The 136,518-nt window shown below is 45.5% G+C and overlaps 1 protein-coding gene across 2 annotated transcripts; it reads left to right on the forward strand.

The window, feature by feature from the left end:
* Positions 1 to 33,636: 33,636 nt before the first annotated feature.
* LOC134968598 (uncharacterized) lies at positions 33,637 to 120,963 on the forward strand. 2 transcript variants are annotated; one of them, XM_063944104.1, is made up of 5 exons: positions 33,637 to 33,727; positions 113,193 to 113,252; positions 113,893 to 113,980; positions 119,515 to 119,621; positions 120,334 to 120,963. In XM_063944104.1, exons 1-5 carry the CDS (start codon positions 33,694 to 33,696, stop codon positions 120,639 to 120,641), a joined length of 597 nt encoding a protein of 198 aa, XP_063800174.1. In that variant the 5' UTR covers positions 33,637 to 33,693; the 3' UTR covers positions 120,642 to 120,963. The 2 variants fall into 2 exon arrangements, with proteins under 2 accessions (XP_063800174.1, XP_063800173.1); XM_063944103.1 differs by lacking the exon at positions 33,637 to 33,727 and adding an exon at positions 112,025 to 112,166.
* The last annotated feature ends 15,555 nt before the right edge of the window (positions 120,964 to 136,518 follow it).

Here is a 136,518-nt window from a genome sequence, read left to right on the forward strand (position 1 = left end):
TGTTTCGTGAACATTGCGACACCCTGCACTTGTGATATGTATCTACAACATTTGGGTCTACTCTGTGTACATGTGATGCAGTGGTCCAAAATTGAAAAGACCAGTATAAAGTTATTTAACTGGGCCTGTATTTAGTTACTGCGGAATTGGGTCAACCAATGCCAGGCTTTGTGAAAGATGAATGTGGCTCCACCATTCACAAACAGCTTCTCCCCTGACAAATGGTCGATGTTGGAGGAAACCTGTCTCAGGCATCGTCTCAGGATCTCTCATGATTGCTCAGTTGGATTCAGATCTGGTCACTGAGGAGGCCATGATTTCTGGATAATGTCAGTGTCATGCTCATCAAACTCTTGTGTGACAACACGGGCTAAGTCAATGGGGCATTTCAATCTTGTAAGTCGCTGCTTCGGTCATGGAAGAAACGTTGCAACTTGCATTGAACCCTGATCTAGTAGCGACGAGCCCTGATCTAGGTCTCCTTAGGCAGACGTTCTCAACCTGGGGTGCACAAATATTATGGTGGGTGAGGGTGCAGGACAGGAAGTGGCAGCAATCAATGTCAGACTGGCACACAGTACCAGTCTAGATACTACAGTAATTAAGGCAGTTGCTCAGCCATCGGCCACCTCTTCTCTAAGACCAACAGCGCCCATTTACCTTCATATGCTGGTCAGGTGCCAACTGGCCACATAGGGAAAGCAGTGTCCTACCCCCATGCATTACAATACGACCATGACAGCTAGCAGGGAAATACAATGACCAGATCACTGGTGTTTTCTGCATAAAGGAGATCATCATGCAATCAATAAATTTAAAAAAATAAAACTATAGATTTGTTATCCCCGTAGTTGCCAGAACAGAGCATTGTTTAAAATGTATAGTTTTATTGGTAATTTTAATATGTGAGAAATATATATGTACAATGTAATCGTTATTCTTGCAGAATATTAAATATATATTACCTCATACTTCCCCACTTTTAAGGTCTCAGCTCCTGAAGAAGCCCAGACAGGGGACCTTGCTGGCCACTTAGGGAGGCAGGGCTGTCGTATCATTAGGCCCCACCCCTATCGCATAAAAAAATGCTGCTATTTGGGGGTCAGCAGGGAGTGGTGGAGTTAAATGGCATAATTTGGACCCCACCCCCTCCATTCTGCACCGTGAATTGCCCAGGATTACAATTATTATTTCCCCATTCTGCCCGCTTCACTAAAACTAGACTAGAAGACACATTCTTGTCAAAATGTGCAAAATTCCATGACCAAATGCAGAACAATACTGAAAATGTCTTTTATCTCTTTACCAATACTACTGCACATACAGGAGTCAGAGATGCAGGCTAATTCATACGGGAGTCAGAGATTAAGGGGCCTATTTATCACCATCCGTATCCAGGATGCAGATGACAGGTGATAAAATCGCCCAAACTCGCACTGCAATAATTGATTACATTGCAGGGATGTATCAATTATCGCGTGCAGGGACAGAGCTTGCAGTTAAGCTCTGTCCCTGCAATGATACTCCGCAGCATCATCGGGGTATTTTTCGGAAAAAATACCCCGATGTCCTGCTGAGCATGCGTCGCCCCCGCCGACATCGCTGCTACCGCCGCCGCCCCCCGGTCACCCCCCCCCCCCCCGTCGCGACTACCCCTGCGTGCCGCGGACCCCCTTCCAAGGAGATCAATATACTAACCAGTATAAGGAGCTGGCCCGCGCTGCTTCTGCTGGGCTGTCCGGCGCAGGATCCTGTGCCACATTGCAGCACATGGGGGACACCGGCTCCCTGGACAGGTGAGTATGGTTTTTGGGTTTTTTTACTTTTTTTTTTACTTTTTACACTGTGATCAGCTGGACAAGCATAGCTGATTACTCTGCCGGGTCAGGGGCAGAGAAAGCTGGGCAAATGCCACATTATCGCAGTGCTTACCTGTGAACTCGCCAGCCTGAGCTGGCGAGATTATCACAGGGCACACTGCGGTATTTTTTCACATTTTTTTTTTTTTAGTAAGTTTGGCGACATCACATTTCTTATTATAAGTATGGGGAATGCGATGTGGGTTACTAAAAAAAAAGTGAAGTAAAGGGTTTGGAGTTTGGAGCAGTTTTTCATGAAAACTGCTCCAAATGCCCTTTAATACATTCAGGTGATACTAAAATAATGTGAAAAGGGTGTGAAAACAGAAAATACCCTTTTCACATTATTTTAATAAAAATAATGTTAATAAATAGTAGTGATGAGAGGATTCGGTTTTACTCGGTTCTCAAAACCGAATCTTATTGGCTATCCAAAACACGTGACAGCCGTGAGCCAATAAGATTCGGTTTTGAGAACCGAGTAAAACCGAGTAAAACCGAATCCGCTCATCTCTAATAAATAGACTCCTAAGGCTGATGCATATGGGAGTCATAGACGCAGGCTGCTGCATACGGAAGTCAGGGATTAAGGCTGCTGCATACAGGAGTCAGAGATCAGGGGTGATGCATACGAGAGTCAGAGACGCAGGCTGCTGCATGCGAGAGTCAGAGACGCAGGTTGCTACATATGGGACTCAGATGCTGCTGCATACGGGAACCGGAGACGCAGGCTGCTACATACGGAAGTCAGAGATGCAGGCTGCTGCATGCAGGAGTCAGAGACGCAGGCTGCTGCATGCTGGAGTCAGAGACGCAGGCTGCTGCATACGGGAGTCAGAGACACAGGCTTCTACATACGGGAGTCAGAGACGCAGGCTTCTACATACAGGAGTCAGAGACGCAGGCTGCTGCATACGGGAGTCAGAGACGCAGGCTTCAACATACGGGAGTCAGAGATGCAGGCTGCTGCATACGGGAGTCAGAAACACACGCTGCTGTAACAGCTTTTGCATCTGTTGTCATAGCAACGTTAGGATAATAGTCCTTCCCTGGTGTACTTGCGTGCTTCTGAACAGCCATCACCCAGTCACTGCTTAGGAACGCCCAATACATTTCAGGGACAGTGCAACTAAGTCTCAGCTGTGGCTTGGTGCATACACACTGTGGAACACATGCGCACTTGGAAAACATTGACCAATTATGCAAATATCGGTACTTCGTCTTCCCACTAGCACAGTACTATTAATCCTAGTGCACAGACAGCATTTTCCCACTAATACATCAACAGTGCACCGGAAATTTTTCGGGTTTTGTGTTTTGGTTTTGGGTTCGGTTCCGCGGCCGTGTTTTGGGTTCGAGCGCGTTTTGGCAAAACCTCACCGAATTTTTTTTGTCGGATTCGGGTGTGTTTTGGATTCGGGTGTTTTTTTTCAAAAAACCCTAAAAAACAGCTTAAATCATAGAATTTGGGGGTCATTTTGATCCCATAGTATTATTAACCTCAATAACCATAATTTCCACTCATTTTCAGTCTATTCTGAACACCTCACACCTCACAATATTATTTTTAGTCCTAAAATTTGCACCGAGGTAGCTGTGTGACTAAGCTAAGCGACCCAAGTGGCCGACACAAATACCTGGCCCATCTAGGAGTGTCACTGCAGTGTCACGCAGGATGGCCCTTCAAAAAAATACTCCCCAAACAGCACATGACGCAAAGAAAAAAAGAGGCGCAATGAGGTAGCTGTGTGAGTAAGATAAGCGACCCAAGTGGCCGACACAAACACCTGGCCCATCTAGGAGTGGCACTGCAGTGTCACGCAGGATGTCCCTTCCAAAAAACCCTCCCCAAACAGCACATGACGCAAAGAAAAAAAGAGGCGCAATGAGGTAGCTGTGTGACTAAGATAAGCGACCCAAGTGGCCGACACAAACACCTGGCCCATCTAGGAGTGGCACTGCAGTGTCAGACAGGATGGCACTTGAAAAAAATACTCCCCAAACAGCACATGACGCAAAGAAAAAAAGAGGCGCAATGAGGTAGCTGACTGTGTGACTAAGATAAGCGACCCAAGTGGCCGACACAAACACCTGGCCCATCTAGGAGTGGCACTGCAGTGTCACGCAGGATGGTCCTTCAAAAAAATACTCCCCAAACAGCACATGACGCAAAGAAAAAAAGAGGCGCAATGAGGTAGCTGTGTGACTAAGATAAGCGACCCAAGTGGCCGACACAAACACCTGGCCCATCTAGGAGTGGCACTGCAGTGTCACGCAGGATGGCCCTTCAAAAAAATACTCCCCAAACAGCACATGACGCAAAGAAAAATGAAAGAAAAAAGAGGTGCAAGATGGAATTGTCCTTGGGCCCTCCCACCCACCCTTATGTTGTATAAACAGGACATGCACACTTTAACGAACCCATCATTTCAGCGACAGGGTCTGCCACACGACTGTGACTGAAATGACTGGTTGGTTTGGGCCCCCACCAAAAAAGAAGCAATCAATCTCTCCTTGCACAAACTGGCTCTACAGAGGCAAGATGTCCACCTCATCATCATCGTCCGATTCATCACCCCTTTCACTGTGTACATCCCCCTCCTCACAGATTATTAATTCGTCCCCACTGGAATCCACCATCTCAGGTCCCCGTGTACTTTCTGGAGGCAATTGCTGCTGGTGAATGTCTCCACGGAGGAATTGATTATAATTCATTTTAATGAACATCATCTTCTCCACATTTTCTGGAAGTAACCTCGTACGCCGATTGCTGACAAGGTGAGCGGCGGCACTAAACACTCTTTCGGAGTACACACTGGAGGGGGGGCGACTTAGGTAGAATAAAGCCAGTTTGTGCAAGGGCCTCCAAATTGCCTCTTTTTCCTGCCAGTATACGTACGGACTGTCTGACGTGCCTACTTGGTCACTCATATAATCCTCCACCATTCTTTCGGCTTGACACCTGTTGTCCGCATTTGTGTTGAAATAATTCCACACCGAAGAGCTGATTTTTTTTGTATTTTGACCAGGCATGTCAATGGCCATATTCGTCCCACGGACAACAGGTGTCTCCCCGGGTGCCTGACTTAAACAAACCACCTCACCATCAGAATCCTCCTTGTCAATTTCCTCCCCAGCGCCAGCAACACCCATATCCTCATCCTGGTGTACTTCAACAGTGACATCTTCAATTTGACTATCAGGAACTGGACTGCGGGTGCTCCTTCCAGCACTTGCAGGGGGCGTGCAAATGGTGGAAGGTGCAAGCTCTTCCCGTCCAGTGTTGGGAAGGTCAGGCATCGCAACCGACACAATTGGACTCTCCTTGGGGATTTGTGATTTCGAAGAACGCACAGTTCTTTGCTGTGCTTTTGCCAGCCTAAGTCTTTTCTTTTTTCTAGCGAGAGGATGAGTGCTTCCATCCTCATGTGAAGCTGAACCACTAGCCATGAACATAGGCCAGGGCCGCAGCCGTTACTTGCCACTCCGTGTCGTAAATGGCATATTGGCAAGTTTACGCTTCTCCTCAGACGCTTTTAATTTTGATTTTTGGGTCATTTTTTTACTGATCTTTTGTGTTTTGGATTTTACATGCTCTGTACTATGACATTGGGCATCGGCCTTGGCAGACGACGTTGATGGCATTTCATCGTCTCGGCCATGACTAGTGGCAGCAGCTTCAGCACGAGGTGGAAGTGGATCTTGATCTTTCCCTATTTTTTTTAACCTCCACATTTTTGTTCTCCATATTTTAATGCGCACAACTAAAAGGCACCACAGGTATACAATGTAGATGGATGGATAGTATACTTTATGTATGATGACGAGTGACTGAAGACACAGAGGTAGGTACAGCAGTGGCCTACCGTACTGCTATATACAGTATAATGGACCTGGTGGACACTGTCAGCAGACTGCTTTTATAGTATAAAGAAAAAAAGACACCACAGGTATACAATGTAGATGGATGGATAGTATACTTTATGTATGACGACGAGTGACTGAAGACACAGAGGTAGGTACAGCAGTGGCCTACCGTACTGCTATATACAGTATAATGGACCTGGTGGACACTGTCAGCAGACTGCGTTTATAGTATAAAGAAAAAAAGACACCACAGGTATACAATGTAGATGGATGGATAGTATACTTTATGTATGACGACGAGTGACTGAAGACACAGAGGTAGGTACAGCAGTGGCCTACCGTACTGCTATATACAGTATAATGGACCTGGTGGACACTGTCAGCAGACTGCGTTTATAGTATAAAGAAAAAAAGACACCACAGGTATACAATGTAGATGGATGGATAGTATACTTTATGTATGACGACGAGTAGCTGAAGACACAGAGGTAGGTACAGCAGTGGCCTACCGTACTGCTATATACAGTATAATGGACCTGGTGGACACTGTCAGCAGACTGCGTTTATAGTATAAAGAAAAAAAGACACAACAGGTATACAATGTAGATGGATGGATAGTATACTTTATGTATGACGACGAGTGACTGAAGACACAGAGGTAGGTACAGCAGTGGCCTACCGTACTGCTATATACAGTATAATGGACCTGGTGGACACTGTCAGCAGACTGCGTTTATAGTATAAAGAAAAAAAGACACCACAGGTATACAATGTAGATGGATGGATAGTATACTTTATGTATGACGACGAGTGACTGAAGACACAGAGGTAGGTACAGCAGTGGCCTACCGTACTACTATATACAGTATAATGGACCTGGTGGACACTGTCAGCAGACTGCGTTTATAGTATAAAGAAAAAAAGACACCACAGGTATACAATGTAGATGGATGGATAGTATACTTTATGTATGACAACAAGTGACTGAAGACACAGAGGTAGGTACAGCAGTGGCCTACCGTACTGCTATATACAGTATAATGGACCTGGTGGACACTGTCAGCAGACTGCGTTTATAGTATAAAGAAAAAAAGACACCACAGGTATACAATGTAGATGGATGGATAGTATACTTTATGTATGACGACGAGTGACTGAAGACACAGAGGTAGGTACAGCAGTGGCCTACCGTACTGCTATATACAGTATAATGGACCTGGTGGACACTGTCAGCAGACTGCTTTTATAGTATAAAGAAAAAAAGACACCACAGGTATACAATGTAGATGGATGGATAGTATACTTTATGTATGACGACGAGTGACTGAAGACACAGGTAGGTACAGCAGTGGCCTACCGTACTGCTATATACAGTATAATGGACCTGGTGGACACTGTCAGCAGACTGCGTTTATAGTATAAAGAAAAAAAGACACCACAGGTATACAATGTAGATGGATGGATAGTATACTTTATGTATGACGACGAGTGACTGAAGACACAGAGGTAGGTACAGCAGTGGCCTACCGTACTGCTATATACAGTATAATGGACCTGGTGGACACTGTCAGCAGACTGCGTTTATAGTATAAAGAAAAAAAGACACCACAGGTATACAATGTAGATGGATGGATAGTATACTTTATGTATGACGACGAGTGACTGAAGACACAGAGGTAGGTACAGCAGTGGCCTACCGTACTGCTATATACAGTATAATGGACCTGTGGACACTGTCAGCAGACTGCGTTTATAGTATAAAGAAAAAAAGACACCACAGGTATACAATGTAGATGGATGGATAGTATACTTTATGTATGACGACGAGTGACTGAAGACACAGAGGTAGGTACAGCAGTGGCCTACCGTACTGCTATATACAGTATAATGGACCTGGTGGACACTGTCAGCAGACTGCGTTTATACTTATAGTATAAAGAAAAAAAGACACCACAGGAGTGTTTTTCAGGCAGACAAACGTATACTGGTGGTCACTGTCAGCAAAACTGTGCACTGTACTCCTGCTATAGCTGCTCCCCAGTCTCCCCCACAATTAAGCAGTGTGAGCACTCAGCACAGTCAGATATATCATGCAGCACACTGAGGCTGAGCACAGATATGGTATGGAGCGTTTTTTTCAGGCAGAGAACGGATAAAAAAAAACTAGCAAAACTCTGCACTGTACTCCTCCTGAGTCCTAACAGCTGCTCCCCAATCCTCCCCACAATAAGCTAAGCAGTAGCAATCAGATCAACTAACTACTATAACTATATAAACGGAGAGGACGCCAGCCACGTCCTCTCCCTATCAATCTCAATGCACGTGTGAAAATGGCGGCGAGGCGCGGCTGCTTATATAGAATCCGAATCTCGCGAGAATCCGACAGCGGGATGATGACGTTCAGGCGCGCTCGGTTTACCCGAGCCACACGGGAGAATCCGAGTACGGCTCGGACCCGTGTAAAAAGGCTGAAGTTCGGGGGGGTTCGGTTTCCGAGAAACCGAACCCGCTCATCACTAATTAATACTACTGCACAGACAGCATTTTCCCACTAATACATCGCCATTAATACTACTGCACAGACAGCGTGTTCCTATTAATACATTGCCATTAATACTACTGCACAGACAGCGTGTTCCCATTAATACATTGTCATTAATACTACTGTACAGACAGCGTGTTCCCGCTAATACATCGTCATTAATACTACTGCACAGACAGCGTGTTCTCGCTAATACATCGCCATTAATACTACTGCACAGACATCGTGTTCATACTAATACATTACCATTGATACTACTGCACAGACAGCATGTTCCCGCTAATACATCACCATTAATACTACTGTACAGACAGCGTGTTCCCACTAATACATTACCATTAATACTACTGCACAGACATCGTGTTCCCATTAATACATTGCCATTAATAATACTGCACAGACAGCGTGTTCCCGCTAATACATCGCCATTAATACTAATGTACAGACACTTCCCTCTTCCCACTATTACTGCACAGACAGCGTGTTCCCATTAATACATCGCCAGGGCCGGTGCTAGGGTGTTCGGCGCCCTCCTGCAAACTATACATTTTGCGCCCTCCTATAAATACAGATGTGATCGCTCTCATCCTACCCGCAAGCGGCCACATTGCGCTTGTGACTAGCTGTGGCAAGCTGCATCTGGTTTTTGTCTCATCACTATTCCCCCATTCTTGCATACAACCATGCAATCGTATAGATCAAAGGTGCATGCACATTCTGTATGTCTTGAAATGACCCTTTACAATGTTTCATAGTTTAAATTTAAATATGAAAAGAGTGAGAGGATGACGGGGAGAGGGTGAGTCAGTGGGCAAGAGAGGATGACAAGAGAGAGAGGGTGACGGGGAGAGGGTGAGTCAGTGGGCAAGAGAGGATGACAGGAGAGAGAGGGTGACGGGGAGAGGGTGAGTCGGTGGTCAAGAGAGGATGACAGGAGAGAGAGGGTGACGGGGAGAGGGTGAGTCAGTGGGCAAGAGAGGATGACAGGAGAGAGAGGGTGACGGGGAGAGGGTGAGTCAGTGGGCAAGAGAGTATGACAGGAGAGAGAGGGTGACGGGGAGAGGGTGAGTCAGTGGGCAAGAGAGGATGACAGGAGAGAGAGGGTGACGGGGAGAGGGTGAGTCAGTGGTCAAGAGAGGATGACAGGAGAGAGAGGGTGACGGGGAGAGGATTAGAGTCAGTGGGTAACAGGAGAAGCAGATTTTAATGGGCGTGCTGCAGCCCCTAGGTAAAATCCGTCACTGCTAGTGACCTTTGCACAACATACAGTGCATCCCAATGACTGATACCAAGCTGTAACTAGAGTATTTTCTCTAACGTCCTAAGTGGATGCTGGGGACTCCGTAAGGACCATGGGGAATAGCGGCTCCGCAGGAGACTGGGCACATCTAAAAGAAAGCTTTAGGACTATCTGGTGTGCACTGGCTCCTCCCCCCATGACCCTCCTCCAAGCCTCAGTTAGATTTTTGTGCCCGAACGAGAAGGGTGCACACTTGGTGGCTCTCCTGAGCTTCTTAGTGAAAGTTTTAGTTTAGGTTTTTTATTTTCAGTGAGACCTGCTGGCAACAGGCTCACTGCATCGAGGGACTAAGGGGAGAAGAAGCGAACTCACCTGCGTGCAGAGTGGATTGGGCTTCTTAGGCTACTGGACATTAGCTCCAGAGGGACGATCACAGGCCCAGCTTGGATGGGTCCCAGAGCCGCGCCGCCGGCCCCCTTACAGAGCCAGAAGGCAGAAGAGGTCCGGAAAATCGGCGGCAGAAGACGTCCTGTCTTCAACAAGGTAGCGCACAGCACTGCAGCTGTGCGCCATTGCTCTCAGCACACTTCACACTCCGGTCACTGAGGGTGCAGGGCGCTGGGGGGGGGGGGGGGGGGGGGCGCCCTGAGACGCAATAATAAACACCTTGGATGGCAAAAAATGCATCACATATAGCTCCTGGGCTATATGGATGCATTTAACCCCTGCCAAAATACATTAAAAGATGGGAGATAAGGCCGCCGATAAGGGGGCGGAGCCTATCTCCTCAGCACACTGGCGCCATTTTCCCTCACAGCTCCGTTGGAGGGAAGCTCCCTGGCTCTCCCCTGCAGTCACTACACTACAGAAAGGGTTAAAAAAGAGAGGGGGGCACAAATTAGGCGCAGTATTAACTATACAGCAGCTATAAGGGGAAAAACACTTATATAAGGTTATCCCTCTATATATATAGCGCTCTGGTGTGTGCTGGCAAACTCTCCCTCTGTCTCCCCAAAGGGCTAGTGGGGTCCTGTCCTCTATCAGAGCATTCCCTGTGTGTGTGCTGTATGTCGGTACATTTGTGTCGACATGTATGAGGAGAAAAATGATGTGGAGACGGAGCAGATTGCCTGTAATAGTGATGTCACCCCCTAGGGGGTCGACACCTGAGTGGATGAACTGTTGGAAGAAATTACGTGACAGTGTCAGCTCTGTATAAAAGACAGTGGTTGACATGAGACAGCCGGCTACTCAGCTTGTGCCTGTCCAGACGTCTCATAGGCCGTCAGGGGCTCTAAAGCGCCCGTTACCTCAGATGGCAGATATAGACGCCGACACGGATACTGACTCCAGTGTCGACGGTGAAGAGACAAATGTGACTTCCAGTAGGGCCACACGTTACATGATTGAGGCAATGAAAAATGTTTTACACATTTCTGATAATACGAGTACCACCAAAAAGGGGTATTATGTAGAGATGAGCGCCTGAAATTTTTCGGGTTTTGTGTTTTGGTTTTGGGTTCGGTTCCGCGGCCGTGTTTTGGGTTCGACCGCGTTTTGGCAAAACCTCACCGAATTTTTTTTGTCGGATTCGGGTGTGTTTTGGATTCGGGTGTTTTTTTAAAAAAACACTAAAAAACAGCTTAAATCATAGAATTTGGGGGTCATTTTGATCCCATATTATTATTAACCTCAAAAACCATAATTTCCACTCATTTTCAGTCTATTCTGAATACCTCACACCTCACAATATTATTTTTAGTCCTAAAATTTGCACCAAGGTCGCTGGATGACTAAGCTAAGCGACACTAGTGGCCGACACAAACACCTGGCCCATCTAGGAGTGGCACTGCAGTGTCACGCAGGATGTCCCTTCCAAAAAACCCTCCCCAATCAGCACATGACGCAAAGAAAAAAAGAGGCGCAATGAGGTAGCTGACTGTGTGAGTAAGATTAGCGACCCTAGTGGCCGACACAAACACCGGGCCCATTTAGGAGTGGCACTGCAGTGTCACGCAGGATGTCCCTTCCAAAAAACCCTCCCCAATCAGCACATGACGCAAAGAAAAAAAGAGGCGCAATGAGGTAGCTGACTGTGTGAGTAAGATTAGCGACCCTAGTGGCCGACACAAACACCGGGCCCATTTAGGAGTGGCACTGCAGTGTCACGCAGGATGTCCCTTCCAAAAAACCCTCCCCAATCAGCACATGACGCAAAGAAAAAAAGAGGCGCAATGAGGTAGCTGACTGTGTGAGTAAGATTAGCGACCCTAGTGGCCGACACAAACACCGGGCCCATTTAGGAGTGGCACTGCAGTGTCACGCAGGATGTCCCTTCCAAAAAACCCTCCCCAATCAGCACATGACGCAAAGAAAAAAAGAGGCGCAATGAGGTAGCTGACTGTGTGAGTAAGATTAGCGACCCTAGTGGCCGACACAAACACCGGGCCCATTTAGGAGTGGCACTGCAGTGTCACGCAGGATGTCCCTTCCAAAAAACCCTCCCCAATCAGCACATGACGCAAAGAAAAAAAGAGGCGCAATGAGGTAGCTGACTGTGTGAGTAAGATTAGCGACCCTAGTGGCCGACACAAACACCGGGCCCATTTAGGAGTGGCACTGCAGTGTCACGCAGGATGTCCCTTCCAAAAAACCCTCCCCAATCAGCACATGACGCAAAGAAAAAAAGGCGCAATGAGGTAGCTGACTGTGTGAGTAAGATTAGCGACCCTAGTGGCCGACACAAACACCGGGCCCATTTAGGAGTGGCACTGCAGTGTCACGCAGGATGTCCCTTCCAAAAAACCCTCCCCAATCAGCACATGACGCAAAGAAAAAAAGAGGCGCAATGAGGTAGCTGACTGTGTGAGTAAGATTAGCGACCCTAGTGGCCGACACAAACACCGGGCCCATTTAGGAGTGGCACTGCAGTGTCACGCAGGATGTCCCTTCCAAAAAACCCTCCCCAATCAGCACATGACGCAAAGAAAAAAAGAGGCGCAATGAGGTAGCTGACTGTGTGAGTAAGATTAGCGACCCTAGTGGCCGACACAAACACCGGGCCCATTTAGGAGTGGCACTGCAGTGTCACGCAGGATGTCCCTTCCAAAAAACCCTCCCCAATCAGCACATGACGCAAAGAAAAAAAGAGGCGCAATGAGGTAGCTGACTGTGTGAGTAAGATTAGCGACCCTAGTGGCCGACACAAACACCGGGCCCATTTAGGAGTGGCACTGCAGTGTCACGCAGGATGTCCCTTCCAAAAAACCCTCCCCAATCAGCACATGACGCAAAGAAAAAAAGAGGCGCAATGAGGTAGCGGACTGTGTGAGTAAGATTAGCGACCCTAGTGGCCGACACAAACACCGGGCCCATTTAGGAGTGGCACTGCAGTGTCACGCAGGATGTCCCTTCCAAAAAACCCTCCCCAATCAGCACATGACGCAAAGAAAAAAAGAGGCGCAATGAGGTAGCTGACTGTGTGAGTAAGATTAGCGACCCTAGTGGCCGACACAAACACCGGGCCCATTTTGGAGTGGCACTGCAGTGTCACGCAGGATGTCCCTTCCAAAAAACCCTCCCCAAACAGCACATGACGCAAAGAAAAATAAAAGAAAAAAGAGGTGCAAGATGGAATTGTCCTTGGGCCCTCCCACCCACCCTTATGTTGTATAAACAAAACAGGACATGCACACTTTAACCAACCCATCATTTCAGTGACAGGGTCTGCCACACGACTGTGACTGATATGACGGGTTGGTTTGGACCCCCCCCCCCAAAAGAAGCAATTAATCTCTCCTTGCACAAACTGGCTCTACAGAGGCAAGATGTCCACCTCATCATCACCCTCCGATATATCACCGTGTACATCCCCCTCCTCACAGATTATCAATTCGTCCCCACTGGAATCCACCATCTCAGCTCCCTGTGTACTTTGTGGAGGCAATTGCTGCTGGTCAATGTCTCCGCGGAGGAATTGATTATAATTCATTTTAATGAACATCATCTTCTCCACATTTTCTGGATGTAACCTCGTACGCCGATTGCTGACAAGGTGAGCGGCGGCACTAAACACTCTTTCGGAGTACACACTTGTGGGAGGGCAACTTAGGTAGAATAAAGCCAGTTTGTGCAATGGCCTCCAAATTGCTTCTTTTTCCTGCCAGTATAAGTATGGACTGTGTGACGTGCCTACTTGGATGCGGTCACTCATATAATCCTCCACCATTCTTTCAATGGTGAGAGAATCATATGCAGTGACAGTAGACGACATGTCCGTAATCGTTGTCAGGTCCTTCAGTCCGGACCAGATGTCAGCATCAGCAGTCGCTCCAGACTGCCCTGCATCACCGCCAGCGGGTGGGCTCGGAATTCTGAGCCTTTTCCTCGCACCCCCAGTTGCGGGAGAATGTGAAGGAGGAGATGTTGACAGGTCGCGTTCCGCTTGACTTGACAATTTTCTCACCAGCAGGTCTTTCAACCCCAGCAGACTTGTGTCTGCCGGAAAGAGAGATCCAAGGTAGGCTTTAAATCTAGGATCGAGCACGGTGGCCAAAATGTAGTGCTCTGATTTCAACAGATTGACCACCCGTGAATCCTTGTTAAGCGAATTAAGGGCTCCATCCACAAGTCCCACATGCCTAGCGGAATCGCTCCGTGTTAGCTCCTCCTTCAATGTCTCCAGCTTCTTCTGCAAAAGCCTGATGAGGGGAATGACCTGACTCAGGCTGGCAGTGTCTGAACTGACTTCACGTGTGGCAAGTTCAAAGGGCATCAGAACCTTGCACAACGTTGAAATCATTCTCCACTGCGCTTGAGACAGGTGCATTCCACCTCCTATATCGTGCTCAATTGTATAGGCTTGAATGGCCTTTTACTGCTCCTCCAACCTCTGAAGCATATAGAGGGTTGAATTCCACCTCGTTACCACTTCTTGCTTCAGATGATGGCAGGGCAGGTTCAGTAGTTTTTGGTGGTGCTCCAGTCTTCTGTACGTGGTGCCTGTACGCCGAAAGTGTCCCGCAATTTTTCTGGCCACCGACAGCATCTCTTGCACGCCCCTGTCGTTTTTTAAATAATTCTGCACCACCAAATTCAAGGTATGTGCAAAACATGGGACGTGCTGGAATTTGCCCATATTTAATGCACACACAATATTGCTGGCGTTGTCCGATGCCACAAATCCACAGGAGAGTCCAATTGGGGTAAGCCATTCTGCGATGATCTTCCTCAGTTGCCTAAGAGGTTTTCAGCTGTGTGCGTATTCTGGAAAGCGGTGATACAAAGCGTAGCCTGCCTAGGAAAGAGTTGGCGTTTGCGAGATGCTGCTACTGGTGCCGCCGCTGCTGTTCTTGCGGCGGGAGTCCATACATCTACCCAGTGGGCTGTCACAGTCATATAGTCCTGACCCTGCCCTGCTCCACTTGTCCACATGTCCGTGGTTAAGTGGACATTGGGTACAACTGCATTTTTTAGGACACTGGTGAGTCTTTTTCTGACGTCCGTGTACATTCTCGGTATCGCCTGCCTACAGAAGTGGAACCTAGATGGTATTTGGTAACGGGGGCACACTGCCTCAATAAATTGTCTAGTTCCCTGTGAACTAACGGCGGATACCGGACGCACGTCTAACACCAACATAGTTGTCAAGGACTCAGTTATCCGCTTTGCAACAGGATGACTGCTGTGATATTTCATCTTCCTCGCAAAGGACTGTTGGACAGTCAATTGCTTACTGGAAGTAGTACAAGTGGGCTTACGACTTCCCCTCTGGGATGACCATCGACTCCCAGCAGCAACAACAGCAGCGCCAGCAGCAGTAGGCGTTACACGCAAGGATGCATCGGAGGAATCCCAGGCAGGAGAGGACTCGTCAGAATTGCCAGTGACATGGCCTGCAGGACTATTGGCATTCCTGGGGAAGGAGGAAATTGACACTGAGGGAGTTGGTGGGGTGGTTTGCGTGAGCTTGGTTACAAGAGGAAGGGATTTACTGGTCAGTGGACTGCTTCTGCTGTCGGCCCAAGTTTTTGAACTTGTCACTGACTTATTATGAATGCGCTGCAGGTGACGTATAAGGGAGGATGTTCCGAGGTGGTTAACGTCCTTACCCCTACTTATTACAGCTTGACAAAGGCAACACACGGCTTGACACCTGTTGTCCGCATTTCTGGTGAAATACTTCCACACCGAAGAGCTGATTTTTTTGGTATTTTCACCAGGCATGTCAACGGCCCTATTCCTCCCACGGACAACAGGTGTCTCCCCGGGTGCCTGACTTAAACAAACCACCTCACCATCAGAATCCTCCTGGTCAATTTCCTCCCCAGCGCCAGCAACACCCATATCCTCCTCATCCTGGTGTACTTCAACACTGACATCTTCAATCTGACTATCAGGAACTGGACTGCGGGTGCTCCTTCCAGCACTTGCAGGGGGCGTGCAAATGGTGGAAGGCGCATGCTCTTCACGTCCAGTGTTGGGAAGGTCAGGCATCGCAACCGACACAATTGGACTCTCCTTGTGGATTTGGGATTTCGAAGAACGCACAGTTCTTTGCGGTGCTACTGCTTTTGCCAGCTTGAGTCTTTTCATTTTTCTAGCGAGAGGCTGAGTGCCTCCATCCTCATGTGAAGCTGAACCACTAGCCATGAACATAGGCCAGGGCCTCAGCCGTTCCTTGCCACTCCGTGTGGTAAATGGCATATTGGCAAGTTTACGCTTCTCCTCCGACAATTTTATTTTAGGTTTTGGAGTCCTTTTTTTACTGATATTTGGTGTTTTGGATTTGACATGCTCTGTACTATGACATTGGGCATCGGCCTTGGCAGACGACGTTGCTGGCATTTCATCGTCTCGGCCATGACTAGTGGCAGCAGCTTCAGCACGAGGTGGAAGTGGATCTTGATCTTTCCCTAATTTTGGAACCTCAACATTTTTGTTCTCCATATTTTAATAGGCACAACTAAAAGGCACCTCAGGTAAACAATGGAGATGGATGGATACTAGTATACAATTATGGACGGGCTGCCGAGTGCCGACACAGAGGTAGCTACAGCCGTGAACTACCGTACTGTGTCTGCTGCTAATATAGACTGGTTGATAAAGAGATGTCGTAGTATGTATGTATGAAGAAGAAAGAAAAAAAAACCACGGTTAGGTGGTATACAATTATGGACGGACTGCCGAGTGCCGACACAGAGGTAGCCACAGCCGTGAACTACCGTACTGTACTGTGTCTGCTGCTAATATAGACTGGTTGATAAAGAGATGTCGTAGTATGTATGTATAAAGAAGAAAGAAAAAAAAACCACGGTTAGGTGGTATACAATTATGGACGGACTGCCGATTGCCGACACAGAGGTAGCCACAGCCGTGAACTACCGTACTGTACTGTGTCTGCTGCTAATATAGACTGGTTGATAAAGAGATGTAGTAGTATGTATGTATAAAGAAGAAAGAAAAAAAAACCACGGGTAGGTGGTATACAATTATGGATGGACTGCCGAGTGCCGACACAGAGGTAGCTACAGCCGTGAACTACCGTACTGTGTCTGCTGCGACTGGATGATAAATAATGATATAAAAAATATATATATATCACTACTGCAGCCGGACAGGTATATATATTATATAATGACGGACCTGCTGGACACTGTCTGTCAGCAGAATGAGTTTTTTATAGAATAAAAAAAAAAACACCACACAAGTGAAGTCACACGACGAGTGTTTAACTTTTTCAGGCAATCACAATATAGTATACTACTAACTATACTGGTGGTCAGTGTGGTCAGGTCACTGGTCAGTCACACTGGCAGTGGCACTCCTGCAGCAAAAGTGTGCACTGTTTAATTTTAATATAATATGTACTCCTGGCTCCTGCTATAACCTATAACTGGCACTGCAGTGCTCCCCAGTCTCCCCCACAATTATAAGCTGTGTGAGCTGAGCACAGTCAGATATATAATATATACATAGATGATGCAGCACACTGGGCTGAGCAGTGCACACAGATATGGTATGTGACTGTCTTGTACTCTTGGCTACTGCTATAACCTATAACTGGCACTGCAGTGCTCCCCAGTCTCCCCCACAATTATAAGCTGTGTGAGCTGAGCACAGTCAGATATATAATATATACATAGATGATGCAGGCATGCAGCACACTGGGCTGAGCAGTGCACACAGATATGGTATGTGACTGAGTCACTGTGTGACCGTTTTTTTCAGGCAGAGAACGGATATATTAAATAAAACAACTGCACTGCTGGTGGTCACTGTGGTCAGTCACTAAACTCTGCACTCTCTTCTACAGTATCAGCCTCAGGTCAATATCTCTCTCTCTCTCCTAATCTAAATGGAGAGGACGCCAGCCACGTCCTCTCCCTATCAATCTCAATGCACGTGTGAAAATGGCGGCGACGCGCGGCTCCTTATATAGAATCCGAGTCTCGCGAGAATCCGACAGCGTCATGATGACGTTCGGGCGCGCTCGGGTTAACCGAGCAAGGCGGGAAGATCCGAGTCGCTCGGACCCGTGAAAAAAAACATGAAGTTCGTGCGGGTTCGGATTCAGAGAAACCGAACCCGCTCATCTCTAGTATTATGTTCGGTGAGGAAAAACTACCTGTAGTTTTCCTGAATCTGAGAAATTAAATGAGGTGTGTGATGATGCGTGGGTTTCCCCCGATAACAACTGATAATTTCTAAAATGTTATTGGCATTATATCCTTTCCCGCCAGAGGTTAGGGTGCGTTGGGAAACACCCCCTAGGGGGGATAAAGCGCTCACACGCTTGTAAGGGCTCTACCCTCTCCTGAGATGGCCGCCCTTAAGGATCCTGCTGATAGAAAGCAGGAGGGTATCCTAAAATGTATTTACACACATACTGGTGTTATACTGCGACCAGCAATCGCCTCAGCCTGGATGTGCAGTGCTGGGTTGGCGTGGTCGGATTCCCTGACTGAAAATATTGATACCCTAGATAGGGACAGTATATTTTTGCCTATAGAGCATTTGAAAGATGCATTTCTATATATGCGTGATGCACAGCGGAATATTTGTCGACTGGCATCAAGTCTAAGTGCGTTGTCCATTTCTACCAGTAGAGGGTTATGGACACGTCAGTGGTCAGGTGATGCGTATTCCAAACGGCATTTGGAAGTATTGTCTTATTAAGGGGAGGAGTTATTTGGGGTCGGTCTTTCAGACCTGGTGGCCACGGCAACAGCTGGGAAATCCACGTTTGTACCCCAGGTCGCCTCTCAACATGAGAAGACGCCGTATTATCAGGCGCAGTCTTTTCGTGGATAAGCGGGCAAAAGGTTCCTCATTTCTGCCCCGTGACAGAGGGAGAGGAAAAAGGCTGCAGAAATCAGCCAGTTCCCAGGAACAGAAGCCCTCTCCCGCCTCTGCCAAGCCCTCAGTATACGCTGGGGCTTTACAAGCAGAATCAGGCACGGTGGGGGGCCCGTCTCAATGAATTTCAGCGCGCAGTGGGCTCACTCGCAAGTAGACCCCTGGATCCTTCCGTGATATCTCAGGGGTACAAATTAGAATTCGAGACGTCTCCCCCTCGCCGTTTCCTAAAGTCGGCTTTACCGATGACTCCTTCTGACAGGGAGACAGTTTTGGAAGCCATTCACAAGCTGTATTCCCAGCAGGTGATAACCAAGATACCCCTCCTGCAACAGGGAACGGGGTATTATTCCACACTGTTGTGGTACCGAAGCCGGACGGCTCGGTGAGACCGATTCTAAATCTAAAATCTTTGAACACTTACATACAGAGGTTCAAATTCAAGATTGAGTCACTCAGAGCAGTGATTGCGAACCTGGAAGAAGGACTACATGATGTCTCGGGACATCAAGGATGCTTACCTTCATGTCAAAATTTACCCTTCTCACCAAGGGTACTTCAGGTTTATGGTACAGAACTGTCACTATCAGTTCAGACGCTGCCGTATGGATGGTCCACGGCACCCCGGGTCTTTACCAAGGTAATGGCCGAAATGATGATATTCCTTCAAAGGAAGGGAATTTTAGTTATCCCTTACTTGGACGATTCCCTGATAAGGGTAAGATCCAGGGAACAGTTGGAGGTCGGTGTAGCACTATCTCATGTAGTGTTGCTGCAGCACGGTTGGATTCTCAATATTCCAAAATCGCAGCTGGTTCCGACGACTTGTCTTCTGTTCCTAGGGATGATCCTGGACACAGTCCAGAAAAAGGTGTTTCTCCCGGAGGAGAAAGCCAGGGAGTTATCCGAGCTAGTCAGGAACCTCCTAAAACCGAGCCAAGTCTCAGTGCATCAATGCACAAGGGTTCTGGGTAAAATGGTGGCTTCCTACGAAGCAATCCCATTCGGCAGATTCCACGCAAGAACTTTCCAGTGGGACCTGCTGGACAAATGGTCCGGGTCACATCTTCAGATGCATCAGCGGATAACCCTGTCACCAAGGACAAGGGTGTCCCTCCTGTGGTGGTTGCAGAGTGCTCATCTTCTAGAGGGCCGCAGATTCGGCATTCAGGACTGGGTCCTGGTAACCACGGATGCCAGCCTGCGAGGCTAGGGAGCAGTCACACAGGGAAGGAATATCCAGGACTTATGGTCAAGCCTGGAGACATCACTTCACATAAATATCCTGAAGCTAAGGGACATTTACAATGCTCTAAGCTTAGCAAGACCTCTGCTTCAAGGTCAGCCGGTATTGATCCAGTCGGACAACATCACGGCAGTCACCCACGTAAACAGACAGGGTGGCACAAGAAGCAGGAGGGCAATGGCAGAAGCTGCAAGGATTCTTCGCTGGGCGGAAAATCATGTGATAGCACTGTCAGCAGTATTCATTCCGGGAGTGGACAACTGGGAAGCAGACTTCCTCAGCACGACCTCCACCCGGGAGAGTGGGGACTTCACCCAGAAGTCTTCCACATGATTATAAACCGTTGGGAAAAACTCGACAGGTATTGCGCCAGGTCCAGGGACCCTCAGGCAATAGCTGTAGACGCTCTGGTAACACCGTGGGTGTACCAGTCAGGGTATGTGTTCCCTCCTCTGCCTCTCATACCCAAGGTACTGAGATTGATAAGATGGAGAGGAGTAAGCACTATATTCGTGGCTCCGGATTGGCCAAGAAGGATTTGGTAACCGGAACTTCAAGAGATGCTCACGGAGGATCCGTGGCCTCTACCTCTAAGAAGGGACCTGCTCCAGCAAGGACCCTGTCTGTTCCAAGACTTACCGCGGCTGCGTTTGACGGCATGGCGGTTGAACGCCGGATCCTGAAAGAAAAAAAAAGGCATTCCGGATGAAGTCATCCCTATCCTGATCAAAGCCAGGAAGGATGTAACCGCAAAAACATTATCACCGCAATTGGCGAAAATATGTTGCGTGGTGCGAGGCCAGTAAGGCCCGACGGTGGAAATTCAACGGGGTCGATTCCTACATTTCCTGCAAACAGGAGCGTCTATGGGCCTGAAATTGGGGTCCATTAAGGTTCAAATTTCGGCCCTGTCAATTTTCTTCCAAAAAGAACTAGCTTCAGTCCCTGAAGTTCAGACGTTTGTAAAAGGGGTACTGCATATACAGCCTCCTTTTGTGCCTCCAGTGGCACTTTGGGATCTCAATGTAGTTTTGGGTTCCAAAAGTCACATTGGTTTGAACCACTTAAATCTGTGGAGTTAAAATATCTCACATGGAAAGTGGTCATGCTGTTGGCCCTGGCCTGGGCCAGGCGCGTGTCAGAATTGGCGGCTTTATCCTGAAAAAAGCCCTTATCTGATGTTCCATTCGGACAGGGCGGAATTGAGGACTCGTCCTCAGTTTCTCCCTAAGGTGGTCTCAGCGTTTCACCTGAACCAACCTATTTGTGGTGCCTGCGGCTACTAGGGACTTGGAGGACTCCAAGTTGCTAGACGTTGTCAGGGCCCTGAAAATATATAAAGTCTCTACCAAAATGGCCGCGGTGGAACTTCCGTTATAATCACGTGATCGGGAGAATCCGCCGTAAGGATAATAAGTCTAATAATGGAATTGATATATATATATATATGGAGCCGTTTTTTACATATATGTGTACAGGAAACTTATATTTTATGCACTATCAGTTTTCAGACAAAGAGCAAAGCTGGTAGAATCGAAATCACTGTTTGGACTACAAAAATGGCCGCCGAGGAACATCCGGCCTGATCACGTGACCGGGAGTCTCAGTCATACAGCAGAGACAACCGGAAGTTGCACCAGAGGATCCGTTCCCCATTAGAATATGGAACCTTTTGAGAGGGGAAATGAGGGGAAGAAACGGAAGTGCACAGGGCACTTCCGGTCACGGCAATTTATAGTTTTTTATGTTTTTTAAATGAAATAAAGCACTTGCTAATGCGATTTTTATATGATAGATACATTGTACTGATCAGAATAGAATCTGACTGTTAGATTAGACAAAAGATTAATATAATGTATGTATATGGATTTAATTGTAAATGAGAGTGGCTCCTCCCAGTATTTAGGATCACAAACACACAGGGGTATAAATATCTGGGAAGAGGGACAGACAGCATATGCCTTGAAAAAGATCAACGGATTGATCGAAACGCGTTGGATGATTGTGACGACCGGTGGCTGATTGACCAGACGAGGAGAAGACGAGGTGCCCACGGCTTGGAGCTGTTTCGTCCCCGGGGACATTAAACATCTACACAGCACTTTTGCTTTGACGCACTTCTAAAAATCCAAGATCTGGTAGGAAGCCACCCTCATATGTCTTGGATGTGTAATGAATTTTACTGCTTCTTCATGTGATGAGGAACTTTTTTTTCGGCAATAAATAACATTATATTTTTATTATATACGTTTCTGGACTATATGATTCACATTGAAAGTTTTTTTTATCCTTGAAATTTATGAACATACTACACTAGATTGTATCTCTGATCTCTTTTTTTCATGTACCATCGCTAAAAAATTTGTACATATGAGTACGAGGAGCAGAGAAAATTAAAGGGAACCTCAAGTCTAAGATAAGTAGAGACTTCATTGCCTTTTTGCATTAAAGGGTTGAGCGCAGGAAAGAGGACTTTCGGGGAAAATCTTTCCTGTTTTACAATATCTTCTTTTTGGGTGTGGGTAACACCCTATCCTTGAAAGTCCATTGACCTGCAGCTGGTTAGCGCATTTTCTTGTGGGTGTAAATTTGTTTTCTTCCCTGAAAATATATGTTTCCAGGAGGGCTGGAGTCAGGAAATCTGACTCGCTGTTTATCCTGTATGCACCCAACAAGCTGGGTGCTCCTGCTTCTAAGCAGACTATTGCTCGTTGGATTTGTAGTACAATTCAGCTTGCACATTCTGTGGCAGGCCTGCCACAGCCAAAAATCTGTAAATGCCCACTCCACAAGGAAGGTGGGCTCATCTTGGGCGGCTGCCCGAGGGGTCTCGGCTTTACAACTTTGCCGAGCAGCTACTTGGTCAGGAGCAAATACGTTTGTAAAATTCTACAAAATTGATATCCTGGCTGAGGAGGACCTGGAGTTCTCTCATTCGGTGCTGCAGAGTCATCCGCACTCTCCCGCCCGTTTGGGAGCTTTGGTATAATCCCCATGGTCCTGACGGAGTCCCCAGCATCCACTTAGGACGTCAGAGAAAATAAGAATTTACTTACCGATAATTCTATTTCTCATAGTCCGTAGTGGATGCTGGGCGCCCATCCCAAGTGCGGATTGTCTGCATTACTTGTACATAGTTATTGTTACAAAAATCGGGTTATTGTTGTTGTGAGCCATCTTTTCAGAGGCTCCTTCTGTTATCATGCTGTTAACTGGGTTCAGATCACAAGTTGTACGGTGTGATTGGTGTGGCTGGTAAGAGTCTTACCCGGGATTCAAAATCCTTCCTTATTGTGTACGCTCGTCCGGGCACAGTATCCTAACTGAGGCTTGGAGGAAGGTCATAGGGGGAGGAGCCAGTGCACACCAGATAGTCCTAAAGCTTTCTTTAGATGTGCCCAGTCTCCTGTGGAGCCGCTATTCCCCATGGTCCTTACGGAGTCCCCAGCATCCACTACGGACTATGAGAAATAGAATTATCGGTAAGTAAATTCTTATTTTAATGCCCTCCATATCTACTGGCCTAGGACAAAACGTCAGAGCTTCTCATTAACCACCCACTGGAAACAGCCAGATTCGGAGCAGGAGGAGGGGAGCAGCAGATCCTACAAATCCCTCTCCTGGTAAATTGTGTGAAATGTAGCCCACAGGCTACAATAGTGCTATCTAAAGATGGCGTCAGCTACCAGGGCCATATAACTCCTGAAAACATTGGTCAATTGCTACAAATACTTCAGTATCCTTTATTATTATCATCAACAAGAGGCTCACACAAACTAACAAAGTTAATAAACAGGAATAGCATGAACAGAAAAAGAAAAAGTGACTTACATTACAAATCGTTGTAGGACATGGCAAGGTTTACAAACATTGCGGCATTACCAGTCACTGGCCCTCATTCCGAGATTTTTGCTATTCAGATGGGTGCAGAGTTTTTTCATTTTTGAGCAGCGGGAGTTTTTATTATCCTGCAATCCCAGAGCACTACCAGTTTTTCCTAAATTCCATATATCGTTAGGAAAAATGTTTGGAATTACTCTGAACTGATGCAGCACTCGCCCCTCCCCTTATGACTAATTAGCCAGTTGGAATTTTCCAATTAGTTTAATTAGTCTTAACTACTCACGTTCCACAGTGCTGCCTCTCCTCCCAGCGCCGGCCTTAGGCATAGGCAAACTAGGCAAATGCCTAGGGCATTTGGTATGCTTAGGGGCACCAGCAGCTTCTGCTGATTAAAATGATATGCGGCATGCCTATATTCTGTGTGTGACTGTGGCTGTATCTGCATACGAAATGCTACGTTGCGTGTATTCCTGGAAATCACTGTAATATAGCATTTCGTATGCAGATACAGCCGCAGTCACACACAGAATATAGGCATGCTGCATATAATTTTAATCAGCAGAAGCTGCTTCTGCATCTTAGCTACACAGTGATGCAAATACGATGCATTTTCATAAAGAAAAGGCGCCCAACGTTAGCAGAGCTGCCAGCTGACTCATGCCAGGCATCTCCTGCAGAACTAGCAGCGGTGCTAGGGGGCACCAGCTAAAATCTTGCCTAGGGCATCATATTGGTTAGGGCCGGCTCTGTGACTCCTCCAGTTCTCTTCTTCTGCAGCATAGCAGAGAGATCTTCCAAGTACAGGCCGGGCACAGGACGGGTACATACTACCCCTGTAACCTCTCCACGTACACTACATTGCAGAGGCTATCCTGAACCCCCCTCCCCACACACTACACTATCGCCGTAGCCCTGCATAAACCTTTATTATACTACCGCTGCTACCCTGCACCCCTCTCCCCACACATTACACTACAGCTGCCACCCTACACCCCCGTCCCTGCACAAACTACACTACCACTGCTACAGTGCACCCCATACACTACATTGCAGCTACCCTACACCTCTCTTCCTACACACACTACGCTTACCTTCTCTGGCCGGCTTCTTTCTTCATGCAGGAGCTGGTCCAGTGGTCAGGGGCAATGGCATCAGAGAGCTGGGGGTTCAGCCCACACCCTGGTGTCACTCTCTGATGGGGTGACACCATAATGCTAGTGACAGGAGCCAGGTGCTGCAGTGTGACATTCACTTGCAATCACCCGCCTCCTGTCATAGATGAGGATCCGGGTTTGGTCCGATTTTCCGGCAGTCAGAATACTGATTGCGGCATCCCGATGTTCAGAATCCTGATAGGAGAAGGTAGAATCCTGATAGAAGAAGGTAGGTATACTTACCACACCCAGTGACGACTCTGGTCAGAGGATGCAGCAGCTGGGAACAGATGACAGTGGAGCAGGTGAGTATTTCCCTGTTTCCCCCTCACACCACTGGGGTTTCAAAGCAGAAAACTGAGCATGCAGCACGTACTGTTAATATGCAACTCCCCAGCACACATTAATATGACACTACCCCCCCAAAACCAATATAATACAACCCCCCCCCCAAAAAAAAAACACATTTATATGACATTACCCCCCTTTCCAGCACACAATAACACAACACTACCCCCCAAAACACATTAATATGACATTACCTCCCAGCACATAATAATGTCACTCCTCCCCCCAAAAAACACGTGAATATGACACTTTATCCCCCCCCCCCCCCCTCTGTTAATATGCAACTCCCCAGCACACCTTTTTTTATGGTCTGTACCGATTTTTGGCTCTCCAAACTTTCATTGAAAGTATAGGAAAAGGGGCATTACCACGCCCCCTTTACCTGTGGCCACACCCCTTTTCTAATGTGTACCGATTTTTATGTGTAAAATGTTGGGGGGTATGTAATATGACACTACCCCCCAAAACAAATATAATACAACCTCCCCCTCCACTCATTAATATGACATTACCTCCAGCTTACAGTAATATGACACTACCCCCCTTTCCAGCACACAATAACATGACACTACCCCCCAAAACACATTAATATGACATTACCCCCCAGCATATATTAATATGTCACTCCTCCCATAAAAAATGTGTATGACGCTTTATCTCTCTCCTCTCATCCCCCCCCCCCCCCCTTTCCCCGGGTATCTGCAGCAGAATTTACCTGAGACTTAGCTGGGCCTCTGCTCCTATGTGTGCCTGTGGTGCTGCAGGCTGCTACACTACAACGCTGTCACAGCTCCTCTTCTGGCTGGCTCCTCCTGCATTGGTGCCCTGTGAATCAAGCACTGATGGGAAGGGTAGGCTGCTGAAAACTGCTGTGCCTCCGCAGTGACAGAGAGGAGAGGGGAGGGAAGGAGGGATGGGGGGGGGGGGGGGGGGGCGCGCACTGCGGCCTGTACATCGCCATTAATATTACTGCACAGACAGCGTGTTCCCGCTAATACATTGTCATTAATACTACTGCACAGACAGCGTGTTCCCACTAATACATCGTCATTAATACAACTGCACAGACAGCGTGTTCCCGCTAATACATCACCATTAATACTACTGCACAGACAGCGTGTTCCCATTAATACATCGTCATAAATACTACTGTACAGACAGCGTGTTCCCGCTAATACATCGTCATTAATACTACTGCACAGACAGCGTGTTCCTGCTAATACATCGTCATTAATACTACTGTACAGACAGCGTGTTCCGCAAATACATCGTCATTAATACTACTGCACAGACAGCGTGTTCCGCTAATACATCGTCATTAATACTTCTGCACAGACAACGTGTTCCCGCTAATACATAGGCATTAAATACTGCTGCACAGACAGTGTGTTTCTGCTAATACATCGTCATTAATACTGCTGCACAGACAACGTGTTCCCATTAATAGATCGTCATTAATACTACTGCACAGACAGCGTGTTCCCGCTAATACATCGTCATTAATACTACTGCACAGACAGCGTGTTCCCGCTAACACATCGTCATTAATACTACTGCACAGACAGCGTGTTCCCGCTAATACATCGTCATTAATACTACTGCACAGACAACGTGTTCCCGCTAATACATCGTCATTAATATTACTGCACAGACAGCGTGTTCCCATTAATACATCGTCATTAATACTACTGCACAGACAGCGTGTTCCCGCTAATACATCGTCATTAATACTACTGCACAGACAGCGTGTTCCCGCTAATACATCGTCATTAATTCTACTGCACAGACAGCGTGTTCCCGCTAATACATCGTCATTAATACTACTGCACAGACAGCGTGTTCCCATTAATACATTGTCATTAATACTACTGCACAGACAGCGTGTTCCTGCTAATACATTGTCATTAATACTACTGCCCAGACAGCGTGTTCCTGCTAATACATCGTCATTAATACTACTGCACAGACAGCGTGTTCCCGCTAATACATCGTCATTAATACTACTGCACAGACAGCGTGTTCCCGCTAATACATCGTCATTAATACTACTGCACAGACAGCGTGTTCCCATTAATACATCGTCATTAATACTACTGCACAGACAGCGTGTTCCCATTAACACAGAGTCATTAATACTACTGCACACATACAGCGGGTGTGGTATGCGTGACCGGCGGTCAGGAGATCCAGGGGTGCCCTGTCTGCTGTGTCTGAAAGGGGTGATCTGTCTGTCCATCCAGGGGCTCTGCCCCACTGTAAAATTAAAATAAAAAAGAAACTAAAAACAAAAAGCCTAAAAATATAATTATCAAAAAATATATATTTTTGTTTGTTTGTGCTGTACCCCAGTGTACTATACAATTTGTATTTTATTTTCAGAAGTACCGTGACACTGCCGGTCAGACCACAGTATATTATTATTTCATACTCATACATGTATTGTGTGACGCTATGGGTGAAGGTGGTACCACAGTAATATATTTTATTTCCTACTCATACACGTATTGTGCGACACTATAGGTGGTACATTTTTTATACAAATTGTGGTGTGTGCTGCTGTACCCCACTTGGTTCGTGTTTGTTGAAAGATATGGAGGACAAAAAATTGAGAGGAGAGGCATAGACGGCTTAATTCAGGGCATGTAAAATCAAAGAAAAAGTAAAAGTCGGATTAGTAAAAGTCAGATTAATGCAATAATATAACCAATAAAAATTGTTGTCTATGCATAAAGGCCGTCACCAATGCCCCCAATGATTACTTGAAATTTTTCAAATTAAAACAAATTAAATGAAATTACTAATCAATCCTTCCTTCTACTACATACATACTCTACCTCCCTTGGGCCCCATATCTCATTTTTTTTTATAAAGTTCTGTGTCAGACCATTTTTAAATAATATTTTACAAAAACAGCTAAAATCACGATGTGGTCTTTTTTTTTGTTCCTAGAGTATTATTAACCTCAATAACATTTCCAGGCAATTTTGACCACAGTACAAACAATGAAAAATATATATTATACAATATATATTTTTTAGATGCTGTATTCATCTGTACAGATTATTTTCAGCCTCAATGTAGGATCAGTTCCTGAAAGTCATGTTCGACCTGGAGAAGGTAACCGCTCCATCCAGCTTTACGCAAGCTATGTAGTACCATGTAAATGTTTCTGACCATAATACACAACAGATTTTTGTATTAATTCAACATATTTCCACTTTATTGCAGACATCGTGACAAAGGGAGTGCAATTGCGCCAAGTCCCGGATGCGGCTCCCCTATATAGAATTCAAACCCTGCAAGATCAGACGCTGGATGAAAACAATATTGTGATGTGGCCAAAATTGACTGGAAATGAGTGAAAATTAATGTTATTGAGGTTATTCATACTGTAGGAACAAAAACAGGCCCAAATTCGGTGATTTTAGCTGTTTTTATGATTTAAAAAAAAAAGATCCAAAACAAATACAGATCCAAAACTCGCAACCCCAAAACCCAGGATTTCCAACAGTGGGGACACAGCAACGACTGCGCTGTCTGTGAGAGCAGGCACCATACCCTGTACTCTCCTCAGTTCGACACTTGGTCAAGCCGCCTTTGGCAGCACCAATTACATTATTATGTGCTGCGATCATCATCACTGACAAGGCGCGCAAAAAATATATAGGGGCGTGGCTTCATGGAGAAGGGGCGTGGCCACAAAATAATAGCAATTCATACTACGGTGCACAGTAGTCTCCATTATTCAAATTACGCTGCACAGTAGCGCCACTACACCAGGTAGAGCCCCTTTTACACATTACGGCAGACAGCGTCCCCCTTTTTACACATTACAGCAGACAGTCCCCCTTTTTACACATTGTGGCAGCCAGTCCCCCTTTTTACACATTGCGGCAGACAGCGTCCCCTTTTTTACACATTACAGCAGACAGCGTCCCCTTTTTTAACATTACGGCAGACAGCGTCCCCTTTTTACACATTACAGCAGACAGCGTCCCCTTTTTTAACATTACGGCAGACAGCGTCCCCTTTTTTACACATTACAGCAGACAGCGTCCCCTTTTTTAACATTACGGCAGACAGCGTCCCCTTTTTACACATTACAGCAGACAGCATCCCCGTTTTTACACATTACGGCAGATGGTGTCCCCCTTTATACACATTGCGGCAGCCAGTCCCCCTTTTTACACATTACGGCAGCCAGTCCCCCTTTTTACACATTGCGGCAGCCAGTCCCCATTTTTACACATTGCGGCAGACAGTCCCCCTTTTTACACATTACGGCAGCCAGTCCCCATTTTTACACATTGCGGCAGGCAGATTCCCCCTTTTTACACATTACGGCAGCCAGTCCCCATTTTTACACATTGCGGCAGCCAGGCCCCCTTTTTACACATTACGTGGATGATAAAGTATGAAAAAGTAAAAAATCTAATATTTATCTAATATTTTTTTTTTTTGTAAAAAAAAAAGCCTTTTCATGTGTCGACCTGTCATGTGTCACCAATAGTGGTTGACCTAATGACTGTCGACCTTAACACTGTCGACCATCTGAACAGATACCGAGTTTTCCATATGAATTAATAAAATATATATATATATAATTTTTAGCATACTGTAACTCTTTTTGTGTATATAGGGCCTTATCAATAGCCACTGCACCTGAGATGCGATCGCATCTTCCTGGTTTCCATCGCAGGGCCCATTCTGCATGTGCGCAAGCAGGGAGATGCGATTGCTTCTCAGTAATGTGGACGCCTCAGCCTGATTGAGTGTAGTTGTGGGCGGCGAACTGGCATTGCGGGTGCTGGCATATATATTGGTAGATGCTCAATTAGCTTAGTGATATCATTCAGGTGCTCGAAAGGGAGGGGTATTTCTAAGCAAGAAAAAAAGGCATTTGTTTCCCCCAGCACCCTGAATGATAACCGTAACCAGATATAAATTCCACATAATAATAGAATTCAGAGATCTTCGTTACACATATTTGCGCAAATGTGTGAATAAGCCCCAAAGCCGCATCAAGGCGTCTTTGTATATTTGGGGTCCCTAGCGCTATATCTAGGTGCAGGGTGTGGCACCCCAAAACACCAGCATAAGCCAGAAAGCCCAGCGTAGCATACCAGTGTAAAAACTATAGTGTTATAAATTAGTATTTAGGAAGCCGAAGCTATAGAGAAAGTGATACAAAAATGAAATGCAATTACAATAGAGAAATAGTGTTAAAAAATTAATAAGTGAAAAGTGTTAGTAGAATGTAAAGGTATGCCACACTAAGGCCATCCAGCTCAGCCAGTCCAGAGGCACCAAACCTCACACCTCCATTACCCCAATCTGGGTCTAAGATTAACCAGCGGGTGCTGGGACAGGCCAGGGCTGTTTTAGGGGAGGCCGCGTGACATCATACGCTGCAACAAAGAAAATGGTGATGGGCCGACTAGCTGGCTGCCATTAGCATGCTCGGTGGCATTGCCCTGTGCTGCGCGGCCCCCAGCATGCGATTCTAGCCAGTTGCAGTGTTGCTAATTTAGCAAAACTGCAACTGAAGCTCTCACCGCCATATTGGAGCCAGGTCCCTGCAGCAGTGTCCGTCCAGCAGCCTGCCTCCCACTGTATCCCACAGCAGCCTCCATGTAAGCTGCGCCAGCCCATGAGCCAATCAGAGCTTGCGCACCGGCAGCTAAGGCTCCTGATTGGTTGCCGAACCGCGATCTTTGATTGGCTCACGGACCGGCACCTAATTAGAGTTAGACACCGCTGTCACCCGCCGGAGACTGAATGGCAGGAGAGACGCACGCTGCGCTCTCCTCCCTACCCTCAACAAAAACAGTTAGCAGCAGCATGGAGTGTGGTTACCGGTGAGCAGCACTTTGGGAGGTGAAGGGGCACAGTGGGGACATGTGTATCTGGCACTGTGGGGACATGTGTATCTGGCACTGGGGGCATATATTTATCTGGCACTGTGGGGCATATATGTATCTGGCACTGTGGGGACATGTGTATCTGGCATTGGGGGAATATCTGTCTCTGGGAACATGTGTATCTGGCACTGGGGGCATATATTTATCTGGCACTGTGGGGCAAATATGTATCTGGCACTGTGGGGCATATATGTATCTGGCACTGTGGGGACATGTGTATCTGGCACTGCTGGGGGCATTTCATGTGTATCTGGCACTGCTGGGGGGCACATCATGTGTATCTGGAACTGCTGGGGGCCTATCATGTGTATCTGGCACTGCTGGAGGACATATCATGTGTTTCTGGCACTGCTGGGGGGCACATCATGTGTATCTGGAACTGCTGGGGGACACATCATGTGTATTTGGCACTGCTGGGGGGCATATCATGTGTATCTGGCACAGCTGGGGGGTATATCATGTGTATCTGGCACTGCTGGGAGGCATGTCATGTCTATCTGGCACTGTACTGGAGACATTATGTGTAAGGGACACTACTGTTGCTGTTATGTGTAAGGCTGCTAATTGTGTGTGCAGAGGGGGTGTGAAAATATATTTATTTATTGGTTGATAATATGAAGTTGCGCGGACACGCCCCCTTTTCCAGGAGCAGGGGGGGGGTTCGAAATTTTTTCACTCAGGGTGCTAGTAGGCATGGAGCCGGCCCTGAAATATCACATGATACATGATTCCCATCTTCGACTGTACAACTTCTGGCAGTATGCTACACATACACATACCTGCTCTGATGGTATGTTGCTCTTCGTAATTTAGTTTTCACCTGCCACTGCAGGACACACCCCTGAGTGGAAATAGACACGCCCCTTGGGTGGAACATGACACGCCCAATCAGTGGCGTGCCACACATTGGAGGTCATTCCGAGTTGTTCGCTCGCAAGGCGATTTTAGCAGAGTTGCTCACGCTAAGCCGCCGCCTACTGGGAGTGAATCTTAGCATCTTAAAATTGCGAACGACGTATTCGCAATTTTGCGAATACACACTTCTTAGCAGTTTCAGAGTAGCTTCAGACTTACTCGGCATCTGCGATCAGTTCAGTGCTTGTCGTTCCTGGTTTGACGTCACAAACACACCCAGCGTTCGCCAAGACACTCCTCCGTTTCTCCAGCCACTCCCGCGTTTTTTCCGGAAACGGTAGCGTTTTTTCCCACACGCCCATAAAACGGCCTGTTTCCGCCCAGAAACACCCATTTCCTGTCAATCACACTACGAACGCCTGAGCGAAGAAAAAGCCGTGAGTAAAAATCCAAACTTCTTAGCAAATTTACTTGGCGCAGTCGCAGTGCGGACATTGCGCATGCGCACTAAGCGGAAAATCGCTGCGATGCGATGAAATTTACCGAGCGAACAACTCGGAATGAGGGCCATTCTGCTAACATCTACAATCTCCCTGAAACTACTTTTCAAAAGTAGGCAAGTATGAATTAAACATAGGCTTGATGGTTGCAAGCCAAAGCCAGTTTGCTGGGCTTTAATGTTATAGGTCTTAAATAGGACACATTGCATCAGCTGGGGGGATGTAGTCGTAATGTCTACAATCACAGTGTCAACGGTCAAAAGGTCGACCCCATAATGTGAAATGTTATAATGTTGACACCTGAGAAATGTCGACACAGTTAAAATGTCACATAACACGCTGAAAGTCAAAAATGTTGACAACAGAAATGTTAGGATTAAAGTTACAATTAGGTGTCGACACGGCTGTTTTAACATTGAAACTGTCAACATGTATGCGTCATCATAATCAATTAGTACAGCTGGCTAATCAACAGAGGGGATGGAGCCAGGGCCGGTGCAAGGTTTCTCGGCACCCTAGGCAAAATTTCTGCCTACTGCCCCTTCCCCCTACCCGCCCTTCAGGTGAAAGGCATGCAGCTGCTCTCCCCTACCCCCAGTCTGTTGCATGGCTGCTCTCTTCTCCCCATCTCCCCAGTCTGTATGGGTGCCTGCTACTCTCACCCCCCTACACTCTGTTAAATGTCTGCTGTTCTATCTCCCCCACCATCTGTGTGCATCCCCCCCCCCCCCCCCCCAGACTGCTGCTCTCCCCCTCTTTCCTTATCAAATGCAGAAAGTGCACTGTACAGCCACCTTACCTGCAAGCTGCGATGCAGAGTGGTCTGTGAAAGAGCCTGGAATGAAGAGCAGCACAACCCCAGCCAGGACATCAGGAGCTGTGAAAGTTACTGCCTGTGCCAGGTGAAGACAGAGCTGGAGGCTGCAATACGGGAGCTTGGCAGTTGCGGCTACTGTAAGATATGAGTGCCGGGGGGATTGCGGCGGCTGTGAGAGGTAGGACCACGCTACTTTTTCCAGGCAGCTTTAGCAGGCCGCCCCCTCAGGTTCCGGCGCCCCTAGGCAGCTGCCTAAAGCTGCCTAGTGGAAGCTCCGGCCCTGGATGGAGCAGGAAGATGAGGTCATTGTTCTACGGGTGTCAGTAGCGGTGCCGGGGAGATGGAACATCGTATAGTGCAATATTCTGTGCATTAAACAGCACACGTTGTGTCAGGCTTATAGGTGCACAACAGAAACACAAAGGGACAATCTGTACATGCTGCAGCAGCAATAAAATCCATGGCGGGGGTTCATGTCCAGGTTCAGTCTGTCCATCACTGGGACTGAACCATCTACCGCTCTAAGCAGCAGCATGTCACTCAGAGGGTATATTAACTGCTGAACGGTCGCTCTGAGGAGCTGCAGCTGGATGCTGACACTTCACATATACAACTAATGCCTTACACAGCTGCTGAGGCAGAGTAACCCTTTCCTTTCCTGTCTCCAGGCCAGCACCCACCGCAGACAGCTACACAGCTGCTGGGAGAGAGTAACCCTTTCCTTTCCCATCTCTAGGCCAGCACTCACAGCAGACAGCTACACAGCTGCTGGGGGAGAGTAACCCTTTCCTTTCCTGTCTACAGGCCAGCACCCACAGCATACAGCTACACAGCTGCTGGGAGAGAGTAACCCTTTCCTTTCCCATCTACAGGCCAGCACTCACAGCAGACAGCTACACAGCTGCTGGGAGAGAGTAACCCTTTCCTTTCCTGTCTCCAGGCCAGCACCCCCCGAATACAGCTACACAGCTGCTGGGAGAGAGTAACCCTTTCCTGTCTCCAGGCCAGCACCCACAGCAGACAGCTACACAGCTGCTGGGAGAGAGTAACCCTTTCCTTTCCCATCTCTAGGCCAGCACCCACAGCAGACAGCTACACAGCTGCTGGGAGAGAGTAACCCTTTCCTTTCCTGTCTCCAGGCCAGCACCCCCAGAATACAGCTACACAGCTGCTGGGAGAGAGTAACCCTTTCCTTTCCCATCTACAGGCCAGCACCCACCGCAGACAGGTACACAGCTGCTGGGAGAGAGTAACCCTTTCCCTTCCTGACTCCAGGCCAGCACCCACAGCAGACAGCTACACAGATGCTGATGGAGAGTAACCATTTCCTTTCCCATCTATAGGCCAGCACCCACAGCAGACAGCTACACAGCAGCTGGGAGAGAGTAACCCTTTCCTTTCCCATCTACAGGCCAGCACTCACAGCAGACAGCTACACAGCTGCTGGGGGAGAGTAACCCTTTCCTTTCACGTCTCCAGGCCAGCACCCACAGCAGACAGCTACACAGCTGCTGGGGGAGAGTAACCCTTTCCTTTCCCATCTCCAGGCCAGCACTCACAGCAGACAGCTACACAGCTGCTGGGAGAGAGTAACTCTTTCCTTTCCCATCTTCAGGCCAGCACCCACAGCAGACAGCTACACAGCTGCTGGTGGAGAGTAACCCCTTCCTTTCCCATCTACAGGCCAGCACTCACAGCAGACAGCTACACAGCTGCTGGGGGAGAGTAACCCCCTGTATCACTTTCCTTACTGCATCGGCGTCTGTGGATGGGATACATACAAAATCCTGGCAGACGGGTTGACGGCTGTCACTATACTGACAGCGGCATCCCGTCTGCTGGAATCCCAGCATCGAGTCCACTCGTGGGCTTGCTGCGCTTGCTACAGGCTCTATTCCAACTCAGTTGGTGGTATGGTTCCACCAACCGAGTGGTAATACCAGGCGCGTGTCAGGATGCCAGTTGTCGGTAAAATGGCGACTGTTGGGATTGTGGCGTCAGTCTCCTGAACGCCGGGATCCCGACAGCTGGTATATTGACCGCATCCCTTGTGGACTTACTGCACATTCTCAGTCATCGGCTGGTGCATGCATCAGTGAAGGGGCACACAGAGGGATCGGAGCATTCCTATCCAAAAAACATCCCAATACAGTAGCCTATAAGCTTCCCATTAGGAGCTTGGTGTTCCAACTGATATAGGAGCTGCATTTGCGGTGAGATTGGAGGAGCAAATATTAAATATATTTCTGATATCTGCTGCGATGTCTCCTTAATACATTTGGGGGATACTTAATATTTGCAGTCACCTCCAGAAAACGGGACAAATATTAATTTTTAAATAGGCACCTAACTATGGTAACAATATAGCAATGGTTTGTGTGTTTGTTTGTTTATTTGTTTGTTTAAAAAAAAGGTGGAAAAGTTGATTTTTGCACATTCTGCTATGACAAGTATGTACGTTATGTTAACATCCGCAGTTAATCATAATATTGCTGGCATCCTAGAACACAGTGTATAGAAACGTATTAAACTTCAAAATATATTGAGCTGCCCTTATCTATCTTTCTTTACTGATTCCAGTTTGATGGAGATCTATTCAGATCCCTTCAGCGGATCCGTCCTCTTCCCCTGCTCTCTCCAGCTATCTGCCAGATAGCAATCACTTGATTTTTAAGGGGGGAATTCAATTGCCAGTGAGTATCTCGCTGACCATTGTCCTGCGACACCTGCTTTAAAGTGCAGCGGTGGGATCTCGCACAAAAGTGCTCGCTACCCCATGAGGTGTGAGCACTTTTGGGCGAATAGGGGAGCAAATCGGCTGGGCGAATTGGGCGAGTCGGCCTGCCATTGGCAGCGTTTAAACGCCACAGAAACGGCAACTCATCCCCTTCATTGACAATTGAATTCCCTCCTTAAAATGATCTAATTGAAATGATTAAGTGTTTCTTTTTTGTTACTTACCTCTCCACCCGTTCCACTGCTGTCCACCGACTGATGTATCTTCTGGGACATACATTGTGAATGCCCGAATATTAATACATTAATATTTCCCCATCAGAGAATGATCAATGTTATCTGCATTCTTCTTATTCAGGGCCAGATGTACTAAGCTTGAAAAGTGATAAATATCACTGTGATAAAGCACCAGCCAATCGGCTCCTAACTGTCATTTTTCAAACACAGCCTGGGACATGGCTGTTAGGAGCCGATTGGCTGGTGCTTTATCACAGTGATATTTATCACTTTTCAGGCTTAGTACATCTCCCCCTCAATATGCACTGATAGCTCTCATTGGGGGTCATTCCAAGTTGTTCGCTCGTTGCCGATTTTCGCTATGCTGCGATTTGTTGCTAATTGCGCATGAGCAAGGCACGCAGTGCGCATGCGCTTAGTTATTTAACTAAAAACTTAGCAGATTTGCTGTGGATCCTGCGGCGCTTTTCAGTCGCTCTGCTGATCGGTGAATGATTGACAGGAAAGGGGCGTTTCTGGGTGGTAACTGAGCGTTTTCCGGGAGTGTGCTAAAAAACGCAGGCGTGTCAGGGAAAAACGCGGGAGTGGCTGGAGAAACGGGGGAGTGGCTGGCCGAACGCAGGGCGTTTGTGACGTCAAACCAGGAACTAAACGGACTGAGCTGATCGCAATCTAGGAGTAGGTCTGGAGCTACTCAGAAACTGCAAAGAATTATTTAGTAGCAATTCTGCTAATCTTTCGTTCGCACTTCTGCTAAGCTGAGATACACTCCCAGAGGGCGGCGGCCTAGCGTGTGCAATGCTGCTAAAAGCAGCTAGCGAGCGAACAACTCGGAATGAGGGCCATTGTACGTACTGTGATTCATCTACCTCTGACTGATCGGATAAACCGAGTTATCTCGTCTCTCACAACCACCTAATTGTTTGGGGCTGGTTTCACTGTGTGTTTTAATCGGTTTCTAAAACAGCCACTTAGTACATACAGGGTTTCTGTACTTGTAATGGTAAAAACATTGATAGTGCTCCAATGTCCTATTGTATTTTAAAGTCTGGGTTCGCTGCGGTTTAGGCTTTAGTAATTCAGCAGAACGCAATCCAGCCAATCAACAGAAACATGTCACAAATGCAAAACTGACACTCATAGTAATTATACCCTCATAAACTCCTAATGCCTCCCCTTACAGTCTCCTAATGCCCCCATACCGTCTACTAATGATATCATAATGAACCTCTGTATAGCCTCCTAATGTAGCCAATATAGCCTCCTTGTGTCTCCACATACTGTAGCTCTATAATGCCACCAGGGTCGGACTAGCCCACAGGGGTACCAGGGAAACCACCGGTAAGGCCCACTGCCTGAGTGCCTTACTCTAGGGATCAGGTACCAGACTGTGCACTTGTATTATACATGGTAGATATGTTGCATTACACTGCACTAGACTATTGCATACCTCCCAACTGTCCCGATTTTCGCGGGACAGTCCCGTTTTTTGGGGACTGTCCCGCTGTCCCACCCGCGGGCCGCAGTGTCCCGCGGTGGGGGCAGTTGGGAGTCTCTGTCTGTCGCTGCCCTGCTTAGCAGAGCAGCGGTGAATAGACGCTGTGCGCATGCGCACAGCGTCTATTCACTGGAGTCCGAGGAAGAGGGGGCATGCCAGCGGCTCACAGAGCGCTGGGCATGCCCCCTTAGTGACAAAAACTGGGGCGTGGCTCGCGATCACGGGTCTCCCCGTGAAGCCACGCCCCTTTTCCTAGGCCACACACCCTTTTCGGGAGCGCACGCGGCTTCGTCACGCGTGTGTCCCGCTTGGTCCAAGTTCAAAGTTGGGAGGTATGCTATTGTGTAATTCAAGCCTCTGCAGAGGCTGGCCACACCCCCTTTGTAGGCGGGCCACACCCTTAAGTAAGGGCCCCTATCACTGCATTCCCCTGGTGGGCCCTTCATGCCCCAGTCCGACACTGAATGCCACACACATAACACCTCATACCTTTCCAATGCCACTTATAGCTTTATAATGCCAGGCTGATAGCCCCCAATGCCCCTGTACCGTAAAGACAGCTCATGCATTCCACATAATTAGGATGCCTCACAGAGGCAGAGTTCATCTGGGAAAGTCCTGCTTTCCAGAAAAGGGAGATGGCTTCGCAGGACAGTGGGACGGCAGGGGCCTAAGAGTAACATACCAGGCTGATGAGGCCAGGTTATTTTTTATTTTTGTCATTCAGACTTTTTTTTTTTTTTAAAGATTTTATTTTGCAGCTGATGGGAGTGGGACAATGGGCAGCAAATTATGCTCTGGGAGGTGGTAGTGGGGTGAGGTTGGGGCTGTTTTGGCATCTTGAGGCCCCAAAATGAAGTGGGATGACACGATGCGGAGGATGGGGGGTAGTGGTAAATAATGTGCCTAGGGGCGGTATGACCCCTAAATCTGCCCCTGTCCAGTCACATACACCGAACTAAACTACGGGTTTATTCTGATACATGCTGTTAACATACCTCCCAACATATCTCCGGTGTTATTGTAAGACTCAAAGGGGGGACATTTACTAAGCAGTGATACAAGTGGAGGAGTGAGCCAGTGGAGAAGTTGCCCATGGCAACCAATCAGCATTGATGTAACATTTATAATTTGCATACTATAACAGTATACAGAGCAGCTGATTGGTTGTAAAGGGCAACTTCTCCACTTTTATCACTGCTTAATACATGTCCCCCAAAGACACCACAGTCCCCATATAATGAATGAGGACTTTGCAACTGTGCTATTTAGCAATCTCTATGGGGCCTATTTTATCATGCCATATGTGTGGACTATCCCATGATAAAAACAAACATTTTTGGAGAAGAATACCTGTAAAATGTTATGCATTGGCCCAATGTTCCATGGAGGGATCACAGTCGATATCTCCATGTGTCATGGTTCCCCCATTTCCTACAGGTTTCTATGGGAAGATGGGGGGCAGCAAAGCGTGGCCCTGGCAACTAACGCCATCTTCAGATGGCCCAGGCAGCTGCAGACCATGGGCTACATTTCTCAGACATTACCGGGAGAGTCTGCAGACCATGGGCTACATTTCTCAGACATTACCGGGAGAGGCTGCAGACCATGGGCTACATTTCTCAGACATTACCGGGAGATGTTGCAGACCATGGGCTACATGTCTCAGACATTACCGGGAGATGTTGCAGACCATGGGCTACATGTCTCAGACATTACCGGGAGATGTTGCAGACCATGGGCTACATGTCTCAGACATTACCGGGAGATGTTGCAGACCATGGGCTACATTTCTCAGACATTACCGGGAGAGGCTGCAGACCATTGGCTAGATTTCTCAGACATTACCGGGAGAGTCTGCAGACCATGGGCTACATTTCTCAGACATTACCGGGAGAGTCTGCAGACCATGGGCTACATTTCTCAGACATTACCGGGAGAGGCTGCAGACCATGGGCTACATTTCTCAGACATTACCGGGAGAGGCTGCAGACCATGGGCTACATTTCTCAGATATTACCGGGAGAGGCTGCAGACCATGGGCTACATTTCTCAGACATTACCGGGAGAGGCTGCAGACCATGGGCTACATGTCTCAGACATTACCGGGAGAGGCTGCAGACCATGGGCTACATTTCTCAGACATTACCGGGAGAGGCTGCAGACCATGGGCTACATTTCTCAGACATTACCGGGAGAGGCTGCAGACCATGGGCTACATTTCTCAGACATTACCTGGAGAGTCTGCAGACCATGGGCTACATTTCTCAGACATTACCGGGAGAGGCTGCAGACCATGGGCTACATGTCTCAGACATTACCGGGAGAGGCTGCAGACCATGGGCTACATTTCTCAGACATTACCGGGAGATGTTGCAGACGGGTGTAGTACGGTATGTCGGCGCTACATTTCTCAGACATTACCTGGAGAGTCTGCAGACCATGGGCTACATTTCTCAGACATTACCGGGAGAGGCTGCAGACCATGGGCTACATGTCTCAGACATTACCGGGAGAGGCTGCAGACCATGGGCTACATGTCTCAGACATTACCGGGAGAGGCTGCAGACCATGGGCTACATGTCTCAGACATTACCGGGAGAGGCTGCAGACCATGGGCTACATTTCTCAGACATTACCGGGAGAGGCTGCAGACCATGGGCTACATTTCTCAGACATTACCGGGAGAGTCTGCAGACCATGGGCTACATTTCTCAGACATTACCGGGAGAGGCTGCAGACCATGGGCTACATTTCTCAGACATTACCGGGAGATGTTGCAGACCATGGGCTACATGTCTCAGACATTACCGGGAGATGTTGCAGACCATGGGCTACATGTCTCAGACATTACCGGGAGATGTTGCAGACCATGGGCTACATGTCTCAGACATTACCGGGAGATGTTGCAGACCATGGGCTACATTTCTCAGACATTACCGGGAGAGGCTGCAGACCATTGGCTAGATTTCTCAGACATTACCGGGAGAGTCTGCAGACCATGGGCTACATTTCTCAGACATTACCGGGAGAGTCTGCAGACCATGGGCTACATTTCTCAGACATTACCGGGAGAGGCTGCAGACCATGGGCTACATTTCTCAGACATTACCGGGAGAGGCTGCAGACCATGGGCTACATTTCTCAGATATTACCGGGAGAGGCTGCAGACCATGGGCTACATTTCTCAGACATTACCGGGAGAGGCTGCAGACCATGGGCTACATGTCTCAGACATTACCGGGAGAGGCTGCAGACCATGGGCTACATTTCTCAGACATTACCGGGAGAGGCTGCAGACCATGGGCTACATTTCTCAGACATTACCGGGAGAGGCTGCAGACCATGGGCTACATTTCTCAGACATTACCGGGAGAGGCTGCAGACCATGGGCTACATTTCTCAGACATTACCTGGAGAGTCTGCAGACCATGGGCTACATTTCTCAGACATTACCGGGAGAGGCTGCAGACCATGGGCTACATGTCTCAGACATTACCGGGAGAGGCTGCAGACCATGGGCTACATTTCTCAGACATTACCGGGAGATGTTGCAGACGGGTGTAGTACGGTATGTCGGCGCTCGGGCTCCCGGCATACCGGCGCCGGGAGCCCGACCGCCGGCATACCGACACCGGGGTGAGCGCAAAGGAGCCCCTTGCGGGCTCGCCACGCTGCGGGCACGGCGGCGCGCTACGCGCGCCACACTGTTTTATTTTCCCTGCCCGGTGTCGGGATTCCCGGCTCTGGTATACTGTGCGCCGGGATCCCGTCATTCGGCATACTGAATACCACCCGTTGCAGACCATGCATTCACAGTAGCACTGCAGGATCTCCATAGTGGAGTGAGGTAACCACGCCAAACTTATCACAGGGATGGGTTCCTTGCAGAGCAGGTGAGCTTTGATACATTCGGATGGTACATAATCTCTTATTGACGCAAATAGTGTCTATAAGAAATTACAGTTATTGAGTCTAGCACCTGATAATTGATAAATAATGTCATGAGCCCGCTCTGACATTTTGGAAGAGGGACCATAATGTAAAAAGGATCCATTTGGATATCCATCTGACACCTTCCACCCTCACTGTGCGCAAGCATGACCTAAGGTGGCAAATGCACAGTAACACTGCCAGAACGGCACGTGTCAGTATAACCGTTCACCACCATTATTCCTCAGTGAAAATGTAGCCGTTAGGCTTTGCCGGAACCGCTGCTTCTTATCGGAGTAACTTTCCTGTAGAGGGGGCAATGATAAATTGCTCCGATAGGTTTAGGTTTACTCGTATCAAAACACAGCAAGTCTGATGAATAAATTGCTCCGCCAAATCACATTTCCTGATAAACTAATTACCAGCACGTCAACACTTATTTATTATTTTATTAACAGTTTCTTATATAGCGCAGCAAATTCCATTGCACCTTACAATTGTCAACATGACAGAACATCGGAACAGTAATGTCAGCGCCGGTGGCTGTGCGCGCCCGAATGGATCAATAAATTTAATTGCTCCGTTGGGCGCCATCTAGTGGCCCCCGGAGTGCACAACACTTGAATTGCCCCCATAGAGGTGAGCAATAGCGTCAGCCTTTTATAATATAGGATAGACTCCTATGTGATGAAACTGCTCCCCCTGCTGTTCAAACAAAATACTGTTGGTTACAGCATGGCAGAAAATACTTGGTTGATTCTCTAGCAGTTTCATGTCAAGATTATAATTAATATTTTACATAATTGTTTGCTAGGTTTTCAGTAATGACAGTAAACTGAAAACGCCAATGTCCCCCCATAAATGTAGACCTCCTACAAGAGGAGTCTAAGCAGCTCCATATACCACGGTACTGACAAGGTCTTACATCATAATGCGCAATGATCTAGCCTTCAGTTCCCTCAACCTATCACAGAGGCTTGGAACACACCCCTTTACTGCTGCAGACGCCTGCTGGCCTTTAATGGTCCAATATACAGTAGTACAAGGCAGAAGTATATGACGTTGGGGAAAAATATGATTGAGGGACATAAGAAATAGTACAAGTGTCCTGTTATATACAGAACATTAAACCCTGCAACCAGCCGTACACTGCCCTTTAAACCCACAATTATTATGTCCAGTCCATATGACCCAGCCTTCAGGGAGTAGAGAACTGGTTTAATGTATGATATAATCTGCCACCGCTGTACTATAACAATTACAGTGACTCTTCCATAAACTCCCACGTCAAATCCACATCCATCTTCTAATCTACCAATTATCCCAACTCCCATCCTCTATTTTGGGGTATCACTTTCATGACCTAACGCAGACTCCGGCAGTAAATTAATTAAGGTTTTTGTTCCCCAGTGATAAAACAAATGGACTGGTTTAAAGATAAAAGGAATGTAATTATGAAAGCGTTTGGTATCTCTGCGCCCACAAATACGAATCTCTTGTCATACGTCCAGAATCTTCCTTTGAACATTAACTGTATGAAAACTTCACTCATCTCTGTGTATGTCTGGGGAAAATAAGGGGGATTTATGTCATACGAGACCAGTGTGAAATGCCTCCCGATTGCTCAAACGAAATACTCAATTTTATAATCCAATTAAATAAAATCTCCTCTTGATACCAGTAGCCGGGACATAGGCCCCTTTTCAATAAGGGGCCCAGACAGTTTTTGTTGATGTAGATGGTCAGACCCGGCCGCTGGTCCTAGTGACAGATCACAAGGGCTTTAAAAATAGAAATTTAAGAAGGTTTTGCTCGGAATCATTCTCCGCTAAAATAACAGACATGAGACTCTATTTGGTTTAAGTGGCCTTCTTCAGAAAACAGTTTGTAATAACTCGTGTGAGAAAATGATCCATAAATAATTGTGTGCCAACGTTCCTAAAATTCAAACGTCTCAGTCTTGCATTCGTTGGCGATGTTTATAGCCGGGTCATGAAAAAAACACCAAGGGTGACATCAGTGGTTAACTTGATATATTATTCATAAACACCACATACACAGCACGGCAATGAGCACTAGCGTCTAAAACTGGTATTTAAGATCACTTCGGTTTTACACTACTCTAATAATACATATAAAACGTAAAATATTCCACTTTAAAGATATAATAATAATACAGTACAACATAAAAAAATAAATTGTTTTGTTGCCAAGGATATTTGAATTCATTTCGGGTAAGTTGGGGAGGCCGAATGAAAAAATTAAAGTTGTTTTTTAAAATGGGCTCTAGCTCTTGAGATAATGTATACCCTCAATTAAAAGGGAACTTGGACATAACAGGTGAATATGAGAATCTACAGAGACATTGTAGAAGATAAAACACGCAAATATTGTAAGGGGGAATTCATTTAGCCCTGGAAATTGTACGGGTGCGAGAAACAGAGATAGTGTTGAGCTTTTTCACACTTTTTAGCTTCAGGCTATTCAATTACAGCACGTTTTTGCACCTGTTAAATTATCTGTTTCTGTGCGTTAAAGCATACGTTCAAGGAAACCTATGCGTTAACACTGCTGGATTCGCAAAAAGTGGATATTTAGGATTTTTTCGTAGCCTGTTGAGGTCCCGAAAAAAAAACAACCAAGATAAGAGCTGCTGGCGGGCTGCATTCGGGGCTAATGAATCTTAGGGGTGGAATTCAATTGTTTGAAAAGTCAGTTGGGTGTCTGTTTTTTCCCTGTCTATTAGATAGGAAAAACTAGACTCCCAACTGACTTTTCAAAAAATTGAATACCCCCCCCCCCCAGGAATGTTAGGTCACATAGCTGTGATAGGTGGGATAATTGTTTTGGGACCAAAAATTCTGCTAAGAGCTTCAATTTCACTCAATGTTAAATTGCAAAGTTTATTATAAGTGTTCCAATTGCCAGTGCTCTTAGTGTTTAGAGTGTGCACCTGCATTTTCACTCTTTTTTTTTTTTTCGGTGCGGCACTACAAGTCTCAGCATGGTAGCTCCTCGTTATAACAGAAACAAAAAGAGGTGATCTCCCAGCGATGCTATATACAGACTCCAGATCCGTAAATGTTCCTAGTCTTCAAACACAGAACATAATATTCGTTAGCTGGTAATGAAAGTTTCCACAGAGTTTCTGACGTCACTATTCTCAGTGACTGACCTGTATTAAATATGATGCATTCACATAAAGGTTTCTTTCATATTTCATATACACGACAGCCCACGGCTTATCTACACCAGGCTTACCTTTATGATAAGCCCTATATGCACTCAAAGGTTTCTTTTCCAGATCTTATTCGTACTGGGAATGTGGTTATCTTCAATCAAGTTGTTTCCAAAAGGACAGCAAATGGTGAAAAAATGTCTTTATTCCAACAGGCCCACCAACAGTGTGGGATTTAAAATCAAAGACAATTAAAAAACAAAAATCAAAAACAATGTAAAATATCACAAAAGGTACCCTAAATAAAGTAGGGGCCACTTCTAATGGTACCGGTAGGAAGGACAGGGTATATACTCCCAATTCCAAGGGATTTATAAAAGAGAGCAATAAATTACCCACTGAATAATGCCAACCACCGTAGAGAAGTAAAGCCCAGGGTCCTCCTGTGAAACACCAACGCGTTTCGGATAAAATCCTTCCTCAGGGTATGCAATAGAAGTGACCCCCTGGTCACATTTATACCTAACTGTCCAAGTCACATGTTCACATTGGCCAATCGGAATACAGTATTGTAAAACATACATATAATCTCACAATATAGTCTATACACATATCTTAAAACGTATACACCAATAAAAATCACCATATTTTGCTGTCAATATAAAAAAGAACTCCATATAAGACCATATAAAGTCCCAAAATAACTAATTGGTAAATAGTAAAGCCTGGACCGGATCCCCGGAATAGTCCTGTATAGGAAGAGAACACTCTAATCCCGGGTGTTCGTGTCCACAAATTGCTCACATTACTTTAGTCACATGTTGTACAGACTTCCGCCCACAAGACATCGGCAATGTTGTGTACATTTATTTCCATGGTTACGGCACGTATTCAATCCCTGCTGTTCACGATACATGATAACCGGAAGGAGTTGTCATCTGTTCAGTCCCTCTTCCGGTGTTTGGGCCGCAATGTGGAAGTCCACTGCCGTCCTGCTGAAACGCAAGCTGATTATGTCGTTCATCTTTCTCATCACCGGAAGTGCCTATTCTCCGTGATCTCTTTTCCGGTCATTGAGCCGCATTGCGGAAGTGCTGTTGTCGTCCCAATGAGACGCACAAACATTTTCTTTTCCATGGGTATAAAATGTTACCGGAAAATACAAAAAGAAACTATCAGTGGTGATGTTAATAATTATACCTTTTAAATAGACGCAAACCATAAACCAATTATCAAATTGTATTTGGACTCATAATTCCAGCGTTTTCTTCACAGGTTAAGATTTTATATAAAGTGCAAGGTGAGTTTGTGAAAAAAACGCAAGTCCTACTATATTGTTATACATTACAAATATACACTACTGATACTTGGTTGAGGGAACTAATTTTTGTAGAGACGTGGATCTTCCTAGATTATACCAATAACTCAGTAGAACATGTATATATTCCTAGATAATTCCATATTCAACCTCTGATTTTATATTTCTACTGAATGGATCCTTCACCAAGGAGCCTATAAAAACCACTTAGTCTCAAAGTCTAAGTTGAGACCTTTTGGGTGTAATGTTTTCAGTTCGTAGATCTTTCGCATCTCGGCCCTTGCTAATCTATCTTCATCATCCTTCTTGCGCCAATTCGAGTGAATACTCATAATTGCACAAAAACTTACGAGATGGTTGATATTGCAATTATGTGTATTTTTAAAGTGATTGGACACACTGTGTGTTTCGAGACCCTTTTTAATATTGCGGACGTGTTCCGCCATCCTCACCTTGAGTACTCTGGTAGTGCGTCCTATATATTGTATACCACACTGGCATTCTAATAGATATATGCAGTTTTTAGTGGAACAAGTTAAGAATTGTTTAATAGGGTAAACCTTATTGGTTTGTGTGGATTTGTATTCTGTTACCTTATTGCCATTTCCCTTACAGTTCCTGCACATAATGCACATCCCGCATCTATAGAAACCCTTTGATTTCACTCTAGTTTGCATCCTTGGGGGGGCCAATACACTACTCACAACATTATCCTTCAGGTTCTTAGCCTTCCGATATATGAAGTTGGGTCGTTCTGATATATACTCTTTTAGCAAAGGGTCTTTATTCAAAATATCCCAATGTTTTTTCATAATTTTCTCTATTTGTGTATATTGGCTATTGAAGTCTGTAATAAACGACAATCCCCTAGTATTTCCAACCTCCTTATTTTTGATTTTATTTAGACACTTTTCCCTATCCAAATTAGCACCAAGATCCCTGGCAGTTCTTATAGTTTCTAACTGGTATCCCTTTTGTTGAAACTGATCTTGTAAGATATCTGCATGTCTCTCGTATTCTTCAATATCTGTACAATTACGTCGAATACGATGGAATTGGCCTTTGGGAATACTTTGCAACCAATTCTGATGATGGTTGCTGGTAAACTCAATAAAGGAGTTGCAATCAGTTTTTTTAGTGTAATTACTGGTTTTAACTGCCCCGTCTTCAACATAAATTCTCAAATCCAAGAAGTTAACCTCAATCTCACTTATCTCAAAGGTAAGTTTTATATTCAATGCATTATCATTAAGATGCATGCAAAAGGCGTCCAAGGTGTTACGATCGCCTCCCCATACAAAAATAATGTCATCGATATATCGATGCCATGACACCAGACTGGCTCCCAGCTGGTGGCCATTCCAGACCGCCTGTTGTTCCCAATAAGCCATAAATAAATTGGCATAGCTGGGCGCCAGTCTGGTGCCCATTGCAGTACCCGTAAGCTGCAAATAAAAATTGTCCTGAAACCAAAAAAAGTTATTTTTCAAGATAAGAGAAATACCATCAAGGATGAACCCTTTATCATTCTCATTTGTGCCCACTTGATCCAAAAAGAATTCCGTGGCTGCCAATCCATGTTCATGCTCAATGATGGTATACAGCGATTGTACATCAGCTGTAACCATCAAAAAGCCTGGCTGCCAATTAACCTTCATTAATTCATTGATTATACTAATAGTGTCTCTCAGGTAAGACCGGGTAGATTGGACTATTGGCTGCAATAATCCATCAATTGCCTGAGACAGGTTTGAAAGACATGAGTTAGTACCTGCAACAATAGGCCTCCCCGGCGGTTTTTCACTATCCTTATGGATCTTCGGGAGGACATAGAGTACAGGTATCGAGGGGTTCTCTATGACAATTGACTTCATATCATCCTCCTCAATTACCCCTTTCGATAAGTATAAGGCTAAGAATGAGTTCAACTTATCCATAATGCTATCTCCTGGATTTGCCCTTAGCTTCTTATATGTATTCCCCTCACATAGTTGTCTGCAAACTTCCAAGTTGTAATCCTCTAGATTCATAATTACCACACTTCCCCCCTTATCGGCAGGTTTTATTACTATGTCCCTGTTTTCCTTAAGGGACTTAATTGCCATCCTCTCCTCCTTACTCAAATTCATTTTCCTATTTGGTTTTAATTTTACACTTTCCAAGTCGTTCTTTACTGCTCTTTCAAATGCCTCAATGAAACATCCTTTCTTATGCTTGGGGTAAAATCTCGATTTCTTTTTAAGATTAAATTTCCCTATATTCTGGGGAGTGGTGGAATCTGGTCTGTCACTAAAGAACCTTTTTAAAGTGAGATTTCTGATAAATTTCTCTACATCTACAAATACATTGAATTTGTCACACCTATTTGAGGGAGAGAACTTTAGACCTTTTTCGAGGACGCCAGTTTCATGTATTGATAATTGATAGTTACTGAGATTATAAATCTTAGTGTTTTTGTTAGTGCTGGTAGTTATCACAGGGTCGGTATCAGGTGTGGTTGCTTCCACCCCCATATTAATGGGATTACTGGTGGATCCAATAAAACCTTTACATTTACGTCTCCTGCTTGAATTCAGGGATTTAAACTTGCCTCCCCTCCTGCCTCTCTTTCTGATCTTCTTTTCCCCTTTACCAGAATCTATCTCCATCCCCTGTGTGACCTTGGGCCCACATCTAAAAAACGTGATTGTGTGGACTGATAACCATAATTAGTTTCATCCTCCATGGCCCTATTACGTCTATTTCCCCTATATATATGATTGAAATCATGTTCCTGCTGGTAACCTGTATTTCTCCATGTATTCCTCTCTTCCCTTTTAGGGGGCATCCTTCTATTATCAGGCTCCCTTTTTTGATTATAATCATTTCTATAGTTGTATGTAGTCCTATCTCTCCTCGAATTATCCACTGGTGATCTTCTTCTATTTCCTGTATTTCTTTTTAACATACCTTTTTTCTGTCTATATTGGCTCCCTTGAATGTCCCGTGTATTGGATGCATTCCTATCATTAGATAGATTCCTCAATTGTGTATCCCCGTCACCCTTACTCCTTTTATATTCGTCAGTATCTCTAAAGTACTTTTTCTGTTTTTTATTTTTGATCTCCCTCTCTATCTTTTCTATCTTTCTAATGATCTCATCTTCTAGGGTTTTATAGTCCTCTGACTTGGAGTAAGGTTCCACCAAAGATCGTAGAGAACTAATCTCATCCTCTATTCCCTTAAGAATTTCACTTTTTTCTTTAATAATAAGTTGCATAAGAGAATAAGAACAATCATCCAGAATTTTTTGCCAATCTTTCATAAAGCTCCCTGATTCATTATTGAACGAGGGAGCTTTAATAATTTTCAACCCTTTAGGGGTAAGGCTTTCTGAACAATACTTTTCCAGGAAGGCTACCTCCCACCAGATTTTACTCTCCCGTATAAGTAGCTTTTCCAATTTCCCCATTGCACTTTCTAAATTATCATCCTCCAATTCTACATTATCATTCTCATTGAACAATAGGTCAACTTGAGCTTTTCTATTGGTTCGATGGGAAAACATATTTAAGGGCAGCAAGACACAATTTCAGTGCAACCGAACCAAATTAAAACAAAGATTTAAAAAAGTAACTTGCGCCCTAGCTTCAGCTCGGCAGATCTCCAAAAGGAGCACCACTCCTCTTTAAATACAACAGAAACAAAAAGAGGTGATCTCCCAGCGATGCTATATACAGACTCCAGATCCGTAAATGTTCCTAGTCTTCAAACACAGAACATAATATTCGTTAGCTGGTAATGAAAGTTTCCACAGAGTTTCTGACGTCACTATTCTCAGTGACTGACCTGTATTAAATATGATGCATTCACATAAAGGTTTCTTTCATATTTCATATACACGACAGCCCACGGCTTATCTACACCAGGCTTACCTTTATGATAAGCCCTATATGCACTCAAAGGTTTCTTTTCCAGATCTTATTCGTACTGGGAATGTGGTTATCTTCAATCAAGTTGTTTCCAAAAGGACAGCAAATGGTGAAAAAATGTCTTTATTCCAACAGGCCCACCAACAGTGTGGGATTTAAAATCAAAGACAATTAAAAAACAAAAATCAAAAACAATGTAAAATATCACAAAAGGTACCCTAAATAAAGTAGGGGCCACTTCTAATGGTACCGGTAGGAAGGACAGGGTATATACTCCCAATTCCAAGGGATTTATAAAAGAGAGCAATAAATTACCCACTGAATAATGCCAACCACCGTAGAGAAGTAAAGCCCAGGGTCCTCCTGTGAAACACCAACGCGTTTCGGATAAAATCCTTCCTCAGGGTATGCAATAGAAGTGACCCCCTGGTCACATTTATACCTAACTGTCCAAGTCACATGTTCACATTGGCCAATCGGAATACAGTATTGTAAAACATACATATAATCTCACAATATAGTCTATACACATATCTTAAAACGTATACACCAATAAAAATCACCATATTTTGGTGTCAATATAAAAAAGAACTCCATATAAGACCATATAAAGTCCCAAAATAACTAATTGGTAAATAGTAAAGCCTGGACCGGATCCCCGGAATAGTCCTGTATAGGAAGAGAACACTCTAATCCCGGGTGTTCGTGTCCACAAATTGCTCACATTACTTTAGTCACATGTTGTACAGACTTCCGCCCACAAGACATCGGCAATGTTGTGTACATTTATTTCCATGGTTACGGCACGTATTCAATCCCTGCTGTTCACGATACATGATAACCGGAAGGAGTTGTCATCTGTTCAGTCCCTCTTCCGGTGTTTGGGCCGCAATGTGGAAGTCCACTGCCGTCCTGCTGAAACGCAAGCTGATTATGTCGTTCATCTTTCTCATCACCGGAAGTGCCTATTCTCCGTGATCTCTTTTCCGGTCATTGAGCCGCATTGCGGAAGTGCTGTTGTCGTCCCAATGAGACGCACAAACATTTTCTTTTCCATGGGTATAAAATGTTACCGGAAAATACAAAAAGAAACTATCAGTGGTGATGTTAATAATTATACCTTTTAAATAGACGCAAACCATAAACCAATTATCAAATTGTATTTGGACTCATAATTCCAGCGTTTTCTTCACAGGTTAAGATTTTATATAAAGTGCAAGGTGAGTTTGTGAAAAAAACGCAAGTCCTACTATATTGTTATACATTACAAATATACACTACTGATACTTGGTTGAGGGAACTAATTTTTGTAGAGACGTGGATCTTCCTAGATTATACCAATAACTCAGTAGAACATGTATATATTCCTAGATAATTCCATATTCAACCTCTGATTTTATATTTCTACTGAATGGATCCTTCATCAGTTCGTAGATCTTTCGCATCTCGGCCCTTGCTAATCTATCTTCATCATCCTTCTTGCGCCAATTCGAGTGAATACTCATAATTGCACAAAAACTTACGAGATGGTTGATATTGCAATTATGTGTATTTTTAAAGTGATTGGACACACTGTGTGTTTCGAGACCCTTTTTAATATTGCGGACGTGTTCCGCCATCCTCACCTTGAGTACTCTGGTAGTGCGTCCTATATATTGTATACCACACTGGCATTCTAATAGATATATGCAGTTTTTAGTGGAACAAGTTAAGAATTGTTTAATTGTGTAAAGGGCAACTTCTCCACTTTTATCACTGCTTAATACATGTCCCCCAAAGACACCACAGTCCCCATATAATGAATGAGGACTTTGCAACTGTGCTATTTAGCAATCTCTATGGGGCCTATTTTATCATGCCATATGTGTGGACTATCCCATGATAAAAACAAACATTTTTGGAGAAGAATACCTGTAAAATGTTATGCATTGGCCCAATGTTCCATGGAGGGATCACAGTCGATATCTCCATGTGTCATGGTTCCCCCATTTCCTACAGGTTTCTATGGGAAGATGGGGGGCAGCAAAGCGTGGCCCTGGCAACTAACGCCATCTTCAGATGGCCCAGGCAGCTGCAGACCATGGGCTACATTTCTCAGACATTACCGGGAGAGTCTGCAGACCATGGGCTACATTTCTCAGACATTACCGGGAGAGGCTGCAGACCATGGGCTACATTTCTCAGACATTACCGGGAGATGTTGCAGACCATGGGCTACATGTCTCAGACATTACCGGGAGATGTTGCAGACCATGGGCTACATGTCTCAGACATTACCGGGAGATGTTGCAGACCATGGGCTACATGTCTCAGACATTACCGGGAGATGTTGCAGACCATGGGCTACATTTCTCAGACATTACCGGGAGAGGCTGCAGACCATTGGCTAGATTTCTCAGACATTACCGGGAGAGTCTGCAGACCATGGGCTACATTTCTCAGACATTACCGGGAGAGTCTGCAGACCATGGGCTACATTTCTCAGACATTACCGGGAGAGGCTGCAGACCATGGGCTACATTTCTCAGACATTACCGGGAGAGGCTGCAGACCATGGGCTACATTTCTCAGATATTACCGGGAGAGGCTGCAGACCATGGGCTACATTTCTCAGACATTACCGGGAGAGGCTGCAGACCATGGGCTACATGTCTCAGACATTACCGGGAGAGGCTGCAGACCATGGGCTACATTTCTCAGACATTACCGGGAGAGGCTGCAGACCATGGGCTACATTTCTCAGACATTACCGGGAGAGGCTGCAGACCATGGGCTACATTTCTCAGACATTACCTGGAGAGTCTGCAGACCATGGGCTACATTTCTCAGACATTACCGGGAGAGGCTGCAGACCATGGGCTACATGTCTCAGACATTACCGGGAGAGGCTGCAGACCATGGGCTACATTTCTCAGACATTACCGGGAGATGTTGCAGACGGGTGTAGTACGGTATGTCGGCGCTACATTTCTCAGACATTACCTGGAGAGTCTGCAGACCATGGGCTACATTTCTCAGACATTACCGGGAGAGGCTGCAGACCATGGGCTACATGTCTCAGACATTACCGGGAGAGGCTGCAGACCATGGGCTACATGTCTCAGACATTACCGGGAGAGGCTGCAGACCATGGGCTACATGTCTCAGACATTACCGGGAGAGGCTGCAGACCATGGGCTACATTTCTCAGACATTACCGGGAGAGGCTGCAGACCATGGGCTACATTTCTCAGACATTACCGGGAGAGTCTGCAGACCATGGGCTACATTTCTCAGACATTACCGGGAGAGGCTGCAGACCATGGGCTACATTTCTCAGACATTACCGGGAGATGTTGCAGACCATGGGCTACATGTCTCAGACATTACCGGGAGATGTTGCAGACCATGGGCTACATGTCTCAGACATTACCGGGAGATGTTGCAGACCATGGGCTACATGTCTCAGACATTACCGGGAGATGTTGCAGACCATGGGCTACATTTCTCAGACATTACCGGGAGAGGCTGCAGACCATTGGCTAGATTCTTCAGACATTACCGGGAGAGTCTGCAGACCATGGGCTACATTTCTCAGACATTACCGGGAGAGTCTGCAGACCATGGGCTACATTTCTCAGACATTACCGGGAGAGGCTGCAGACCATGGGCTACATTTCTCAGACATTACCGGGAGAGGCTGCAGACCATGGGCTACATTTCTCAGATATTACCGGGAGAGGCTGCAGACCATGGGCTACATTTCTCAGACATTACCGGGAGAGGCTGCAGACCATGGGCTACATGTCTCAGACATTACCGGGAGAGGCTGCAGACCATGGGCTACATTTCTCAGACATTACCGGGAGAGGCTGCAGACCATGGGCTACATTTCTCAGACATTACCGGGAGAGGCTGCAGACCATGGGCTACATTTCTCAGACATTACCTGGAGAGTCTGCAGACCATGGGCTACATTTCTCAGACATTACCGGGAGAGGCTGCAGACCATGGGCTACATGTCTCAGACATTACCGGGAGAGGCTGCAGACCATGGGCTACATTTCTCAGACATTACCGGGAGATGTTGCAGACGGGTGTAGTACGGTATGTCGGCGCTCGGGCTCCCGGCATACCGGCGCCGGGAGCCCGACCGCCGGCATACCGACACCGGGGTGAGCGCAAAGGAGCCCCTTGCGGGCTCGCCACGCTGCGGGCACGGCGGCGCGCTACGCGCGCCACACTGTTTTATTTTCCCTGTCCGGTGTCGGGATTCCCGGCTCTGGTATACTGTGCGCCGGGATCCCGTCATTCGGCATACTGAATACCACCCGTTGCAACATTTTGAAGGGGCCCCCATCCCAGTGCTTCTAGAGAGACTTCTCTGCAGCAGTTGTTAATTTTAATGCCTATAATAGTGCCCTAGATCATTTTCTGAACCATGGTAGAGCCTTATTTAATGTTATTCCCCATAGTAGTGCCCTAGTTTCTTTTATGAATCGTAGTAGTGCTTAAGTTCATCCTATGTCACATTTCAGAGCTGCCAGTACACATTATGCCACACAGTACCCCCAATTCACATTATGATATATAGTGCTCCCCGTACAGTGCCCCGGTTCATATATTATAAAATTACAAAAATGCCCTCCAGTTCATATTATACAACACTGCAATGAGCAAGTCCTGGGGCATACCTAGATATATTGCAGGCCCCAAGGATCAAGATTGAAAGGACCCCTATCTACCACCCAATCACGAAAATGTATATAACACGTAACTTTGACAGGGAAGGTGGGCCCCTCTCAGCTCTGGCATAGGGTAGATACCATTGGTGCAAGTATGCTGGTACACTCGGGAATGGAGTACCCTTAAGAATTTGACAGCAGGTATGCAGTACCACCCGCCACACACTTTGCACCCATGACCGCCATTACCACAGTTATAATGTGTCACCGAGCAACAAGACCATGGTGCTTGGCAGCATGACGAAGCCTCCCATTTTGTCAGGGTTATTGGGAGCACAACGGTAACATCATGACGTCACATCATGCTTCCTCCTCTGGCAGCCGTGGCTGGCGTGAAGAGAGGAGCTTGGGTACACTTTCCTGTGGTATCCCTTGCTGGGTGCAACAGTGCAGCTGTTGCACTTCCCTCAGCTCGTGTGATGAGCAATACTATATATTTTGACGATACTATGTATTGTGACGAGGAATACTATATATTTCTATTGTAATGTGGACACTACTGCATATTTCTATTATACCAGGGGCACTACTACAGTATAAATTCCTGGAGACATTACTATATATTGTTATTAAATTGGGTTACACTATATATTTCTATTATACTGGAGGCATTACTATATATTTCTAGCCTTGCCTCCAGACTGCAAAGTAAAGGGGCTGTGTCATGTGGCCACGCCGCTAGTGTCATGTAGCTAAGCCCCCTCATATCACGTGGCCACGCCCCCTCACAATGCGTGACCACGACCATTTTTCAGCACTCAGTACCACTAAGAAAATATTTCTACTTGCACCACTGGTAGATATCCAGGGACACTTGACACAGGGTAGATACACATGGGCATGGGGCAGATAAACAGGGAAGATACACAGGGGCAGTTTCACAAGTGGGCACATAGGGTAGATAAACAGGGGCATGGGGCACTTACACAAGTCATCACACAGGGTAGATACACATGGGCACAGCACAGTTACACAATTGGGCACACAGGGTAGATATACATAGGGGCAGGGTGCAGTTACACAATTGGGCACACAGAGCAGATGCTCAGGGGCATGGGGCAGTTACATAATTGGGCACACAGAGTGGATACACAGGGGCAAGGGCAGTTACACAATTGGGCACACAGGTTAGATGCACATGGGCAGAGCGCAGTTACACAATTGGGCACACAGGGTGGATAGAGGTATGGGGCAGTTACATAATTGGGCACACAGAGTAGATACACAGGGGCACGGGGCAGGTACATAATTGGGCACACAGAGTAAATACACAATTGGGCACACAGGGTAGATACACAGGGGCACGGGGTAGTTACACAAGTGGGCAAACAGAGTAGATGCACAGGGTCACGGGGCAGTTACATAATTGGGCACATAGAGTAGATGCACAGGGGCATGGGGCAGTTGCACAATTGGGAGCACAGAGTAGATACCCAGGGGCATGGGGCAGTTACACAATTGGGAGCACAGAGTAGATACCCAGGGGCATGGGGCAGTTACACAATTGGGAGCACAGAGTAGATACCCAGGGGCATGGGGCAGTTACACAATTGTTTACACAGGGTAGATACCCAGGGGCATGGGGCAGTTACACAATTGGGAGCACAGAGTAGATACCCAGGGGCATGGGGCAGTTACACAATTGTTTACACAGGGTAGATAGATACACATATATTTTAGACTAAGGGACCTAAAGCCTTAATCCGGCTCTGGGACACAGGCATCTGCCCCAATGTGAGTGGCCTTTAATTAATTACACAGTATTATAAACTTTCTTCTCGTCAACCTACACTTATCCCCAGTGTAATGCAAAGTACTGCCACCAAGTGGCGCTACGTAAGACATCATTATCTACACTGACATAGGAAACAACTGAGATCACAGTGACTGTGGCAGTGCTTACCTCTTATACACACGTGTATGTGTACATAGCGCATACAGGGTGTTTGCTCTACATACATTATAATGCTTTGAAAGCTGTAGAATAATTCTGAGGTCCCTATATAAAGATTTCCTGGACCCTGACATACGAGCGCCAAATATAATCTTCTAGCAGGACGCCCAAACAAATTATTTCATATACATACATACATACATACATACACACACACACGCACATATATATGTTGAGTATCCCTTATCCAAAATCCCACATTTTTGGCTCCCCTACTGAGATAATGACGCAAATATATATATATATATATATATATATATATATATATATACATATATGTATATTATATCTATTATATATATATATATAAATAAACATAATATATATATATTATATATTTGTCATTATCTCAGTAGGGGACCCAAAAATGTGGTATTTTGGATAAGGGATACTCAACCTATATATAGTGATGTGCACCGGAAATTTTCGGGTTTTGTGTTTTGGTTTTGGATTCGGTTCCGCTGCCGTGTTTTGGATTCGGACGCGTTTTGGCAAAACCTCCCTGAAATTTTTTTGTCGGATTCGGGTGTGTTTTGGATTTGGGTGTTTTTTTACAAAAATCCCTCAAAAACAGCTTAAATCATAGAATTTGGGGGTCATTTTGATCCCATAGTATTATTAACCTCAATAACCATAATTTCCACTCATTTCCAGTCTATTCTGAACACCTCACACCACACAATATTATTTTTAGTCCTAAAATTTGCACCAAGGTCGCTGGATGACTAAGCTAAGCGACCCAAGTGGCCGGCACAAACACCTGGCCCATCTAGGAGTGGCACTGCAGTGTCAGACAGGATGGCACTTAAAAAAATAGTCCCCAAACAGCACATGATGCACAGAAAAAAAGAGGTGCAATGAGGTAGCTGTGTGACTAAGCTAAGCGACCCAAGTGGCCGACACAAACACCTGGCCCATCTAGGAGTGGCACTGCAATGTCAGACAGGATGGCAGATTTAAAAAATAGTCCCCAAACAGCACATGATGCAAAGAAAAAAAGAGGTCCAATGAGGTAGCTGTGTGGGTAAGCTAAGCGACCCAAGTGGCCGACACAAACACCTGGCCCATCTAGGAGTGGCACTGCAGTGTCAGACAGGATGGCACTTAAAAAATAGTCCCCAAACAGCACATGACACAAAGAAAAAAAGAGGTGCAATGAGGTAGCTGTGTGACTAAGCTAAGCGACCCAAGTGGCCGACACAAACACCTGGCCCATCTAGGAGTGGCACTGCAGTGTCAGACAGGATGGCAGATTTAAAAAATAGTCCCCAAACAGCACATGACGCAAAGAAAAAAAGAGGTGCAATGAGGTAGCTGTGTGACTAAGCTAAGCGACCCAAGTGGCCGATACAAACACCTGGCCCATCTAGGAGTGGCACTGCAGTGTCAGACAGGATGGCACTTAAAAAATAGTCCCCAAACAACACATGATGCAAAGAAAAAAAGAGGTGCACCAAGGTCGCTGGATGGCTAAGCTAAGCGACCCAAGTGGCTGACACAAACAACTGCCCCATCTAGGAGTGGCACTGCAGTTTTCTAGCGAGAGGATGAGTGCTACCATCCTCATGTGAATCTGAACCACTAGCCATGAACATAGGCCAGGGCCTCAGCCGTTCCTTGCCACTCCGTGTCGTAAATGGCATATTGGCAAGTTTACGCTTCTCATCAGACGCTTTTAATTTTGATTTTTGGGTCATTTTACTGAACTTTTGTAGTATACTTGACGACACAGAGGTAGAGCAGTGGACTACTGTACCGTACTGCTATATATATACTGGTGGTCAGCAAAATTCTGCACTGTCCTCCTACTATATATACTGCGCACAACTAAAATGCAGCACAGGTATGGATGGATAGTATACTTGACGACTCAGAGGTAGGTAGAGCAGTGGACTACTGTACCGTACTGCTATATATATATACTGGTGGTCACAGCAACATTCTGCACTGTCCCCTTCTACTATATACTGCGCACAACTAAAATGCAGCACAGGTATGGATGTATAATATACTTGATGACACAGAGGTAGGTAGAGCAGTGGACTACTGTACCGTACTGCTATATATATACTGGTGGTCACAGCAACATTCTGCACTGTCCCCTCCTACTATATACTGCGCACAACTAAAATGCAGCACAGGTATGGATGCATAGTATACTTGATGACACAGAGGTAGGTAGAGCAGTGGACTACTGTACCATACTGCTATATATATACTGGTGGTCAGCAAAATTCTGCACTGTCCTCCTACTATATATACTGCGCACAACTAAAATGCACCACAGGTATGGATGGATAGTATACTTGACGACACAGAGGTAGGTAGAGCAGTGGACTACTGTACTGTACTGCTATATAATACTGGTGGTCACAAAATTCTGCACTGTCCTCCTACTATACAATGCAGCACAGATATGGAGCGTTTTTCAGGCAGAGAACGTAGATATTTTCAGCACACTGAGCACAGATATTTTCAGCACACTGAGCACAGATATTTGCCGCACACTGAGCAGATATTTGCAGCATACTGAACACAGAAACTGAGAGAACGCTGCACGTCCTCTCGCTATCATCTCCAATGCACGAGTGAAAATGGCGGCGACTCGCGGCTCCTTATATAGAATACGAATCTCGCGAGAATCCGACAGCGGGATGATGACGTTCGGGCGCGCTCGGGTTAACCGAGCAAGGCGGGAAGATCCAAGGCTGCCTCGGAACCGTGTAAAATGGGTGAAGTCGGGGGGGTTCGGATCCCGAGGAACCGAACCCGCTCATCACTAATATATATATATATATATATATATATATATATACACACACACACACACACACACACACACACACACACACACACACACACACACACACACACACACACACACACTATATAATCCAGGATTGATGTGTGGGGGATCGTTTTACACAACATGATTTCCTCTTTCCTACAGGTCAGTAACACAGGGCGCCCCCGACTTCACCCCTTATGGAGATCCTGGACAGTCTGGGATTAGGTGAAACCTTCTCTTGACCTGATCGTCTGGGAGATCACAGGATCTTCCAAATTAATGCAAATCCAGATCACACCAGGAGTCCCTTCAACTACCTCAACATACTGTCAAAGCAGCCAGCTCAGGAAAGACCCCCCCGGGTGGTAATTAGCCTGGATGAGAGCTGATAATGACCCTAATAATGACCTCATCTCAGCAGCATTCATAGACACAGGAGGAATTTGCCAAACCAATAAGAAACAAATTTAGTCGGTGACAAAAGTGTGAAAGGAAATTGCCCCATGTGTCTGTGTGACTAGCTGTGGTGTGCCATACATACTGAGACCGTGTACTCTGTGCCGCCATATAACTACTACATTTCCCAATGATGACCACTTGTGTCACCGCTCCGTGCCCCTGTGTATCTACCCTGTGTGCCCACTTGTGTAACCGCTCTGTGCCCCTGTGTATCTACCCTGTGTGCCCACTTGTGTAACCGCTCCATGCCCCTGTGTATCTACCCTGTGTGCCCACTTGTGTAACCGCTCTGTGCCCCTGTGTATCTACCCTGTGTGCCCACTTGTGTAACCGCTCTGTGCCCCTGTGTATCTACCCTGTGTGCCCACTTGTGTAACCGCTCTGTGCCCCTGTGTATCTACCCTGTGTGCCCACTTGTGTAACCGCTCTGTGCCCCTGTGTATCTACCCTGTGTGACCACTTGTGTAACCGCTCTGTGCCCCTGTGTATCTACCCTGTGTGCCCACTTGTGTAACCGCTCCGTGCCCCTGTGTATCTACCCTGTGTGACCACTTGTGTAACCGCTCTGTGCCCCTGTGTATCTACCCTGTGTGCCCACTTGTGTCACCGCTCCGTGCCCCTGTGTACAGTACATACATTGTGTAACCGCTCCGTGCCCCTGTGTATCTACCCTGTGTGCCCACTTGTGTAACCGCTCCGTGCCCCTGTGTATCTACCCTGTGTGCCCACTTGTGTAACCGCTCCGTGCCCCTGTGTATCTACCCTGTGTGACCACTTGTGTAACCGCTCTGTGCCCCTGTGTATCTACCCTGTGTGCCCACTTGTGTAACCGCTCTGTGCCCCTGTGTATCTACCCTGTGTGCCCACTTGTGTAACCGCTCTGTGCCCCTGTGCATCTGCCCTGTGTGCCCACTTGTGTAACCGCTCCGTGCCCCTGTGTATCTACCCTGTGTGCCCACTTGTGTAACCGCTCTGTGCCCCTGTGCATCTACCCTGTGTGCCCACTTGTGTAACCGCTCCGTGCCCCAGTGTATCTACCCTGTGTGTGCACTTCTGTCACTGCTCCGTGCCCCTGTGCATCTACCCTGTGTGTGCACTTGTGTAACTGCTCCGTGCCTCTGTGTATCTACCCTGTGTGCCCACTTGTGTAACCGCTCCGTGCCCCTGTGCATCTACCCTGTGTGCCCACTTGTGTAATGACTCCATCCCAATATGTAACTCTTCTGTGCTCCCCTGTAGCCACCACGTGCCCACATATAACTGCTCTTTGCCCCATGTAACCTCTCTGTGCGATCACTTGTGTAAATAATCCGTGCCTCTGTTGACCTACTGACTGCAATGTAGATCTACTGAACCACACTCCCTCTGTATAACCTCACCCAATTGTAAAGGACAACGGAACATGCTAGACTATCCGAGTAACTGTTAATAATAATACTTATAATAATAAATGATAGAAAAATACACCCTGACGGAGACAGGACATCACTGCTGACATTATCAGTCATTACATAACAAACAAAGATTCCCAGTGCTACTAATCATAATTATTGGTTTCAAAATCTTTATGAAATAGTATTTGAAAATGCAGAATAAACACGTGTAATGTAACAAATAATCATATATCATATCATATCATATAGTATAATATGAGCTGAGGTAATATAATGAACTAGTTACCAGCCCGTCATAATGACAAAACATAACAGTAATATCAGCACCAGTGGCCGTACACTCTCGGAGTAACACTTGAATTGCTCCATCGGGCGCCATCTAGTGGCCCCCCGGCTCAAAACAACTGAATTCCCCCCATAGAGGTGAGGAGCAGCGTTAGCATTTTATTATATAGAATTATATGATAATGATTTAATATGAAGGAATATATGACATGATTTGCTATAATGATATGATAATGATGCACTGCAATATGATATCATTTGAAGTACTGTAGTATAGTATGATATGACACGCTGTAACATAATATGAGAGTATGAAATACAATATATAGGGTCGTACTTAGTAATTATCGCTAATTAGAACTTCTTATCGCCACTATTTGCTGCAATAAGAAACGATCATTCACCCAAATGTAAAATACACCGGCAAGGACAGGGGCTCAGGGGGCTGAGAGAGGAGCCCGTCCTTGCGGTAGGTAAGTAGGGAGGGGATGCCATTCTTCAGGAGCGGTGCACACTACTGCCTGTGCGTGGTCTGCTAATAATAACAGCTGATACATAGGCCCCATCATTTTATAATGATGTCATATAAAGAGGAAGTGATCTAATATGAAGGAATAGGACAAGAAATTATATAACATGACATAATAAAAGTTGATGTAATATAATATATATTATAATGATGTGATATATATGACGGAATATAATGTGATATACTGCAACATGATTTATTTTAATAATATGAAAATTATGTAATATATAATATGATCTAATTCAAAGTAGTACAGCATGATATAGCGGGAGGCACTCCATACTGTCGGGATCCCGACAACTATTCTCCCTCTTGGGGTGTCCACAACACCCCTGGAGAGAGAATAAATAGCGTGGCGCGCGTAGAGCATCACTGTGCCCGCAGTGTGGCGAGCGCAGTAAGCCGCAAGGAGCTCTTTTGCGCTCGCCCCGCTGCCGGAATTCCAGCGGTCGGGATCCCGGCGCCGGGATCCTGAGCGCCGATATCTCGTAGTACACCTTATATAACATATAACATATTACAGGAGATGATGAAATCTAATATATAATATGGTAATTATGTAATAAAATATGATAATATGAAGGAATAGAATATGATATAATATGATGCAATATAATATGAAATAATACAATATAATATGATATATAATAGGACACGGTGCTGGGAGACATAGAATTATTTTCTTTGTGATATATATGAACGGGATGCAATCAATTTGCCGACATTCAGGATCCCGCCAGTCAGGAAACCGACGCAGAGGGGTTATTCCCACTCGTGGGTATCCATGACACCCATAGGGTGAGAATAGAACCTGTGGCAATCTTGACAGCCGGCATTCTGCCCGTCGGTCAGGGCTGTTTCTAGCCAATTTGGCTCCCAGTGCGAGATTTAAAAATGCGCCCCCCCCATGACATAAAAAAAATGTGCCCCCCCCTACACACCTAGATAAAAAAAAAAACTTGCGCGCGCACCCGGCAAGGGGCGTGGCCTTATCTAAATGGGTGTGGCCTCGTCTGAAAAGACTACCTCACAATCCAGTTTTTGACCCTGCTCCAACAGATCACGACCACCACAGGTAAAAAAAAAATTCTACCATATTAAGCCCCACACAGTAATGCCCCCTGCACCATATTATGCCACACACCGCAATGCCCTTGATACATTAAATCCCCACACTACGGCAGGCAAGAGTCCCCATTTCACACATTTCGGCAGGTGTCCCCATTTTACACATTGAGAGAGAGAGAGAGAGAGAGAGAATACTTACAGAGGCGTTTACCGCTCTTCAGCCCGCCTCACCAGTCGCTCCTTGTGCCAGCCTTTCCCTCTTCCTAACTTGGATCCCCCTCTGTACTCCGCTCGGGGGGGGGGGAGTTTCGCGGAGTGACGGGGTTGCGTCGTGACGTAATGACGCAACGGCCCTGCCGTCGGTAAACAGTATGCATTCCGTATGAACAATAAAGGTAGATTCCGGGGTGAAAAGACGCCACCCACAATATGTGTAACTGATCGTGTTCCAGGCGGCAGTAGAGAAGGTGGGACCTGCAGCCAGAAGGAGGTAAGTCACAGTTATAGCACAGATATGACAGAATTAGGCACATACTGTACTGTCACTGCTGTGTGGCTTCTCCAATCTGCACTGACATCACATTTCCTGCTACTTCCACGCCCTGGGGGCTCTGACTTCCCATTAAAGATTCATCCAGGTGACTTGGGAAGACAAATGTCTGAGCTGTGTGTCTGCTATACTGGCTGTGGCTGGGCTGACACCTCCACTTCAAGGAATCTCCAACACTAGCTGCAAAGATCAAGAGATCACAGACACTTAATAATACTTCCCCCAAATACGCTCTGCACAACAAGGCCGATTTACCAAGGTCTCTTCACTAACTCTCACAAAGGAGGAACTGCCACAATATCTGCAATGTCCGCACGCACGGCTTACGTACATTTGTGTCTACAGTATATAGTTACACACATTAATATAATGTATTCATAAGGAGCCACAAGGCAGATTTGCCTTCCCGCCCCCAAGCCCTGCCTGGGTATAAGTATGTGGATGGAGACATGGGGCCTATGTATCAAAAATATTATAAGTTTCGACATATTTTTTTGTCACTTATCGTGCTTTTCGTGACTTTTTCGATTTTCCCCCCGCAGTATGTATCTTCTTTTTTTTTTAATCGAAAATGTGATTGCGATAAAAGCCCAAAAATGTGATAATTATCGCTCTACTTTTCAGTCGTTTTATCGCATTTTTTATAGCACTAGTTCAATAGGGTGTAGTATGAGTGGCCGTAGAGCGGGATCTCGGCAGCCAACATACCGGCGCCGGGATCCCGACCGCCGGCATGCCGGCAGCGGGGTGAGTGCAAATGAGCCCCTTGCAGGCTCGCTGCGCTCGCCACGCTACAGGCACGGTGGCACACTACGTGCGCCACGCTATTTATTCGCCCTCCAGGGGGGTTGTGGTATACTGAGCGCCGGGATCCCAACAGGCGGTATACTGAATGCCACCCGTTCAATATACATATGTGGTACCCACATTTGGGATACCCCTATTACCCCCCTCAAGGCCATAACTGTAGCCAGCGCTGCCTAAGGACCCTTTTTTAATTGTTTTACTGGCACTGATGGGGTTAAAACTCCCTACCTGGTGCCTGTCAATAGTTAGGGCACTGGGACCCAGGACAGCCCGCCGGATCCAGGAGAGCGGGAACCTCTGGAGACTCAGGGATTGGAGCAGAGGAAGGGGGAGGAGATGGTTAAAAAGAGTAGAGGAGAGCGGCATCTGAGTGTTCCGTGGCGTGGCTGTGCAGAGAGGGGAGCCACCATCCGCCGCTGTAGTGTGAAGGGGAGAAGCCGCTGACAGAGCTGGAGGGAGAAGCCGCTGACAGAGCCGGCGGGAGAGCCGCTGCCGTGCAGGGAGCCCCGCTGCTGCTGATGACAAAGCCGCTGACAGAGACCCACCGCGTGTGAGCAGTGAGCCGCGGCTGGCCGGAGCGGAAACCACCGGCTACCCGCCGCTCAGCAAGGGAGAGACACCGCTGAGCTGCAGGGACCCACAAAAGGGGGAAGCCTGTACAGAGGAGGACTCACAGCAGTGTGCCCGCGGCCACCATCCAGCCACGAATCAGACGGCCAGCACACAGGAGAGGCTGCGGCTATAAACAGCAACACAGGTATCCAATTATCCCTACACTCCAGCAGATTTATATGTAGTGGGGCCTGTTACTAGCCATATTCCCGGTGGGAAAAGGGGGGACGCCCCTGATCTTAAGAGCCGCGTAACCCCGCAAGGACAAAACCACTCTGACACTTAGAAGTGCCCTGCCACTGTCTCATGCTGTGGTAACTACACCTAAATCCCATCCATATGTTACCGTACCCGGAGTCATAGCCAGATTAAGGGGGGATCGCAGGGCATACAGTACCCCGGGCCCCCCTTTGATAGGGGGCCCCCCAGCCAGAGCACACCGACATCGCTAGCTTTCACTCTCACGCAGTAGCAGAGCCAGACAGCCAGAATGCGAGCAGGGCAGTATATACTGCGAGCAGGGCAGTATGCATTGCAGGCAGAGGGGATGCGGTCAAGATCCCGCCGGACGGAATCCCGGCGGTCGAAAGATTGACACAGGGATCCCGACCAGCACAATCCCGACATATTCTCCCTCTGTGGGTGTCCACGACACCCAAAGAGGGAGAATAAATCAATGTGCCGAGTGCAGCGAGGCACCGTGCCCACAGCGGGGCGAGCACAGTGAGCCCGGAAGGGGCTGCGTTGCACTCGCCCCCCTGTTGGGATTGAGCAGGTCGGGATACCGGTGTCGGTATTCCGACCGCCGGGATCCCGTCTGGCGGGATTTGGTGCTGATCCCAGGCAGAGTATCAGGTTTTATGAGCTACTGATTGAGCTTTCTGACCAGAGGAGAGATAGGAGGGTGGAGAGAGCTGTAAGTGACACAAGGATCCAGCTTCTCCTCCTCTCTGCCTGGGTGTCTGGGTCCTATGTAACCTGGCATTATTCAACTATTAGCTTATATCTAATATACCTAGGGTGACCATATTATCCCTTTTACCTGGGACGCTCATGGATTACACAGGTTCTGTAGCTGGCTGACTTCAATCCTACATTTCAGCTGGTTTTAATCAGCCACAGAACCTGTGTAATCCATGAGCGTCCAAGGTAAAAGGGATAATATGGTCATTCTAAATATACCCCATTGGATTACATTTAATATACACAATCCATACATCCCAACATGACCCAGTCCTGGAGGGATAACATGCTATCTTAAGTTATGATTGCAATCACCTGTGGTGAAGCACCTTTCTTATCTATTATAGTTCAACACAGGTGACACCAATCATATATTAAGAAGGAAGTCCAGGTAGAGAGCATTTTGTCCCTCCTGGAATGGGTCATGTTGGGGGGTATGCACAATCTAAAATACACTCCCCCGCCTTCCACCGGGGACCCTCTTGTCTTAAGTGCCCCGGGCACCCCCAAGGCTTAATCCGGCCCTGCCCAGAGTAGCTCTGGTTTCTCCTTGATTTGCCTTTCAGTGGTTACAATAAACTTAGGAACACTAAGATGTACAATTCTCCTCACTGATTTACCTTTTTGTGGATACAAAGATGGTTAGTACTGTAATACCCTGAAGCTATTGCACCATGGAGATCCCCTTGTGATTTTTTTTTTTTTGTTTACATTGTGGAACTACAAGTCCCAGAGTAGATCGTGGGCTGAACTTTATGTGACCCTGTCAGATTGGGACAGGGATTTTGCCGCCAATTCTCTGGTCCTGTCACTTCTTACCCAGCAACATAAAAAGTCTGGGAAACATGTCCCCAGCTGATTGGGTCCCCTGGGTTGTAGGGCAGAGTGACCAGGGGGTGGTCTGTTGCTGGGGCCCCGGGAGCCAGTCATCATAGAGGAGAGGGGAGGTGGAGGAGCACCAGGACCCTTAAAAGAAGCCTCACAGCAGAGGAGAGAGAGACCTGGAGGAATGGGAATATGTACCTGGGGAAGTGGAGCCATGTAGTGTCCAGAGCCTGAAGACTGGAGTATGCAGCGCTGGGAGGATCGCTGCCAGAGGAGACCTGGAGGAATGGGAATATGTACCTGGGGAAGTGGAGCCATGTAGTGTCCAGAGCCTGAAGACTGGAGTATGCAGCGCTGGGAGGATCGCTGCCAGAGGAGCCCTGGAGGAATGGGAAGATTACCTGGGGAAGGTGTCGCCATGTAGCCCCAGGAGCCGCCTGCCAGTTGTTGCCTTATAGGTAATTGTCTGCACTTAGTATAATATTAGGGCAATAGATGTTGTCTGAATCAAAATATAATTCATTATAAATAGGCGATGTTACCATAGTGGACAGTATAGTGGGTATATATAGTAAGGAATAGATATGAAATAAGTTTGAATGTATGAGGTAATGTTTAGCTGATTTAAGAAATTAGGTTTGTGTATGTGTTTATATAGATATACTGTATATTTGTGTTTTACTGCAAGATGGTACAACATAGTGTAGGGAACAGGTTTATTCTGCTCTAGCCATAAATAAGCTAAAGAGAGGTCACAGTAAGATCAAGAGTCATTGTAGAGAAAAGGTATTAGGCCATAAATGATAATAGGTATGTGACAGAGCTCTGTTGGTCATTGGAATTCACAGGTGTGCTTACAGTAGATCAGAATCTACTGGTTTGTCTATTGTCCAGTGAAGGTTAAAAGCTAGGGAGCATAAATTAACTACTATGAAAAGAGATCACATCCATTGATAAAACATTGTGTAACCGACCCCAGGAAAACTTGTCAATACAACAGAACTTTGGATGAAAAGACATTCCAGATTTTACAATACTATACTTGCTTAAGGCAGTGTGGACACCACACTTTTATGACACCATGCCTCCGTGAACAGGACACGACAGCCCAGTTCAATGTTTGTTTTATTACACTTTGGAATCTGTCAAAACCTATAATTATGTACTTCATTGGAAACTGTGGGGATATACTAGTTTTGAATTGGTAGAATATAGGATAAAAAGCAGCAGACTTTTTAGTTAGGAGTTAGAGGGAGAAGAAGGAGAAGAAGGAGAAGGAAGGAAGTCAGTCAGGAGGAGAAGTCATGGAGAACATGCAGAAGGAATGATTCTTGGGATGGCAATCTTTAACTTGCAAGTATAAATATGTTAGTAATTGAATTGTTTGTGAAACTTATGTCATGTTGTTTTATGTTATGTAATGAAGGAAGCATAGCATAGCTTAATATAATAATTAGTATATATATCACTACTGTGTATATCTTATTCTGTACGATTTGATCTGCCTGTAAATAAAGAATCATATAAAAAGAGCGGTAATATTCAAGCTTGAACTCTCTTTAAGGAATCTTAACTTCATAATTTCATAAGTCATATATATATATATATAAGGACTGCATATATTTATCAGCCAATTAATTTGTAAGCCTGACATAATATATTTGCAGATATATATGATAACGCATATTAATTAAAATATATCCATATATTAATAACCATATATGTTATATTAAATATTAATATTCATAAATAAGATTCCATAAAGCAATATTGGCGACCATGAAGGGACTTGTTATTACTGAATCTGATTATCTGATTTATAATATTTATGAGGAGTAGCAAATGCTATAAGCTGGCTACCAAATCTGCAGAATCACGGTGGGGATGTATCTATGAAAATTTATTACCATTGTGTAATGTCAATTTTGTATTCTGTATAACCTAGGATAAATGTGTTAGTGCAATATACGTTATTTTAACTAACATAATATCTATTAGGAAGCAGCACCAATGGCTATAAGCCTGCTGGCAAAGTACAAGATCACAGTGGAATAGGTTACAAATGAGAATAAAGAATTTAAAGGCCTAGAATAGAAAATGTGCACAGTGGAAATGAGTATTTCCAAATAAATGTATAAATGTACCAGGTATTAGAGTTTAACCTTAAGACACCGGTCAATCTTAAGGAGAGGATACCGTCAGTACAAAAACAAAGAATATAAAAATTTAGCATTGTAAATGATTGCAATGTTAAAAATGCAAAAGTTTTCTGTAGCATTAAGAAAAATGCACAGAACTGCGGCTTTAGAAGCCAAACAGAAATGTAAAGGAGAATCAGGTTCCCGTCTTCGTAAGGCGTGCCTGACCATTAATGCAAAAATGCATTCATTATTTAAGTCCCTTAAACAGAAAAATAAACAGAAAAAGTTTGGGGCAGAAGCAAAAAGCCTGGCAGATTGTAAGCAAACTGTCATGACCTCTCAGGAGGAGATAAAAGAAAGTACAAGGGAGAACATTGTAGATGTAGGTGAGACTCAGGACAGCATTGTCCATGTGCAGCACACAGAGTCTGCTATGGTCACACAGACCACCAGCAGAACAGCCTCTTTGGTAAATGAAGAAAGTAGCAATGTGCAGGATGTGTCTATCATCAGACAGCACATTAATGTAAAGGAGGTAGCAGCAATAGGAGATGTCCCCTATACTGTTCCTAGTAAGGGGGAAGATCATTGTAACTCAGATTATGAGTATTCTGCTGAATACACTCTCAGAGTTCCCAATGTAAATGAAGAATTTGTTATGCCCTTAGGCAAAGGTGAATTGTCAGCAGATTTAAACACTGATAGCTGCAGTACAGTGCACACAGGGGTGAAGAAGTTCCCCATGGTGAAAACTCCCATGGCAACCAGAGTTGCAAACCTGGAAATGTATTCACCTGGAAACATGTTTAAAGGGAAAATCCATGAAATTAATTCAGGAATGCATGTTTACAAACAAAGTTCCCAAACTTTTGTAACCCCCACACAACACTCAGAGAAATCTAGTGATGGTGCAAATGTTTGCATGCTCTCAGAGAGACCACATGCAGAGTGTCATTCTGCAAACCACACACCAATTAACAATGACAAAAAGGATCACCAGGATGAAAGTGTTTTTATGCCCTGGTGCCATAACCATTTTATTACAGGTGTGGAAAGACAGAAAGACCTGGGACCTGCAATACATATTTGGCAAAGTCTAACAAGTTTCTCTCCCCACAAGAATATTTTTCAGGAAATACAAGATGCTTCAAGACCAAGAAGCCATGCCAAGCAGCAAACGCTATGGTTGGAGACAGTCTGGGACCAGGCTGCATCACAAGGGAGTATGGTCACAAGTGAATACGGTAGTATCATTCCTTTACTTGTTAGATCCAATGTAGCCATTGTTTGCTTTGATGTTCAAACAGCCACAGTTTCCAAATTAAACCAGCATCATATCTGCAGCGACAATTGTGCTGTCATTGACACACAATGTGACAGGAAAGATTGGCACAGGCCAGAAACAATTGTTTGTTTGTTCTTCAATCTTTAAAGACACATTTGTAAATTCTGTACCTGATAACATGCAGCAGATAGGACAGAATGCATAGCAAGCTATGTTAAATCACTGTATAAATATCTGTGATAGTCATTGTATGTATTTTTGTTTGATTCATAGTAATCCTGGCAACCTGTATACAGAATGGTGCAAGACTCCAAAAAGACTCCAATTTACAAGGGAAAAGGTCTTCATTAACCCTTTCATCGCTGCTATCCAGCAAAATCTACATAGCATCCCTAAAGACTGATATATGGACAAATCCTCAAGGAGTTTTCCAGGTTCACAAGAAAGGGGAAGGTTTTCATTAACCTTTTCATCACAAGTAATCATTACTTGTCTTTCAAACTACATGTACACTCCCACAACAGTGTACAGCACATCTCATCACTGTGATTATACAGAACTGTCTCATCCCTTCATATACCTTAATCAAATATATGTAAACATTTGTCTGATATATATATATATATATATAATATAATTGTATTATATACCTTGTAAATATGTTATGTTTTTTTTAATATTACACAGTAGATACTACCTATGCTTCCTTCGTAAAAGCTTCAAAAGTAATTAAATATCTAATACAGGATGGTATACCACGTTTTAACAAATTGGGACAAGATTATTAAGTGGGATGAATAATTCTCTTAATAAAGACTGTAACAAGTCAAAGGGAATTATTTGTAGCGTAACAGGGTCAACTGTATATGCACATGGCTGCATATAAAATAATATTGGATGGAATTAGATATATTTAAAGCCATTCCTAAATGATATTTAATATCTGTTTGAAGCAAAATTATATTCATTTATTGTATTGATAGGATGTTACTATATACACATCAAAAGCATTTTAAATAATTATTAGTCAAAATATAGGTAGGATAGAAAACGCCTTTATATGGGTTAAACTGGTATAAGTTTATTTAAGATTGAGATGTATAAATAGGTTCAAGGTAGAATAAGGAGACTTAAGACTGCATGGTAATTTATTCAGTGAGGAAATACAGTTAACAGAGTAGGTGTACTACTCACAGCCATTTGTGGTACTATTGCCCGAAGACAATTAAGACCTACTATTAACAAGCAAGGATAGAAAGAAAGAAAGAAAGAAAGAAAAAAAAAGACTGTTTCATATATGCCTGTTCTATTCAAAATCACAACCTGTTTGTGCAAAAGCAATATGGACACTTGTCACAACTGCGGCATTGGAAAAACATTTAAAGGACGCACAAGGCTAAAGACTGTATAAAGACTATTACTATTACCGAGGGTCATCACAAGTACTGAGTTGCAAACTCAAGATCATAGTACGCAAAATACACAGCCCTCTGCGTCAAACAGCGAAATGGCAAGCAAAGGAGCAGCTGCTATGAAGAATTCTACTTCAACTGCCTTCATAATGCAAACGCAAGGCGTCTCCAATTGCAAGCAAACCACGCAGATGACAGTCTTATCCCAGTAAATTGCTACAGCCAAGAACAGCAAAAATGTCCAAACGTACTGATCCAGATACAGAAAAAAAGGTCTACAATTGGGCTATGGTATTCCAAATGTCTGTAGAAATTAGTTTTCCTCATGAATACTGAATAAAAACCTCAGTCTTGTCTGCTTTAGTTAAAAAGTAGAATAAGGTTAGGTAAGCTAAGAATTTTTAGAGATTTTTAAAATCACAATGGTTATTATTATTACACTTATGGTATATATTAGGGTTACAACAAAAGTTATGTTTTGAAGAAATATTTTGAAATGTATTTGGAAGCAATTACGCTAGTTTAATGTGTGGCCAATCAAAATAATTTCTCATGGCCACAAGGGGGCGACTGTTGCCTTATAGGTAATTGTCTGCACTTAGTATAATATTAGGGCAATAGATGTTGTCTGAATCAAAATATAATTCATTATAAATAGGCGATGTTACCATAGTGGACAGTATAGTGGGTATATATAGTAAGGAATAGATATGAAATAAGTTTGAATGTATGAGGTAATGTTTAGCTGATTTAAGAAATTAGGTTTGTGTATGTGTTTATATAGATATACTGTATATTTGTGTTTTACTGCAAGATGGTACAACATAGTGTAGGGAACAGGTTTATTCTGCTCTAGCCATAAATAAGCTAAAGAGAGGTCACAGTAAGATCAAGAGTCATTGTAGAGAAAAGGTATTAGGCCATAAATGATAATAGGTATGTGACAGAGCTCTGTTGGTCATTGGAATTCACAGGTGTGCTTACAGTAGATCAGAATCTACTGGTTTGTCTATTGTCCAGTGAAGGTTAAAAGCTAGGGAGCATAAATTAACTACTATGAAAAGAGATCACATCCATTGATAAAACATTGTGTAACCGACCCCAGGAAAACTTGTCAATACAACAGAACTTTGGATGAAAAGACATTCCAGATTTTACAATACTATACTTGCTTAAGGCAGTGTGGACACCACACTTTTATGACACCATGCCTCCGTGAACAGGACACGACAGCCCAGTTCAATGTTTGTTTTATTACACTTTGGAATCTGTCAAAACCTATAATTATGTACTTCATTGGAAACTGTGGGGATATACTAGTTTTGAATTGGTAGAATATAGGATAAAAAGCAGCAGACTTTTTAGTTAGGAGTTAGAGGGAGAAGAAGGAGAAGAAGGAGAAGGAAGGAAGTCAGTCAGGAGGAGAAGTCATGGAGAACATGCAGAAGGAATGATTCTTGGGATGGCAATCTTTAACTTGCAAGTATAAATATGTTAGTAATTGAATTGTTTGTGAAACTTATGTCATGTTGTTTTATGTTATGTAATGAAGGAAGCATAGCATAGCTTAATATAATAATTAGTATATATATCACTACTGTGTATATCTTATTCTGTACGATTTGATCTGCCTGTAAATAAAGAATCATATAAAAAGAGCGGTAATATTCAAGCTTGAACTCTCTTTAAGGAATCTTAACTTCATAATTTCATAAGTCATATATATATATATATAAGGACTGCATATATTTATCAGCCAATTAATTTGTAAGCCTGACATAATATATTTGCAGATATATATGATAACGCATATTAATTAAAATATATCCATATATTAATAACCATATATGTTATATTAAATATTAATATTCATAAATAAGATTCCATAAAGCAATACAGTGTGTGAGGACCGTCTGCGCAGAGAAGAAGCCGAGGGGAGAACCAGCGACCGGAGCACCAGTGCCAGAAGAATGCCGGAGACCCTGCCTGAGGAGAAGAGCTGGCCGCGTCAGTGCCAGCGGGGATGGAGTGCGGAGAAGAGCCGCCGCTGCTGAGAGACTGGAGCGCTGGGCCGGAGGAACCGCAGCCCGTCCAGCAGAGCAGTGATGACATCCGTCCCCTGGATTCCAAGGAGCGGCAGATGAGAAGCGCGCAGGCACCGCGAAGGACGACCCCGGGAAGAAGACCCCAGCGAGGACCCCTGGCGGCTGGAGTACGGCGAGGACCCGAGAAGACCCCAGCGTAGAGATGACGGCGCGGACCGGAGTCTGCTGCACAAGAGGAGTGAAGACCCGGAGACGGCGCGGCGGCAGCTGAAGAGGAGAAGACCGGACCGGAGACTGAGGAGGGAGACTCCAGACAGCCACGCTGAAGATGCGGAGCATCGGAGGTGGCAGAAGCGCCGCAGCAGGTGGTGAGACCCTGATCGCCCTTCCGCTGCCATACTCTGCCCCTGTTGTGCCCTCCGCTGCAAAAACTCTGCTAATAGGGGACATAGTATTTAAAAAAAGGGTGTAGACACCCCTAAGATCCCCTGTGTCCGATATTTAACCCCTTCCGCTGCATAAACTCTGCAATTGGGAACATCTTATGTAATAAAAGGGGTGTGCTCCCCTCATCACAGTACCCCCGCAAGTTTAGATAATTAGGAGTTGCGCTCCCCTCATTTGTATGTGCCCGGCTTAACCCCTTCTGCTGCAAAGACTCTGTAATCTGGGGGCAATAGAATATATTGTATTCCAGGGGAAGAGGCTCCCCACTAGTGCTGTGCCCCGCATATTTGTTTTGGAATGTTGTAAAAGGGGGTAGACTGCCCTTATATATTTGTGAATGTATTTATCTGCTATTAAGGAATGCTGGTACTGATAGTTCTTTTTTTATGCAAGCTCCGCCCAGCAGTGTGAAAGCTAATGTTAATGCATTTATCTGCTATTAAGGAATGCTGGTACTGATAGTTCTTTTTATGCAAGCTCCGCCCAGCAGTGTGAAAGCTAATGTTAATGCATTTATCTGCTATTAAGGAATGCTGGTACTGATAGTTCTTTTTATGCAAGCTCCGCCCAGCAGTGTGAAAGTTAATGTTAAAGCATTTATCCGCTATTAAGGATTGCTGATACTGGTAGTTCTTTTTTATGCAAGCTCCGCCCAGCAGTGTGAAAGCTAATGTTAATGCATTTATCTGCTATTAAGGAATGCTGGTACTGATAGTTCTTTTATTGCAAGCTCCGCCCAGCAGTGTGAAAGCTAATGTTAATGCATTTATCTGCTATTAAGGAATGCTGGTACTGATAGTTCTTTTTTATGCAAGCTCCGCCCAGCAGTGTGAAAGCTAATATTAATGCATTTGTCCGCTATTAAGGAATGCTGGTACTGATAGTTCTTTTTATGCAAGCTCCGCCCAGCAGTGTGAAAGCTAATGTTAATGCATTTATCTGCTATTAAGGAATGCTGGTCCTGATAGTTCTTTTTTATGCAAGCTCCGCCCAGCAGTGTGAAAGCTAATGTTAATGCATTTATCTGCTATTAAGGAATGCTGGTACTGATAGTTCTTTTTTATGCAAGCTCCGCCCAGCAGTGTGAAAGCTAATGTTAATGCATTTATCTGCTATTAAGGAATGCTGGTACTGATAGTTCTTTTTTTTTATGCAAGCTCCGCCCAGCAGTGTGAAAGCTAATGTTAATGCATTTGTCTGCTACTAAGGAATGCTGGGACTGATAGTTCTTTTTATGCAAGCTCCGCCCAGCAGTGTGAAAGCTAATGTTGATGCAAGTTCTTTTTATGCAAGCTCCGCCCAGCAGTGTGAAAGGTAATGTTAATGCATTTATCTGCTATTAAGGAATGCTGGTACTGATAGTTCTTTTATTGCAAGCTCCGCCCAGCAGTGTGAAAGCTAATGTTAATGCATTTATCTGCTATTAAGGAATGCTGGTACTGATAGTTCTTTTTTATGCAAGCTCCGCCCAGCAGTGTGAAAGCTAATGTTAATGCATTTATCTGCTATTAAGGAATGCTGGTACTGATAGTTCTTTTTTTTATGCAAGCTCCGCCCAGCAGTGTGAAAGCTAATGTTAATGCATTTGTCTGCTACTAAGGAATGCTGGGACTGATAGTTCTTTTTATGCAAGCTCCGCCCAGCAGTGTGAAAGCTAATGTTGATGCAAGTTCTTTTTATGCAAGCTCCGCCCAGCAGTGTGAAAGCTAATGTTAATGCATTTATCTGCTATTAAGGAATGCTGGTACTGATAGTTCTTTTTATGCAAGCTCCGCCCAGCAGTGTGAAAGCTAATGTTAATGCATTTATCTGCTATTAAGGAATGCTGGTACTGATAGTTCTTTTTATGCAAGCTCCGCCCAGCAGTGTGAAAGCTAATGTTAATGCATTTATCCGCTACTAAGGAACGCTGGTTACCTGAGACTGTTGTTTAGTAGCCATAACCAGCCTGCTTTAATTGTGCACAAGTTACCTGCTTACCTGCTACTTGTATTGCTAACGCTGGTTACCTGAGACTGTCGTTTAATAGCCATAACCAGCCTGCTTTAATCGTGCACAAGTTCCTGCTTACCTGCTACCTGTATTGCTGACGCTGGTTACCTGAGACTGTCGTTTAATAGCCATAACCAGCCTGCTTTAATCGTGCACAAGTTCCTGCTTACCTGCTACTTGTATTGCTAACGCTGGTTACCTGAGACTGTCGTTTAATAGCCATAACCAGCCTGCTTTAATCGTGCACAAGTTCCTACTTACCTGCTACCTGTATTGCTGACGCTGGTTACCTGAGACTGTTGTTTAGTAGCCATAACCAGCCTGCTTTAATTGTGCACAAGTTCCTGCTTACCTGCTACCTGTATTGCTAACGCTGGTTACCTGAGACTGTCGTTTAATAGCCATAACCAGCCTGCTTTAATCGTGCACAAGTTCCTGCTTACCTGCTACCTGTATTGCTGACGCTGGTTACCTGAGACTGTTGTTTAGTAGCCATAACCAGCCTGCTTTAATTGTGCACAAGTTACCTGCTTACCTGCTACTTGTATTGCTAACGCTGGTTACCTGAGACTGTCGTTTAATAGCCATAACCAGCCTGCTTTAATCGTGCACAAGTTCCTGCTTACCTGCTACCTGTATTGCTGACGCTGGTTACCTGAGACTATTATTTAGAAGCCATAACCAGCCTGCTTCAATTGTGCACCAGTTACTTGCTTACCTGCTACCTGTATTGCTAACGCTGGTTACTTGAGACTGTTATTTAGAAGCCATAACCAGCCTGCTTCAATTGTGCGCCAGTTTCCTGTTTACCTGCCTCTTGTAAATTTTGTTAGGATAATAAAATGGAGTTGGATACTATATTATGTTTGTGTTGTCATTGTGTCTGAGAGGTAAAGCAGGTCTGCCGCTCTGATCACCCGAACCTGATTCACACTAGCACCCCACAATTTAGTTCAAGTTTTCGGCACCGTAAATGTCATGTGTTTGTTTGTGGGTGGACATTACATAAATTTTTGGCGTCACGAACAGGATCAGAGAATCGCAGGCGGGCCTGTGCTCCAGACACAATGACTTGTTTGCCAACAGAGCTGTACCCAGTTCAAGGCTTATGTTAACCGATGTATAGTGTTAAGGTGTATACGTGAGGACACGTATAATTTTAGGGGGGAAGAATGTAATACCCTGAAGCTATTGCACCATGGAGATCCCCTTGTGATTTTTTTTTTTTTGTTTACATTGTGGAACTACAAGTCCCAGAGTAGATCGTGGGCTGAACTTTATGTGACCCTGTCAGATTGGGACAGGGATTTTGCCGCCAATTCTCTGGTCCTGTCACTTCTTACCCAGCAACATAAAAAGTCTGGGAAACATGTCCCCAGCTGATTGGGTCCCCTGGGTTGTAGGGCAGAGTGACCAGGGGGTGGTCTGTTGCTGGGGCCCCGGGAGCCAGTCATCATAGAGGAGAGGGGAGGTGGAGGAGCACCAGGACCCTTAAAAGAAGCCTCACAGCAGAGGAGAGAGAGACCTGGAGGAATGGGAATATGTACCTGGGGAAGTGGAGCCATGTAGTGTCCAGAGCCTGAAGACTGGAGTATGCAGCGCTGGGAGGATCGCTGCCAGAGGAGACCTGGAGGAATGGGAATATGTACCTGGGGAAGTGGAGCCATGTAGTGTCCAGAGCCTGAAGACTGGAGTATGCAGCGCTGGGAGGATCGCTGCCAGAGGAGCCCTGGAGGAATGGGAAGATTACCTGGGGAAGGTGTCGCCATGTAGCCCCAGGAGCCGCCTGCCAGTGTGTGAGGACCGTCTGCGCAGAGAAGAAGCCGAGGGGAGAACCAGCGACCGGAGCACCAGTGCCAGAAGAATGCCGGAGACCCTGCCTGAGGAGAAGAGCTGGCCGCGTCAGTGCCAGCGGGGATGGAGTGCGGAGAAGAGCCGCCGCTGCTGAGAGACTGGAGCGCTGGGCCGGAGGAACCGCAGCCCGTCCAGCAGAGCAGTGATGACATCCGTCCCCTGGATTCCAAGGAGCGGCAGATGAGAAGCGCGCAGGCACCGCGAAGGATGACCCCGGGAAGAAGACCCCAGCGAGGACCCCTGGCGGCTGGAGTACGGCGAGGACCCGAGAAGACCCCAGCGTAGAGATGACGGCGCGGACCGGAGTCTGCTGCACAAGAGGAGTGAAGACCCGGAGACGGCGCGGCGGCAGCTGAAGAGGAGAAGACCGGACCGGAGACTGAGGAGGGAGACTCCAGACAGCCACGCTGAAGATGCGGAGCATCGGAGGTGGCAGAAGCGCCGCAGCAGGTGGTGAGACCCTGATCGCCCTTCCGCTGCCATACTCTGCCCCTGTTGTGCCCTCCGCTGCAAAAACTCTGCTAATAGGGGACATAGTATTTAAAAAAAGGGTGTAGACACCCCTAAGATCCCCTGTGTCGATATTTAACCCCTTCCGCTGCATAAACTCTGCAATTGGGAACATCTTATGTAATAAAAGGGGTGTGCTCCCCTCATCACAGTACCCCCGCAAGTTTAGATAATTAGGAGTTGCGCTCCCCTTATTTGTATGTGCCCGGCTTAACCCCTTCTGCTGCAAAGACTCTGTAATCTGGGGGCAATAGAATATATTGTATTCCAGGGGAAGAGGCTACCCACTAGTGCTGTGCCCCGCATATTTGTTTTGGAATGTTGTAAAAGGGGGTAGACTGCCCTTATATATTTGTGAATGTATTTATCTGCTATTAAGGAATGCTGGTACTGATAGTTCTTTTTTTATGCAAGCTCCGCCCAGCAGTGTGAAAGCTAATGTTAATGCATTTATCTGCTATTAAGGAATGCTGGTACTGATAGTTCTTTTTATGCAAGCTCCGCCCAGCAGTGTGAAAGCTAATGTTAATGCATTTATCTGCTATTAAGGAATGCTGGTACTGATAGTTCTTTTTATGCAAGCTCCGCCCAGCAGTGTGAAAGTTAATGTTAAAGCATTTATCCGCTATTAAGGATTGCTGATACTGGTAGTTCTTTTTTATGCAAGCTCCGCCCAGCAGTGTGAAAGCTAATGTTAATGCATTTATCTGCTATTAAGGAATGCTGGTACTGATAGTTCTTTTATTGCAAGCTCCGCCCAGCAGTGTGAAAGCTAATGTTAATGCATTTATCTGCTATTAAGGAATGCTGGTACTGATAGTTCTTTTTTATGCAAGCTCCGCCCAGCAGTGTGAAAGCTAATATTAATGCATTTATCTGCTATTAAGGAATGCTGGTACTGATAGTTCTTTTTTATGCAAGCTCCGCCCAGCAGTGTGAAAGCTAATGTTAATGCATTTATCTGCTATTAAGGAATGCTGGTACTGATAGTTCTTTTTTTTTATGCAAGCTCCGCCCAGCAGTGTGAAAGCTAATGTTAATGCATTTGTCTGCTACTAAGGAATGCTGGGACTGATAGTTCTTTTTATGCAAGCTCCGCCCAGCAGTGTGAAAGCTAATGTTGATGCAAGTTCTTTTTATGCAAGCTCCGCCCAGCAGTGTGAAAGCTAATGTTAATGCATTTATCTGCTATTAAGGAATGCTGGTACTGATAGTTCTTTTATTGCAAGCTCCGCCCAGCAGTGTGAAAGCTAATGTTAATGCATTTATCTGCTATTAAGGAATGCTGGTACTGATAGTTCTTTTTTATGCAAGCTCCGCCCAGCAGTGTGAAAGCTAATGTTAATGCATTTATCTGCTATTAAGGAATGCTGGTACTGATAGTTCTTTTTTTATGCAAGCTCCGCCCAGCAGTGTGAAAGCTAATGTTAATGCATTTGTCTGCTACTAAGGAATGCTGGGACTGATAGTTCTTTTTATGCAAGCTCCGCCCAGCAGTGTGAAAGCTAATGTTGATGCAAGTTCTTTTTATGCAAGCTCCGCCCAGCAGTGTGAAAGCTAATGTTAATGCATTTATCCGCTACTAAGGAACGCTGGTTACCTGAGACTGTTGTTTAGTAGCCATAACCAGCCTGCTTTAATTGTGCACAAGTTACCTGCTTACCTGCTACTTGTATTGCTAACGCTGGTTACCTGAGACTGTCGTTTAATAGCCATAACCAGCCTGCTTTAATCGTGCACAAGTTCCTGCTTACCTGCTACCTGTATTGCTGACGCTGGTTACCTGAGACTGTCGTTTAATAGCCATAACCAGCCTGCTTTAATCGTGCACAAGTTCCTGCTTACCTGCTACTTGTATTGCTAACGCTGGTTACCTGAGACTGTCGTTTAATAGCCATAACCAGCCTGCTTTAATCGTGCACAAGTTCCTACTTACCTGCTACCTGTATTGCTAACGCTGGTTACCTGAGACTGTCGTTTAATAGCCATAACCAGCCTGCTTTAATCGTGCACAAGTTCCTGCTTACCTGCTACTTGTATTGCTAACGCTGGTTACCTAAGACTGTCGTTTAATAGCCATAACCAGCCTGCTTTAATCGTGCACAAGGTCCTGCTTACCTGCTACCTGTATTGCTGACGCTGGTTACCTGAGACTGTTGTTTAGTAGCCATAACCAGCCTGCTTTAATTGTGCACAAGTTACCTGCTTACCTGCTACTTGTATTGCTAACGCTGGTTACCTGAGACTGTCGTTTAATAGCCATAACCAGCCTGCTTTAATCGTGCACAAGTTCCTGCTTACCTGCTACCTGTTTTGCTGACGCTGGTTACCTGAGACTGTTGTTTAGTAGCCATAACCAGCCTGCTTTAATTGTGCACAAGTTCCTGCTTACCTGCTACCTGTATTGCTAACGCTGGTTACCTGAGACTGTCGTTTAATAGCCATAACCAGCCTGCTTTAATCGTGCACAAGTTCCTGCTTACCTGCTACCTGTATTGCTGACGCTGGTTACCTGAGACTGTTGTTTAGTAGCCATAACCAGCCTGCTTTAATTGTGCACAAGTTACCTGCTTACCTGCTACTTGTATTGCTAACGCTGGTTACCTGAGACTGTCGTTTAATAGCCATAACCAGCCTGCTTTAATCGTGCACAAGTTCCTGCTTACCTGCTACCTGTATTGCTGACGCTGGTTACCTGAGACTATTATTTAGAAGCCATAACCAGCCTGCTTCAATTGTGCACCAGTTACTTGCTTACCTGCTACCTGTATTGCTAACGCTGGTTACTTGAGACTGTTATTTAGAAGCCATAACCAGCCTGCTTCAATTGTGCGCCAGTTTCCTGTTTACCTGCCTCTTGTAAATTTTGTTAGGATAATAAAATGGAGTTGGATACTATATTATGTTTGTGTTGTCATTGTGTCTGAGAGGTAAAGCAGGTCTGCCGCTCTGATCACCCGAACCTGATTCACACTAGCACCCCACAATTTAGTTCAAGTTTTCGGCACCGTAAATGTCATGTGTTTGTTTGTGGGTGGACATTACAGTACCATTATTCATTGTCGCTGTGTTATATTGCAAATAATCCAACCTACACAACTTCCTACAAATACCTCACGTCCACTGACGCCTTCCCAGGAGTTCACTATTATTAAAGTGCAAGTGATCTTTTAACAGGAGACATTTACCCCGGGCCCAAACACCAACTAAGGCGCAGGAACTGAATGTTAGTGTATGAGGTGCAGCGCCACCCTATGGACAGTTTAGGTAGTGTAGCAAAATTACTGTCAGGACATTTCTTACCCTAAAATATTTGGAGTGGTTCATTACGTTTTAATGATTGCTGTTGCACGTGAGCATAGGCAAACACAGGGGGGGGGGGGGGGTTGGGGGGTTTCTGGTTGCCTTGAAACCCCCCTCCATTTGGTAAATGGCTTAAATTATGGCAACAATAGCAATGGTATATGATATGAGTAGATTACTAGTGCTGCATAAACTAGAGATGAGCGCCTGAAATTTTTCGGGTTTTGTGTTTTGGTTTTGGGTTCGGTTCCGCGGCCGTGTTTTGGGTTCGAACGCGTTTTGGCAAAACCTCACCGAATTTTTTTTGTCGGATTCGGGTGTGTTTTGGATTCGGGTGTTTTTTTCAAAAAACACTAAAAAACAGCTTAAATCATAGAATTTGGGGGTCATTTTGATCCCAAAGTATTATTAACCTCAAAAACCATAATTTACACTCATTTTCAGTCTATTCTGAATACCTCACACCTCACAATATTATTTTTAGTCCTAAAATTTGCACCGAGGTCGCTGTGTGAGTAAGATAAGCGACCCTAGTGGCCGACACAAACACCGGGCCCATCTAGGAGTGGCACTGCAGTGTCACGCAGGATGTCCCTTCCAAAAAACCCTCCCCAAATAGCACATGACGCAAAGAAAAAAAGAGGCGCAATGAGGTAGCTGTGTGAGTAAGATTAGCGACCCTAGTGGCCGACACAAACACCGGGCCCATCTAGGAGTGGCACTGCAGTGTCACGCAGGATGGCCCTTCCAAAAAACCCTCCCCAAACAGCACATGACGCAAAGAAAAAAAGAGGCGCAATGAGGTAGCTGTGTGAGTAAGATTAGCGACCCTAGTGGCCGACACAAACACCGGGCCCATCTAGGAGTGGCACTGCAGTGTCACGCAGGATGTCCCTTCCAAAAAACCCTCCCCAAACAGCACATGACGCAAAGAAAAAAAGAGGCGCAATGAGGTAGCTGTGTGAGTAAGATTAGCGACCCTAGTGGCCGACACAAACACCGGGCCCATCTAGGAGTGTCACTGCAGTGTCACGCAGGATGTCCCTTCCAAAAAACCCTCCCCAAACAGCACATGACGCAAAGAAAAAAAGAGGCGCAATGAGGTAGCTGACTGTGTGAGTAAGATTAGCGACCCTAGTGGCCGACACAAACACCGGGCCCATCTAGGAGTGGCACTGCAGTGTCACGCAGGATGTCCCTTCCAAAAAACCCTCCCCAATCAGCACATGATGCAAAGAAAAAGAAAAGAAAAAAGAGGTGCAAGATGGAATTGTCCTTGGGCCCTCCCACCCACCCTTATGTTGTATAAACAAAACAGGACATGCACACTTTAACCAACCCATCATTTCAGTGACAGGGTCTGCCACACGACTGTGACTGATATGACGGGTTGGTTTGGACCCCCCCCAAAAAAGAAGCAATTAATCTCTCCTTGCACAAACTGGCTCTACAGAGGCAAGATGTCCACCTCATCTTCACCCTCCGATATATCACCGTGTACATCCCCCTTGTCAAAGTCAGAAAAATGTCTCTATGCACGTTGCCATATTTGCACCGCACACTGGTCTGCGCTGCGCATGCGTACGCTCTCCCGTGAAGGCGCATACCCGCAATAGCGTGCACCCGCGGGCGCACGGTATGCGTATTTACGGTAGAGTTTATGTAGTCGTAGCGTGCGACTCATTCGTTACATATTTTCACAATTAATGTAGTTTGTAGATCATGGTCCCTTTGATAGATTCTGAAAGTTTGTTTAATATAGAATGTCCCTGAGCTGAGGAATCCCTCTTTGTATCGTAGGAAGGGTCTAACAGGAGTCATGCAGTAGTGTTTGGTACCCATTGGAAGAGTATTTAAATAGCAATATTCCGGTGTTGGTTTGGAGCGTATTAATCGCTCGTGCGAATAGTTATGGACATAAGAAGTTTATGTCCATTTCTACTATTTACTCATACTCAGGTATGCGGCGGGAAACCTAGTTCCCCACCCACCTGAGCTGTTTGAAATCGTCACAGCCCGCCTGTATGAATCACCCTATGACCTTTTGTTATGATACAGGGCCGAATTCCGACGTCCAATGGACAATGGGATTGTAGGGACAGGGCCGGCGCTTCCACTAGGCAGCTTTAGGCAGCTGCCTAGGGGCGGGAGACATGAAGGGGCGGTCCGCTGATGCTGCCCTGAAAAAACAGTAGTTTCATAGGTGTGCAAACGGGTGCACACTCTAATGTAGAAACTAGAGCCGACCAGTGATTCATGTATGCGGCCGGGTACGCTCAGGTATCGCCGCGCCCGCCGCACACTTGATACCTGTCCCGGTCAGAGCCGACATCAAAGGGTGACGTCGTCCCGCCCTGACAGATAAGAGGACCCGCCGATGTGCACAGTGACAGGACCACCCCAGCCTGCGCGTGACGATCACCTTCCTCCCCGGATCGCACACAGCGCAGCTGAAGCAGATCATTCAAAGCAGCGTATAGGGAGAGAGGGCGCTTCTCTCCTACCCTACCTTCCCAGCAGCCCGTGCTGTTGTATCACTGCACTGAGCTGAGCGCACTGCGGGCAGCGGTCGGTCACTATGGGGAGAGCTGCCCTCCCTCCCCGTCATCAGATGCTCTAGTTCCCTCCTGCATTCAGCCTCCCGCTAGGAGGGTAGGCAAGCCTGGGTAAAAGTTTTTTCCCTGAGCCTCCTGCAAGTCCAGGAAAGCCTGGAACTGCCATAAGAGTCCTGCAGGGCAGTCTGAGCAGAGGCTCTTCACTTGTCGGCATCACGACAGCTGCTGCAGAACAGCAGAGTGGAGGCCCTTCAGTGCAGACTTCCCTGGCCTGATCTCCTTCCCCCAGGATTATTCTTTTTTTCCTGGTTACAGCAGCAGCACCATCCAGAAGCTAAGGCTCCGCCCCCTTCCGAAACTCCGCCCCTCCCACGGCCCGCGATTTCCAATTCCTCCCCTCCATCGCCAGCTATGTGGATCCAGCACAGAGCTCCTGCAGGTAATAGTGTACTCACTATTTACAAACTTAGTCACCAATATGATATCTAGATAGCATCATCTTATTGTCAGTGCATGGGTCCAGTGTATGTCCATTAAAGTTACATTATGTGTTAGACAGGGTCAGACTGGCCATTAGTTTTGCTTTGGGGCAAGCCCCAGTGGATATTTAAATGAAATACATTTGAATTATGGCCCCTACACAGTGGCCGATATATCAGCCGTTCTCTTGAACGGCCAATATATATTGCGGGACCATCGGCCAGTATGTACACGCGATACATCTGTGAACTCCGTTGTTCACAGACGTATCGCGTCGGCCCCGCAGCACAGCCGACGGCCAATATATCTACCGATATATTGGCGCATCGCTGTGTGTGTATGGGCAACCAGCCGGCAGCCCGTACACATGATGTGGCGGCCGGCGGTGATTGACAGCTGAACTGGGCAGCCGTGTGTACACGCCCATCCAGTTCATGACGTCAGTCCCCAACGGATCGGGCAGTGTGTATGCTCAACACACTGCCCGATCCATCCATAGATATATCTGCCGATCAATTGATCGGCAGATATATCTACCAGTGAGTACCCACCATTAGGGAGATATTGCTGAGGTAGGTAAGCTGATGCCCATCAACAGCTACATGCAAGGAGCACAGGGATTAAACACAGTTTGGCAAATTCTGGGGTTATTGGTGTGCGGGGCCACCTCCCCGCCAGCCGACCCAATGTAGTGCGGTGCATGCAGCGGCCACCACCCACTATCAGGAGAACTGGCCCTGACTGAATCCCACTCGGCGGTCAGCACCTTGCGTGCCGATCAATTCTCTCAACAAGCCGCCCCCTGCTGCCGGCCATTCTAAATGTGGTGTCGCCCATCAGCCAATCAGAACTTGCGGACCAGAAGCAGCGGCTCTTGATTGGCTGATGGACCGCAAGCTTTGATATGCTGACGGCCGGTGCCATGTTTCAAATGGCCACCACCGCAGGAGGCATCAGTGAGGAGGACAAGTAGCGGCAGCAAACCAGCAGCGGCGGCGATGGGCACTACTGGGGGATTATCTGTATCTGGCACCTCTGGTGGTATTTGTAACTGGCACTTCTGGGGAAATACTTAATGTGAATTTCAGCTCATACTGTGCGGGGTTAATGTGAATTTGGCTCATACTGTGTGGTGTAATGTGAATTTCAGCTCATACTGTGTGGCGTAATGTGATTTTCGGCTCATACTGTGGCGTAATGTGAATTTGGCTCATACTGTGTGGGGTAATGTGAATTTGGGCTCATACTGTGTGGTGTAATGTGAATTTGGCTCCTACTGTGTGGCGTAATGTGAATTTGGGCTCATACTGTGCATTTACAGTGCAGTGCCAGTCTGGAGGCACATGGAAACAAAAGTTTCAATTCTAAGTACATCCAAAGCACAGGGTGCTGCCCCGAGGACCTTTTCGCGATGGCACTGCTCGCACCCCATATTTATGGCCTTGTGTACTGTCCCGCCTACTTTGGTGTTGGCTCCGCCTACCATTGATTTGGTGCCACCCACATGTGGCCACTTCTAGAAATTTTTTTAGTTCCCAGTCCGTCCCTGCTGTCCACAGACAGATTGGTCTTATGCAGTTGGGGACAGCTCTGGTACATGAGCTGTTTAAGAACAGGTAGGGGCTCTAAGAGTAATTTGATTGCTGACTGCGCCTGTCCATATGTAGTGGGACTACAAGTCCCAGCAGATCTTGTCAGCTGAATGTGCTGGAACTTGTAGTGACATCACAGCTGGAGAGGCCATAACAAGCCAAGTACTGTACAGCAACATATAATGGTGTAGATATTGCGTATATATATATATATATATATATATATATACATATATATGTATATATATATATATTATTTTATTTACTATTATTTAAAAAAAAAAAAAATTATACAAACACACAGCGGCACCAGAGTCTTAAATTTAACTTAGTGTATTCATATCTATACCCAACGTTTCGGGACTGGATTGCCCCTTTGCCAAGGTAAATCCCCTTGACAAAGGGGCGATCCAGCCCCAAAATGTTGGATATAGATTATGAATACACTTAATGTGTATACACACTGAGCAATTTTTTCCCCACTTCCCAGCGATGTCACCGGGGGTGAACGGCTATGGAAAGCTGTTCACCCCGCCGTTCATCTACTTGTAATACCAGCAGATGAATGGCGGCTGCCGGCGATGAAGCGGGAGCGCGCATCAGCGGTAATCGCTGGGGCATACACACTGGGCGACTGAAAGCAGTTCAACACACCAACAGTGACCTGCTTTCAGCTCAAAGTTGCCCAGTGTGAAATTTAAAATTAAGACTCCAAGTGCCGCTGTGTGTTTGTATGGAAAATTATTTATTTGGATCCAGAAGGTACTGGAGCAGCTGATTCAGTGAGGGAGAGTGCTGGTCCGGTGTGACATAATGATGTACTGGCGTAGGGGAGCAGGGGTGTTGTTCTGTCAATGGATGCAGAGGCTTGCTGGCCAGACGGCCATCCAAGTGAAGCCGTAAGACGTCATCTGATAGCACCATTAGTGGGCTTACCTGTACACAGGCTGGTGAGTTCTCTCTCTCTCTCTCTCTCTCTCTCTATATATATATATATATTAATATGGGGCAACATAATGCAGTACATACAGATGGGGTGGGGGCCAGCACCACAATGCAGCACATACAGATGCGGAGAGGGCGGACAGCACAATGCAGACTACATATAGGGACAGCTGGACGGCACAACTGCCTCCCACTTTGCAGGCTTCCAGGAACCGGGGAGCGCGATGCCAACATTACAGACTGCTGCGCCCACGGCTCACAGGCACACGTGAGACAGAGTAGTCGCCAGTGAACGTTGCTGAGAGACATAGATTGGGGGGGGGGTGGTTTGCTGAGTGACAGAATAAAGGGGGGGGGCTGTTTGACAGTGAAGGGTATGAGAGGCACAGAGTGTGTGTGTGTGTGGGGGGGGGGGGGCGCATAAGTTTTGCCTAGGGTGCCAAATTACCTTGCACCGGCCCTGTGTAGGGACTATGAGATTGCATTGTGTGTGGGGCATAAATAGGCAGGCCGACCACATCCAGCTCTCACTCTTCAACGGTTCTCATTGCTGAAAATCGGGTGCTGGATGTCCAGGCGCATGCGATCGTTTCCCTTTGTGCGTAAGTTTTCTCTCCGTAATCATTGTCTTACTGTGAGCCAATTTCTCTCATCTCTCTCCATTTCTCTCTCTCTCTCTCTCCTTTCTCTTTTCTCTCACATCTCCCCTAGACTAGTATTGTATTGTATTAGATAGTATTGTATTTTGGTTAGGAAGTCTCTGTTATATTGTAGTGTATCATTTGTACTGTTATCCCCTTTTACAAGTATATTAGATATAATACAGTTAATAGGCTTTGGACCCTAAACCAGTATCTGTGTATTTTCTATAGTGTTAAGTGTTCACTTGAGCGTCGGTGACGCTCAAGCAGCTTTGTAGTTAGTCAGGTTACACAAGGTTGCACTTACACCCTGTACTCACATTAAGGTATTCTGTGCATTTCATTGGTATAAGGTTTAGACATAAAGGTATAGCGTTGTGAGCGTCTGCGCCGCTGGTGATCTCCTCGTGGTCTCGAGCGTCCGCTACGCCATAGCGAATCATTACTCTAGTCATAACCAATAACGTGTTGTCCTGTGATCACTGGGCCGTGAGCGAACGTGACGCTTGAGCGTCTCGCCTACGGCTGAGCGATCGTTACGCAAATAGCGTACCCTTACGGTACTTCTTAAGTAAGCAGCGTACAGTGTTCTTAGACTTCATAAAGGGTTGTTTATACGACAAAAGAATTTAGCATTGTCAATTGGGGACTCGTCCTGTCCTTCACATATCTGCACTAGGTAGATCAGCAGACATTATCCCTCAGCAAAGGGCGGGAGGTTGTCTCGTAGTGCTGACGGGATAAGCGTCTGCTTCGCTTAGATAACGAGTGCTGAAGGAATCCGGGAACCGGAGGTAAGAACAAAACGCTAGTGTCTTTTAAAACTGTTTATTTTTCTGTCTTGCGGACACGCACATATATATATCTGCATTTCTTTTTCATTTGTGTATTTTCGTATATCACTCTCCTGTCTGCCAGTTTTATAGTTAATAAACGTGCTGAGAGAGATTTGCCGCTATTTCAATAGTTTGAGTAAAAGTAATATAGTTAAAATATAGACAAACACACAGCTTGTCAGTGTGGTGCGCGGTAGATGATAAAGGATCCTCTACATTGATAAAAGTAGAAATTGTGTTACGGTGGATCTTTGTTTGCGTACACGTGTCTCTAACAAAGACTAGCGTACGCAATCCAAAGGCAGACGCACGCAGCGTATATTACGCAAAGGAGCGTCTGTGTACGCCCACGTAACTCAAACCACAAGTTGATTTTCAACGCAAAGCGATAAGTAGCGCAACGCGGTAAATAATGCAAGGCGATAAATAGCACAAATTGATTTCAGCTTTCCAAAACTTAGTTTAAATACCTTACTTTACTGTAATACCTCTGGGGAGAGCTATCAGACTACGGGAAATGATTTTTCTGATCAGAAAACTATAAGAATGATATTGGGTTGAAAACGGTATGAGTGTATTGAATCCCGCTTTGTGGACTTTGTGATCTATGTGATAATCCCGCTTTGTGAACTTTGTGATCTATGTGGAACGTGATGAGCACGATCTGAGTGAAAACGTGCAACAGAGTGTGATAAAGTATTCGTTGTATTACGCTCTGGCTGTTTTGGAGCACAGTAGGGAGACTCCAATGATCCTACCATTTATGGGCAACAAGTGTCTATAAGTGGTACGATTGGACCGCACGGTTGTATGTGTGACCAATAACGCAACGTGATATGAGGTCGTATATCCATGCGTAAATCTTGCCCTCATACGTGTTGTAGGGAGCACATGCAAGCGTGATTTGTGTAAAAGAAAAAGGAAGGGAATTTTCTCAGGAAAATCTCTAGAGATAGGGCCTGCAACGGCTACACGTGTCTGCTAGAAGGCGGAACGGGGATACCCGGAGCAGAAGAAGTTCAGTGGAAGAGCTTTAAGGATTTCCAACGAAGTTCTGTGTTTGGTACATTTTAGGAAGTTTTTCTGTGTTAAAAAGGTCCACAATGGCAGCCAAGTGCACAACACAGAGACGGTCGGAGGTCAGGATTCAGACTCCAGAGGCTTGCAGACCCCGAGGGTCTGCTCGGTTAGTAATGTGGGGGAAATATGGTCCCCACTCTGAGACCTTTTGTGATGAATGGACACGAATGACTGCGGGGGATAAGACACCATTTCCCGGGATAGGTAGTTTTGACTCAGAGGTGTTGCGTAATTTAAGGCGAAGGATATGTCTCATCAAATCAGCAAAGAGACGAATCAAGCATTATGATTGTTTACAGATATGGCAACAGGAGAGTGAAATGCAAAGAAATGTAACTTACTTACCTAACTTTCATCTTGAGAGGGGAGAGATGGCAATGGAGGGGATTGTGGTTGCGGAGAGAAGCACAAGGGTAAACAATAAAAATGCTCTTAGCAACAGTAGTACAGATAATAAGAATAAATGTGATAAATGTAACAATGCTAATTGTAATGCTGTTGAATGTACAACTATTAACCCATGCAAGTCGCACCCCATGTTAAACTTTCCTCAGGAACACCAACAAGAAAGTGAACCCAGAACGATGTCGGCACCTCCTCCAGAAGCCATCACACAAGACATCCAGGTGGACGCGACCCAATCGGTAAAAACTGTAATCAAACCCCCTAATGGAGGGTCAGGTGAGGTCGTGTCCACAGGTATGTATGGTATTATACATCACGCACAAACAAATGTACCTTATATAATAGAATCAATTCAGAATGACATTACTGGACTTAATCCTGTTAGGGTAATTGCAGTACCAAATGGGGAAACTGACTCTTCAGGAATCACTCCTGTCAGGAACATCGCCATGTACTGCCCTTTTTCCCGAACAGAATTAAGAACAATTCTGTCTGAATTTCCTGATCCCAGGAAAGACTTAGTTGCTTGTCAAAGATACATTAGAGTGCTAGGACATACTGCAGAGCCGAATAACAAAGATTGGAGGACAGTTTTGAGGGCATGTTTACCCCCCGATGTTGATTCATTGAAATTTATCGCTGATTGTAAGCTAGATGAGGAAGTGCCACTAACAAACGAGTATAACCAAGATAATGTAAAAAGAATCAATCTACAGTTGAAAGAATATTTTCCTACAGTAGCAAAGTGGAATAAAATCTATACAATAAGACAAAAAGAAGGTGAATCCGCAGAAGAGTATTTTCACCGGGCTCTGCAGGATATGGCTAGGTACACTGGTATAGATGACATTGAAACTAATGTACACCACAGAGAGGTAGCTGTGTCCGTATTAGCGAGCAACTTGAAAGACACACTAAAAATTAGGGTACAAACCTCAATACCTCATTGGAGAGGTATCTCGGTTGCAGCATTAAGAGAGTCCGCTATCGAGCATGACCGAAATATCAAAAGAACCAGGGAAGCGCAGGGAGAGCGGTTGATGACACTAAACATCCAAGCACTAGAGAATGCATCAAGTCGACCGGAACCCCAGGCCCCTAGCACATGGAGAAAGCCAAGGATTTGTTACAATTGTAGAAGAGAAGGGCATTATGCCAACAACTGTAATAACCCACATAAAGTTAGACCCCCTAGACCAAGAAATGAGCAAAATTACAATACACACCATTATAATCAGGGATCACATAGGCAGGAAAAGTGATTATTAGGAATGGAGGCAAGCCTGAGGTAACGGTTAATTAAAGTGGGAGGTCATTCACTGAAGACACAGGAATGACCAGGTGAAAAGTTGTAAATGTATTTGTGAAAAATGTTTTTTCTCTCTCTCTCTATCCCCATCTCTGACGATTATTGGTAAGAATTCACACATTGCATATCCACTTGGTCCTTGCAGAAGTCTACCAAACCCCAGCATGACCTATCCGCCACAATGTATTTCTGGCCAGATACAGACAGTGGAATATGGAGGTGCTGGTGGGGAGGGACTGCTCAAGGAAACCATTAGACACGTAGATATGACAGCCTAATAAGTCTGACAATGTTTTTCTAATGCTAACAATGTTTTCTTAATGTTGACAATGTTTAAAAATGTTTTGTTTCTCTTTTCTCATTGGTGGTTATTGTCGAGTTATGTAATGTATATATGCACATGAATTGTTCTCTATCTCTTTTGTTTTTTTTGTTGTCTCTCTCTTCCCACTCATGTTTCCATGGTTTAAAGATGGTATGTCACCCCTCAGTTGGACCAATGGTAATGCCAGATTTTTTTTGCTCCTTACAGAAAGATCGCTGGTTAGGAAGGAATATTGCATCACCAGAATGTTCGTTTGGAAGACTGAGAGACAGCACCTTTGAGAGGACAGCAGAACAAGAAGAACAACAAGACGAGAGAACTTATTATCGTAACAAGTTCTCTCCCCCCCTCAAACTGTTTTCTTATGCCCCCTTTACAAATTTCTTCTTTTCTCCTCCTGTAAGATGGACTTGCCCCAAGAGACTGTGATATGGATTTTCCCGTTAACCATGATGTTGACCAGAGCAGTCTGTTCCGGTGAGAGTACCAGTGAGGTCGAGAAAAGATCCAGAAAGGTCCTGATGACTGAGATGGAGGTGTAAATTTCCAATAGCAACCCAATCACCAGGCAAAGGCGAGTACCGGACACGATCTAACAACCTTGTTATTTGTAAACATTTTGAAGGATTGTTAGTTTAAGAAGAAAGACCGTATCTGTAGGCTCTGTAACAATAATGCCAATCCAGTTTTAATAACCATACGGACCGGCATCCATTGAGTGACTATCACTCCTTAGTGGGTAACGTATTAAACCAAACAGATTGTTGGGTATGCTCTCAAGTACCTCAAGGTCATAGCAAATCAGGGCTAGTACCATTCCCTTTAACGTTAGGGGAGGTACTTGAGCTAAGGGGTGGGAGACCGGTGGACCGGAGATTTAACATAGTTTGAAGCTCCACCAATACCATGTGGATAGGTCCCTCTTATGTTTTAACATCTCCAATCCCCGAAAGCCGGGAAATTGGGAAGTGTCATGGAGCAACCTTACCATGACCTTTTCACACAGAGCAGATAGAATGCCTACAGATACAGAGCTTGTACGCCACATAGCCAGTAGAGGAAAATCTTTCCGGTATAGATACACCCTAGGAAATAGAATTACTAGAGTTGGAGAGGTATCACCAGGATACTGTGCACATATCGTACAAACTGATACGTGCATTAAGCAGATGGAAGAATTAGGGTCAGGAGAGTTCACCTGGAAGGTGTGTAACATGGTAATGTCCTTCTCCGTCCCATATGTTCTCCCCGATGACGCATATTTCATATGCGGGAGAAAGGCGTACAAGTGGCTTGCCCCAAACTCTGAAGGATTGTGTTATATTGGAAAAGTATTGCCTGAAGTGATGACTGTTACACATGACAAAATGAAGGACATACACCGTGGTGCCCAAGCTCCTTATACTCACACTCATTACGAGCACCGAGTTAAAAGACAACTGTCAGAAAGGTTAGAGCACCCGGCCTCTGATCTTATCCATGAATCCACCGGGATTCAGGTTCTGGTAGCGTTAGATTTCACTCGCACCGCTCGAGGAGTGATGAATTATAGATACATTTCCGCACTCGCCAATTTGTTAGATAATATCACTGAAATGTATGATGACACATTCAGATACACTGGAAGAGAACTTCAAGCTTATAAAACAGAACTAGTTCAGCATAGGATGGTTCTTAATTATCTTACAGCAGTAACAGGCGGATATTGTGTTACATTGGCAACACAGTATGGCATAAAGTGTTGCACGTATATCACCAATAGCACCGAGGATCCGGTAGAGGTCATAGACCAAAAGATGGACGATATTCTCCAATTGAAGTGGGAATTTCGTCGGAAACACAATCTCACCCTTGCTGCTGTAGGTAATGAGCTGACTGGTTGGGTGTCATGGTTGAACCCGCGAAATTGGTTCTCCGGTTTGGGAGACTGGGCTCAAGGAGTCATAATGGATGTTGGAAAGTTCCTCCTATGTATCTTAGGTGTTGTTATATCTATTGGATTGATATTTAGATGCGGGCAGGCTTTAATGAGGTGCAAACAAAGTACAAAAGTGATGAGCTTGAGGAGTGAGGAAACTGTAATTAACCTGGATTTGATTTATGACCCAATGATAGAAACCAGAATGTGATGAAAATGCGATTATACGGTCCGTTTCTTTCACCTGTTTTTCTGCTTTTCTCCAAGATACAAAGACCCCCTTGGACGAGGAAGTTGACGAGACGCTATACAGACAACAGACAAGCACCAAAGATGAAGTTTTGACCACTTGAGAAATGGACATTTGATGAACTTTGCCATGGATCCCCAGTTTCCCTAGTATTTTTAAACTCACGCTAGCCCAACATTTTTGTAAATCTGATGGCACTGACAAAGCTATTTGCTCATGCCCAAGGAGCAATACAGCGCAAAGAAGACGACTCTCAACTGATACCGAACAAAACTTCGACGACAGATGTACATTTACCTGACATAGAATATCATTGCATTTTCCATAAGTGTTCTTCATCTTCATCTCTACAACCCTCAGGTAATAACACACATAGTATAGGGAATACAGGCACAGATATCAGCAATCACATATCCCCCCATTCATGTATCATCAACTAAAATGTGCTCCCCATTTTGTTCAAAATCCGAAAAGAGCTCGGTAAAGTTTGACAGCCCATCCACAGACCTGTACCACAGGATAAGAAGGAATTCAAATGTATACTTCGCAATACCTCGAAGCTTGATTTACCACACGTACGGCACGATGATACATGACCCTCCAAACATGGACTCATACACACATGCTTCTGCTTTCTCACTAGGTCATACCCTCTTCACACCTACTCCTCTCTCCTCCCTCACCCAACCATGGAAATCAATTAACCCCTGACTTACATTTTTCTCCTTTTTTTAAATGTTTTAGAAGGTGGCAGTTATTATTGACTGCCAAAGGGTGGACTGTCAAAGTCAGAAAAATGTCTCTATGCACGTTGCCATATTTGCACCGCACACTGGTCTGCGCTGCGCATGCGTACGCTCTCCCATGAAGGCGCATACCCGCAATAGCGTGCACCCGCGGGCGCACGGTATGCGTATTTACGGTAAAGTTTATGTAGTCGTAGCGTGCGACTCATTCGTTACATATTTTCACAATTAATGTAGTTTGTAGATCATGGTCCCTTTGATAGATTCTGAAAGTTTGTTTAATATAGAATGTCCCTGAGCTGAGGAATCCCTCTTTGTATCGTAGGAAGGGTCTAACAGGAGTCATGCAGTAGTGTTTGGTACCCATCGGAAGAGTATTTAAATAGCAATATTCCGGTGTTGGTTTGGAGCGTATTAATCGCTCGTGCGAATAGTTATGGACATAAGAAGTTTATGTCCATTTCTACTATTTACTCATACTCAGGTATGCGGCGGGAAACCTAGTTCCCCACCCACCTGAGCTGTTTGAAATCGTCACAGCCCGCCTGTATGAATCACCCTATGACCTTTTGTTATGATACAGGGCCGAATTCCGACGTCCAATGGACAATGGGATTGTAGGGACTATGAGATTGCATTGTGTGTGGGGCATAAATAGGCAGGCCGGCCACATCCAGCTCTCACTCTTCAACGGTTCTCATTGCTGAAAATCGGGTGCTGGATGTCCAGGCGCATGCGATCGTTTCCCTTTGTGCGTAAGTTTTCTCTCCGTAATCATTGTCTTACTGTGAGCCAATTTCTCTCATCTCTCTCCATTTCTCTCTCTCTCTCTCTCTCTCCTTTCTCTTTTCTCTCACATCTCCCCTAGACTAGTATTGTATTGTATTAGATAGTATTGTATTTTGGTTAGGAAGTCTCTGTTATATTGTAGTGTATCATTTGTACTGTTATCCCCTTTTACAAGTATATTAGATATAATACAGTTAATAGGCTTTGGACCCTAAACCAGTATCTGTGTATTTTCTATAGTGTTAAGTGTTCACTTGAGCGTCGGTGACGCTCAAGCAGCTTTGTAGTTAGTCAGGTTACACAAGGTTGCACTTACACCCTGTACTCACATTAAGGTATTCTGTGCATTTCATTGGTATAAGGTTTAGACATAAAGGTATAGCGTTGTGAGCGTCTGCGCCGCTGGTGATCTCCTCGTGGTCTCGAGCGTCCGCTACGCCATAGCGAATCATTACTCTAGTCATAACCAATAACGTGTTGTCCTGTGATCACTGGGCCGTGAGCGAACGTGACGCTTGAGCGTCTCGCCTACGGCTGAGCGATCGTTACGCAAATAGCGTACCCTTACGGTACTTCTTAAGTAAGCAGCGTACAGTGTTCTTAGACTTCATAAAGGGTTGTTTATACGACAAAAGAATTTAGCTGTCACCCTCCTCACAGATTATCAATTCGTCCCCACTGGAATCCACCATCTCAGCTCCCTGTGTACTTTGTGGAGGCAATTGCTGCTGGTCAATGTCTCCGCGGAGGAATTGATTATAATTCATTTTAATGAACATCATCTTCTCCACATTTTCTGGATGTAACCTCGTACGCCGATTGCTGACAAGGTGAGCGGCGGCACTAAACACTCTTTCGGAGTACACACTTGTGGGAGGGCAACTTAGGTAGAATAAAGCCAGTTTGTGCAAGGGCCTCCAAATTGCCTCTTTTTCCTGCCAGTATAAGTACGGACTGTGTGACGTGCCTACTTGGATGCGGTCACTCATATAATCCTCCACCATTCTATCAATGTTGAGAGAATCATATGCAGTGACAGTAGACGACATGTCCGTAATCGTTGTCAGGTCCTTCAGTCCGGACCAGATGTCAGCATCAGCAGTCGCTCCAGACTGCCCTGCATCACCGCCAGCGGGTGGGCTCGGAATTCTGAGCCTTTTCCTCGCACCCCCAGTTGCGGGAGAATGTGAAGGAGGAGATGTTGACAGGTCGCGTTCCGCTTGACTTGACAATTTTGTCACCAGCAGGTCTTTCAACCCCAGCAGACTTGTGTCTGCCGGAAAGAGAGATCCAAGGTTTGCTTTAAATCTAGGATCGAGCACGGTGGCCAAAATGTAGTGCTCTGATTTCAACAGATTGACCACCCGTGAATCCTTGTTAAGCGAATTAAGGGCTGCATCCACAAGTCCCACATGCCTAGCGGAATCGCTCCCTTTTAGCTCCTTCTTCAATGCCTCCAGCTTCTTCTGCAAAAGCCTGATGAGGGGAATGACCTGACTCAGGCTGGCAGTGTCTGAACTGACTTCACGTGTGGCAAGTTCAAAGGGCATCAGAACCTTGCACAACGTTGAAATCATTCTCCACTGCACTTGAGACAGGTGCATTCCACCTCCTATATCGTGCTCAATTGTATAGGCTTGAATGGCCTTTTGCTGCTCCTCCAACCTCTGAAGCATATAGAGGGTTGAATTCCACCTCGTTACCACTTCTTGCTTCAGATGATGGCAGGGCAGGTTCAGTAGTTTTTGGTGGTGCTCCAGTCTTCTGTACGTGGTGCCTGTACGCCGAAAGTGTCCCGCAATTCTTCTGGCCACCGACAGCATCTCTTGCACGCCCCTGTCGTTTTTTAAAAAATTCTGCACCACCAAATTCAAGGTATGTGCAAAACATGGGACGTGCTGGAATTTGCCCATATTTAATGCACACACAATATTGCTGGCGTTGTCCGATGCCACAAATCCACAGGAGAGTCCAATTGGGGTAAGCCATTCCGCGATGATCTTCCTCAGTTGCCGTAAGAGGTTTTCAGCTGTGTGCGTATTCTGGAAAGCGGTGATACAAAGCGTAGCCTGCCTAGGAAAGAGTTGGCGTTTGCGAGATGCTGCTACTGGTGCCGCCGCTGCTGTTCTTGCGGCGGGAGTCCATACATCTACCCAGTGGGCTGTCACAGTCATATAGTCCTGACCCTGCCCTGCTCCACTTGTCCACATGTCCGTGGTTAAGTGGACATTGGGTACAACTGCATTTTTTAGGACACTGGTGAGTCTTTTTCTGACGTCCGTGTACATTCTCGGTATCGCCTGCCTAGAGAAGTGGAACCTAGATGGTATTTGGTAACGGGGGCACACTGCCTCAATAAATTGTCTAGTTCCCTGTGAACTAACGGCGGATACCGGACGCACGTCTAACACCAACATAGTTGTCAAGGCCTCAGTTATCCGCTTTGCAGTAGGATGACTGCTGTGATATTTCATCTTCCTCGCAAAGGACTGTTGAACAGTCAATTGCTTACTGGAAGTAGTACAAGTGGGCTTACGACTTCCCCTCTGGGATGACCATCGACTCCCAGCGGCAACAACAGCAGCGCCAGCAGCAGTAGGCGTTACACGCAAGGATGCATCGGAGGAATCCCAGGCAGGAGAGGACTCGTCAGAATTGCCAGTGACATGGCCTGCAGGACTATTGGCATTCCTGGGGAAGGAGGAAATTGACACTGAGGGAGTTGGTGGGGTGGTTTGCGTGAGCTTGGTTACAAGAGGAAGGGATTTACTGGTCAGTGGACTGCTTCCGCTGTCACCCAAAGTTTTTGAACTTGTCACTGACTTATTATGAATGCGCTGCAGGTGACGTATAAGGGAGGATGTTCCGAGGTGGTTAACGTCCTTACCCCTACTTATTACAGCTTGACAAAGGGAACACACGGCTTGACACCTGTTGTCCGCATTTCTGGTGAAATACCTCCACACCGAAGAGCTGATTTTTTTGGTATTTTCACCTGGCATGTCAACGGCCATATTCCTCCCACGGACAACAGGTGTCTCCCCGGGTGCCTGACTTAAACAAACCACCTCACCATCAGAATCCTCCTGGTCAATTTCCTCCCCAGCGCCAGCAACACCCATATCCTCCTCATCCTGGTGTACTTCAACACTGACATCTTCAATCTGACTATCAGGAACTGGACTGCGGGTGCTCCTTCCAGCACTTGCAGGGGGCGTGCAAATGGTGGAAGGCGCATGCTCTTCACGTCCAGTGTTGGGAAGGTCAGGCATCGCAACCGACACAATTGGACTCTCCTTGTGGATTTGGGATTTCGAAGAATGCACAGTTCTTTGCTGTGCTGCTTTTGCCAGCTTGAGTCTTTTCATTTTTCTAGCGAGAGGCTGAGTGCTTCCATCCTCATGTGAAGCTGAACCACTAGCCATGAACATAGGCCAGGGCCTCAGCCGTTCCTTGCCACTCCGTGTGGTAAATGGCATATTGGCAAGTTTACGCTTCTCCTCCGACAATTTTATTTTAGGTTTTGGAGTCCTTTTTTTTCTGATATTTGGTGTTTTGGATTTGACATGCTCTGTACTATGACATTGGGCATCGGCCTTGGCAGACGACGTTGCTGGCATTTCATCGTCTCGGCCATGACTAGTGGCAGCAGCTTCAGCACGAGGTGGAAGTGGATCTTGATCTTTCCCTAATTTTGGAACCTCAACATTTTTGTTCTCCATATTTTAATAGGCACAACTAAAAGGCACCTCAGGTAAACAATGGAGATGGATACTAGTATACAATTATGGACTGCCTGCCGACTGCAGACACAGAGGTAGCCACAGCCGTGAACTACCGTACTGTACTGTGTCTGCAGCTAATATAGACTGGTTGATAAAGAGAAGATGTCTATGTAACTATGTATGTATAAAGAAGACTGAAAAAAATCCACGGTTAGGTGGTATACAATTATGGACGGACTGCCTGCCGAGTGCAGACACAGAGGTAGCCACAGCCGTGAACTACCGTACTGTACTGTGTCTGCAGCTAATATAGACTGGTTGATAAAGAGAAGATGTCTATGTAACTATGTATGTATAAAGAAGAATGAAAAAAAACCACGGTTAGGTGGTATACAATTATGGACGGACTGCCTGCCGAGTGCAGACACAGAGGTAGCCACAGCCGTGAACTACCGTACTGTACTGTGTCTGCAGCTAATATAGACTGGTTGATAAAGAGAAGATGTCTATGTAACTATGTATGTATAAAGAAGAATGAAAAAAATCCACGGTTAGGTGGTATTACAATTATGGACGGACTGCCTGCCGAGTGCAGAGACACAGAGGTAGCCACAGCCGTGAACTACCGTACTGTGTCTGCTGCGACTGGATGATAAATGATATAAAAAATATATATATATCACTACTGCAGCCGGACAGGTATATATTATATATTATATAATGACGGACCTGCTGGACACTGTCTGTCAGCAGAATGAGTTTTATTTTTATAGAATAAAAAAAAAAAAAAACACACAAGTGAAGTCACACGACGAGTGTTTAACTTTTTCAGGCAATCACAATATAAGTATACTACTAACTATACTGGTGGTCAGTGTGGTCAGGTCACTGGTCAGTCACACTGGCAGTGGCACTCCTGCAGCAAAAGTGTGCACTGTTTAATTTTAATATAATATGTACTCCTGGCTCCTGCTATAACCTATAACTGGCACTGCAGTAGTGCTCCCCAGTCTCCCCCACAATTATAAGCTGTGTGAGCTGAGCAGTCAGACAGATATATATAATATTATATATAGATAATAGATGATGCAGCACACTGGCCTGAGCCTGAGCAGTGCACACAGATATGGTATGTGACTGACTGAGTCACTGTGTGTATCGCTTTTTTCAGGCAGAGAACGGATATATTAAATAAACTGCACTGTGTGTCTGGTGGTCACTCACTATATAATATATTATGTACTCCTGGCTCCTGCTATAACCTATAACTGGCACTGCAGTAGTGCTCCCCAGTCTCCCCCACAATTATAAGCTGTGTGAGCTGAGCAGTCAGACAGATATATATAATATTATATATAGATAATAGATGATGCAGCACACTGGCCTGAGCCTGAGCAGTGCACACAGATATGGTATGTGACTGACTGAGTCACTGTGTGTATCGCTTTTTTCAGGCAGAGAACGGATATATTAAATAAACTGCACTGTGTGTCTGGTGGTCACTCACTATATAATATATTATGTACTCCTGGCTCCTGCTATAACCTATAACTGGCACTGCAGTAGTGCTCCCCAGTCTCCCCCACAATTATAAGCTGTGTGAGCTGAGCAGTCAGACAGATATATATAATATTATATATAGATAATAGATGATGCAGCACACTGGCCTGAGCCTGAGCAGTGCACACAGATATGGTATGTGACTGAGTCACTGTGTGCTGTGTATCGCTTTTTTCAGGCAGAGAACGGATTATAAAGTAAACTGCACTGTCCTCACTAGTAAACTCTCTCCACTCAGTCTCTACACTTCTACAGTAACAGTACTCCTCCTAGTCAGCTCCAGTAAATCTCTCTCAGTCTCTTATAATCTAAATGGAGAGGACGCCAGCCACGTCCTCTCCCTATCAATCTCAATGCACGTGTGAAAATGGCGGCGACGCGCGGCTCCTTATATAGAATCCGAGTCTCGCGATAGAATCCGAGCCTCGCGAGAATCCGACAGCGTCATGATGACGTTCGGGCGCGCTCGGGTTAACCGAGCAAGGCGGGAAGATCCGAGTCTGCTCGGACCCGTGAAAAAAACCATGAAGTTCTGGCGGGTTCGGATTCAGAGAAACCGAACCCGCTCATCTCTAGCATAAACATCATGCCGTTTAAGGGACAGAGCAGAGCTGCTGCACATGCCCAGTGGTAGCAGCTTTTTCTACTGAGTTTGTTGTGTGTGTGAATCTGGCTCCTCAATCAGTACACTGGACAAGAGAGTAGCTACCAGGAAGACACAGGAGCCTTACAATGAGGTGGGAGAATGTGCTTAGAAAGTGCAGTTCTGGTTCTATTATGTTTATGCAATTATTTATTATGGTATGTTTAATCTTTTTCCTGACCACTTATTTTATATTATTTAAATGTTTGATGCATCCTATACTATAGACCATCTACAGTATTAAATATTAATACTGTATTCCATACAATATCCAGTGTATAAAAAGACCATTTATTTCCAGGGTTATTATTAGGTTCTTCTACCCCTCCCCCAGACTCCCACACTTGCTCTAATGTTCAACACAGGTGACACCAATCATATATTAAGAAGGAAGTCCAGGTAGAGAGCATTTTGTCCCTCCTGGAATGGGTCACGTTGGGGGGTATCCACAATCTAAAATAAACTCCCCCGCCTTCCACCGGGGACCCTCTTGTCTTAAGTGCCACGGGGCACCTGGCTTAATCCGGCCCTGGTACTGCCCTTTAGTCTTTCCTAGCAGGAAGCTACGGCTGCATCTAAATCTGGTACGAGGGTGGGAAAGAAAAATCTACACCTTAGTAGGTCTCTGATTATTAAGATGAAGAGAAGGGAAGGAAGAAAAAGCTAGGTGATCCCACCATTGCATACGGTGGCAGCATTTGTACTAAGGGCCCAATTCAGAGATGGAAGCTTTTGCAATAGCGGCTGCGACTTTGGGCCTGATTCTGATGTGTCTGCAATGTGTCTGGTCAAGATGAATACTCTCCCTAAACTGTTATATATTCTTAAAACTTTACTGATAAGAGTTCCAGACTCCTGGTTCTGGTCCACACAATTGCTAATACAACCATATGTATGGTTCCGTAAAAGGCCCCAGATAAGCCGTAATGTTATTATGAGACCTGTTCGGCGAGGGGGTTTTCAATTGCCAGATATGAAGACATATTACCATGCAATATTGCAGTGCCGTAACTAGGCATTTTAGCGCTGTGTGCAATGCCCCATCCGCACACACCTAGTTACGGCACTGCAATATTGCTTAATAGAATCTTGGACTGGACTAGGAATTGGGAGTGTAAACAATGGGTGGAGTTGGAAGCCCTATATATGCAGCAATACTCAGAAATTTTTCCCTGGCTCCATCCCCTCCCTAAGCCTTCCTTTGCGCACCCAACTATTTCTCCTACTCTCTGTTTCTGGAAGACATCGCGTAAATGGTAGAGATGTGCACTTGAAATTTTTCGGGTTTTGTGTTTTGGTTTTGGGTTCGGTTCCGCGGCCGTGTTTTGGGTTCGACCGCGTTTTGGCAAAACCTCACCGAATTTTTTTTGTCGGATTCGGGTGTGTTTTGGATTCGGGTGTTTTTTTCAAAAAACACTAAAAAACAGCTTAAATCATAGAATTTGGGGGTCATTTTGATCCCAAAGTATTATTAACCTCAAAAACCATAATTTTCACTCATTTTCAGTCTATTCTGAACACCTCACACCTCACAATATTATTTTTAGTCCTAAAATTTGCACCGAGGTCGCTGGATGACTAAGCTAAGCGACCCTAGTGGCCGACACAAACACCTGGCCCATCTAGGAGTGGCACTGCAGTGTCACGCAGGATGGCCCTTCCAAAAAACACACTCCCCAAACAGCACATGACGCAAAGAAAAAAAGAGGCGCAATGAGGTAGCTGTGTGAGTAAGATAAGCGACCCTAGTGGCCGACACAAACACCTGGCCCATCTAGGAGTGGCACTGCAGTGTCACGCAGGATGGCCCTTCCAAAAAACACTCCCCAAACAGCACATGACGCAAAGAAAAAAAGAGGCGCAATGAGGTAGCTGTGTGAGTAAGGTAAGCGACCCTAGTGGCCGACACAAACACCTGGCCCATCTAGGAGTGGCACTGCAGTGTCACGCAGGATGGCCCTTCCAAAAAACACTCCCCAAACAGCACATGACGCAAAGAAAAAAAGAGGCGCAATGAGGTAGCTGTGTGAGTAAGGTAAGCGACCCTAGTGGCCGACACAAACACCTGGCCCATCTAGGAGTGGCACTGCAGTGTCACGCAGGATGGCCCTTCCAAAAAACACTCCCCAAACAGCACATGACGCAAAGAAAAAAAGAGGCGCAATGAGGTAGCTGTGTGAGTAAGGTAAGCGACCCTAGTGGCCGACACAAACACCTGGCCCATCTAGGAGTGGCACTGCAGTGTCACGCAGGATGGCCCTTCCAAAAAACACTCCCCAAACAGCACATGACGCAAAGAAAAAAAGAGGCGCAATGAGGTAGCTGTGTGAGTAAGGTAAGCGACCCTAGTGGCCGACACAAACACCTGGCCCATCTAGGAGTGGCACTGCAGTGTCACGCAGGATGGCCCTTCCAAAAAACACTCCCCAAACAGCACATGACGCAAAGAAAAAAAGAGGCGCAATGAGGTAGCTGTGTGAGTAAGGTAAGCGACCCTAGTGGCCGACACAAACACCTGGCCCATCTAGGAGTGGCACTGCAGTGTCACGCAGGATGGCCCTTCCAAAAAACACTCCCCAAACAGCACATGACGCAAAGAAAAATTAAAGAAAAAAGAGGTGCAAGATGGAATTGTCCTTGGGCCCTCCCACCCACCCTTATGTTGTATAAACAGGACATGCACACTTTAACCAACCCATCATTTCAGTGACAGGGTCTGCCACACGACTGTGACTGAAATGACGGGTTGGTTTGGACCCCCACCAAAAAAGAAGCAATTAATCTCTCCTTGCACAAACTGGCTCTACAGAGGCAAGATGTCCACCTCATCATCATCCTCCGATATATCACCGTGTACATCCCCCTCCTCACAGATTATCAATTCGTCCCCACTGGAATCCACCATCTCAGCTCCCTGTGTCAGCATCAGCAGTCGCTCCAGACTGCCCTGCATCACCGCCAGCGGGTGGGCTCGGAATTCTGAGCCTTTTCCTCGCACCCCCAGTTGCGGGAGAATGTGAAGGAGGAGATGTTGACAGGTCGCGTTCCGCTTGACTTGACAATTTTCTCACCAGCAGGTCTTTGAACCCCAGCAGACTTGTGTCTGCCGGAAAGAGAGATCCAAGGTAGGTTTTAAATCTAGGATCGAGCACGGTGGCCAAAATGTAGTGATCTGATTTCAACAGATTGACCACCCGTGAATCCTTGTTAAGCGAATTAAGGGCTCCATCCACAAGTCCCACATGCCTAGCGGAATCGCTCCGTGTTAGCTCCTCCTTCAATGTCTCCAGCTTCTTCTGCAAAAGCCTGATGAGGGGAATGACCTGACTCAGGCTGGCAGTGTCTGAACTGACTTCACGTGTGGCAAGTTCAAAGGGCAGCAGAACCTTGCACAACGTTGAAATCATTCTCCACTGCGCTTGAGACAGGTGCATTCCACCTCCTATATCGTGCTCAATTGTATAGGCTTGAATGGCCTTTTGCTGCTCCTCCAACCTCTGAAGCATATATAGGGTTGAATTCCACCTCGTTACCACTTCTTGCTTCAGATGATGGCAGGGCAGGTTCAGGCGTTTTTGGTGGTGCTCCAGTCTTCTGTACGTGGTGCCTGTACGCCGAAAGTGTCCCGCAATTCTTCTGGCCACCGACAGCATCTCTTGCACGCCCCTCTCGTTTTTTAAAAAATTCTGCACCACCAAATTCAAGGTATGTGCAAAACATGGGACGTGCTGGAATTTGCCCATATTTAATGCACACACAATATTGCTGGCGTTGTCCGATGCCACAAATCCACAGGAGAGTCCAATTGGGGTAAGCCATTCCGCGATGATCTTCCTCAGTTGCCGTAAGAGGTTTTCAGCTGTGTGCGTATTCTGGAAAGCGGTGATACAAAGCGTAGCCTGCCTAGGAAAGAGTTGGCGTTTGCGAGATGCTGCTACTGGTGCCGCCGCTGCTGTTCTTGCGGCGGGAGTCCATACATCTACCCAGTGGGCTGTCACAGTCATATAGTCCTGACCCTGCCCTGCTCCACTTGTCCACATGTCCGTGGTTAAGTGGACATTGGGTACAACTGCATTTTTTAGGACACTGGTGAGTCTTTTTCTGACGTCCCTGTACATTCTCGGTATCACCTGCCTAGAGAAGTGGAACCTAGATGGTATTTGGTAACGGGGGCACACTACCTCAAGAAATTGTCTAGTTCCCTGTGAACTAACGGCGGATACCGGACGCACGTCTAACACCAACATAGTTGTCAAGGCCTCAGTTATCCGCTTTGCAACAGGATGACTGCTGTGATATTTCATCTTCCTCGCAAAGGACTGTTGGACAGTCAATTGCTTACTGGAAGTAGTACAAGTGGTCTTCCGACTTCCCCTCTGGGATGACCATCGACTCCCAGCAGCAACAACAGCAGCGCCAGCAGCAGTAGGCGTTACACGCAAGGATGCATCGGAGGAATCCCAGGCAGGAGAGGACTCGTCAGAATTGCCAGTGACATGGCCTGCAGGACTATTGGCATTCCTGGGGAAGGAGGAAATTGACACTGAGGGAGTTGGTGGGGTGGTTTGCGTGAGCTTGGTTACAAGAGGAAGGGATTTACTGGTCAGTGGACTGCTTCCGCTGTCGCCCAAAGTTTTTGAACTTGTCACTGACTTATTATGAATGCGCTGCAGGTGACGTATAAGGGAGGATGTTCCGAGGTGGTTAACGTCCGTACCCCTACTTATTACAGCTTGACAAAGGCAACACACGGCTTGACAAATGTTGTCTGCATTTCTGTTGAAATACTTCCACACCGAAGAGCTGATTTTTTTGGTATTTTCACCAGGCATGTCAATGGCCATATTCCTCCCACGGACAACAGGTGTCTCCCCGGGTGCCTGACTTAAACAAACCACCTCACCATCAGAATCCTCCTTGTCAATTTCCTCCCCAGCGCCAGCAACACCCATATCCTCCTCATCCTGGTGTACTTCAACACTGACATCTTCAATATGACTATCAGGAACTGGACTGCGGGTGCTCCTTCCAGCACTTGCAGGGGGCGTGCAAATGGTGGAAGGCGCATGCTCTTCACGTCCAGTGTTGGGAAGGTCAGGCATCGCAACCGACACAATTGGACTCTCCTTGTGGATTTGGGATTTCGAAGAACGCACAGTTCTTTGCTGTGCTTTTGCCAGCTTGAGTCTTTTCATTTTTCTAGCGAGAGGCTGAGTGCTTCCATCCTCATGTGAAGCAGAACCACTAGCCATGAACATAGGCCAGGGCCTCAGCCGTTCCTTGCCACTCCGTGTGGTAAATGGCATATTGGCAAGTTTACGCTTCTCCGACGACAATTTTATTTTAGATTTTTGAGTCCTTTTTTTACTGATATTTGGTGTTTTGGATTTTACATGCTCTGTACTATGACATTGGGCATCGGCCTTGGCAGACGACGTTGCTGGCATTTCATCGTCTCGGCCATGACTAGTGGCAGCAGCTTCAGCACGAGGTGGAAGTCGATCTTGATCTTTCCCTATTTTTGGAACCTCAACATTTTTGTTCTCCATATTTTAATAGGCACAACTAAAAGGCACCTCAGGTAAACAATGGAGATGGATGGATACTAGTATACTTATGGATGGACGAGCGACTGCCGACACAGAGGTAGCTACAGCCGTGGACTACCGTACTGTGTCTGCTGCTAATATAGACTGGATGATAATGAGATAAAATTAAAATATATATATATATCACACTAGTACTGCAGCCGGACAGGTATATATTATGTAATGACGGACCTGCTGGACACTGTCTGTCAGCACTGCAGACTCCTAAAGTAAGCTACTAGTATCAAGAAGATAGGAAAAAAAAAAAAAAACCACGGGTAGGTGGTATACAATTATGGATGGACGAGCGACTGCCGACACAGAGGTAGCTACAGCCGTGGACTACCATACTGTGTCTGCTGCTAATATAGACTGGATGATAATGAGATAAAATTAAAATATATATATATATCACACTAGTACTGCAGCCGGACAGGTATATATTATGTAATGACGGACCTGCTGGACACTGTCTGTCAGACTCAGCACTGCAGACTCCTAAAGTAAGCTACTAGTATCAAGAAGATAGAAAAAAAAAAAAACACGGGTAGGTGGTATACAATTATGGATGTACGAGCGACTGCCGACACAGAGGTAGCTACAGCCGTGGACTACCGTACTGTGTCTGCTGCTAATATAGACTGGATGATAATGAGATAAAATTAAAATATATATATATCACACTAGTACTGCAGCCGGACAGGTATATATTATGTAATGACGGACCTGCTGGACACTGTCTGCAGAATGCGTTTATAAAAACACCACACGACGAGTGTTTAACTTTTTCAGGCAGACAATCACAATATACTGGTGGTCAGCAGACAATCACAATACTGGTGGTCACTGGTCAGTCACACTGGCAGTGGCACTCTGGCAGCAAAAGTGTGCACTGTACTTAAATGTACTCCTGCTATAACTGCTCCCCAGTCTCCCCCACAATTAAGCTGTGTGAGCAGTGAGCACTCAGCAGTCAGATAATGATATACAGTATATGATGCAGCACACTGGGCTGAGCACAGATATGGTATGTGTGACTGTGTCACACTGTGTATCGTTTTTTTTCAGGCAGAGAACGGATTAATTAAACTGGTGGCACTGGTCACTGGTCACACTATCAGCAGCAAGTAGTACTCCTCCTATATGCTCCCCAAAATTTGTGTCTCTCTCTGGTACTCTAGTCACTCTAAACGGAGAGGACGCCAGCCACGTCCTCTCCCTATCAATCTCAATGCACGTGTGAAAATGGCGGCGACGCGCGGCTCCTTATATAGAATCCGAGTCTCGCGATAGAATCCGAGCCTCGCGAGAATCCGACAGCGGGATGATGACGTTCGGGCGCGCTCGGGTTAACCGAGCAAGGCGGGAAGATCCGAGCCGCTCGGCCCCGTGTAAAAAAACCTTAAGTTCGGGCGGGTTCGGATTCCGAGGAACCGAACCCGCTCATCTCTAGTAAATGGCCCCATATTTCTTCCATCTTCGGCCCCTTGACCTCTTTTCTAGCTAATGTGGACTTCACGCCGGGATTCACTCTCTCCGACTTTAGTACATGGGCGATGGAGGGGCTTTTCAGGGTCATCCAGCTGACGACTCCGTCGGGAGTTAAACAATTCTCAGATATTACAACAAAATGGAATATTACATTTTCTTATTTTTGGAAGTACCTGCAAGTCAGACACTTCTTGAAATCAGGTGGTAGGGTCTTCCATGCTTCTAGAGAATTGACGCCATTCCAGAGACTTTGTGTTGCTCCAAATAACCCAACCCACATGATTTCCACCTTGTATAAGCTGTTACAATTTGCTACCTCACAGACCCTTCCCCTATTTGCCTCAGCATGGGAAGTAGATTTGGGTCACTCACTCTCAGATAAAGAATGGGAAGCGATTTTTCTTAAAGCTCATAGCAGCTCTATTTGTATCCAGGTGATCCCGTCTGCGTTTTCTCTGACACTCCCAGTAAACGGTCAGTTGCCATCCACAAATGGCCTCTTCCTGTCAATCTCCTTGCGATCGCCCATGCGAATGGATTTTTTGCACCATCTCGTCACAGGGCGCTGATGCCCGTTGCAGCTGTGTGACGCGCCGGCGCAGTGCAGTGCATACGCCATTCAGATCTGATCGCCCGCTGTGCGAAAACGCACAGCAGCGATCAGATCTGAATTAAGCCCCATGTGCACTGCAGGGGGGGCAGATATAACACGTGCAAAGAGAGTAGATTTGGGTGGGGTATGTTCAAACTGAAATCTAAATTGCAGTGTAAAAATAAAGCAGCCAGTATTTACCCTGCACAGAAATAAAATAACCCACCCAAATCTAACTCTGCACATGTTATATCTGCCCCCCCTGCAGTGTACATGGTCTTGCTCATTAGCTAACAAATTTGCTGCTGCGATCAGGTCTGCATTGGGCCCTTGGCTCTTTTTATGGTTTTTTTTAAATCCAGATCCAAAACCACCTTCTGCTTTAAAAGGAGGGGTCGAGGGGGACTGTGGGAGTCATCGGTGTACCGGGCCCCAAGATTTCTGTTGCCGGCCCTGACTGTATATGCATTAATGACAGTATTTTGTGTTTAATTAAACCCTAAAAATAGAAATATCAATTAGCAGTAGAGGCTTCTACTGACCCCCAACCAGATTTGTCAGGTAAGAGCGGTCACGTAAATATATATTAGAGGTGTGCAATTTGGTTATTTAGAAATCTGAACTACCCGAATTTTGTGGAACCGAGCAGAGTCCCTGTTCGGACCTCCCCGTGGTCAAAAATTTGGATTTTAAATCTGGATATCAGGGTTTTGGATTGCATGGCATGATTTCATTTTTTATCCATTTCCAAGAAATCCAAAACCGGCTTTTCAATCCGAATTCCGAACCAAAACACTTGAAAGTGGCTTCTGCAAAACCAAAACACGACGATAAAATTAGAACCAAAACACGAGACTATGCACATCTCCAATGTTTATATATTTCAACCTCAAAATGCCGGGATTTGCAGCAATGAAAAATTAGTTGTTTTAAATCCTGCGGCACAATAACGCATACAGTTGTAGCTTATTCAGCAGCAGTTGCTGCGTACATGCAGACCAGCTCATTTACCCGTCTGTGCATGTGCAGCATTGCAAACGTGCGTGCGCATAGGTTAAAATGCGATTGCATCCCAGGAGGATGCAATCTCATTTTGATTGATAGAGGCAGGCGGCAGGGGGCAGTGGCATTGCAGCATTGCGGGGGCGTGGTCCAGACAACGAAAGTGTGACCGGACCATTTTAGGGGCCGCCACATGACGTCAACCACAGCCGCTGCAAGGTAAAAGAAAGTGGCACTGCGTCTGAATATGCGGGCTACCGCTCTTTTAATGCAATCGCAACGCAGGATGGCCCTTATCATGCTGGATGGCCTTGCCCTGCGCTGGGCGGAAACATTTGGTGTACCCCCATGCCGACTCTTTCACTTTGCAAAATGAACGACATGTACATGACATTCCTATGAAATGAGTTGTATTGTGTGACTCAGCACACCCCGTCCAGTTACAGTTCACTTCCCGCTAACCTATGAATCATTAACCCATGGGTACCGAGAGTATTTTTGTGGCCACCAGACAATATGGAGAGCATTTTTGTGACTGCTACACAATACTAAGAGCATATTAATTACTAATACACAATACTAAGAGGATATTAGTGACTCCTACACAATACTAAGAGGATATTAGTGACCGCTACGCAATAATAGTATTGTGTAGCGGTCACTAATATTAGATCATATTAGTGACCGCTGTGACCACCAGACAATACTGAGAGTATTATTGGGACCTCCAGTCAATATGGATAGCGTTAGTTTGACCGACAGACAATACAGAGAGTGTTATTGTGACCACCAGACAATTTGGAGAGCATTATTGTGACTACCAGACAATATGGAGAGCATTATTGTGACTACCAGACAATTTGGAGAGCATTATTGTGACTACCAGACAATATGGAGAGCATTATTGTGACTACCAGACAATATGGAGAGCATTATTGTGACTACCAGACAATATGGAGAACATTATTGTGACTACCAGACAATATGGAGAACATTATTGTGACTGCCAGACAGTACAGAGAGCATTTTAGTAACCACTCCATTTATATTGCATTTTATGACAACGGGTGGAGGTAAAACATACATATTTATTTTTCAGTTTTGTCAACAATTTTAAAAACACCATATAAGCCTATTGGGCCTAATCCCAGCTAGCTGGCTCCATGCAGTAGGTCACAGGTGGCATTATGATATCACTATGACATCACAGATACTAGGTGGTAATAAATTGCTGCTGCTGGGAGGTGTGGCTTTGATAGGTGAAGTAGGAGTTGTCGTCTAAGGACGAAGTTGAGAAGAATGATGAAGATTATTCTTTTTGCGATTTTTCTCATGGTGAGCTTGCTCACCATGGGGACCCAAGGCCGGCCTATATATCCATCTAAAGGTAAAAGAGAATTATTTCTAGGATTTTCTATTAGTAAGGCTTCAAAAACAAAAATAAATAGGATTACAGGCCAATTATCATAGCGAGCCCTATGGCTAATGCGCCCGCCCTATTTGTTGTTATTAGTATTTTAATTACATAAATATATGCCATTTCTTTTTAAACATATTGCAGTATATTACATTTTACTATGTTTTACATTATGGCAATTTGAAAAAAGAAGATTGAACACCCGTCACTTTATCAGACAGACAAGTGTTATGTTATTATTATATATACACTACACTGTCTCTTATTTCCTTCTTTACACCGTGTGGGGTATCTTAGGGAGCGCCAGCTTCCAACACCCCTCTTATTCTGTATGTATTTATTACAGCATTTACCCGCCCACATTACGTGTCGCTGCAATATAAGTACCGATGTAATTCCTGTTCTGGTAACACTACAGTATAATGTCACTGCCAGAACAAAAGCATCAATAATGCTTCATTTCTGTGTCCGGGTTTTCTTTATTCTGTGTCTAGTATTTATAGGGTGTTTTATTATTACTACAGAGCAAATAATATAAATACAGTGTGTAGATAGACAGATAGATGTATAGATAGATAGATAGATAGATAGATAGATAGATAGATAGATAGATAGATAGATAGATAGATAGATAGGGCCATATAAAACACACCACATGCCTATTGAGCCTCATCCCAGCTATCTCGCTCCATGCAGTAGGTCATAGGTGGCATTATGACATCATTATGACATCATAGACACTAGGTGGTAGTAAATTGCTGCTGATAGATAGATAGATAGATAGATAGATAGATAGATAGATAGATAGATAGATAGATAGATAGATAGATAGATAGATATGCTCTCTTGTGAGTCTCCATGCACTATTACATGACTGGGTCACAGAATACTCTGTAGTTATGTAATGTCTAAGTAATACACATGTGACCTTCTTATTAAAGACACACAAACACACACACATATGTATAATGTATGTTTTTCTGTTTATTTTTAAAGGCTCGGTAGAGGCGCCATTGGCGCACGCTGCTCAATCGAGGAGCTTTAATTGGCATCAAGGTACAGTAATTGTTGTATTTGTTGCTCTGCACCAATTTCCTTGATGTATAAGTGTAAATGAAGATATTTACCGTGTTGGCTGGGAATGACATTATTAGTCCCCTATAGTTACATACTCCCTTATGGTTATAGCAATGTGTGTCAGAGAGGCGCCTCAGGCAGCAGTACAGCTCTGTAGGCGGCACACATAGGCCTGTACATGTCACTGTCTCATACACCACTCTGTGACAGGATTACTGGTCAGTTTCTGAATTACACAGGAGTCAGCCATTTTTATCCTGGCCATAAATAACCACACACGATAGGCCGGCAGCAGTCATGTGCGCATTGTCCCCTTCCGATAGGCTCATTATCAGCACCTCAGCTGTTCTCAGGTGACACCCGGCCAATTGGCAGATATAAGTGGCAGTATCACAGCATCCATTATGTAGGCAGCTTACACATACCAGCCTTACTGATGTGATCTGTCTCTCTAAGGGGGTGTGCAATTAGCCCTGTTAAGCCCTGGCATTGGGGCAGTGGTAAATTACCGCAGCTAATCGAATACGCCATAAGTGTAATAATTCCCCATATCCAATGTCTCTATATACATGTAACGTTTCTCACGTGCATCTCTCATCTGTCTTTCTTTCCTGAACAGTTACACTGGACTGGAAAACCGTGGGTACCATCATCGGTTTCCTCGGCCTGGTGATACTTGCCGGAATATGCCTTTGCTGTACTGCATAGTAAGTTACTAACATTCTGTACACATTATATTACATTACATAGGTGCTCTAATCTTAGATATTTACTTTTCCTGAAGCGCTTGTCACTTACATATGATGGAGGAAGCCATTTTGTGTATTTAACCAATATTCATAAGGATGCAGCCAAACACCTCACCAGGACCCATTGCCTCATGAATATTGCTCATCAGGTGCCTCAGTGACACCATTGGTACCCAGTGAATGGATAGGCTGCATTCCTGTGCATTTTGGTTTAACCCATAAAATAGCTGCCTTGTATAGTACAGGAGGAGACATCTATTTTACCTTATCACCTATCTGGGATGTATGAGGAAGTATGGGTTTATTTTATGGGCAAAGTCTGGTCATATGTGTAAATGATGAGGTTTCTAAGTATACTGTATATAGAGCAGTAGTGGTTTAAGACCTCAGAGGGCAGAACTAATGGGTGCTTACACGGGGTATGTGTACCCATAGAGGTGAAGAATTGAATTGCTCCGGTGGATACCCATAACATTTGGGCACCCGCAAAACAACTGAATTCCCCCCCCATTGAGTCTGTACCTAGTAAAGGGTGAGCACATAGAGTCAGAGCCGCTTAAAGAGAGTAGAAGACAAGAGACAAGTATCACTGGAAGTGAGGATAGTGCTAGGGATGATATATGAGGAAGAAGGGTGAACAGTTGGTGGGTGAACTGGGGAGAAGAGTAGGAGAGGGGAGGAGGGAGCAACAGAATTAGGATGAGGGATGGATGGTAGGCTCTGATGAAGGTGTACCTAATACTATTGAAATTTCTAAGTGTCCTCTATCCTGCGCTCCCCCTAGTTTAAGCAAAACAAACAGAGAGGGGTGGATCTTTACTTATCTTAGATCGGGTATTTTTCTCCCAATGGTACACCTTCTTTATACCCCCTTGTGCTGTCAAACGGGGTGTATATTCATTCAGAGGTGATACATGTAAGAGAGAGGTCAAAGAAAACACTCTAGTGCATTAACCTTTTAACAGTTTAGGCCACAATTCTTTATCGGAAATTGTGGAATGTAATGACAAGAAATGTTTATGATAAAAAAATTTCTGTTTAATGATTCAAAAAAAGGTTCAAAGAAAAATCAGATGATAAAATCCAGGCATAGAATTTTCATCACATAGAACAAGATTCTCATATCCAAGCAAAGTATGAGGGTGGCTTCCTACCAGATTTGGGGTTTTGTAAGTGCACCAAAATTTGTCGCTGTATTGATGTTGCCAACGTCCCCGGGAACGGTCAGCTCCAAGCAATGGGCACCTCGTCCTCTCCTCGTCCAGGTAATCAGCCACCAGGATGTCACAAGTCAGCCAACGCGTTTCGATCCGTGGATCTTTTTCAAGGCATGTCCTTCTGGCTCCTCTTCCCAGCTATTTATACCCTTATAGATTGATACTCCCAAATACTGGGAGGAGCCACTCCCATTTACAATTCAATATGCATACATACATGTTATAATCATCCTATATCCTAATCTAAAAAGGACACTCTATTCTGTACTGTATGGTGTACCCATTCAGGCAAAAATCGCAATTTAAAATGTATATATTAAATAAAAAAACCATAAAATATAAAAATATCGTAACCGGAAGTGCTGTGCGCACCCCCGTTCTTTTCCACAAATTCTCTAAGAGGTTGGTTCCGCCTTGTGGTTTGCAATGGTAAGGTTCCCAGTGTAGTTTCCGGTCACCTGACCGTTCTAATCACTGGTTCCCGCCAACAGAAAGACTCCGGTCACGTGACGTGACCGGAAGTACCGTCACCGCCATTTTTGAAAATCCCAAAAACGGACCAGATCGGTCCTGGGTGTTCCTTCCAATTTAATGTTTAAAAACCATGAATGGACATTGAAAAACACATTCTCCCGAAAAGGTGCAATCATTAGCTCATAAAAATCGATAGATTAAATTCGGCAAAATACGGCCGGTCATGTGATCAGACCGGAAGTCCCCTTTCGGCCATCTTTCTAAATCCAATACATACATATTAGTTCAATGGTAAAGTAGATAAAGCAATTCCTGGACAATTTATAATGTAGTAAAATTATACAAAATCGCCATGAATGTTAACAATATTGAAAACAAGATGAAAGATATAATATTACAAATAATAAAAATAATACAATTATGTACACATTTCATATTTGTATCTAAATTGATTCTTCTTGGATACTTGAGATGGTTCATATTCAGGGATTCTTTTCTCCAAAATCATATGGTCAAAAATAAGAATTGTGATACTCCAAACATTATGTGGTTTTTCTAATATGAGAAAAAAATGTAATAAATAGATTAATTAAACATGATGTAATATCAGATCTCATACATTTGAAGGGGCTTATTCTTATGTAAGGAACCACTTGACCTCAAAATCCTTATTTAAACCCCCCGGAATCAAAGTTTTTAAGGAATGTATGTATCGCATCTCAGTTTTTGCTAAAATTGCTGATACATTATTACGCCTCCAGCTCCCTTTCACTTGTTTAAGTGCACCAAATTTAATAAGGTGTTTTACATCTTGATTGTGGATTTTTTTGAAATGAGCTGAAAGTGCGTGGGTTTCCACACCATTTTTTATGTTGCGTAGGTGTTCGGCATATCTTACTTTCAAGTGCCGGCTAGTTCTACCAATGTAAAACAAATCACAACTACATCCCAAAAAATATATTACATTTATAGAGGTGCAAGTTATGAATTCCTCAATCTTAACGTTTTGACCATTTATATCTACCTCTATACATTTGTTAGGTCCCCTAACCGATTTGCTGGGAAATGTCCAGTATATCAAAAGAGAAGGACTATTCCATGGCTTTTATCACAAATTTTAATGTGCAACATAAACAAATTGAAAATATATTTAAAAAACACTGGCAAATCTTAAAAGGGGATCCACTATTGGAGTCAGTACTCCCTGAACGACCTCAATTTATCTATCGGAAGGCTAAAAACATAAAAGATAATTTAGTAAGGAGTGCTTACTCACCTCCTAAGGCTAATGTTCGCACCCTTTCGAAAGGTTTCTTTCGATGTGGAATTTGTCGTATGTGCAAATCGGTTAGGGGACCTAACAGATGTAAAACACCTTATTAAATTTGGTGCACTTAAACAAGTGAAAGGGAGCTGGAGGCGTAATAATGTATCAGCAATTTTAGCAAAAACTGAGATGCGATACATACATTCCTTAAAAACTTTGATTCCGGGGGGTTTAAATTAGTGATGAGCGAGGTTCGGTTTTACTCGGTTTTACTCGGTTTTACTCGGTTCTCAAAACGGCATCTTATTGGCTATCCAAAACACGTGACATCCGTGAGCCAATAAGATGCCGTTTTGAGAACCGAGTAAAACCGAGTAAAACCGAGTAAAACCGAATCCGCTCATCACTAGTTTAAATAAGGATTTTGAGGTCAAGTGGTTCCTTACATAAGAATAAGCCCCTTCAAATGTATGAGATCTGATATTACATCATGTTTAATTAATCTATTTATTACATTTTTTTCTCATATTAGAAAAACCACATAATGTTTGGAGTATCACAATTCTTATTTTTGACCATATGATTTTGGATAAAAGAATCCCTGAATATGAACCATCTCAAGTATCCAAGAAGAATCAATTTAGATACAAATATGAAATGTGTACATAATTGTATTATTTTTATTATTTGTAATATTATATCTTTCATCTTGTTTTCAATATTGTTAACATTCATGGCGATTTTGTATAATTTTACTACATTATAAATTGTCCAGGAATTGCTTTATCTACTTTACCATTGAACTAATATGTATGTATTGGATTTAGAAAGATGGCCGAAAGGGGACTTCCGGTCTGATCACATGACCGGCCGTATTTTGCCGAATTTAATCTATCGATTTTTATGAGCTAATGATTGCACCTTTTCGGGAGAATGTGTTTTTCAATGTCCATTCATGGTTTTTAAACATTAAATTGGAAGGAACACCCAGGACCGATCTGGTCCGTTTTGGGGATTTTCAAAAATGGCGGTGACGGTACTTCCGGTCACGTCACGTGACCGGAGTCTTTCTGTTGGCGGGAACCAGTGATTAGAACGGTCAGGTGACCGGAAACTACACTGGGAACCTTACCATTGCAAACCACAAGGCGGAACCAACCTCTTAGAGAATTTGTGGAAAAGAATGGGGGTGCGCACAGCACTTCCGGTTACGATATTTTTATATTTTATGGTTTTTTTATTTAATATATACATTTTAAATTGCGATTTTTGCCTGAATGGGTACACCATACAGTACAGAATAGAGTGTCCTTTTTAGATTAGGATATAGGATGATTATAACATGTATGTATGCATATTGAATTGTAAATGGGAGTGGCTCCTCCCAGTATTTGGGAGTATCAATCTATAAGGGTATAAATAGCTGGGAAGAGGAGCCAGAAGGACATGCCTTGAAAAAGATCCACGGATCGAAACGCGTTGGCTGACTTGTGACATCCTGGTGGCTGATTACCTGGACGAGGAGAGGACGAGGTGCCCATTGCTTGGAGCTGACCGTTCCCGGGGACGTTGGCAACATCAATACAGCGACAAATTTTGGTGCACTTACAAAACCCCAAATCTGGTAGGAAGCCACCCTCATACTTTGCTTGGATATGAGAATCTTGTTCTATGTGATGAAAATTCTATGCCTGGATTTTATCATCTGATTTTTCTTTGAACCTTTTTTTGAATCATTAAACAGAATTTTTTTTATCATAAACATTTCTTGTCATTACATTCCACAATTTCCGATAAAGAATTGTGGCCTAAACTGTTAAAAGGTTAATGCACTAGAGTGTTTTCTTTGACCTCTCTCTTACATGTATCACCTCTGAATGAATATACACCCCGTTTGACAGCACAAGGGGGTATAAAGAAGGTGTACCATTGGGAGAAAAATACCCGATCTAAGATAAGTAAAGATCCACCCCTCTCTGTTTGTTTTGCTTAAACTAGGGGGAGCGCAGGATAGAGGACACTTAGAAATTTCAATAGTATTAGGTATTCTTTCTAGGGATGAGGGTAACATCCCACCTCTGAGTGTCCACTAACCCGCAGCTCGATAGCGCAATTTTTTTCTGGTGTAAAATTTTTTGTGAATCTGATGAAGGTGTGTGTTTTTGTTTTAGCGGCCGTTTGAAGCTGAAAATATCCAGACTTTTCCTCTTTGACCAATTACAAAGTACACTGTATACACAATGCAATTGTCAATATACATTTTATTCTGGGGTTTTATTATGACCATCTATTGCATTGGAATACTGAAAATGAAAAAATAATCATTTATAATCACCTTCAGTGAAGGTGTCATTATGGGAATTGCAGAACGTCATTAGAACAATGAGTTAGACTATGAATATGGCAGAACTTGAGTAGAACACAAAGAGAATGAGAATTATGGCTCAGTGATGATACATTGGGGGAACAGGTCTGTGGGCTGCGCTCTGTGCACTATTGTACCCTGACAGCTTCTCATTATTGTTACATTTCAGCTTCCAAGCACTAAAGGAGTATCTGAGTAACATCTTCCAGCAGCTAATTTACGGAGTAGTGCAAGATGACATCGAGGCACTACTGCAGCAACATCTACCCAAGCGAGGTAATTATACTTATTTCTTCTACGAAGTTGTCACTGCCAGGCATGTCTTAAACTGAGGCAGCCAACACTTGCACTGCGCACTTGTCTTACTACAACTGTCAGTAATAATTCTGTATAGTTACTAATTTACATACCACATTACTGCAGAGGGTCAGGCAGCCACCAGGGGAGCCCTCAGTTGTGTTCTATAAAACTATCACTTCAGTCCCTGCACCACTGGAGCTTACAGTAATGTTTTATCACTCACACAAATACACAGGATCTACCAGTATGTTTTTGTCAGCGTATGCTGATACTTGTAGTTTAGGAGGGATGTTTAGTTCTGTCAGGCAAGATACAATAGCTCATATGGCATGCAGTACCCTGAGCACCTCAAGGGGGAGTATTACACTTACAGTACATACAGTATACACACCCTACTGTACAGAGATTATGCCTGTCCACCTCAGATCCACCACTCCAGGCATTATGTGCGTGTTTCTGCACATGTACAATGTAGAACAGCATATTCTTACCATGGGCTTGTGTCCAACCCTCAGTAGGGCCCATGGCGCCACCAAATCAGTAACACTTGATATTAGGACAGTGTTTTATATTACACATGGTGACATCACTCCTGCTTTATTATAGCTTCATAACTAAGTCTAGAATAGTCATTGTTTTTTGTAGTTCTGTACTTACATTTTCTCATAATTTCTTTCATGGTCAACAGCTGACAGATACCTGGAACTGGACGATGAGGATGATGAACCCCGTGGAAAAGATCACTACCATGTGGAACACGAGATGGGACATCATCAGAGAGACCACCGCCAGAAACAACATGTGGCAGAGCGTTATAACATCGTACGCAACGGGAGAAAGGACCCCAGGCAAATGAAGAAACAACAAAAACCATCCATAAAGAAGATCATTAAGAAGCCCATCCAGAAACTGAATGTAAAAAAATTTGTGCCGAAAGCACCCAAAATCGTCCAGAAACTGAAGGTGCCCAAATTCATCAAAAAAATTAGGCGCTAAAAATCACCATTCAGGAGGGACGGCATTAACACCCTGTCCTGTGGTGATTTTCTGGATGAAGGCTGTTTCTGGCTTCAGAGGCTCGATGGTGCCTATTCCATTCTACTGGCCGGTCCTGCCTTGGATGCTGTGGGCACTGACCATCGTGCCGCAGACTGCAAACATCTTGGAGGCCTCCTGCTGGTCTCTCTGTCATTCCTGGTTCTGCCGCTGACACCGCACTCTAGTGCTGGGCTACGTGGAGCTGGTCTCTGCTGTGGCTTCTTATCCATTCTGAGTGCTGGTGGTTAACAACAAAAATTTGCCTAAATTAATAAAGATCTTCTTGGGCACTTTTGTGTATTTGTAAATTGAAAACATACTTTAAGGTATTGGAAAACAGCACACAAGGGCATCAAGCATTGAGCTAGGAAAGGATTAATTGGTGCAACTTTGTATTAACTATGAAGCGATTAAGGGGTAATTCAGACCTGATTGCTAGGGTACGATTTTTGCAGCCCTGGGATCAGGTAGTCGCCGCCTACAGGGGGAGGGGAAAAGTGGTGTGCATGTGTGCGTTCGCCTTTGTAGCAGAGCTGCACAAACATCAGTTTGTGCAGTCTCTGCTCAGCCCAGGACTTACTCTGCCGCTGCGATGGATTGCTGGTGATTGTGGCTAGAGTTGATGTCAGACACCCTCACTCCAAACGCCTGGTCCCTCCTGCTTTTCTCTGAACACTCCTTTAAAACCGTCAGTTGCCACCCAAAAATGGCCTCTTCCTGTCAATCACTTTGCGATCGCCCATGCGATTGCTTTTTTCGCACCATCCCGTCGCTAGGCACCGATGCCCGGTGTAGTCATCCGACACGCCATGCATTGCGGTGCATATGCATGCGCAGTTTAGATCTGATCGCCCGCTGTGCGAAAACTCACAGCAGCGTTCAGGTCTGAATTACCCCCTAAATGCGGATCAGGTGATATATATTTAGTCAGCAATGTTCTCCCGTCAGGTATCCACTCAGTAGTGTATATGTCACGGCACTCCCTATAGACACTTGATAGGTGGCTGCTCAGTCTGTCAGTGAACTGATGGAATAGTCCGTGTATGCATCTGGTAAAAGTAGAGATGAGACAAGCACCTAATATTGTAGTAGATATAAAAATGAATATACATATTCTTAATATTAATTGTGCATACCGGATTCCACTCCTCCCCTGAGCGGCTCTCAGAGCTCTCAATCCCTCCGAGTAGTGGCAGCTTCTTCTTATCAAGGACTCCGTATAATACTTCCAGTCACCAATGGGTTATATAAGATTGCTCATCTCTGTCCAATGGTGTTTGGATGGTTGTCCTTACCCCAGTATTAGCCAATGTCACCAGCAATTCATAAGTCCATATTGAATAAAACCAGTCAAATATTAGCGCATAACAGAAAGAACAGTGTATACCAACGCATTTCGCCATTTTCTGGGCTTTTTCATGGGTATAAAATATAGATTATTATGGATGTAATGCAAAACCACAGAGTTTATTAGTAAAATACATTAAAGTATATTAAAAAATGTGAAGACAAATTCATAGATATATGTACATACATATAAAAAGGACTTTGTACGAGGAGATCTACTGGCTATGTGTTGGAACCTTCTGCACATTGTCGCAGAGTTGGAGACTCTTCACCATGGAACTGGTAATATATTGTCCCAGAGGTGGACATTGTTTACCATAAAGGGACTTATTTACTGTATGTATTATTTTTTGAAGCCCTCACCCTGGGGTTTGGGGATTTTAAATCTGGATGTCAGGGTTGTGGATTGCGTGCATGACATGATTTTAGCTGTTTTTATACATCTCCACGAAATCCATAACCCAAGATTCGTTTTTCAATCTGAATTCCGAACCAAAACACTTGAGGGTGGTTTTGCAAAACCAAAACTAAAACACGATGATGAAATTACAACTAAATCCATAACACGAGACTGCGCACATCTCTAATATTTGTATAATTCAACCCCAAAATACCGGGAATTGTCTTAAAGAATAAAATGGTTGTTTTAAATCCCATGGCAAAATAACGCATAAAACTGATGATTTTGTTGCATCGCTCTTTGTTACACTTTTCTATTACGGAGGTACACACAGAGAGATCCGTTCTTATAATCTAGGCAATCTGACTAGATTGCTTATATTTTAAGCACAGATCTCTCCGTGTGTATGCCCCACAGCGATAGTGATGGATGGGCCCGCGCGTCGCTATCGCCGGTGCCAGATTGGCCTGCATGCAGGCACAATCTAGCACATCGCTCATTTCACCCGCTGGGTGCAATGAGCGGCACCCCCTGTCATCGTGCTGTGCTGAGCGGGGGGGGAGATATGTGTGCTGAGCGGTCTGTGACAGATCGCTCAGCACACCTCTCTCCCCATGTGTACTGCCCATAGCCAGATTAAGGAAGGGGGGTCACAGGGCATACAGTACCCCAGGCCCCCCTTTGTTAGTGGGCCCCCCTGCCAGTGCACACCGACATCACTAGCTTTCACTCTCACGCAGTAGCAGAGCCAGACAGCCAGAATGCATTGCAGGCAGAGTATCAGGTTTTATGAGCTACTGATTGAGCTTTCTGACCAGAGGAGAGATAGGAGGGTGGAGAGAGCTGTAAGTGACACAAGGATCCAGCTTCTCCTCCTCTCTGCCTGGGTGTCTGGGTCCTATGTAACCTGGCATTATTCAACTATTAGCTTAAATCTAATATACCTAGGGTGACCATATTATCCCTTTTAGCTGGGACACTCATGAATTCATACCTCCCAACATGACCCTCTCCAGGTGGGACAGAATGCTCTGCTTCTGGACTTTTCTCTTAATTTATGATTGCCATCACCTGTGGTGAAACACCTTTCTTATCCATTAACCTGTTCAACACAGGTGCCGGCAATCATACATTGAGAGAAAAGTTCAGAAGCAGAGCATTGTGTCCCTCCTGGAGAGGGTCATGTTGGGAGGTATGTGAATTACACAGGTTCTGTGGCTGGCTGACTTCAAGCCTACATTTCAGCTGGTTTTAATCAGCCACAGAACCTGTGCAATCCATGAGTGTCCCAGGTAAAAGGGATAATATGGTCACTCTAAATATACCCCATTGGATTACATTTAATATACACAATCCATACATCCCAACATGACCCAGTCCTGGAGGGATAACATGATATCTTAAGTTTGATTGCAATCACCTGTGGTGAAGCACCTTTCTTATCTATTAAATAGTTCAACACAGGTGACACCAATCATATATTAAGAAGGAAGTCCAGATAGAGAGCATTTTGTCCCTCCTGGAATGGGTCATGTTGGGGGGTATGCACAATCTAAAATACACTCCCCCTCCTTCCAACGGGGACCCTCTTGTCTTAAGTGCCCCGGGTACCCCCAAGGCTTAATCCGGCCCTGCCCAGAGTAGCTCTGGTTTCTCCTTGATTTACCTTTCAGTGGTTACAATAAACTTAGGGACACTAAGATGTATAGTTCTCCTCACTGATTTACCTTTTTGTGGATACAAAGATGGTTAGTACCGTTATTCATTGTCGCTGTGTTATATTGCAAATAATCCAACCTACACACCTTCCTACAAATACCTCACGTCCACTGACGCCTTCCCAGGAGTTCACTATTAAAGTGCAAGTGATCTTTTAACAGGAGACATTTACCCCGGGCCCAAACACCAACTAAGGCGCAGGAACTGAATGTTAGTGTATGAGGTGCAGCGCCACCCTATGGACAGTTTAGGTAGTGTAAGCAAAACTACTGTCAGGATATTTCTTACCCTTAAATATTTGGAGTGGTTCATTACGTTTTAATGATTGCTGTTGCACGTGATCATAGGCAAACGCAGGGGGGGGGGGGGGGGGGGGGGTTCTGGTTGCCATTTGGTAAATGGCTCAAATTATGGCAACAATAGCAATGGTATATGATATGAGTAGATTACTAGTGCTGCATAAACATCATGCCGTTTAAGGGACAGAGCAGAGCTGCTGCACAAGCCCAGTGGTAGCAGCTTTTTCTACTGAGTTTGTTGTGTGTGTGAATCTGACTCCTCAATCAGTGCACTAGACCAGAGAGTAGCTACCAGGAAGAAGAGACAGGAGCCTTACCATGAGGTGGGAGAATGTGCTTAGAAAGTGCAGTACTGGTTCTATTATGTTTGTGCAATTATTTATTATGGGATGTTTAATCTTTTCCTGACCACTTATTTTATATTATTTAAATGTTTGATGCATCCTATACTATAGACCATCTACAGTATTAAATATTAATACTGTATTCCATACAATATCCAGTGTATAAAAAGACCATTTATTTCCAGGGTTATTATTAGGTTCTTCTACCCCTCCCCCAGACTCCCACACTTGCTCTAATGTTCCACAGAGTGGGAGTTTGTGGACTGCATTTGGAAACCCCCCTCGAGAAATCCTGCGTTTGACACTGGTGATATATATGATTGTTTGACCAAGTCATTGTCATGCCTTTGAAATACATAAGCTGGGATTACTGTTATAGACACTAGAGGAATTGGGGTATTGTAATGATGTTCAACCTATGCAATTGTTCCTAACGAGAATTGAGTTATAGCGGTGACTGATAATTTTCCATTCAATAAATGTTTGTCACCGTCTCCCTGTGTAGTGGTCCTTGAGCATACTGTGTTTGGGTTGTCCTTCCGGGGTCCTCCTTGTCCTTCTGTCCCAGCTTTACAAGTGACGTGAAGAATAGTCCCTGGTCTCGACATCGTTGAGAGTGGATATGGCTGACCACGAACACGACTGAACTTCACCCACTTTACAGTTATTTCACACATAAGTATAATTTAGATAAAGGGAGATATTTTTAGCATATTCTTTTTGTAAAAAAAAGTTAATTTAGAGGTGGAACTACAAAAACAATCATGGCCTATTGCTAAACTCGCCACTAAAAGTTGGTAAAAAAAAATATGAAAGTTTCAGACAATTTTCACGGTAAAACAATGATACAAAAGGTTCCCATTCATTTTCAATAGAGGTTTGAAAAAGTTTAAAAAAAAAAAAAAAATGCGAGGAGTAGATTTATACACAGTACAATATATTGCAGTGGTTTTCAACTCCAAACCTCAAGTACCCCCAACAGGTCATGTTTTCAGGAGGTCTTTAATCATGCACAAGTGAGTTCATCTAGATGCTTGGTGGGTAATTATCCCGCTTGTTTACACAGACAGAAATCCTGAAAACATGGCCTGTTGGAGCTGAAAACCACAGATGTAGTGCATCAATATGCCTTCTGTTTCTGCTCATAAAACAATTCTGCATTTCTGGGTATCGACAAGAGTTCTAAGCAGGATCCATTATTCCCCCATAGCACATTATGTAGACCCTTCTGCTCCAGACACTATTTCTAGAGGCAGAATTAGTTTAAATTAGTAGCAAATGTCAGAGGTCAAGAGAACATAGAGGACTAGTGTCCAGACAGCTGAGCAAACTCCCATGCCTTGTGCCATAAGGTATAGAGGATACATATATAAACAATGATAACAGACAGGACATCTTGTAATATAATGCATAGTGGATATATACATAGATGATAATGGGGGGTTATACTACTCACATGCTGGGGGACGCCCAGCATGTGTGGCTCCGCCCCAGAATGCGATCACAATTCAATTGTAATTGATTAAAGGTAGACCTCTGCCTATGCAGCATGGCTGCGTATGCAGGAGTACCGTTACCATGTTTCCAATCTCAGGAAATCGTCCACCAACACGCCTGTCTTTCCTGCTCTCCTACCCCCAACGCCAAGTCACCACCCCCAGACGCCAATTGCCTGTCAATTACTATGCGATTTAATCTCTCCCTGACACTCCCTGTATTCCCAGCTCACAGCTGCCTCACCTCTGCTCTCTCCCTGACAGTCCCTATATTCCCAGCTCACAGCTGCCTCACCTCTGCTCTCTCACTGATAGTCCCTATATTCCCAGCTCACAGCTGCCTCACCTCTGCTCTCTCCCTGACAGTCCCTATATTCCCTGCTCACAGCTGCCTCACCTCTGCTCTCTCCCTGACAGTCCCTATATTCTCAGCTCACAGCCGCCTCACCTCTGCTCTCTCCCTGACACTCCCTGTATTCCCAGCTCACAGCTGCCTCACCTCTGCTCTCTCCCTGATAGTCCCTATATTCCCAGCTCACAGCTGCCTCACCTCTGCTCTCTCCCTCACAGTCCCTATATTCCCAGTTCACAGCTGCCTCACCTCCGCTCTCTCCCTGACAGTCCCTATATTCCCAGTTCACAGCTGCCTCACCTCTGCTCTCTCCCTGACAGTCCCTGTATTCCCAGTTCACAGCTGCCTCACCTATGCTCTCTCCCTGACAGTCCCTATATTCCCTGCTCACAGCTGCCTCACTTCTGCTCTCTCCCTGACAGTCCCTATATTCCCAGCTCACAGCTGCCTCACCTCTGCTCTATCCCCGACAGTCCCTATATTTCCAGCTCACAGCTGCTTCACCTCTGCTCTCTCCCTCACAGTCCCTATATTCCCAGTTCACAGCTGCCTCACCTCCGCTCTCTCCCTCACAGTCCCTATATTCCCAGTTTCACAGCTGCCTCACCTCTGCTCTCTCCCTGACAGTCCCTATATTCCCAGTTCACAGCTGCCTCACCTCTGCTCTCTCCCTGACACTCCCTGTATTCCCAGCTCACAGCTGCCTCACCTCTGCTCTCTCCCTGACAGTCCCTATATTCCCAGCTCACAGCTGCCTCACCTCTGCTCTCTCCCTGACAGTCCCTATATTCCCAGTTCACAGCTGCCTCACCTCTGCTCTCTCCCTGACAGTCCCTATATTCCCAGTTCACAGCTGCCTCACCTCTGCTCTCTCCCTGACACACCTTGCATTAACAGGTCACTGCTGCCTCACCTCTGCTCTCTCCCCAACACTTCCTGTATTCCCAGCTCACAGCTGCCTCACCTCTGCTCTCTCCGACAGTCCCTATTTTCCCAGCTCACAGCTGCCTCACCTCTGCTCTATCCCTGACAGTCCCTATATTCCCAGCTCACAGCTGCCTCACCTCTGCTCTCTCCCTGACAGTCCCTATATTCCCAGTTCATAGCTGCCTCACCTCTGCTCTCTCCCTGACAGACCCTGCATTCACAGCGCACAGCTGCCTCACCTCTGCTCTCTCCCTGACACTCCCTGCATTCACAGCTGCCTCACCTTTGCTCTCTCCCTGACAGTCCCTGTATCCCCAGCTCACATCTGCCTCACCTCTGGCCTCTCCCTGACACTCCCTGCATTCACAGCTGCCTCACCTTTGCTCTCTCCCTGACACTCCCTGTATTCCCAGCTCACAGCTGCCTCACCTCTGCTCTCTCCGACAGTCCCTATATTCCCAGCTCACAGCTGCCTCACCTCTGCTCTATTCCTGACAGTCCCTATATTTCTAGCTCACAGCTGCTTCACCTCTGCTCTCTCCCTCACAGTCCCTATATTCCCAGTTCACAGCTGCCTCACCTCCGCTCTCTCCCTCACAGTCCCTATATTCTCAGTTCACAGCTGCCTCACCTCTGCTCTCTCCCTGACAGTCCCTATATTCCCAGTTCACAGCTGCCTCACCTCTGCTCTTTCCCTGACACTCCCTGTATTCCCAGCTCACAGCTGCCTCACCTCTGCTCTCTCCCTGACAGTCCCTATATTCCCAGCTCACAGCTGCCTCACCTCTACTCTCTCCCTGACAGTCCCTATATTCCCAGTTCATTGCTGCCTCACCTCTGCTCTCTCCCTGACACTCCCTGCATTCACAGCTGCCTCACCTTTGCTCTCTCCCTGACAGTCCCTGTATCCCCAGCTCACATCTGCCTCACCTCTGCTCTCTCCCTGACAGTCCCTATATTCCCAGTTCACAGCTGCCTCACCTCTGCTCTTTCCCTGACACTCCCTGTATTCCCAGCTCACAGCTGCCTCACCTCTGCTCTCTCCCTGACAGTCCCTATATTCCCAGCTCACAGCTGCCTCACCTCTACTCTCTCCCTGACAGTCCCTATATTCCCAGTTCATTGCTGCCTCACCTCTGCTCTCTCCCTGACACTCCCTGCATTCACAGCTGCCTCACCTTTGCTCTCTCCCTGACAGTCCCTGTATCCCCAGCTCACATCTGCCTCACCTCTGGCCTCTCCCTGACACTCCCTGTATCCCCAGCCTACAGTTGCCTCACCTCTGCTCTCTCCCTGACAGTCCCTGTATTCCCAGCTCACAGATGCCTCACCTCTGCTCTCTCCCTGACACTGCTTGTATCCCCAGCTCACATCTGCCTCGCCTCTGCTCGCTCCCTGACAGTCCCTGTATTCCCATCTCACAGCTGCCTCACCTCTGCTCTCTCCCTGACAGTCCCTGTATTCCCATCTCACAGCTGCCTCACCTCTGTTCTCTCCCTGACACTCCCTGTATTCCCATCTCACAGCTGCTTCACCTCTGTTCTCTCCCTGACACTCCCTGTAACCCCAGCTCACATCTGCCTCGCCTCTGCTCGCTCCCTGACAGTCCCTGTAGTCCCAGCTCACAGCTACTTCACATCTGCGCTCTTCCTGACAGTCCCTGTGTTCCCAGCTCACAGCTGCTTCACCTCTGTTCTCTCCCTGACAGTCCCTGTATTCCCATCTCACAGCTGCCTCACCTCTGCTCTCTCCCTGACAGTCCCTGTATACCCATCTCACAGCTGCCTCACCTCTGTTCTCTCCCTGACTCTCCCTGTATTCCCATCTCACAGCTGCCTCACCTCTGTTCTCTCCCTGACACTCCCTGTATCCCCAGCTTACATCTGCCTCGCCTCTGCTCGCTCCCTGACAGTCCCTGTAGTCCCAGCTCACAGCTACCTCACATCTGCGCTCTTCCTGACAGTCCCTGTGTTCCCAGCTCACAGCTGCCTCGCCTCTGCTCGCTCCCTGACAGTCCCTGTATTCCCATCTCACAGCTGCCTCACCTCTGCTCGCTCCCTGACAGTCCCTGTATTCCCATCTCACAGCTGCCTCACCTCTGTTCTCTCCCTGACAGTCCCCTAACACTCCCTGTATCCCCAGCTCACATCTGCCTCACCTCTGCTCGCTCCCTGACAGTCCCTGTAGTCCCAGCTCACAGCTACCTCACATCTGCGCTCTTCCTGACAGTCCCTGTGTTCCCAGCTAACTGCTGCCTCTAGTCTTTCTATTCACCACTGTTACTGACAGGAGCCTCCCAACTGCCCACTTCCACAGTAGGATACTGCAGCCCGCGGGTGGGACAGCGGGACAGTCCCAAAAAAACAGGACTGTCCTGCGAAAATCTGGACAGTTGGGAGGTATGCTGGTCTGAATGGCCAAATACTCTGTAAATATTTGGAATATGTGTGCACTATATAAATAACTAGTAATAATAAATACAAGTGATTAAAATAATACAAAGATTATATTTATTTTGTGATAGAAGCACTGGTAAATGGGAGATATTGTTGCCCTCGGTTTCTGGCCTATGTATTTTAAACCCACAAAAAATTTCTGGTTTGCTAAACAATCTTGATTAGAGTTTGGGCTTTCTGTAAAGCCAAAACGGGTCCTGGGTGTGTGGATGTGAGAGAGAAGGTGGGGCTCCATCCACAAGGCCCATTTCGGGTCTTTAGGCCTTCAGCCTGCGGGCAGGATAATTTAGTACCTGCACCTGTAAGAGGCTGATAAAAGCTGTGTCAGGGTTTGGCTCACGGTCTGACTAACTGGGGAAACAGGCAGCAGGCCTGTGATGAGGCAGTGAGATTTACTGACTGTAAGTACTGTGCATATGCCTGTCTTTGCGGTAGGGGCATTAGGTCCTACCACCCTGAGAGAGGGAATATATTATGTTTAGTTAGTGCCCAGGCAGGCTAGGATTTATTTTTATGTACTGCACTGCACAATAAAACTAGCCACGGGTAGACTGCACGAAAAACCTGGACTGGTGTACTGTTTCCTGGCTGCTGCGTGTTTGAAGGTGCCCATCTACCCCTGATCTCCTCACAATAAGTTATACATATTATTATTCTATTCATTTTATAGGCATTTTTATAGGCAAAACTCTATAGTATACTCTGCCTCCCCTGACCATACGTTACTGGATATACTGTACCATCCCCTTTATATATTTGTCTTACACACCTCAACAATAGTAGCCTTTTCCCTGTAACAGTACCTATATTAGAGTTTTGTAGGACAATTTCTAAAATATTTGCAAAATCGCCCTATATTTCACAGATGTGCGTTTATCATCATTGCCGTCCAACTTAAAAAAAAAGCTGCACTCAATGCTACAGTACATACATCCGGTATGGAGTACGATTATTTATTGTATGTGTTTAGAGTAGGAGCTTTTTAAAAATGTAAGAGGTGAAAATTAAGATTTGAACTCGCTGCAAGTTCAATAAGCATTTCAGAGGCATTCATCATGCCTCATTAACTAAAGTATTACTTCCGAAAAGCTGCTTATTGGAATTGTGAGACTTTTCTTCTACAACTGCGGTGTCCTTACAGATTTCCTTACGCTGCTGCTGCGGTCTATAATACACTGACATGATCTTAATATGACAAGCTACGTCCCATGTAGGGATTCCGTAGTTAGCTAAGGAAATGCGCAATGGACATGATTCTAGGTTATACATAATTCCGAACGCATACAAAGGGCAATGTTTAGGAAACTGCATGTGTCGCGGACTACATACCTAACTTAAAGTACTTATGAGCGGGTTCTGAGTCATACACATGGCGACTGCTTCTCCCTTGTGGCTGGGAGGGTGTTACTAAGTAGCATCTGGGAGGTAACGGTGTTCGCAAGCTTAATAAATTTGCACTGGGCATCTGCACAGAGTTGCATTTTATTCGGAGCTGTGCATATGCAGACCTGCCAGATTTCAGTTGGATTGCATGCATGCAGGTTTGGTTTAACATGACATATGTCACAGGGGTGGTTACATAAACAGTAGCCAGGAAACAACACAAATGTGGCCATAAAAGACAACACAATCTAGCTTCTGGATGTGTCAGGTTCAACAGTACACTCTGTCATATTCTAAACTTTGGATCATGTCTCAAATTTACACTACAAATATGTAAACCCTGAATACTCAAACACACAACTGGACTGTAAGCTCTCAGGGACAGCGTCACCCTCAATTCTTTATTTTATATTTATTACATGATTTGCAACTCTGACTGCCCAGCACTGCAGATTTTTTGTAGCGTCTTACAATTATATAATGATGATTATGATAACTTTAATTTAAAATATATATTTTTTAAAACACTAACATAAATTTGCTGTTAAATAGCCACACAGACAAGGACAAACATGAACGAGCACACAAGAATTCATATTTACTGGCACTATCGCACACAGGCCATGCTTGCCTACCTCCCTGGAAGCTGTGGTAGACTACCGATTTTTTTAGGTAGTCCCCTGCAACCCCAGACGGGTAGGAAGGGTAGGAAGATAAATGTATTGCAAATGCTGCAACATTGCATAGTGGGTTGTGCTAAAAGCTGCAAATTTCACAATTTAGCATGCCGCAGACCCCCGAATCGCGGGCAATTCCCCATCCCGTCTCCTCTCTGGGCGACTTCAGGGGGTGGTGCTGGACTGTCTTGACATTAGCCCCCCCCCCCCTTCCCCCCTGAAGTCACGTGCTGCGTCTCCTCTCCAGGATTATCCCATAGAGCAAAACCATGTTGACCTACAGTAGGGGCGGATGTAACATGTGCCGAGAGATTAAGTTTTGGGTGGGTTGTATTGTTTATGTGCAGGGTAAATACTGGCTGCTTTTGCATGTAGCCAGACAGCTTTATTTTGACACCGCAATTTAGATTTCAGTTTGAACACACCCCACCCAAATCTAACTCTCTCTGCACATGTTACATCTGCCCCACCTGCAGTGCAGCATGGTTTTGCCCAGTTGCTTGCTTTTTTGCTCTACTTATACGTAATACACATTTGGTAACACACTTAATACACTGCTCAAAAAAATAAAGGGAACACTAAAATAACACATCCTAGATCTGAATGAAATATTCTTATTAAATACTTTGTTCTTTACATAGTTGAATGTGCTGACAACAAAATCACACAAAAATTATCAATGCAAATCAAATTTATTAACCCATGAAGGTCTGGTTTTGGAGTCACACTCAAAATGAAAGTGGAAAAACACACTACAGGCTGATCCAACTTTGATGTAATGTCCTTAAAACAAGTCAAAATGAGGCTCAGTAGTGTGTGTGGCCTCCACGTGCCTGTATGACCTCCCTACAACGCCTGGGCATGCTCCTGATGAGGTGGCGGATGGTCTCCTGAGGGATCTCCTCCCAGACCTGGACTAAAGCATCCGCCAACTCCTGGACAGTCTGTGGATGGAGCGAGACATGATTTCCCAGATGTGCTCAATTGGATTCAGGTCTGGGGAACGGGCGGGCCAGTCCATAGCATCAATGCCTTCGTCTTGCAGGAACTGCTGACACACTCCAGCCACATGAGGTCTAGCATTGTCTTGCATTAGGAGGAACCCAGGGCCAACCGCACCAGCATATGGTCTCACAAGGGGTCTGAGGATCTCATCTCGGTACCTAATGGCAGTCAGGCTACCTCTGGCGAGCACATGGAGGGCTGTGCGGCCCCCCAAAGAAATGCCACCCCACACTATTACTGACCCACTGCCAAACCGGTCATGCTGGAGGATGTTGCAGGCAGCAGAACTTTCTCCTTGGCGTCTCCAGACTCTGCCACGTCTGTCACATGTGCTCAGTGAGAACCTGCTTTCATCTGTGAAGAGCACAGGGCGCCAGTGGCGAATTTGCCAATCTTGGTGTTCTCTGGCAAATGCCAGACGTCCTGCACGGTGTTGGGCTGTAAGCACAACCCCCACCTGTGGACGTCGGGCCCTCATACCACCCTTATGGAGTCTGTTTCTGATCGTTTGAGTAGACACATGCACATTTGTGGCTTGCTGGAGGTCATTTTGCAGGGCTCTGGCAGTGCTCCTCCTTGCACAAAGGCGGAGGTAGCGGTCCTACTGCTGGGTTGTTGCCCTCCTACGGCCTCCTCCACGTCTCCTGATGTACTGGCCTGTCTCCTGGTAGCGCCTCCATGCTCTGGACACTACGCTGACAGACACAGCAAACCTTCTTGCCACAGCTCGCATTGATGTGCCATCCTGGATGAGCTGCACTACCTGAGCCACTTGTGTGGGTTGTAGACTCCGTCTCATGCTACCACTAGAGTGAAAGCACCACCAGCTTTCAAAAGTGACCAAAACATCAGCCAGAAAGCATAGGAGCTGAGAAGTGGTCTGTGGTCACCACCTGCAGAACAACTCCTTTATTGGGGGTGTCTTGCTAATTGCCTATAATTTCCACCTGTTGTCTATTCCATTTTCACAACAGCATGTGAAATTGATTGTCAATCAGTGTTGCTTCCTAAGTGGACAGTTTGATTTCACAGAAGTGTGATTGACTTGGAGTTACATTGTGTTGTTTAAGTGTTCCCTCTAATTTTTTGAGCAGTGTATTAGACATGAGCGTGTCCTGTTCTCCGGGAACCGACCCACCTGAATTTAGTGATCCAAGTCGGGATCAGAGTCCGGCTTGGGTTTTCCTGCCTGACTCAGATCCCAATGAGTCTCAACGTCATTCTCCCGCTGTTGGATTCTCGCGGGTTTTGGATACTATGAAGTTCCCTGGTGATCGCGCCATTTCACTCCGGTTGTGGAGCTTGTACAGTGCAAACGCGTCTGCGCTGTGTCCGTCCAATGGTGTTGTATTGTCCATTCAGGGGGTGTTACTGTGTCCTCCAGGGGTGCTCTGTCCATCCATTCAGGGGCTCTGCCCCAGTGTTAAAAAATAAAACTAATATTCTAATTTAAAATAAAATAATTTTTTTTTTTTTTTTTTGCTGTACCTCAGTATACATCCTGGGGCTGCTGTATCTGTATAGGGGTACTCTGTCCATCCATCCAGGGGCTCTGCCCCAGTGTAAAATTAAAATAAAAGCTAAAGATCCTAAAATATAATTATAAGAAACATATATTTTTTTTTTGTTTGTGCTGTACCGTAGTGTACTATACATTTTTTATTGTATTTTCATAAGTACTGTCGGTCAGACGACAGTATATTATTATTTCGTACTCGTACTTAGGTATTGTGTGACACTGTTGGTGAATGTCAACCACGGTGTAATATATTTTATTTCATACTAATACACGTATTGTGTAACACTGTGGGTGAAGGTGGTATCACAATAATATATTTTATTTCCCACTCATACACATATGTGACACTGTGGGTGAAGGTGGTACCACAGTAATAGATTTTATTTCTCTTACGTCTTAGGGGATACTGGGAATCCAATTAGTACCATGGGGTATAGATGGGTCCACTAGGAGCCATGGGCACTTTAAGAAATTGATAGTGTGCGCTGGCTCCTCCCTCAATGAGCCTCCTACCAGACTCAGTTTAGAAAATGTGCCCGGAGGAGCTGGTCATGTCTCCGGAAGATCCTGAAGAGTTTTCTGCATTTATTTTCTGTGTTTGTTGTTTTCAGGCAGTACTGTATGGCACCAGCCTGCCTGCTTCGTGAGACTTAGGGGGGGAACAGCCCAACCTCTCTCAGGGTTAATCATCACGTTACCCGCTGACAGGACACTAGCTCCTGAGAGAACTATTTGCAAGCCCCACCACTGCAAGCATACTTTCCCGCAGCACGCCGCCACCCCTAACAGAGCCAGAAGAAAGAAGAGTGGTGAGAACTAAGCTGGCGTCCTGGTTAGCGGGTCGCCGACCATTATGGCGGCATGAGGGTACGGAGACGCACTGCTTCTGAACGGGGCGGACTGTATTCCCGCTGTGTAAGGACACAGACGCTGAACAGCGTACAGAGTACCCAGACTGGCAACAAAGCCATAAAAGGAGTCGGTCTCCATTTTATGCACTTAGACACATACAGCCAGTATAAAAAAAGAGCGGGAAGATCATGCGCTATTGAAGGGGTGGGGCTTCACTGAGCGGATCCAGTGCTCACCAGCGTCATTTTCCCTCTGCAGCTGACACAGACGCTGACTGACAGGGACGCACAGCTCCTACGGAGAGACTCCAGACGCACTTTGGCCCATATCCTGCAGTTTTACTTGGATGATGAAGGGTCAGAAATTGAGGAGGGTGAGGTGGACTCAGAGGTGGGGGAGGGTACTCTGTTGCAGAAAACAGAAGCTCTCATAGAAGCTATCAGAGAAGTTCTAAATATCCCTGATAAGGTGACAAAGGAGACTGAGGAACCTTATTTTAATATTAAAAAAAAAATCCTCAGCCACTTTTCCTGTGTCAACGGAACTAAATACCCTGTTTGAAGAACCGTGGACTAGTCCTGATATGAAATTTCAAATCCCTAAACGTTTGTTATCTTTTTCTTTTCCTCCTGAGGGTAGGAAAAAAATGGGAAAATCCACCGATAGTGGATGCATCAGTATCCAGGCTTTCACGAAAAATTGTATTGCCTGTCCCGGGTGCAGCCTCCTTAAAAGACGCGGCTGACCGCAAAATTTAGACTACGCTCAAATCCTTGTATGCAGCTGCTGGGGTGGCCCAGCGACCCACTATAGCATGTGGGTGGATTACAAGAGCCATTGCCAAATGGTCGGGTAACCTGATTGAAGGCAATATAGAAACTGGTGGTATAAACCATGCGCCTGTAGCTGCCCTTGTCCCCAGAGGTAGATGAGTGTCACCCACACTTCAAACAAATCAAGACAAGTAAATTTTACCAAAAGGGTCTAGGGCGCTTGAGTCAAATGATCTTGCTGACCGGAGATGATACTCTTAAATATAGTAAATAGAAAAAACAAACA

The sequence above is a fragment of the Pseudophryne corroboree genome, chromosome 11, assembly GCF_028390025.1.
Source record: "Pseudophryne corroboree isolate aPseCor3 chromosome 11, aPseCor3.hap2, whole genome shotgun sequence".
In the NCBI taxonomy this organism is placed as follows: domain Eukaryota; kingdom Metazoa; phylum Chordata; class Amphibia; order Anura; family Myobatrachidae; genus Pseudophryne; species Pseudophryne corroboree.

What these genes read in the sequence shown, in the direction of transcription:
- LOC134968598 (XM_063944103.1), top strand. Translation starts at nt 112,079, where the DNA reads ATGATGAAGATTATTCTTTTTGCGATTTTTCTCATGGTGAGCTTGCTC. An exon ending in GCCTATATATCCATCTAAAG is followed by an intron (nt 112,167 to 113,192) that starts GTAAAAGAGAAT and finishes TTATTTTTAAAG; the next exon opens with GCTCGGTAGAGGCGCCATTG. An exon ending in TGCCTTTGCTGTACTGCATA is followed by an intron (nt 113,981 to 119,514) that starts GTAAGTTACTAA and finishes GTTACATTTCAG; the next exon opens with CTTCCAAGCACTAAAGGAGT.